The following is a 144,179-nucleotide window of genomic DNA, read 5'->3' as shown; positions in this document are numbered from 1 at the left end:
ATATGTAAATCATGTTCCATTGGTACCCCTTAGAAAGTAATTGTTATTTTTTTAAATTTTCATGGAAAAGCAGGTGAAAAGCGTTTTGTTAATGATCGGTCACAACAGTGTCCGGTGAGATAATGTATTATCAGGGTTTTCCATGGGCAACTGACACATTTCTCTGTGTAGTCCTCAGTATTTTAACATATTTCAGCCAGAGATGTTTTGAACAGTTTGTCCTTGATCAGTTCTACATATTTACTTCAACATATTAAACATACACCCCCCCCAACTGGGTGGACCGAATATATTAGAACTGTACTATGACAGTATGTTTGGACCACTGGGGTGGGGTGAGTACAATGGAGTGGTGAATGGTGGATGAGGTGTGTGTGGGGAGTGCGTGTAATATATATATATACATAAGATGACGTTTTACAGCCAAACCAAATAGCCAACCGTGGTAGACACCTTCTAACCAATCAGAGGGGAAAAGGGCGGAACCTTCCCGTCATCCTACGTTACGCAAATTCGCCCATCGGTAACCACTGTGCAGTGTTGCCAGATGTACGATAATTATCGTATTTGTACGAAAGCTTTGCCCTCTGTACGATGTATGATCAATAATGGGAAAAAAATCCAAAATGTACGATAATTTCAGTTGGTTGCCCAAACACGCATCTCTCTCTGACACCCAAGAATCATATCGCAGGCATTGCACTCAGGCGGCATCAAAGACACACCACACACAGGGCTGCTGCTAGCTTTGGCCGGCCCGGCCGGGGCGGGACAAAGTCATTTGAAAGCCCACCCCCTCTCCATACAAAGTAATGAGTTCCCAATTCTCGGCCCTGCCCCTCCCTCCCTGGGCCCGAGACAACTGACCTGTAACGTAGACTGTTCTGGCTGCACATGCGCACATACAAAGCTTAGCCCACGCCCACCCCCGTCACCATCACTACATACATACACACAACTTTTTCAGTTAAGCGAGAAGAGAGAAACTGTCAACACGACGTAAAAAGAAAAGTTCAGTGGAGGAGAGAAAAGAAAGGCAGAATCTGAAGTGCAACGTAAAAGTAAGCATAGGACACAGACATATCGGACAGACTGGGAGAAAGATCCCAAATTTTCCGGATGGCTGAAACCTGTCCCAGGAAATGATGCTAAGGCATATTGCCGTTGTTGCAACCTTCAAATAGTAGCAGAGAGCACAGTTTTGAAAAACCACAAAAAGTCGAAGAAGCATTAAAAAAAAAGAAACATCTTGCACCGTCTCAGAAGTCGATAGCATACTGCATACAAAAACCACCCGCAAAACCAAAATTAGATGAGGCTGTGAAGAGTGCCGAGATCAAACTTGCAGGCTTCAAGGCAGAGCACAATGTGGCAATGAGAAATTCCGACCATTTGGTCTTAGTCTTGAAGGACATTTTCAAAGACTCACAAATTGCCCAAAACATGACCCTGGATGCATGAAAGCGACTGCCATAACAAACCATGTGATTGGCAATTGTTATGCCGAGAGCCTTGCTGAAACTCTGAAAACGAAGAAATTTAGCATTTTGATTGATGAGTCAACTGACATTGGCAATGTGAAAACACTGTGTGTCATGGTGCGTTTTTCTGATGAGGGACCACAGAGAATTCAGACAAGGTTTTGGAAACTGGTACAGCTCTTCTCCAACACAGAAGACTCGGAAGCGAGGGAACCACTGCGAAACAACTATACACAGAGATGATCAAGTCATTCACGGATGCAGGTGTACCACTCGAAAACATTGTGGGCTTCGGGTCGGATGGCTGCAACACAATGATGGGGAAACATAACTCTGTCTCTAACCGCCTCAGGAGTGATTTTCGAGGCATCACAGTGCAGCGTTGTGTGTGCCATTCGCTGTACCTTTGCGCAAGTGAGGCATGCAAACAGCTCCCTCGCAGGTGTGAGGATTTAGCTAGAGACATTTATGGGTACTTCAGAAACAGCGCAAAACGCATCACACAGCTACGAGAGTTTCAAGACTTCTGCCAAGTTCAGCCCCACAAAATGCTCAAGCCCGCACAGACTCGATGGCTGTCACTGAATGACGTAGTGAAAAGTGTGTCTTCACAATGGGATGCTCTCCGCCTGTTCACAGATCAGTGGCTTGAGGCCAGACTTACCTCTGCAGAGGCAATCTTCAATTCCCTAAATGACCCGTCTCTGCGCCTTTTCTATTATTTCCTCGAGTGGGTGCTACCAAAATTCACAGACCTCAATCAGCACTTTCAGAGTGAAAAAGTGGTAATCACTTCGTTGATGAGCAAAGTCTACGAGACTTACAAAGATCTGTTGCTGACTTTCATGGACAGGGACTACGTGATGCGCACTCCACTGAAAGACATCAATATCAAAAATGGCCCAAAGGTCACACTCAGCTCAATGTACCTGGGCATTAAAGTGATGTAGCATATGCAGCAGGGAAACATTTCCCCAGCCAACCTGACAGACTTCTTTGTGTGCTGCCAGAATTTCCTTCAGATTGCCTGCGCCTGCAGGGAAATCAAGAAAAGATTTGATTTTGATGATGCCCTCTTAACCCACCTTACATGCCTGTCTCCTGCCACTGCAAATAATGCAAACTCAGCATCCGTCTCTGCTCCCCCTCATGCAGCAGGTGCCACGCTTTATTGACACTTCAGATACCGATCGTTTTCAAGCCATTGATGACCAATGGAGAAGATTGCCCCTCGTGGGTTTGAGTGAAGATACGAAAGCAATGGATGTGGATGAATTTTGGAATCACGTCTCTAAGGTGGAGGATTTACAGGGGGCTGCCATATTCAGTGAACTGGGAAAGTTTGCCCTGGATGTGCTTGTCTTTCCCCACTCCAATGCATCATTCGAGCAAGTTTTTTCCAAAGTGAATCTAAACAAAACAAAACCTCGAAATCGGCTCATTACAGACACTCTCAACGGACTTGTGCACAGTTCAGAGTGTGTGAGGAATGCTGGTGGATGTCACGCCTTTCAACCTACGAACACTATGCTGCGGTCCATGACTGCATCCAATCTCTACCGTAACAGGAAGATTCCCCAACCAACAACATCTGCACAAGTGGCCATGGCATCGGATGACGACAGCGACCTCAAGGTTGAATTCGACTCTTTCTAGTCTGGTAATTGACACGATTGTGTCCCTTCACAGAAAAAAAAAAATCTTTCTAGTCTGGTAGTGCATTTGCGTTCTTTTTGTGCCATAGTTTCCCCATTACTATAGGGATATTGTGAATTACTGTTTAAAAATGTGACATAAAATTCTTTGGAAATTTAAAAAAACGCTAAAATAGCTACGTTGTATGCGGTTTTTTGTGTACGATAATATCTCCCAAAATACGATAATTTTGAGGTTTTGGTACGATAGTTGCATATTTCCTATCTGGCAACACTGCCACTGTGTCAAAAGGCCGGAAGCGTTTCGGGGGACACAGTTCTTGAAGTGTGCACACTATGAATTAGGGAGCAGTCGTTAACGCCGTGATCACAGCTGTTACTTGTGAGTTTGGTAACAAAAAAATAAACGCCGACAGCAAGCGTAATGCTCGTCCGTCCAGTTCGTATTGTCTAAATTTATAACAGACAGTGTCACGTACGTGCACAACGGATCAAGAAAAAACAAACACAAACCTGTCAAATCCTGCAGATATAAACCAACAAAACAAATAAACTAATGTATACCGTAGAAAATACCCTTAACATATCGAGAACTGATCAAAGTACAAGGTATTTAGGAAATATAGATTTCTGCCTTGTTTAAACAGCATTTGGATGCCGACTTTACGGCCACATAGGCACTGCAGTGACTACAATATTAGTAACAGTTAAATATTACAGTAACATTTACAAAACTTAAATATGTTAGGTTTCATTTGCTTAGCTGGTATGCTAACAACTAGCCCAGTTGCTAACGTCCTGCTAATTAGACGTAAGGATCCATTTGTCTTTTCGCTAATACACAAATATACTCTGTTACCTGCTAATATGTATGGACTCGGACAAATGAGAATAAAACATTAAATTCCAGCTATTTGACAAAAACAGCGAATGCCGTAGAGCAGACGGTCACCTCCGTCCAAACAGCAAAGTGATTGGTTCAGACGCATCAGCCAATCAAAGCGCTTCTCCTTAGATGAGGACGCCCATAGACAAGAGCCTCTGATTTCTGTTTATTACATATTCTAATATTACACATGATTATTATATATTATATCATATTATATTAATATTACATGTTATATTATTATTATTAATATTATAAAATAATATTACATATTATATACAACCCCTGCAATAATTATGGAATCACCAGCCTCGGAAGATGATCATTCAGTTGTTTAATTTTGTAGAAAAACAGCAGATCACAGACATGACACAAAACTAAAGTCATTTCAAATGGCAACTTTCTGGCTTTAAGAAACACTATAAGAAATCAGGAAAAATAATTGTGGCAGTCAGTAACGGTTACCTTTTTAGACCAAGCAGAGGAGAGCTGTTGCACCAAGTGGACTGACATGAATCATGGCTCCAACATGAGAGATGTCAATTGAAACAAAGGAGAGGATTATCAAACTCTTAAAAGAGGGTAAATCATCACGTAATGTTGAAAAAGATGTTGGTTGTTCACAGTCAGCTGTGTCTAAACTCTGGACCAAATACAAACAACATGAGAAGGTTGTTAAAGGCAAACATACTGGTAGACCAAGGAAGACATCAAAGCATCAAGACAGAAAACTTAAAGCAATATGTCTCAAAAATCAAAAATGCACAACAAAACAAATGAGGAATGAATGGGAGGAAACTGGAGTCAATGTCTGTGACTGAACTGTAAGAAACCACCTAAAGGCAATGGGATTTACATACAGAAAAGCTAAACCAAAGCCATCATTAACACCTAAACAGAAAAAAACAAGGTTACAAAGGGCTAAGGAAAAGCAATCATGGACTGTGGATGACTGGATGAAAGTCATATTCAGTGATGAATCTCGAATCTGCATTGGGCAAGGTGATGATGCTGGAACTTTTGTTTGGTGCCGTTCCAATGAGATTTATAAAGATGACTGCCTGAAGAGAACATGTAAATTTCCACAGTCATTGATGATATGGGGCTGCATGTCAGGTAAAGGCACTGGGGAGATGGCTGTCATTACATCATCAATAAATGCAGAAGTTTACGTTGATATTTTGGACACTTTTCTTATCTCATCAGTTGAAAGGATGTTTGGGGATGATGAAATCATTTTTCAAGATGATAATGCATCTTGCCATAGAGCAAAAACTGTGAAAACATTCCTTGCTAAAAGACACGTAGGGTCAATGTCATGGCCTGCAAATAGTCCAGATCTTAATCCAATTGAAAATCTTTGGTGGAAGTTGAAGAAAATGGTCCATGACAAGACTCCAATGTTGTGAAAGTGTAGTGACACGGACCCACAACAGGGGGCGCAAATGAACGGTCAATAGATGAGCCAAAAAAGTAACAATTTAATGTTGTGAAGGTGCACAACGAATATACAGACAATCTCAGAATCTGATAACAGTCAATCCACAAAGGTGACGTGTGGGCAGGCTCGAGGATAGAAGACATCTGTCCTGAGAAGAGCCGGAACCACACGATTTCCGCCGCCACCGAACCTGGTGAATACTGGAGCCGCCAAGTCCCGAATTCCCAGGTGATCACCGTCCCTGACTGAAGGATCTGGTACTGCTGGCGAAGAGCAAAGACAGTCAAGTGTGGGTGTGTGTACACCCCGTAACAACAACGGTGGGAATGCCACCTCCACCTCTAATACACACTCGTGCAGCGTCTGTGTAACCACTTATCTGACGGGAAGTAGGACGAAACAGTCGCGACCCACGCCGGTCCTCTGGTTAGACAGCTGCAACACAATAGCTCTTGGAATCAATCAATACAGGCAGAGAAAGTTACCTCCATAGATGTACGATATCTCGGCGATGAGGTGGAGATGACGTCTGGGTTTTATGGAGTGAGATGATGAAGAATGAGTGACAGCTGTCAGGAAATAATGAGTGACAGCTGTCACTCCCGGCTGTGTCCGTGGCGGCAGCGCCCTCTCGTGCCTGAAGCCGCACTTCAGGCAGGGCGCCCTCTGGTGGTGGGCCAGCAGTACCTCCTCTTCTGGCGGCCCACACAACATCCAACCTGCAAAGCTGATCTGGCAACAGCAATCAGATAACGTTGGAGCCAGATTGATGAAGAGTACTGTTTGTCACTCATTAAGTTCATGCCTCAGAGACTGCAAGCTGTTATAAAAGCCAGAGGTGGTGCAACAAAATACTAGCATTCTGTTTTTCATGATTCCATAATTTTTTCCTCAGAATTGAGTGATTCCATATTTTTTTTCCCTCTGCTTGGTCTAAAAAAGTAACCGTTACTGACTGCCACAAATTTTTTTCCTGATTTCTTATAGTGTTTCTTAAAGCCAGAAAGTTTCCATTTGAAATTACTTTAGTTTTGTGTCATGTCTGTGATCTGCTTTTTTTCTACAAAATTAAACAACTTAATGAACATCCTCCGAGGCTGGTGATTCCATAATTTTTTGCCAGGAGTTGTATTATATTATCTCTATATAGAGATCAGTGACTAGAGCACAGACATCATAAAGAGTAGACACAGCATCAACAAGTTTACAAGGTGAGTTGAGTTGTAAAGTGGAGTTCAACATCCAAAACTTGTAAGAGCTCTTTATGTTAAAAAGAGGTAGCAAGTGGACATGCTGCAGTGTTTTAGAGTGTAAATGCTTGCTAAGTGAAAATCTTGAAAACGGATTGCCATCCATCTGAATGTGATGTGTTTTTTATGCACGCGCTGATCTGTCAGCGTGTGATGGATCATCGCGCTTTGAATGGTGACATCTTCAAATATTCAAGTAGCTGCTATGTTATGGGGAGAGCTACTTTTGATTCTTTGATATGGTTGTGACCGCTGGGGGGCATCGGTAAGAATGCACCCGATGTTTCAAACTTTTTTATTGAACAAATAAACTGGTTAAATGGTTACAGGGTGGTGTGGATAATTATGTGTGGTTATATTTCTCATGCACACGGGCAAAAAACCACCCCAACCACGAGGCTCCACACGACTCTAACAACCACAGGCAAGCGCATGCACACGTAATACCCTCAACCTAACTTAAACAAGGGGGTGCCCAATTGGTCACTGACATTGTCAATCAAACAAGTGAAACATACAAACTTGATTGTTAAAGGGGCGGGTCCTTCATCACAGCTGCCCCCAAATTTGTCCAACAAATTTGACAGCTAAGAAGGACCAGCTGTGTCAGAGTTCAGAGTCAAGGTCAGGGATGGCGGGCAGGGCCATGAGTCGTGCGACAGGCCGTGTAGATCTTGTCCTTAACCTGAACCTCTGCAGCTCGCACACGTCCATCCTGGCCAGGGAGAACCTTGGTGACCAGACCAACTGGCCACAGGGATCTCGGCAGCTGAGGGTCCATAACCATGACAGCAGTCCCAAGATGCAGCTGTGCGTGGTCTTTGTGCCATTTATAGCGGGTCTGCAATGTTGGAAGGTAATACTGGATGAAGTGAGCCCAAAACTGGTCTGCCAGCACCTGACTGTGCCTCCAGCGGTGGCAACTTAAGGGCTCTGCATCCTCATAAACAGCTTGTGGCAGTGAGGGGTCAAGCTGCCCCATGAGGAGAAGACTGGGGGTTACTGGGTCAAGGTCAGCCACATCCGTAAAAACATAACCCAGTGGCTTTGAGTTTAAAATTCCTTCCACCTCTATTAGGACAGTCCTCAGGACTTCTTCTGGCACAGAGTGAGGTTGAATAGTGGCATAAAGTGCAGCTTTGACGGCTCTCACCTCTCTTTCCCATAACCACCAAAATGTGGTGCATTTGGCGGGTTGAATTTGAACTGGATCTGGTGTTTAACTAAATGATCCCGAAGTGCAGGTTGGAGGGCTTCAAAGGCCTCTCTCAGCTCCCTCTCTCCTCCTTTGAAGTTTGTTCCCTGATCAGAGAGGAGCTCAGCTGGCTTGCCTCTTCTGGCAATAAACCTCCGAAGTGCCATGAGGAATGAGTCATGGTCTAAGCTGGAGAGAACATCTAAGTGCACAGATTTTGTCGTTAGGCACTTGAAAATAATGCCCCATCTTTTCTCCCACGACGGCCCATTTTAATTGTAAAGGGCCCGAAACAGTCCATGCCAGTGGAGAAGAATGGTGGCTTTAATAGTCTCAATCTGGCGTCTGGCAGATCAGACATCTTGGGTACAGATGGCATGGCTCTCCATCTCTGACAGTCTGGGCATAAATGCTGATGTTTCTTCACTGCCTCTCGACCTCGCAGTATCCAATACTTGCGCCTAAGTTCCACAAACAAGTGCTCTGAGCCTGGGTGACCCAGTGCCCTGTCTGTGTCCTGAATAATAAGCTGTGTAACTTTATGATGGGGGTCTAAAACTGCAGGGTGAATGGCGTCAGGCTCTAGTTGACTGCTGCGTCTCAGCCTCCCACCAACTCTAATAAGGTCTGCACTGTGGTCAAACTCTGGGGCCAGGGTCAGCAGCCAACTGGTGGAGGAAACTGGCTTGTTAGAGCTCAGCAGGCCATACTCCTCTGGGAAGCTCTCCTGCTGGGCCAGTTGTAGGATCTCTCTCTCTGCCTTTTGATGATCTGCAGCAGAGAGTGTGACTTGGCCAGCTGTCGCCCTGTGATGGGAGAGTGCAACTGTCTCTATGAGGTCAGTGAAGGAGGAGCACTGGTCAGCCTGAGCCTACAGAGTGGTCTTGGCCGGTGTGGTGGTGAGGCAGGAGATAGCTGGCTTTCGGAGTTCAGACTCATCTTCTGGCTGTTCTTTCACAGGCTGACTGGGCCAGAATTCTGGGGACAGCTGGAGGAAGGCTGGCCCATGTCTCCACTTGCTATTACTGGACAGTTCAAGCAGGGTCTTGCCCTGAGTGACATCATCAGCTGGGTTTTGAGCTGAATCGACATGTCTCCAGCTCCGAGGATCAGTCAGTTCTTGGATCTCTGCCACTCAGGTTCCCACAAACACCTTGAACCTGCATGAGTCTGACTGTAACCAGGTGAGGACAGTGGTGGAATCTGTCCAGAGGAAAACATTGTCAATAGGTGCTGTGAGCTCACGTTGAAGGAGTGCAGCCAGCTGGGCAGCCATCAGCGCTGCACAGAGCTCCAGCCTGGGCATAGACTGCTGCTTTTGGGGGGAAACTCTGGATCGAGCGGTGAGGAAGGACACCTCCACCTGGCCTTTATAGTCCTCAATGCGCAGATAGGCTACTGAGCCATACGCTCTCTCTCATGCATCTGAAAATACATGAATGTCCCTATGACAGTCTGTGGAGTCTATGGCTGGGCTGGCATAACAGCGGGGCAGTGTGATCTGGGAGAAGTGCTGTAACTCCACTTTCCATTCCAACCAAGGTTGTAGTACATCCTCGGGAGGGACGGGTCGTCCCACTCTCGCTGCTTCTCCCAAACCGCTGCACCAGTATCTTGGCCCGTGTAGTGTAAGGAACAATGAACCCCAGGGGATCATAAAGGCACGCCAGGACTTTGTAGATGTTTCGCATAGTGGGTGTGGGGGGATCCAACAGGTTGTACTTGTACCTCAGGGTGTCAGAGTTACAAAGCCAGAGCAGACCAAGTGCAAGCTCGTGTGGGTCAGTGCTGGACTCCTGCAGCCACAGCTCGCTGCTCTCAGATGTGGCCTCTTTGGGCAGGTGTTTGATTGTTTCTGGTATATTACTGGTCCATGTCTTAATTCAAATCCACCTGTAGCCAACAGCGCCTTCAGCTTGTCCACAAAATGTCTGGCTCCTTCTACTGTGGGAAGGCTTTGCAGACAGTTGTCCACGTAGAAGGATTTTTCAATTGCCACCCTCACATCCTCGCACTCCTGGCTGTGGTCAAACACATGCTTCTGCAGCGCGAATGTGGCACAACATGGGCTACATGTGGTGCCAAAGGGAAGGACTTGCCACACAGACATTGGGGGGGGGGGTCTGTCTGTCTGCATGTCACACCACAGGAAGCATAGCAGAGTCTTATCTTCAGGGAGCAGCCTAACTTGATGGAACATCCCTTTTATATCGCTGCTCACAGCAACAGCATGTTCTCTGAAGCGCAACAGCACCCCCATGAGGCTTGATGTGAGAGTAGGGCCTGGCAGCAGCAGCTCATTGAGATTGTCCCCTTTGTAACAGAAACAGTTAAAAACAATCCTGTTCTTATCGTTGTGGCTCACCATGTGGTGTGGGATGAACCATGTCTCTTTTGCAGTGTACAGCTCCTCTTCAGGGACCTTTACCACATAACCAGCAGTCTCTAGTTTATTAATTTCTGTGCAATAGGCAGCAGCTTTCTCTGGGTCCCGCTGTAATATCTTTTCTGTACTGCGGAGATTAGATGGCACTGCCTCTTTGGGTGCATGAAGCTGTGGCATGTTCTTCACCCTGAGGAGTGGAGTGGCATATCTCTGGACGCCCTGTATGTTCAATCGTGTGGTTTTAGCCTCCAGCAGCTGTATTGCTTCTTGATCTTGCCTGGAGCGCACCACCAGCTTCTCGCTGCAATATGGGAGCACATCTAATTGCCACAATTTGTCCACATTCTGGAGAATTTCAGCAGCGGGTGACAAGGTGGAGATATGGAAACAGTGCTTCATGTTGGGCTGTTGTTTACCAGTCTTAGTGGGCCCTTGGAGTGTCCAGCCTAATCTGGTTCTCACTGCTGCAGGTCCCCCCGGACGTCCAAGGTGCACAGGAGCCAATGGAGTGATAAGATGAGGGTAGTCTGAGCCTATCAACAGCAGGGGGCGCACTTTGTTTATACATGGGAGGGGGAGACCTCTGAGATGCCTGTACTTTCTTTGTAGTGCCTCCACTGAGTAGGTGTGCTCTGCTAAAATCAGAGGCTCTGCAGTGAATGCACCTTTTATCTTGAAGGTCTTCTGAGGCTGATCTACAGGGGAAATGGTGAAGGAAACTGCTGCACCATGCATGACGCTGACATCCTGTCTCACAGTCCTGAGGGCAAGGTCTTCTGGCTCACCAGTGAGTTTGAGTGTCTTGGCTGCAGCAGGGAGGAGAATAGTACGCTCTGACCCATCATCAAGTACTGCGTATGTCTCTAATGAGTTTTCACCATTACGCAGTAGCACCCTGCTGACCTTTAATAGCACGTGGTTGAAGCCAGAACGTCTGTCCATGTACAGCACTTCAGTGGTGGAGCTTACGGGGTGAACTTGGGTCTCAGGTGGCTTAGCATTAACCTCATGTAGGGCCTGCAGGTGTTTACCTTTACACTTTGGACATGTGACCTTCAAACAACGTTGCGCAGCCTGATGTGAGCGTGCACAGCGCCAGCACCTTCTGTTAGATTTGATCCATGCCCCTTTCTGTTCCACTGTAAGCTGGCCAAAGTTACCACACTGGTCAAGGTAGTGCAGTATATTAACGCAGTAGGGGCAAAATGCAGTCTTCTCAGTCTTCTTGGGTGTGGCCGGCTGCTGCTGCTCAACTGGAGGGACATCACTGGGCTTGTCTTGTGTATACTAGTGTTTCTGTTGGCCTTGCTGTCTTGACGCCTTGCTGGTTTGGATTCACTACTGCCCTTCACTTCACTGTGTAATGACTCATACACTGTTTCCTGTATTTTCAGCTCATAATTCATCCAATCAGAAAAGTGTAGAAGACTGGGGATGAGCACACGCATTGGGTACAGGAACCTCTTAAATTCTGCTCTCATGTCTTGCGGCAGCTTGGATAGTAACCGTGTCACATGTGATCCACAGCAGAGCGCTGTCTTTCCACTCTCACCCAGCTATAGTAGAGAAGCTTGAATCTTCGACTGGACTGGGTTGCTTGACGCAAGGATGTTTCGCTTCAAATCGCAGAAGCTTCCTCAGCTAAAATTCTTGCTCTGGTGGTCTGACTTCTGTCTTGACTCTTGTAGAGAAGAATAATCAAGAAGTCACAAAAGCTGGAGTTTTTTAAACCTAACCAGACCCCTCCTACAGAGAGGCAGACTGCTATAGGCTAATGACTAAACAATAGCTCTAATTAGCACCTATTGTGCTCTAGTTAGCACCCTCCTAATGACAGGGCAGCTGTCCCTCTCCTGATGGCTCCCTTGACGACTCTGCTGAGGATGTGAATGACTCATTACCATGAACAAAAGACTGAAACTGCTTTGATCTGAGTACCCCATTGTAAACAGGGGATAAAGCGTGTCTCAGACCCCCTCCCCGGTTAAGGCTGGGTTTCAAACGTTTCACAAAGAATGCCTCCTTGACCCCTCTCTCAAACCATTTCTTCTCTCTGGCTAATATTTTAACTTCCTTGTCCTCAAACGTGTGGTTAGTGTCTTTAAGGTGGAGATGAACTACAGACTGAGGTCCACTGGTGTCCTCTCTGCGGTGCTGGTATAGCCTTTTGTGTAAAGGTTGCTTAGTCTCACCTATGTAGTGTTCGTTACAGTTTTCCTGACATCTGATAGAATACACTACATTGCTCTGTTTGTAACTAGGGATCCTGTCCTTAGGGTGAACTAATTTCTGTCTCAAGGTGTTAACCGGTTTAAAGTAAACTGGGATTTTGTGCTGTCTGAAGATCCTCTGTAGTTTTTCCCCTACTCCTGCTAAATAAGGGAGAGACACTCCTCTTCTTGTCTCCGTCTCCTGTCTATCTGGTCTGTTTGTTCTCTGGGACTTCTGCACTTTGTCCAGTGACCATCGTCAGTACCCACATACTGTGAGGGCTTTCCGGACAAGTTGTTGTTCTTTAGCCCTTCCCTCTGCAGTTGTGGGCACCTGTAGGGCTCTGTGTTGAAGCGTCCTGATCACCCCGAGCTTGTGTTCAAGGGGGTGGTTTGAGCCAAAGAGCAGATATTGGTCAGTGTGAGTGGGTTTTCTGTAAACCCCTGTCTGGAGCTGCCTGTTCTCTCCAATCGTAACATCACAGTCCAAGAAGGCTAAATGGTTGTTTCTGGCATCCTCACGTGTGAACTTGATATTGGCGTCCACCAAGTTGATGTGTTCTGTAAAGTCCTCAACTTCCTGTTGCTTGATTTTGACCCATGTGTCATCAACATATCTGAGCCAGTGACTGGGAGAGATGCCTGTGAAATGTCAAGGCTGTCTTCTCCACTCGCTCCATGTACAGATTGGCCACAATGGGGGATACCGGAGACCCCATCGCACAACCATGAATCTGCCTGTAGTAATTCCCCTAAACAGGAAATACATGGTGTTAAGACAGATCTCCAAGAGTTGGCAGATGTGGTCTGGTGTGAGTTTGGTCCTTTCAAGTAGAGACACATCCTCCAGCAGTCTCTGCCTCACAGCTGAGACGGCCTCAGTGGTGGGGATGCAGGTGAACAACGAAAGTCACATCAAATGACACGATTGTTTCATCTGCCTCCAGCTGCAGGTCCTTGATCTTGTTCACAAAATCTTGTGTGTTCTCCACATGGTGTTCTGAGTTACCCACTAGAGGAGCCAAAATCCACTTGAGGTGCTTGGCCAAATTGTATGTGATGGAATCTGTGCTACATACAATAGGCCTGAGTGGCACGTCCTGTTTGTGGATTTTGGGCAGTCCATAGATGCATGGAGTGGCGTCCCCAGGGTACAATCTGTAGTATGTCTGCCTGTCGATGAGTCCCTCTTTCTCCAGGTTTTGGAGGTAGCTAATGATTTTCTTCTTATAGCCGCTTGTGGTGTCTCTCTTCAGACGCTCGTATGTATTGGACTCACTGAGCAAGTTGTTGATCTTGGCCTCGTAGTCCGATGTGTTCAGGACCACCGTGCATCTGCCTTTATCTGCTGGCAGGATAAGGATGCTTTGGTCCTTTTTCAGTGCTGACAAAGCTTTCCGTTCTTCTCCTGTGATGTTGGACAGAGGAGGCTTAGCACTGTTCAGCACTGCTGTGACTCTTAGTCGGAGGTCCCCAGCTTCTGACTCTGACAAACTGTTATGTTTAATGGCTGACTCTACTGCAGTGTTGTAATCTACTGTCGGTATATGTTTAGGGGTCACTGAGAAATTTAGTCCTTTAGCGAGCACATCCTTTTCTGTCTGTGTAAGAACCCTGTTGGAGAGATTCTTTACCCAATTTTCCCTGTTGTCACTAATTTGTCTGGGTGTATCTTTAAAAATACTCCCACTGAAAGTACGCCTTTTCTGCACTAAAAGGTTGTGAAACTTCCTGATTTGCCGCTTCTTACTTTTTAAATGCTCAGCCATTTGAATTTTAACTATAAACTTTGTGATCTTTGTGAACTTTGTGATCTTATTATGGACCTCTTCCTCCACTAAAGTTTCTAACATTTTGTGCAGACTATCAAGATTATTTTGGAGGTCTAATATTTTAAAATGAAGCCTTCTAATTCTAAGACCCAAAATCCTCCTAAGGTAACTGTGCTGGATCTTTTCTGCTGTGTGACCTGCTTCTAGTGCCTTTTGCTTCATGCATTTGGGAATAACATTGTTTTGTTTGCATCTCAGGTTAAATTTTAAGTGGTTTCTAAAGTTAGCTATCTAGCACCCAGTTAGCACCCAGCTGCTCCAATAGACCCACCAGTGCTCTCACTCTCAATGCAAACCGCTTGAAGCCGCTAGTGTCACCACGAGGGTTTGTTTGGGGACTCCATTAGGTCAGCTATCTTCCTGAGCGCTAACTCGTGGGGCTGACCGTACCTCTCAGATAAGCTGGACATTGTTTCAGTATATGGCTGCTGTGAGTTGATGTAGGAATCACCAATAAGCAAGGCATCTTCATGTTTTAGGTGGTCTAACAGAATCTGGTATTTAAAGCGCTCTGTGGCGTTTTCAGGCAGCAGGTTGTCTAGTGCGACATTGAGTCCGGCAAACTGTCTCGTATCACCTTTAGTGAATGTTGGGATAGTGGGCTTTGGGCCACGATACACCACCTCTTGCTGGAGGGGAGGTGGAGGTGGAGTGGGTGATGATTCACATCTGGGTGGAGTATAGGGGCTGCAGTACTCTGGGGTTGGAGCATAAGGCAAGAGCTGGTGGGGCTCTGCTTGATAACCTAACTGCTCTCTCTTTATTCTCAGCTCCCGCAGCAGCTCAGTGAGTTCTGACACCAGGGTCTGTGGTAGCGGTGGCCTACTTGTGAACTCATCTGTTACAGGGGGAGGAGGAGGTGGCCAGTACTCATCGGGCTCTATAGGTGGCATAACAGCAACAGGTGCAGGTGGAGGAGGGAGCACCGACTGACTGTGGGCCTGATTCATGAGTGCACTGAAGGCTGGTGGAGGAACAGGTGTAGGCATGGGTATGGATAATGGGGGTTGGGGCGTGACTTTGGAATCAAGGTATCTCTGCATCTCCATCATCTGTCTTTGCATCCTCTGATTATCCTCCAGCACTCTCTGTAGCAGCATAAACGTGTCGGATGTGTCTGCAGCTGGTATCTGTCTGAGGTGGACTGGTGTGCTTGTGGACAATGGCCGTGAATGCTCATCATATGGGCCTATTGCTCCTGCTCCTTGCTGTATGCTCCAGTCCTCAGCTGGTGGTGGATGTGTGAGAGTGGTCATCCTGGCACTGCTCTCCATTCTGGGATACAGCTGCTGCGGCTCATGGACAGACTGATGTTGGGCAGGGGACGTGACGTAGTCCTGCATCCAAGCTGGTGGCCTTCTCTCTCTACGTGGCCGGGCACACGTGTCGTGTGGAGACTTGTCTGAATACATCTTTATAATCCCACAGTAGTCACACTTGTTTCGGTTTCGGCACCTTTTGTTGTTATGGGAGAGCTACTTTTGATTCTTTGATATGGTTGTGACCGCTGGGGGGCATCGGTAAGAATGCACCCGATGTTTCAAACTTTTTTATTGAACAAATAAACTGGTTAAATGGTTACAGGGTGGTGTAGATAATTATGTGTGGTTATATTTCTCACGCACACGGGCAAAAAACCACCCCAACCACGAGGCTCCACACGACTCTAACAAATACAGGCAAGCGCATGCACACGTAACACCCTCAACGTAACTTAAACAAGGGGATGCTCCAATTGGTCACTGACATTTTCCATCAAACAAGTGAAACACAAACATGATTGTTAAAGGGGCGGGTCCTTCATCACATGCTGGGTGATTCTTAGACTACGGGCACTTATTATGTCCTTTGATCATATTGTATGAAAAACAGAAAAAAGGGGAAATTTCACACGTTTATAGTTATCTTTACAATGAAAGTGTGTTGAGAAATTTGTTCTAGTAGTCTATGATGACTTTTTCACCTTTTTCAGCATCATTATATGCAAATATTGCCATTTTGTGCTTGTCCCACACCCAGACTTTTGATCTTCAATGATAAAAATGAATGGTAAAGAAACGTTTTTTTCTAATGTTTTAAAATATCTCTGAATAAATATCAGTAAAATAATCAAAACATAATTGGGGTATTCAATGTTATACAACTGTTGTGATTTTTTTTTTAAACAAAATGTAGTTGTCCCACACTATTGCCGTAATTTCCACCACAACACTGTAATGTCCCTAAACAGTTTGTATGAAAGATTGTTTGGGTAGTTTCTATGGAGATAAACAGTGACATCAGAGCACATGTATATAGCGCCAATCACAACAAACAGTTGCCCCAAGGCGCTTTATACTGTAAGGCAATGGTGTGGTGGAAATTACATTTCCAAGGCCAATAGTGCCCATAGTTAAAGAATCACCCTGCTACGTCAGTAGCTGCATAAGAGTTTTCTGCCTACCAGTGTGGCCCCCACCTGACACGTGACATCATCGCGATTCCTTCTATTCTCAGTATGTATAAAGATCCACCAGGACTCTTCCTAGAGCTGGCCACCTGTCTAAATTGAGCCATCGGGGGAAAAGGGCCTTAGTCAGGGAGGTGACCAAGAACCCGATGGTCACTCTGTCAGAGCTCCAGCATTCATCTGTGGAGAGAGGAGAACCTTCCAGAAGGACAACCATCTCTGCAGCAATCCACCATTTGGGCCTGTATGGCAGAGTGGCCAAACAGAAGCCACTCCTTAGTAAAAGGCACATGACAGCCTGCCTGGAGTTTGCCAAAAGGCACCTGAAAGACTCTCAGAGCAAGCATGAGAAACAAAAGTCTTTGGTTTTGTCATGGTTTTGGCCTGATCAGGGCGTTGAGCCCATTTTCCCCCCTTTCTGTTCTCCTTCTGCGCCAGTTTTGTGTTGTTAGTGGTTTGTTTTCATCCTGGTTTATTCTCTGTTCTAGTTTTGCTGTTCTCATTTCGGTTGGTTTCTGTTGAACTTTTATATCGGGTTTTGATTTCTGTCTGTTCCTGTTTAGTTTTGCTTTAGTACTGATTTCCTGATCAGTTCTCATGTAGTTTCTTTTGTTTTGGTAGTTTTACATTCTGTGTTAGCTCTGTTCTTTGTCTGATCTCATGCCCAGTTATTTATGTTCTCACTCCACAGCCCTGCACCTGCTATTGTCTTTGTCTCTGTTCATTATTCCGTTTTTCCTCACACCCAGCTTATTATGTTCACATCACTGCACCTGCCCCATGTCTTTGTCTCCCACCTTGTTTATGTCTGCTTTGGGTTTTCGTTCACTCCCACTCTTGCACCAGCTCACGTGTCTTTGTGTATTACATCAATCAATCAATCAATCAATTTTATTTATATAGCGCCAAATCACAGCATCACTTCAGTTTGTGCACTCCCCTACTCACAATCTTGACTGTGCGTTATCTTTGTTCACTAGCCACGCCCTCTTCTAGATTGTTCCTCACGTGCACCTCGTTGACACCACCTGTCCCTCGTTTCACACTAATTAGTCCATATGTATTTAAACATCACAGTCCTTCACTTCCCTGCTAGATTGTCTTCGTACACTCTCTCCAGTGCCATTCATAGTACTGATTTCTGTCTTACTGTTTTCTGAACCTTGCTCTGTATTCTTCAACCACGCCTCTTGCTTCATCCCAGATGTGTTTGCTTGTGCCTCTGAACCCTGCTCGTTTATGACTGCGTCTCAGCCTGACCCTGTTTGTACCTCTGCTGCGCTGACTGATTACACTATGTAACAAATTTTTATTTTTGTTTTGTTCCTGTGTTTTCCTAACCTGTTATGCCTTAAATAAATAGAAAATAGCTGTTATTCCACAGAAACTTTGCTTCTGTGATCAGGACAATGATATTTTGAAATTTGTTTTCAAGAATATTCTCGATTCGCCTTCACTACTACTGAGTAGTCTTCTAGAATATTCTTTAACTGCTAGAACTATCCAGAATTTTCTAGAAGTTTCCAGAATTATCTAGAAATTTCAAGAAACTTTTAGAACTTTCTAGAACGTAAAAAATAAAATAAAATCAAAGTTTGTGCTGAATGTAGTCATTTTTCCATAGACTTTAGACATAAGCAGTTGAAATGTAACACTTAGAAGCCAGGAACAAAAATTGTGTTACATAGTGTTACTTGTGTACCAAACCCACGCCTGGATTAAAGACTATGATTTCCTCCTCACCTAAGCCTAGTCCGGGAGTCTGTGCCGGTCCAGCCGCCTTGGTAGCCAGGTAGCCGTCCGCCCTGACAGGTTTGATGAGACAAAAATTGAGCTCTTTGACGGAAATGCCAGACGTCATGTTTGGTGGAAACCAGGCACCATCCCTACAGTGAAGCATGGTGGTGGCAGCATCGTGCTGTGGGGATGTTTTTCACCTGCAGGAACTGGGAGACTAGTCAGGATGGAGGGAAAGATCCTGGATGAAAACCTGCTCCAGAGCGCTCTTGACCTTAGACTGGAGCAACAGTTCATCTTTCAGCAGGACAATGACCCTAAGCACACAGCCAAGATATCCAAGGAATGACGTCAGGACAACTCTGTGAATGTCCTTGAGTAACACACAACTACAAATGAGTAATTGGGAGGTGATGTTCTAGTAGTTAAGTGTTGGGCTTGAGACCAGAGGATCCATGGTTCAAATCCCAGCCTGGCTGGAAAATCACTAAGGGCCCTTGGGTAAGGTCCTTAATCCCTGAGTTACTCCCGGTGTGTAGTGAGCGCCTTGTATGGCAGCACTCTGACATCAGGATGAATGTGACGCATTATTGTAAAGCACTTTGAGTGTCTGATGCAGATGGAAAAGCGCTATATAAATGCAGTTCATTTACTGTACATTGTGTTAAACTTTTCAGTTTGTTTATTTGGATTAAGTAGATCTATATTAGTAACAACTCTAGAAATGAAGATTGTTTTATGCCTAATTTTTGAGAACATTTCCTCCAACCAGTCCTTGAAGGCTTCAAACTCCGGGGCTCACAATGACTCACAATTAGATTTTTATGATTTTCTCTGCTAATTTTAGCTGTTATGCACTCAAGTATACTGTCAATACTGTTGTCATTCTTTCTAACAGTGAATTTCAAGGCCCAATCCACATAAATGGCCACTCCCCCTGCATCTTTATGTCTGTTATATAACTGAATTCAGAACCTTCTAGCTCAAAGTCCATGCCTTTAATGTTTTGGATATTGCGATAATGAGGTGGGATGAAGTCACTCTTAAGTCATGAATCAGCAAGTCTCAAGTCATAATGACCACCAATTGTTTGCAAGCAGACTTGAGACTTGACTTGGGACTTGCAGATTCATGACTTGAGAATGACTTGATGGTGACTTCGTCCCACTTCTGGATAATGCTGACTGGATGTGACAGTTGATGCAGATATTCCTTAATGAGAATAAAATTGGTATATACACTGAAAAAAATTGGAGTGATATTTACTTGAAAAAAACCTAGGAAAATTTTTTTCACTCAGAAATTCCAAGTAAATTCTACAAGGAGAATTCTTAAGTAAATTTTACTTGCATATATTAGTTTTTCTAAAAGAATAACTCAAGTAACATTTACTATCAATTATCAACTGAATATTTTCATTGAATTTTACTCTGTCTTTATTCATAAAATGTAAACTTTTCAGCTGTTCCCCTTATTTTCACCTAAGGTTGCCACAGCAGATCCAGTTTGGATTTCCATGTTCCATGATTTGGCACAATTTCTACACTGGATGCCTTTCCTGATGGACCTCCACAATATTACATGGAGAAATGCGGCAGGGGTGGGGTTTGAACTAGGAACCTTTTGCACTGAAACCAAGTGCACTAACCACTTGGCCACACCTCTGCCTACTATGGATTATTAAAAATACTTAAATTTGTCAGACAGTGAGACAAAAGAAATTCTGTTTAGAAAAAAAGATGCATCAGTGGTTGTTTTATAATGAACACATTCATGAACTAATGATCCAGGATCTGCTGTGGTGACCAAGTGAAAACAAGGGCAGCCAAAGGGACTGAAAACTCAGTGCAGAGGTGGTGGACAAGTGGTTAGTTCACTTGGTTTCAGTGCAGATGGTTCCCGGTTCAAGCCACTCCTTAGTAAAAGGCACATGGCAGCCCACCTGTAATTTGCCAAAAGGCACCTGAAAGACACTCATACCTTGAGAAAATTCTCTGGAATCCAAGCACCGCTCATTACCTAGCCAATACCATCCCTAAAGTGAAGCATGGTGGTGGCAGGAAGCACCAAATATTAGTGAAGCGAGATTCACAAAGATTTTTTTGATTATGTAGCACAAAAGGTTTTTGCCTTCAGACTTGAGAGTGTTGAGAAAATTATGTCAACAGACAGCGATACCGTATTTGTTTTAATCATAAATCACTCAAAGGAGTCAACTGCTGCATGGACAGCAGTTATTATACAACATGCTGAAAATAGTTGAAAGACTGTGTAAAGTTTTAGATATTAAACTAAACATTACGTTGTGCAGAATCAATCATTATTGATCTGTGGTTGTGACAACAAAGTTCACATGGTGACACAGACAGCTTCTGTACACAGATGGACATTAAATTCTGAATGTATACATTTTCTTTGCTCACTTAACTTGTTTTGTTACATGTTTACCTTTACCCGCCTCATTCTAAACAATAAACACCTGCAGTGCGGCAAAATATATTAACCTGTACTTGAAGAAGAAAAAAAAAAAAAATTCCCCGGTGTGGTCACGTTTTAAAGTGCCCTTAAGACATCATCACTTCTCCGAATATTGATCGCATTTCTTGTGACAACTTCCAAAATGTGAAGTTGTCCCAACTCAAGTAATGTGAAGATCAGGCATGACCATTTTACGTCATGTTTCCTGAAAATCTCCAGTAATTTAATTTTGATTGATTTATTTAGCATTTAAAACATAAAACTGGACAATATCATGCACACACATATATCTATATACATATATCTATATATATCTCGCACACACAATGAACACAACACTTTTGTGTGGGGGGAAGACTATTGTTCCAATCATCTTCGCCAACATGTCTTGGTCAACCAAGGAAAAGACATTTTGCCTGGAGACCCATTTCGCCAACAAAACATACCATTTGGAGCATGATCGGCCTCATCCCTATTTTTAGACTGTTTTGAGCAAGCTGTCCACTATTTTTTCAGCTTTTTCAAAAATTGACCGTCCAAATGACGGCTGGACAGCTCGCTGCCTCAAACGGTAGAGAGGATGTCATATCTTTAAGATATCTCTAAAAGGGCAGAGGTGCATTTGTCGGCCTTAGAGCCAAATTATTTTGTTTGTATGAATTCCCATGTTCAGACAGCTTGGTGACGAAGTGGTTAATGCCCTTACACTCAAAAAAGAAGGTTCCTGGTTCCACGGATTCCCAGTCTCGATATTATGTGGAATAGTGTTAGGAAGTGCATCTGGCATAAAAGACCATTTAAATTCCCCTCCAAATCTCTACCAGCACTAAGAACATCCAAATTTTTCTTTCTTTCTCGTGGATTTCTTTTTTTAATAGAATGTAATGGTCTATAGTTGCACACTAAACATTGCTGGTATTGTATCCAAGGGCCCCCTCAAGATGGTGAGCAATCTCTTAATTGCTGGTAATTGCACCTCATGGGCACTTGGATGACCAGGGATTGCTTCAAAATATTTCTTCAGGTTCTTCTTCATAAGCCCTGTTGCCCCCACAAGTGGTACTAAATTGTATTTCTTTCAATAACCATATTGTTCGTAGGTCATTTTTAAGGTCTTAGTATTTCATGATTTTTCCACTTTCAGCCCTATTGAGGCCATAGTCACTGGGAACTGTTACATCGATAATTTTGGCTGTTTTCTCTTGTTTGTTCCAGATGATAAAGTCCCTCTGGCTGCTCCCTTCTCTGATCTGCATGTTAAATTGGCACAGGCTTTACGCCGGATGCCATTCCTGACACAACTCCACATTACATGGAGACAGTGGCAGTTCTACACTGAAATACTCCCCGGGCGACACTCCATCCGCCCCCCAACCTAAAAAAAAGGACAAAATTTTGCACAAATGGCCATTTTTTATTATTTTATTAATAATATTTTATAAGTGCCCCTGAAATTCCAATTGAAATTGACATCAAAAGCCTTCAGGCTACAATATTACTCCAAAACAAAACATCCATAATTGCAAGTTTGAATAAACATGCCCTACATTAGATTATTAATGTCTTTCAGGGAGGAACAATTAGCTCTTTTATTAAGGTGCATATTTGTCTCAACATTTAGCTAAATATTTAGTTTGATGTTTGTACATATTAGGCTAAATGTGTAAATACTTAACTAATCTGCAAAAGTTTTAGGTTTGACAGAAATTTGATCATGTAGTGTCTGCCTTTTTTCTCCCAATTTTTGATGTTCATCTGTGGAACAAACAAAAATCCACACTGAGATGTTTCTAATGTTCCCGTGCCAGTGAAATCAAATGTGATTACTTTTCTCCATTAAATAAACCAGTTAATTATGATGATAAGCCTAATTTTAAATTTCATTATTATTATTATTTAGTCAGTGTACATGACAGAGTTGCCAGCTGCTGGAAAATTATTGTAAAAACACACTCTTGCAGGCACAGAAAAAAGGGTCAGATTCAGTCACTTCAGCTTGTAATGTGAATGCATCATCAGTTCTAAGCCATCTTTACAAATTGGCAGGCTCTCCTTTATGCAAACTTTTTTCCACAAGTGGGCAGATTCCAACCCGTTTTTACAGCCTGTCTGCTTTCAAATACCTTTTATTTCATAAACTGGCTGCCTGCCTCGTTTGCTGCGTGATCTGCAAAGAAATGTGGCACAGAGTTCTGGTTCTGTGCTGCGTCCTAAGTGGACGGAGTCGAAGCAGAGTAGACAGGAGGAGAGCACCTGTCCTCGGTTTCCTGCCGCACACGGAGAGAATTCGGCTGTGCCCAGCTGGGGATAAAGCTGTGTGTAACTGACTTTAGCACGCACAAACCCCCCCCCCCTTCCCCCCCACTTGTCCCTCCTATTAGAGAAACCCAGAGGTGAACTGTCCTCCGTGCACTCTAACCCCCTTCTTTCACCCCTGCTTCAGCAACCAGGAGTGCCTGCAGCTGCCTACAGGGGGCGCCACTTTGCCAATTCTACACACAGTGACAAGAAAACCATTTTGCAGTGGACATGTTTTTTGAAGTGCTTGTCCCCACGGTGCCAGCACTCCATAAATGCCACCCAGGGCAACAGCCCGCATCGCCCATATCAAAAACTGCCACTGCACGGAGAAATGCAGCAGGGGTGTGATTTGAACCAGTAACCTCCTGCACTGAAACCTAGTGCACTTGTTTCAAATGGCTATATCAGGTTTTATTGCACCTCCCTTGATAAGACTTCCTGCTGGTATCTCCTTGTCTTACAACATGGTTACATTTCCACTGAACAAGACTGGTGTTGGCTCATGCTCCCAGATGCTTTCCTTTACTTCCACCTCCAGTTCCTTGCATACTTTCCAGTGTAGAAATTGACAGATCTTATTGTGTCGGGATGTATGATGTCTGTCTGCCATGAGGGTCTGGCATGCTGATATTAGAGGATTTACAGTCTCAACAGCTGTATGACAGAATTGCCGTTGATCATTTTCTGAGATTCCTGCCCTTTTTTAAACCATTTGTTAGAATTCCCTGATCTTGTGCTCCAACTGTAATTCTTTCTCCGTCAAAACCAAGTTCTCTATTTTTAAGCCACTGTATTGATCCTTCTTGATCTATATATTCCTTTTCCGAGTTCTTCTTGGAATCGTCCAACCCTTCTGTGCCATTTCCATCTTTCCGCTCTAAAGCCCCTTTCACACCGGCACAAATGTAGAGTTGCATATTGTGGTATACCTACTACGCTGAGTTATGCAGCTCTACACTGAGTTTAAGCAGCTCTATGCAGCTCAGTGTTGAGTTTTCACTCCCCAACGCGGCAGTATGCTGAGGGGTACGAGAGGCAGACGCAAGAAAATAAACGTTTAATTTTTTTCTGCATAGAACAGTGGATGCAGAAAGCACGCTGTTTTTAAGCAAGTCTACACTTCTACATGTAAGTCTGCGCTACACTGAGCTACTGTATGCAAATCTACACAACATGCGCAACTGTACACTGTAGAAACTGAATCGGTGGCTCCAAACATTGCATGGAAACACAAGCCGGTTTGTGAGCGCTACTGTGGAGGGAGAGATGCAGCTGCTTCCTTCGGGGCAGTGCTGGTGTGTGGTGTGGGGCTTCCGTCGCTGTGTGTGATGGCGCGAGTGTGACTGCCGTCATGCCGTGGTGCTGGCCGGCCAGGAAGAATTTGTTGACCTCCTCCACCAGTGACGGCCATCCATGATTGTGGTGTTTGCCAGCACTGCGCGAACCTGAGGAGGGAGTTGGTTCACAAAAAGTCCAGCTGTCCATGAGCTCTGAGGGCTTGCTGTCCTCCAGCCCATGCAGAGATAAGAGCCTGCTGGCCCTTTCAGCGTCTGACAGTGCAAAAGTTTTGAGGTGATCCTTGATGGCTGTGTATTTCTTCACAGCTGGGGAGCTTTGCAGGAGTGCAATCAGCCTCATTGCCGTGGAGCTGCTGAGGGCCAAAACGACGTAATAATATTTCTTGTCATCTGCGGTGATCTCTCAGAGTGAACTGCGCCTCGGTTTGTGCAAACCAGGCGGCAGTTTACAGGAGCGTGACTTTGAGCATCAAGTGTGAAAAGGTTTCAGCAGCAGTGGACATTTGCATGTGAACAGCTTTGAGCCACAAGGTGTGACATATGTCTCTGAGACAAGCAGAAAACCCAGTGTGATCGCAAATGGCTGCATTCTTTTCTGAATAACGTTTGAGTCACTGAATTATGTGCGAGACTGTCCTTTAGTGCGCGCGCACGCTACAGCACATCCAAAAACTGAGTACATTCATCCACAGTGAATCAGCTGGAGAGCAGGTGAAGCGCGTCTGGCTGATCCACGCAGTGCCTATGCGTGCGTGATCAAACTGGACGTGTGCCTGATCAGAACAGGTAATCGAACCCGCACGCGTGCATGTGACTGCATGATCCATGCAGCCACAGCGCCTGGTGATTGAAGTGGCTGGTTGCGTGTGAACAGAAACAGAAGGGTGTTGAAGAAAAAAAAAGGGCAGAGAGACAGCACTATCTCTCTCTTTCTCTGTGTCGCTCTCAATGCTGAAACAAGAAATAGGATGCTTGTGAGTTTTAATGGCAATATTTTCTACTTTTTTTTTGGGGGGGGGGGGGGGGGGGGGGCACACAAGGACTCTGAACTTTCTGATCTGATGTTCCCAGCCCATCTGGAAACAAAAATACGAGTACGTTTGCTTTTTACCATTCACAGAACAGAGCGCATTTCTACAATGCAAAATAAAAAAAGGAGGCAGGAGTGGACTGAAAGGCAAAAAAATAGCGAGGGCTTCATATGTGGTAGTAAAAGCATACAGAAAGTAAACATATGCAACTGTAAGCAAGATTAGGAACGCAACCATACGCCATCACACATCAGCCTACACAGGGACTATGCCAAGTCTGCACAGTTTTACAGCGTACTTCACATGCGTCACAACGCAACTTTATGCAAGCTCGGTGTGAAACGGGCTTACATTTCTGTTCCGTTTTGCTGCATTTTCCCCTGCCCTGTATTGCTAGCTTTGTTGCAGGTGTCAGATCGTTTGGTCAGATTTTTAACAGCTTTAGGCACACTCAAAACAGACAAATGGTTTCTTGTGTGAATTCTCAGATGTTTTATCAGATCATTTTTTTGCCTAAACATTTTACTACACCCAGAACAGCCAAATAATTTCTTTCCTGTATGAATTCCCATGTGTCTGTTCAAATTGTTTTTTTCTCTAAACCTTTTACCACACTCAGAACAGACAAATGCTTTCCCATCTGTATGTCTTCTGATGTGCGAGTTTAGATGGTTTTTGCCTCGAAATTTTTTATCACACACAGGACAGTCAAATGGTTTCTCACCTGTATGACCTCTCATGTGTGTGCTAAGGCTACCTTTTCGTACAAATCTTTCACCACACTTAGAACAGCCAAATGGCTTGTCTCCTGTGTGAATTATCATGTGTGTTTTCAGATTGCATTTTTGTCTAAATGTTTTACCACACTCAACACAGCCAAATGGTTTCTCCCCTGTGTGAATTCTCAGATGTTTTATCAGATCACATTTTTGTCTAAACATTTTACTACACCCAGAACAGCCAAATAATTTCTTTCCTGTGTGAATTCCCATATGTCTATTCAAAGTGTGTTTTTCTCTAAATCTTTTACCGCACTCAGAACATTTAAATGCTTTCTCACCTGTATGAATTGTCATGTGAGTGTTCAGATAGCTTTTGTCTAGAAATTTTTTACCACACTCAGAACAGCCAAATGGATTCTCACCTGTATGACTTCTCATGTGTCTGCTCAGACTCCTTTTTTGTACAAATCTTTCACCACACTCAGAACAGCCAAATGGTTTCTCACCTGTATGAATTCTCATGTGTATGTCCAAGCTCCTTTTTTGTACAAATTTTTTACCACATTCACAGCAGCCAAATATTTTCTTTCCTGTGTGACTTCTCGTATGTGTGTTCAGAATGCCTGTTTGTCTCACCTTTTCATCACACTGAGGACAGATTAAATGTTTCTTACTTCCTAAAATCTCCTTGCATTGCTTTGAATAGTTCACCTGTCCAAATGTTTTTCCACATACAGAGCATTTCAATTGTTTCTTTGCAATATCACATCTGTTACTGTTGACAAAGGTGTCACTGTTCTTTGGGCAGGTAGAATCCAAACTTTGCTGACCGTGTGATGTCAGTGGATTTTTTTCATTTTCTGTTTTCACAGGGACAACACTAAAAGGTAACTTGGTGATATCAGCGTCCTCCAGCTGGTGAAGCTGCTCTCCCTCCTGACTTGTCCAGAGTTTGTCTTGTTCATCTTTAATCTCCTGCTGGTCAACATTCAGATTCAAATCCTGCTGTCCAGGAAGCATTTCTTCTTCCTTCATCAAAAGGAAGAAAAGAAATAATTAAATTAATAAGATTAAGCAGAGTGGTGTAACTTGACAGTAGAGATTGCACTGATGCTGTGGAATAGTACATGAGCTTTCACACATCCTACTGGACCCACACTCTACAATTTAACAACTCTATTGCTTAGAGCAAGAGAATCAAACTGAGGCATTGTTACAGCTTGATAGTATAAAAATGGAAAGAAGTAACGAGTGATCACAGCTGAATGCAGAATGACTTAACATTAAATATTATGGCAGCTCAGAAGTTACAGGCCTTGTGTTATTTATGGTACTTTATGGTATTTATGGCTATTATATTTCAAATAATTTTAATGGTGTTTGGGTTTTTGATGATAATAAGGCTATAATGTCTTGTACCTACATTACTTCCAGCTTAGGGTTCAGAATACAAACTTTCACATGGCTCGAGCTATGTTTTTCGTCAATGGCATGATTACTCACCAATTCCTTTAAAACTTGAATTATGTAATTTTTGTCATTGGCTGCAAGCATCAGATGGTCCCAGATGTGTGTGATAACTTTCACGTAGCAAACTCATTTTTTTTTTTTTATGTGAGGCACACAAAATAGAAAATTATCTGCAGAAAGTCATTTTGACATCACGCCAACAACAGAGACAGAGACTATGAGGTTTTCCCACTGAAGACTGGTGTTTGTCTGGAATGTGTTTTGATCCCTACACTTCAATGCTTGCATGGACTTCGTGTGGGGTCGGGTTGTGGAAACCAGTGATTTATGTGCTTTTGCTGACAAGGAAAGGTTTATTGTCCTTTAATTTATGGACCAAGCTGTGATCTTTGTGAAATCAATGAATATTCTGATTACAGCACTTGAGAAGCTGAGTGAGGAATCAGAGTGTCTCAGTTTGCTATTGTCCTGGATCAAGATGAAGCTCCAGGCTTTCGACAACTTCCTGGACACAGCCACCAGAAGTATGTCTGTGTGTGGTAAAGATATTGAACTTGTATATTATCTCAGCAGTAACATTCATGTCTCTGTGTCTATGGACACACCTATGGAAGCACCTATGTGGACACCACTGGACAGAGGTGTCTGGCAATGCTCAAAATCTGTGTGGGCAAACAAAGGTCCAAGTATAGGGTAATGGTACTACCTGTGTTACTGTATGGTTGTGATACTTGGATGCTAAGGTGACGACTAGATGTCTCTGATAGTAGGTCTGTTTGCATGATCATTGAGTTCTGCTGGCAAGATTTTGTGTCAAACAACCGGTGTCTTTGGAAGAAAAAGATGAGCAGTATCACTTGCATACTGAGGGAGCATCAGCATCAACATTTTGGCCATGTGGCGCATTTCTTTGTGCATGATCAAGTGTGCAAATGCCTGAGTGTTGAGGACCCCAATAGGTGTTGAAGGCCAAGGTGATGCCCATGTATCACCTGGCTACAGTAGATGGTCATTTTCGAGATGTGGGGATCTCCGATTACAAACCCTGTAGCGGGTCTGTAATCAACCGTTTCTGCAGCGCGACTCCACTTTGAAGCTTGAACCAATGAAGCAATGCTTCGATCTACTGGCTCTTTTCTTTGATTCGCTGCTCTTCAGAAGCGGAAAGTCCGCTTCTTGAGCCCTCTCAAAGCCATTAAAATATGTTAATCGTGAGTCACTTTTGTGTGGATTAAAGTCACTAACTGGGATTCTTGTCTTGTTACAGTCAAGAAACGAGAATAGTCCTCCATTCTGTTGGCACAGCTCCAAACGCTATGCCGCTCTCTGCCAAGACAGTCCAGCTGGAATTAATAACTTCAAAGCGAATCGCCGCTTTAAATAAAATTACACCTCTTTCCAAACGGTGTAATATAAACAAACTACAACCGACTAAAATATTTTTTTCCTCCCAAAATGAGACGTCCTGCATTCTTTATGAATTACATCCTGACGTGCAGCACAGCCAGCTGTGAGAGCTCAGCTCAGATGTATGGAAAGACATTCATGACAATGTCCGAAAGGAAATGCTTTTGACAAAAACTACAGATTTTGTTTATTTCTATTTATGTCCAGAGATTAAGGATCCACCATGTAGAGTTTATTATGCCCAGAGTTTAAGGATCCAGTGAACAATTTCACATTTATTTACTTTAAGACTCAATAAAATGTTGTTGACATAGAAACCCTGTAAAGCCGACTTTTAGTACATAGACAATTCACGAGAGGTATCGATAAAAGTTCAGATCGATAAGCGGAATCAATAATGGTATCAAGAGCAATAAAATCTTATCAATACCCATCCCTAGACATTAGTCTTTAGAGAAAAAAAAAAAAAAAAACTGATTGGCAGCCAGGATGGGCTCAATTGAACAATTACACAGGGGTCAAAATTAAAAGATGCTTCTGTCATATTGAAAACTATACTACATTATTTGTCTGATCACAAAGATTCCAAAAAGGTACAGTTTGGACAGTCTATGACTGAATGTTATGGAGTTATGGGGTAAAAACAGCAAGAATGGCGACAAAGGTCAGTTTCAGTTTGTACAGGGGAAAACATTGGCCGAGGCGCTTATCATACATTTCGGGATGCTTTCTCAGCCACTCTGAAAAACAATTAAATGAACTAATAATAAATATGTAAAAATACAAAAGGTGAAATACAAATGTAAATGTATTAATTTTAATCTGTGTGAACTGAACTTTGAGCTAGTTCTTGCAAAGCACTGGTTGCTGTTATTTTTTTTTGGTGGTGGTGGGGGGGGGGGGGGGGGAGTATGTGACCTAAAATGTTTGAGACATCAAAGCACTACTGTCAGTCTATAAAGTACCAAACTAAACAGCAGACAACTCAAACATCAAATCACATGTTGTACTCAAGCAGTAAACCTCGATCCCGTATTCTGACCCCAACCTGGAAGTGCAGTTCCTTGACTGGCTGCTTGAGGCTGGCTCCAAAACAGAGCACATTCCCATATGATTCAGTGTTAAAATGTCCATATTTAGAGCACAAATAAACATGTTTACAGCCTGATACAGAAAATAGTTTTGGTCTCTACAGATCGTTTCCTCCTCCATGACAACTGTATGGGGGTGATTTTTTTTTTTCTAACTTCTTAATTTAAGATGTTTTAAGCCATAAAGTTATGTATAATTGTGGGTGTGGTTGCTTTAAGTGACAGCAGCTGAGCCCAGCCAGGACTCCTCTCATAGCCTCTGAATGCAGTGTCCGCTGGCAGCATCTGCTAGCTGTTGTGTTGTTATCTTTTTGTTTGGAGTATAGTATTAGAAACACCTGGAATAATGTGGGTTGTGTGGTAACGTCATAAGAGATCTTCTAAGTCATCTCCATTGCGATGTTCACACTGAATGAAACTCTTGTCTTATTTAATGTTGTATGATAACGGTGTTAGCACTTTTAGCAGCTGTCAGTAACCTCATCTTTTAGGTTTACTTAAAGCAAGTTAACTGAGAAAATAAGTGGCTCATAACTTTTACTGTCCACAACAAAGTAAACTGTAAGGAAAACCACCACACAGTCCCCAAAAATATGATTTAATAAACACCCGAACCGATGCTAGCCTCTTAGCTGGTGGTTCTGACTTTAAGAAGGGGGCTTTTTTGGTCACACACTGAGCCACCCATGCTCTGCTCCTTTATGCATTAATGAGTTCATTGTCAGTCAGTGCAGGTGGGGCTCTCAACATGGCGATGCCCAGACACAGGTGTCATTTTGGCTGTTCTAGGTCTCTATAGAAAACCAGTGGGTGATGTCACGCAGGCTTTGTCCAGTATGTATATACAGTCCATGGTTGTACTTTTGACAAGGACATGGTCCGAATGACATTGCACACCAGCCTGTATTTCAATATCATGCACATGTAGTTGCTGCACAGTGTGTGGTTCATACTGAGAGGGCATAATGTTCCGGAGGAAACTCACCGTGGTGTTGAAGATGACTTTCAAAATCTGATCTGAGTGAGAAGGGGAGGTTGTTCTCTCCAGACAAAAATTCAAAAGCAGCTTGAGACTCCGGGAAATCTTAAAAATAAGAAAAAAAAAAGTCACACGAAAGAGATCCATCAAGTGAAATTACAAAGAAAACAATAATCAAAGCTTGAGTTAGAATATTCCAATGTAGTATTAAATCAGTAAAATGATCTTACCTTACTTATTATTAAGTTTATCTTGAACAGAAACACAGTTGATAGTTTCAATTCTATACTGAACAAATCATTTAATGCAACAGTTAAAAAAAAAATTACACCATTATAGTGTACAACACAGGCAAGGGTGGTGGCCAAGTGTGCTTTGTTTTCAGAGCAGAAGGTTCCCGTTTCAAGACCACCTTTGTCCGTTCTCTCTGTAATGTGGAATTGTGTCAGTCAGGGCATCTGGCATTAAATTTATACAGCGCACAAATACCTCAAACTCTGTTTCATAAAAGCTGATTTTTTTTTTTCGCTCTTTTAGGTATTTTTCTGGCAAGAAACACGAACAATAAAGAGATGTTTTGTCACCATATATACCATATATAAATTGTGCAAACTGTTATATTAAGTAGAAGTGTCGGTTTATCCACTCTTGCAAATTTTGTTAAAAAAGGCTGATGCCACAGGCCACCAGTTGGTGCTAAACTTCCTCAAAATTAGCCAAGTCAAATACTCTGGCGCCCCCTGGTGGCCAGCACCATCAAGACCCCAATTTTCAGTTGCATTTGATATAGTAGGGCCTATATTTGTTGATAACATTGAAATCTGGTTGGGGACTTGATGGCGCAGAGGGTTATGGGCCTTTAAATACAGCCAATTTGGCAAAATGACCAGACTTTGAGCGCCCCCTATATTCAGCGCCATTGATCCCCCAACCTAATATGTATGTAAGATGAAAGAGTTTGCCTTCATAAGTCATTTGACAGTTAAACCAGCTTGGGGACTTGATGGCACTGAATGTTACACCACTTGAAAGATGGGAATTTAATGAAATATCAGTTTTTGTGTATTTTTGCCTTGAACTTTGATGACCCCTGGCAAGGTCACCGTTTTGTTTTCGGTCGAAAAATTTTGGTAAAGTTCATTTCTTGGTAGGTTCCATCTCTGAGCCATGTTACGTTGAAATCCTAGTCGGCGTGAATCACAGCCTGCCTGATCCTTAAAAAAATTGTCTCTTAATTGCACCTGTTTGAACTCGTTACTTGTATAAAAGACACCTGTCCAAACAATCAGTCACACTCCTATCCACCATAGCCATGACCAAAGAATTGTCTAAGGACACCAGGGACAAAATTGTAGACCTGCACAAGGCTGGGATGGGCTACAGGACAATATGAACGTAGCTTGGTGAGAAGCAATAGGGCTGCAGCTATAGATTATTTTAGTAATTGAGTATTTATCGATTCTTCTGGTGATTAATCAAGTAACTGGATAAAACGTACTTTTGCATTTTTAAACATCAATAGTCCAGGGCTCTCCCTAATCAATGGCACAATGTCACTGCACCAGTGTTGACATTTTGCTGAAATGGTGAGGGGATGTGGTTTCTGTTTTGTTTTTTCCCCCAACTTGTAAAATTTAACCATTTTGAGTTTGTTTTTTTTTTTTTTTTTTTTTTTAAAGGTTGGTTGACTGGGTCCCTGTGTTAATTTTTTTTAATCCCTTGCAATTCAGCAGAGGCATTTCAGCTGGAGGTTGAACATGCAACCCGCGCAATCAGTTTTATTTTATTATTATTATTTTATTTAAGTTACAGTGTTTATGAAGTGTTGTGTGTTACCCAAAAAAGCGAAAATTAAAGAAGCGAAACACTCAATGCGAGTCTGAGCAAGACACAGAAGAAAGAGTAGACTTTTGCTGAGAGGATCTTTCAGAAACTGTTTGTCAGTGTGGCCAGGGACAGAGCTGTGACCCGCCCGGTGTGAGCATAGTGCTGAGAGCTCCCCCACCGGGTAGACATGTATCGCAAGATTTTGGCAAACAACCTCCTTCCCTCAGTAACAGCATTGAAGATGGGTCGTGGCTGGGTCTTCCAGCATGACAATGACCCCAAACACACAGGCAAGGCAACTAAGAGGTGGCTCCTTAAGAAGCATTTCAAGTTCCTGGAGTGGCCTAGGCAGTCTCCAGACCTGACCTCAAGAGAAAATCTTTGGTGGGAGCTGAAACTTGAAACCTGAAAGATCTGGAGAAGATCTGTATGGAGGAGTGGACCAAAATCCCTGCTGCAGTGTGCAAACTTGGTCAAGAACTACAGGAAACATCTGACCTCTGTAATTGCAAACTAAGGGTTCTGTACCAAATATTAAGGTCTATTTTCTATTGTATCAAATACTTATTTCATGCAATAAAATGCAAATTAATTATTTAAAAATCAATGTGATTTCTGATTTTTTTTCCCGTAGATTCTGTCTCTCACAGTTGAAGTGTATCTATGATAAAAAAATTTCAGGCCTTTCCATTCTTTGTAGGTGAGAAACTTGTAAAATCGACAGCAGCTCAAATACCTATTTGCCTCACTGTAAAAAAAAAAAAAAAAAAAAAAAAAAAATATATATATATATATATATATATATATAAAACATCAGTTAAAGCTGCATCCCCAGATTCTAGGTAATAACTTGGACCATTCGCATGAACCAAACTGTTGCTGTACCACCTTCAGGACTAACACAAGGACTCTCATCACTTGTAGTTGGCTGTAGTCTTTTTTCTTTTTTAAAATAAGGATTACTACTGAGAAGTTATCAAAACCAGCACTGCTAATGCTATCAAGCAAGACTATAGCTATGCAACAAGTGAAAAGCTGATGGAAGTTCCTTCCATAGATCAACTGATTAGAGGTTTGAAATTCACATATGAGAAAAAAATGGTGAAAAATATGGTCTCACTGCTGCATTGCTTAAGCATGGCCCTGCTAAACACAAGGTCAGTGGCTATTAAAACTTTCCTTTTAAATGACTTCTTCACCTCCTGCAAACTGGATATTATGTGTGTGAGACAGAAATGTGGATTCATGCTGGTGACTATACCACATTTTCTGAAGTCCTTCCTTTAGATTGTTCGTTCTTTAGCTCGCCACATACCAAGGACAGTGGAAGCAGCATAGCCTGTTTAAATCTGAACTTCAGTGCTGTTTGTCCCAGCCTATGACAAGCTATTGCAGCTTTGAGCTACAGATTTTTGAACTAAACCTGTCATTTCCTGTCCTTTGCGCCATTGTATATTGTCCACCAAAATACCAGGGTTGATTCTGATGGAATGATTTTGCAGACTTTCCGTCTGGGATCGTGTGAAATATGATCATATTTTAATTTCCGGTGATTTTAATATACACGTTTGTTATGAATCCCAACCTCTGGTCAAGGACTTTTTAAACTTGATTGATTCCATTGATTTTACCCAGTGTGTATCTGGCCCAACACATGAAAAGGGGCATATTTTAGATCTTCTGTTGTCTTATGGTTTGTCTGTCTCTACTAATGAAATCTGTACAACTACATGTATATCTGATCATCTACCTGTGTTGTTCACTTTGACGCTTCTGTGTTTGGTGGATAAACCACCTGACTCCAAGTGCCTCCGGCGCACTATTAACCCTTCGACTGCCACACAGTTTTCCGCTATTTTTAATGATTCTTTATGTGCACTTGATTACAGATTGATTACTGTTACAAATAATAACCACAAGCCTCAGGTTTTGTTCAATGTTTTAAACTCTCTTATTAATCCTAGTGATATCTCCCCTCATGCCAACAACTACTCTTTGTAATAACTTTTAACAATATTTTCTATCAAAAAAGTGTCTGCCCTTAGACCAGCTCACTCAGGTGTTAGGCCTATCATGGACCCTGATCTTTCTCTATGCACTGCTGCCCTTGACCAGTTCAAGCCTTTGTCTTTCTCCCAACTGTCTGATCTAGTTAACCATATGTGTCCTACAAACTGTCCCTTATCATTCCTCCTTGCCTCATGTTTTTGAATCAGTGGGAGCTAGTATTCTGTCGCTGATCAACACCAGTCGTAGGTCAGGCTGTGTCCATTTAGCCTTTAAACGTGCTGTGATGAAGCCTTTAATTAAAAAGAAAAATCTTGATCTTTATTTTATTAAAAAGAAAAATCTTGATCCCTCCATCTTTTTAAATTTTAGGCCCACATCTCAGCTTCCCTTTTCATCCAAGGTTTTTGATAGAGCAGTCTACATCCAGCTGCAGTCATTTTTAGCTCAGCACATCTGCTGAACAGTGAATGTTGCACACTGATGCACTATTATGTACATAGGCCATTACACAAGTATATTTTATATTTCACCTCTTATGTATATTTCCATTGTAGTACATTGCTCTATTATATTCTATTGTTCTTACCATCATGCTTATTTTATGTTTTGTTTTTTTCTTCCACTTATATTTAGATATTTATACTTAGAGTAATTTATATATATATTTGGGCATCCAGTGTGGGCAGCAAAGTAAGAATTTCATTGTACAGGGAAACGTGTTTATTTACTGTGCATATGACAATTAAAGCTTTGAATCTTGAATCTATGAAAAGTTTCAGTTTGGCTTCAAATCCAGACATAGCACTGAAACTGCCCTGCTGAGAGTTTTTAATGATTTGATTTTAGCTGCTGACTCAGGTAGTCTTGCTATCCTGATGCTTTGTGCAGTGTGTGGGCATTGCAGGCTCTACTCTCAGCTTGCTCACTTCCTACCATACAGAGCGGAGCTTTTCTGTGCAGTTGGGTTACTTTTCTTCAGGTGTGGCCCTACTGACCTGAAGAGTCCTCAAAGCTCCATTCCAGGTGCTATTCTTTTTGTTTTGTATAATGTTGCCCCTCTCTGGTGTTTTTCAAAAATACCAAATTTCTTTCCATTGCTTTGCCAACGATGTCCAGTTTTACTTGCCACTAAGGTTGTTAGGCAATGACCCGGGCACCCTGAGTTCCAACATTCAGTCATGTGTAAGGAACCTTATGGTGATTTTTGACAACCATTTTACATATTTTACATTTGATAAGCAGATCAGTGGTGCTGTTAAAGCAAGTTTTTTCCAACTCCATTTCTTACCCAAGCCCAAGTTGACCTCAAGAAGGTCATCGTGGTCACCTGTATGTCAGCGTGGATCAGACCGCTCTCAACCACCTTAAGCTAATTCAGAACGCTGCTGCTCGTCTTCTCTCAGGCAAGAAAAAGCATGACCATATTACACCAGTTTTGGCCTCTCTCCATTGGCTTCCGGTCCTATATCGTGTTGATTCTAAACTTCTTTTAATTGTTTTTAAAGCCCTCAATGGCCTGGCCCCATGTACCTTTCCGAGCTTCTGCTTCGTTACACCTCAACCAGAGCCTTAAGGTCTTTTTAACAACTGTGGTTGGGGCTGCCTAAAACTAGATTAAAGACAAGAGGTGACAGGGCCTTTGCAGCGGCTGCCCCCAGGCTTTTGAAGAGTCTACCCTTCCACATTAGACTGTCCCTGACCCTAGAGACTTTTAAATCTTCTTTAAAACCCTCTTCTTTTCTCTGGCGTTTCTGAGATAAGCAAATTCATCTCTATTTTCTGTTCTATTTTTTATTGTTTTTATTGCCTGCTGCAATTTTATTGTTATTTTTAATTTATTTACTTATTATTGGGTGTAAGATGGTGCCCATTTTGTTTTTGTACAGCGCTTTGGTTGGCCACTGTCATTTAAATTGAATTGTAATAATTCCTTGGGAGGAATAAATAATCCCCAGAGAACATGATATATGCATAAACATTTTGATCATGTTCAGGGTTTTGTAGTAAGCAAGATAAAGGCCATACCTCCTCTCATCACACAGGAATCATTGTTTGTGTGTGGTGCCTGTTCAAGATTTGTACATTGCAATGTATAATAAATATATTACTTCTACATACTATATATTAGAGTAATATTCTTTTCTAATGTTGGTATTGTGCCATTATTATCGCGCTTGTTTCTTTGAAACATTAACTATTCATAATTAATTCTTTGGAAATCATGTATATTCATATATTTCTGCTTTGTTTAAACATAATTTGGTTGCCTACTTTACGGCCATGAGCCACTGCAGTGAATATGTGATTCACAGTTAATACATTTACAAAACATAAATAAAAGCTAGCTTTCATCAGCTAGTCCCGCCGCTAACGTCCTACTATTGTAGCCTGCCAATAAGTCGTAAACGTACATTACTGCCTTTTCGCAAATATACACTTACAGTCTGTTACCTGCTAAAACGTTCCATTCCATGGACTCTGACAAATGACGTGAATTAAAACGCTAATTTTCAGATGTTTGAGAAAAACAGCTGACGTCACAGAGCAGACTTACACCTCCGTCCAAGCAAAAAAGTGATTGGCTCAGACAGATCAGCCAATCAAAACACTTCTACTTGGACGAACGAGATTTGTCTTTTTATTGATTAAATGTTTAAATAGACTTATTTATTGAATATTTATTAGTATTAAATATTTTTTATTAAATAGACTTATTGATTAAATGTTAAAATAGATTAAGTAGACCATTTTTAAAGCGTAAATTTATTTTCAGAACCATTGTTGAAGTTGCTCTCTTGCAAACAGGCCATCACCCCCCCAAAAAATCTTATATTGTATACTGGCGAAAAGATGGTAGTTTGCTTTGTAGTATCTTTTAGTGTGCGGAAAGGACTGAGATCTGTGGCCCGTTGCACAAAAATAGTTTAAGGGATAAAGCCGGCATATGTGTTCCGGTTGCACAGAGGCAGGATAGTTTAAGATACGATAAGATAAAACTTTATTGATCTCACAGAGGAGAAATTCACGTTAAGTCAGCTCTTAAGAAAACACACAGGGTGGGTGCAAGTAGAGGAAAATGTTCATCAGCTGTGCAAGATAAGCAATAATAATAATAATACTTGTAACAGTACAAGACATAAGAAATGAGGTACAAATAGAATATATATATATATATATATATATATATATATATATATATATATATATATATATATATATATATATATATTATACAAATAATGGATGGTAAGGAGTCCAACATAGAAAAATATTGGATGAAGAAAAGTTATATTGGACGAGGCGTAGCCGAGTCCAATATAACTTTTGGTGAGCATGTCACAACATGTCTTGTGAGGCTTCAACACGGTGGCGCGTTTTCTCCGCCATCAGCTTCGTGCCCAAGCCATTGGCACGAATTTCACCGCCACTCTTTTCATGGCAAAATCTTCTGTCACAGTGGAATGTGCCGAAAAAGTGCTGATGTCCACCTCTTCCACAATTTCTCGGATAGTCACACGACGGTCCCGCATCACCACAGCGTTCACTTTGGAAATGATCTGGTCATTTCAGCATGTTGATGGCCGACTGGAGCGTGGCTCGCTCTCCACCGTTGTGCGGACGTCTTTAAACCGGTTGTACTGCTCCTTAATCTGTGTGATGCCCATAGTATCGTCACAAAAAGCCGTCTGAATAATCCAAATGGTTTCCACCTGGCTGTCGCCCAGTTTCTGGCAAAATTTGATGCAGTCGCGCTGCTCCAGTCGTTCCGCCATTTTCCTTGCAAAGAAAATCTGACGAGAGACAACACCCATCCTCACACAAAGGCTGCTTACCAGCAAACGACACAATCAACAGGCGTGAAAAAATTCACGCATGCGCACGAAGGTTCAAGGTTGGCTCATGCAAGCACACGTGATTCAAATCCATCAGGTTTTTGAAAAAAATAAAAAGGTCGGATACTTTTCTAACAGCCCTCGTATAAACATGATTGGGATTGAAAAGGAGATAGGAGATAGGAGCATCGTCTTTCCAATATGTGAAAGGAGTTTAGATGTGATAAGGTGACATTAGTGCTGGGATTTGTAAACGAGTTGTTATTGCACATGATATGTGGACATATTAATATTGATATTGCACGTGATTTATGGACATATTATTGCATGTGGTTATTTCACAGTGTTATTGTACAGTCTGACAGCAGCAGGGATGAACGCCCTGCGGTATCGTTCCTTCTTGCATTGAGGGTGCCTCAGTCTGTCACTGAACGAGCTGGTCAGCTCTACTACAGTCTGGTGCAGAGGGTGAGAGGAGTTGTTCATGATGGATTTGAGCTTGGTTAACACCCTCCTCTCAGCCACCTCCTCCAGACAGTCCAGAGGACAGCCCAGGACAGAGATGGACTTCCTGACCAGCTTGTTCTGTCTCTTTCTCTCCCGCTCTGTGCTGCCCGGGGCCCAACAGACGACAGCATAGAGGAGAGCAGGTCTTAAGCAGATGCCTGCTCACTCCAAAGGATCTCAGTCTCATCAGGAGGTGGAGGCGACGCTGACCTTTTTTGTACAGGGCGTCGGTGTTGTGAGCCCAGTCCAGTTTGCTGTTGAGGTGAACACCCAGGTATTTGAGACTGTCCACAGTCTTTATGTCCTCCCCCTGGATGTTCACCGGTGGGTGAGGTGGTGGTTTCCTCCTGAAGTTGATCACCATCTCCTTCGTCTTACTGGTGCTGAGACACAAGTGGTTGCGCTCACACCAGTCCACGAAGTCTGTGATGACCGACCGGTACTCCAGCTCGTTCCCCTCAGACACACGACCCACAATGATGGAGTCATCCTAGAACTTCTGGAGATGGCAGCTGTCTGTGTTGTAGGTGAAGTCCGAGGTGTAGAGGGTGAAGAGGAAAGGTGAGAGGACAGTGCCCTGGGGGGCCCCAGTGCTGCACCTTACCACCTCAGACTGACAGCCGCACAGCCGCACGTACTGTGGGCAGTCAGTGAGGGAGTCGATGGTCCAGGCAGCAAGATGTCCATCCACACCTGCGTCCTCCAGTTTCCCCCGCAGCAGTGCCGGTCTGATAGTGTTGAAAGCGCTGGAGAAATCAAAGAACATGACTCTCACAGCGCTCCCGCCGGTCTCCAGGTGGGTGAGCACTCGTTGCAGTAGGTAGATGACAGCGTCTGGGGTGCAGTGGAGGTGACCAGGTGGTAGAAGGTGGTGGGTCAGAGAGACTGGAGGGCTGGCTGCTGGAGATGTGTGGAGAGCCGGGAGCAGGTGGGGAGCAGGCGGGGAGCAGGCGGGGGGCAGGCGTGGAGGAGCCAAAACGGGTAAAGTAACTGTTTAGCATCTCTGCAAACTGAGAATCCCCATCTGCAGTCCTGCTGGCACCCTGCCCAAATTCGGAGGCGGTCTTGAGGCATCTCCACACGTCTCTGACGTTGTTCCGGGCCAGCTGCTCCTCCATTTTCCCTCCATACACCTTCTTGGCTGCATGGATCTTCCACTGGAGCTCCTGTTCGACTCTACGCTGCTCCTCTCTGTCTCCCGAGTTGAAAGCCCTCTTCTTCTGGTTCATCAGGGCCTTCAGCTCGGGGGTCACCCAGGGGTGGTTATTGGTGAAGTACCGTACCCTCCAGGTGGGCACAGTGCTGTCCACATAGAAGTTCCTTTAGTCAGTGACACACTAGGTCAGGCCATTGATGTCTTCACCATAAGAGTTTTGAAACATGCTCCAGTCTGTGGTTCTGAAACAGTCCCTCAGCCTCTCAGTGGCCTCTTCAGTCCAGAGTTTCACTGACCTTTTGTGTATTCGTTCTCTTCTCACCCTGGGTGTGTATTGGGGGAGCAGATAAACGAGGTTGTGATCAGAGCATCCCAGCTCTTCAATTTTTCTCAACAGGCTCTCAAGAAAAACCACAACCTGAGGGAACTTTAGTGAAGAAAATGAAGTCCTGCTCGGTCGCTTTTGTCGTTACGTTGTACGGGAGGTGAAAGGAGAAGGTGTTTTTGGAAAAGTGGCCAAAACCTCACACAAAGACTTTTTTCACCACTGACTCACAGCCTGGGCTGTGCACAGTCCACTCAGTGGTAGCTCCAAAGATGTTTTTTTACAAGCGCTATGGGGGAGCTTGGCATTTTTATGAGAGTGCTATGAAATAAAGGCTCGTGTGTCAAGACAGCTCTCTGCTAAACCTCTACCATTTTTACGGGCATGCACACACACACACACACACACACACACACACACACACACACACACACACACACACCACACACACACACACACCACACACACACACACACACACACACACACACACACACACACACACACACAAACATAGCTACGTTCTCATCTGCAACAGTCACTGGCAACACAAAAAATAGCAGATTGTTCAATACAAATATTCACAGACCTGCACAAAAAATGCCAACAGCAGGCAGAGGAGAAAATCTTTCACCACTGATGTCTTCAAAACAGCACAGTGCTCTTGTTGTTGTGGTTGAGAGCAAAAGCATCAATGATTTGGTTGGTGCCCAGGGCCCGTGTTCTCTGAGGGTTAACTATCAGGCGTGACACCTGATCACTGGTTTGTCCATCCCCACTACTGTTCCTCAGGTAGTTCTTTAGGTGACGCAGACTTGACTTCTTTCCAATTCCACTCATGGATATTTGGACAGCAAAAACCGAACCTTTTCAGCAACGTGAAACCGACTACACTCACTACAGTACAACGACATCATTACATCATTGAATGTGATGTCCTTGAATCTCACATTCACATGTGTGAAAAATTAGGTAAAATGTCAAATATGATTACACTCATTTGGTGTAAAACAATCAGTCCTGTTTATGAATGCTTATTTTCTTTTATGAGTTAAATATTTATCTAATCACATACGTAAATCCAAAACCACCAAATGTGCATCTTCCTAGGGAGAACTATTGTGAAAGGATGTAAATAACTGATGTAAATAAAGTCCAAGACTTAGTCAGTAATGTGGAAATGTTCATGCATCCATCCCCTGACTTGTCTGAAGAAAAGTGGTAATAAAACTGATTATTTACAGGTATTATATCAAAGCGTTCCGTAACTTATGCAACCCATCATCTTGGTTTTTATATTTTTAATTAATTTATATAAAGTTGTAGAGATTTACTTTCAGATTTACTTTAATGAAGATAACTGTAAAAATGTTTATATTTTGTATTTAAATGGCATAGACACATAAAAATGAGTGAAATACCAAGAGTTCCAATACTTTTGGAAGGTACTGTAGCTCTGAATCTGTACCCTCAGCGGCTTCTAATGAATGACATCATGTTGTTGCTCTTAACAGTGTAATTTAACAGTGTAATTTAAGATAAGTTATTTTTTCTTCTTGTTGTTGGTGGGACAAAGCACTGGCGTCCTCCAGCTCAGGCTGAGAAACACCCAGAGCAGACTAACACTGAGGACTTATTTAAAAACCTTGACTTTATTCACAAGTAATTTCCATAATAGGGAATTAACATATTTCCAGACATCATCTTCCAAAACAAGGGTGGAGAACAGTTTTCAGCTGTGATGATGAAGCTGCACAACATGTCAGATTAAAAGACTTTATTTACTCTGTGTAGCGCTTTGTAAAGTTCTAGCTTCATTTGCTACATTGAGTAGCTCCACATCTTCTCCGGTTTTTGTGGATGCTTTACAGAGCCACATACAGACCTGACATATGTACTACAGCATTGTCAAGTGGTTTCACTGGATCTGTCAAACACTGAATGGAACACTTTTTGGAAATGACAAAGATAAAGATAGTAAAGTCAAAGTTCAGTTTCAGTGTGGACAAGTCCTTAAAAATATGAGATGAAATGAAATGAAAATAATAAATGAGCCATTAATTTCTTGGAGGTGCTATGCCTTATCCGAGAGCTATAGCGCCAACAAATGCCCCCCTGGCGCCGCCCCTGAGTCCACCATGGATAAAGTCTTGTTCATCTGACCCAATAAAAATGAAAGCTCCAATGTCTAAGATCTGTACTTAATACACCACACTGGATGCACATAAAATAAAATGCCAAAGACTCACTGTCAGTAGAGATAATGGAGACAAAGGTTTAATTGAAGTACTGTAGAGCAATGTCTTTTTTTTTTTTTTTTTGGTTGAAAGTGTATTAAGGTGACAACCAATCAGAACCACGGAAATGACTGCAATTGATCTGTTAGTTGGGAGAAAAAAAATTGCAGCCTTGCACATCCATCCCACCCACTAGCATCAGGCCTATTTAATTTATATTTTGGGCCAAATCCCTTTTGGACTCCAGATCTCAAACTCATGAGATCCTACATATGTTGAGCCTGTACAAAATAATGCAACACAAATAAACTTGTTCCCTTTCTTTCTCTGCAGATGCTGCAAGCTCTGGATGCCCTGAAGAGCACTGGTGTGATCCACACAGACATCAAAATGGACAACATCATGTTCGTGGATCATGTGGAAAAGCCATACCAAGTCAAATTAATTGACTTTGGTTTGGCGATTCCACCTGACCATGTCAGTTTGAACATGACATCTCAGCCTGTGAGTTACAGGTGGGTTCATCCTGGACAGTTTGTGTTTTAACTGTATAATTCTAATCCAATTACATTTGTTCCGCAAATCTGCTTGATTAATCGTGTGAGATTTCAGACCATAAAATATCGCGTTGTCGGTGGCAAAATATTTAATCGTTTCACATTTGATGTATTACTCTGCATCCTGATCACGCGCATTGCTACACAGATGTCAATAATGGCACTGTTAGCTGAGAGCAAGCAAAACTGGCAGAGCGATGATGATGCCGAAATGGGTGAATTTAAGCTACCATACGAAAGTATTGATGTGGATTCTGATACAGACTCAATGCAGTTGAAGAGATGGAGAAATCTGTGGGTCTGCTGAGACGCTGTTGCTACAGTAAGCTTCGCCGCGGTCTTGAAAGCTGAAAACACGGATCCAGGTCGAATTACTTACAGAAAAATAAACCGTGCAAACAATGGAATTGGATTAGAATGGGAATAGCCCCCTTGTGTCTGATGATTTGCGGACGTTAATGCTGGATTTTAAGGTTGCAAAAGGAGGAGGTAAAATGGATATTTGCAAGTGTAAAATCCAGCATTAACATCCGCAAATGATCAGACACAACAGGGTTATTCCCTAAATGACAGCTGAGGTTATCATTAATTTAACATAGAAATTCACAGTTCTCAGTGGTTATTAGTCATATCTTGTGGTTTCATATCATCAGATGTTTTATCCTTTACACATTGTAATTTCTGTCTTATCTTCCATCGTCAGGGCTCCAAAGGTTGTACTCGACCTCCCCATCACTGAGGCCATTGACATATGGAGCCTCAAATGTGTCATTGCCTCCTTGTATCTGGGCAGGAACCTCTTTCGCACAAACTGGTGAGTAATGTGATGGAGCTCGGTTTAATTTCACAATGTCTCACAGACAAATATCAAAACCCAGAGAAAACAAAGTAGAATGTCAGCTGATTTAATTGGATATATTCTCTCTCCAGCTCAGCAAAATCATCCAGGTCCTGGATCAGCCAAGAGATGAGCTGCTCAATCTGGGCCTGTTCACCGATTTATATTTTAACCAAAATGGGGACTTCAGGGGACCAGCTTGGACACTTATGGTATTGCAGTGCTGCTCTGCTTCATTTTTGGCTATTGCTTAAGTTATATTTCAATATTTACAATATTCTTTGTTTTTAGACAACAGAGGACGCCGTAACAACGCTGACTGTGTGGTCAAGGATTGAAGAAGTGTTTGGCAAAGAAGCAAAGACAGTTCAGTCAAATGTACAGGAGTGACAGAGCAGCCCCCAGTCAAGTACACCTAAAGCCACTGAAGAACAAGGTGATAGTGTTTGGGATAAGGTTTCATCAAAGGATGGACCTGAAACCAATGCTGAGTCAATGACTTTATAAAAACTGATTTCACCACGTTAAAGGTGCCACATACTGCCAGATACATTTTAATCAAACTTATTGTTTGGGTTTCATGTCAAATATTTTTACAGTCCCGCATTTTATTTATTATGTACAAGTATGTAAAAATTCCTAGTCTTCCATGTCCTAGCAAACTTTCCGTTTTCGCAGTGTTCATCCTTGACCCAAATACATAATCATACCAAACAACAAATGTCAGCTCTCCCCAGTTTTTAAGTGATCGAAGCGTTACACATGCATGCACGCATACACTCACACAGAGGCCACCTGGCTATTATATACATCGCCTGGCAAAAATTATGGAATCACTGGCCTCGGAGGATGTTCATTCAGTTGTTTAATTTTATAGAAAAAAAGCAGATCACAGACATGACACAAAACTAAAGTCATTTCAAATGGCAACTTTCTGGCTTTAAGAAACACTATAAGAAATCAGTCAGTCCACTTGGTGCAACAGCTCTCCAAGGTGTGATCACTCGTTTTTAGATGCAGACTAACGAGCAGATCTGATATGATGCAGGTGTTAGTTTTGGGGATGAAAATTTACAAGGTGATTCCATAATGTATTCCTCAGAATTGAGTGATTCCATATTTTTTCCCTCTGCTTGGTCTAAAAAAGTAACCGTTACTGACTGCCACAATTTTTTTCCTGATTTCTTATAGTGTTTCTTAAAACCAGAAAGTTGCCATTTGAAATGACTTTAGTTTTATGTCATGTCTGTGATCTGCTTTTTTTCTACAAAATTAAACAACTGAATGAACATCCTCCGAGGCCGGTGATTCCATAATTTTTGCCAGGGGTTGTAGATTCTTCTTCAAGTCATCTGGCTTTGGCAGGTCTAAAATTCATCATTATCAGACTTCTCTATTGACTTCCTTTGCTTTGAAATAAGAGTACAGTCCCTGTTCTCCTGCCTGAAGAAGCAATGGACACTAACCTCCTCTTGGTCTTGATCGATTCTGCCCACAGCAGTAGTAGTTGAGGAGGCTGTCATGTCCAAATATGTGTGCAAGCCATGTTTACTTCCTGTTATTACCTGAATTAAACCTTTCTGTTCCCCCTATTCTCCTTAAACCTCTTCATTACATACTCTTTCAAATTTATCTTTCTCAATCATCTCCAACGCCACATTTCAAATGCTTCTAATCTCTTACAATCATCCTTTTGACAGAGTCCATGTCTCTGCTCCATATAGGAGTACACTCCACATGAGAGTCTTCATCGTTTTTACATTTATGCTGAGACCTTGTGTAAGATCTTTCCTTTTGTTGAATGCAGCTTTGGCCAATGCAGTTCTTGTACAAACTTTAACAGAGCATCTATCATCCTCAACCAGTGTGCTTCCAAAATATTTGAAGGTTTTCACTTGTTCTTGAGATTCCCCATCAACTGTAATATTAATCCTAGATGTTTTTCTTGCTAATTTCATCACCTTTGTCTTTTTGGGATTTAACTTCATCCCATATCTTCACACCACTTCAGTTACTTTGTCCATCATATGTTGTAGCCCTTCTTCTGTGTTGGTAGTCACTGCGTGGTCATCTGTAAATCTCATGTTTGTGTTGGGTATCCCCCAAACTTTACACAGTCAGTTACCGACTCTGTCTACTTTACCATTGCTTCTGTATATATGCTGAACAGCAAAGGGGTTAAGAGGGGACAGTACGATACACTGCTACAAACATGACATGAAAACACTAGCTTTTGTTTCGTTCAACATTTGTGACTGGGATTGCTTCTAATTTTTTTAACAATATGATCCCTTTAATAATCCAGAAGATGGCAGTGTGAATACCAATTTTCCACACATTTACTATATGTGCTGCTGAATCACTTAAACAGAATTTTCAGTTTTTAAATTGCTTTTTTTTCACAAATGAAAACATGACATATTTACAAATACAGATTTATTTGTGAAAACCAACACACACATTACAGTAACTTGTGTGTTGGTTTTTATAAACTGACCAACCACTGATGACAGGAAGCTCCATTTTCCCATAATGCCTTTTGGCATGTGTCTGTAAATGCCAAAACCTTCAAATGCATGCATTACTTTAAAGCTAAAACATAGCTGATATTCCCACTTTGCAAAAATGACTGAGGTGATGTTAATTTCAAAACCTGTCTGGAATTAGTTTAAAATGTTAACAATAAGACAAAACTGCGTTGCTGTTCATGACTCCTCCGGCACATCTGCACGTTATGGCTGTGAAAATAAATTAACTTTTCTCTCTCTCCTTCCTTCTTTGTCATCAGGTCTCTTTCGCTGAGAGAAGGCTGATCTTAGAAGTGCTGGCTCGTTGTTGTTTTTGACTGCTTTTGAATTTCCTCAGAACTATCAGTAGCTGCCAGTGTACTGGAGTCAATACTAAAAGTTTAGCTTTTAGCTGTAACTTTTGCTAAATTTTTTAGGGGTTTATCAGTTTAGCTTTATAAAAGTTAACTTCTCAGTTAGTGGATTAACAGTTATCGAGCTAACGTTTTGGTTAGCTGTGCCCACCACTGCTGTAATATCACACAAATTATTCATGTTTAAATGATCAAAACCAGGTGACTTAAATAATCTCTTCCTGTCTTTCCTCCTCATTAAAGATAAAGCACCTGGTTTGTTCTTGTTGCTGCAGAAAGTACCATAGGGCGGGGTGGTCATGCACAAGCAGGCAGGCACACATGCAGACACACGAAAGTTCAAATTAACCTCTATAATCACTTCCGAAAAGAATGCTCAGCTACATGCCTCACACACGTATAAGTCTCAGATATTGGTGGATTTGTGCAGTACAATTTTAATTGCTGCTCAGTCTGTCCACATTATTTTGTCTTTATTCCAAATACACGTGTGATGTCACCTCCCACTCAAATTGCGTGTTGGGCTGTCACCTGACAAAACTCCTTGTGTCATTTTAAACGTAAGTTCTTACAACTTCTCTCCTTCACTTGGCATCACCACAGCAGATCAGATATGGATCTGTATGTTGATATGACACAAGTCTGCATGCTGATATAGCACAAGTCCATATCCTGTGTCATAGCTTTGTAGTTGCAATATTAGGACACTGGACAGAAGTCTTGTAACTATTTGTGCGTGACTTTCATTACAATAGCAATCAATGTGGACTACACAGCAGATGAGGACCGCAATGCGGACATAGAAATTGGACCTGCCACACATAATGTAGACAGTTAACCTGTGAGATCAGCTTTGAATCAGATATGCAATAAATCCAATTTGAACTGGCAGCGTGAATAAAGCCTGAGAGCCAGGTTTCTCTCTTGGATGCATTCTCATGTGCTTGGTCAGATGGCCTTTTTGTACAAATCTTTTACCGCACTCAGAACACGCAAATGGTTTCTCTCCAGTATGACTTTTCATGTGCGAGATCAGGTTGCCATTACGTCTAAATCTTTTACTACAGTGAGAACAGGCAAGCGGCTTCTCTTCTCTATGTATTCTCATGTGTGCAGTCAGACTTCTCTTATGTCCAAATCTGGTACCACACTCAGAACATGCAAATGTTTTCTCTCCTGCATGAATTCTTGTGTGTCTGACCAGGTGGTCCTTTTGTCCAAATTTTTTCCCACACTCTGAACATACAAATGGTTTCTCTTCCGTATGAATCTTCATGTGTGCAAACAGATTGCTGTTTCGTCCAAATCTTTTACCACACTGAGAACACGCAAATGGTTTCTCTCCTCGATGAATCCTCATGTGTGTGATCAGACTGCTCTTATGTCCAAATCTTGTACCACACTCAGAACACACAAATATTTTCTCTCCTGTATGAACTCTCATGTGTGCAATCAGATTGCTCTTATGTCCAAATCGTGTACCACACTCAGAACATGCAAATGGTTTCTCTCCTGTATGAATTCTCATGTGTGACATCAGACTGCCCTTCAGTCCAAATCTTTTGCCACACTCAGAACAGCCAAATATTTTCTCTCCTGTATGAATTTTCATGTGCGTGATCAGAGTGCCCTTCTGTCCAAATCTTGTACCACACTCAGAACACGCGAATGGTTTCTCTCCTGAATGTATTCTCATGTGTCTGATCAGAGTGCAGTTGTTTCTAAATTTTGTACCACACTCAGAACAGGCAAATGTTTTCTCTCCTGTATGAATTTTCATGTGAGTGATCAGATTACCCTTTCGTCCAAACCTTTTACCACACACAGAACATGCAAATGGTTTCTCTCCTGTATGAATTCTCATATGTGCAATCAGATTGCACTTCTGTCCAAATCTTTTACCACACCCAGAACAGCTAAATTGTTTTTCACTTTCTTGGCTTCCCTTTTGTTGCTTTAAATAGTTCATGTGACTACATGCTTTACCACACTGAGAAGAATGAAACCATTTCTTAGTCATAATACACCTGTGAGGACGAACAGAGACATTGTTATTTGTCTGACAGTTTAAACCTGAACAAAGGTCTCTGGTCTGTTTCCAAGCATGTCTGTTGTTGCGCTCTGTTTCAGAACTACCGTTGGTATTTAGTTGTAATAGACTATCTTGCCCCAAATTCCTGGCTGAATGTGGCCCTCCAGAGTCCTCTCCATCACTTTGGTGCTGTTAGTGTTCTGGTACAGTTGAGCTGCTGGCTATAGGTCCAGCCCCTGCACTCTGTCTTCACTCTGGCTTTGATACATCTGTGATCGTGGTTTTTCATCATTTTCACTCTTCACATGGATAGCAGCGAGAGGGAACTTAGTGGTATCATGCTCCTCCAGCTGGTGAAGCTGCTGTCCCTGCTGACTGATCCAGAGTTTCTCTTGTTCCTCTTTAATGTCCTCCTGGTCAACACTTAAAATTCCACTCCTGTTTGTTTTAGGACAAATTTCTTCTTTAATCAGCAACAACCTGCTCATGTCTGTAGAACCAATGAACTGGTAACATTTAGAAAAACATTCACAAAAAGTAACGCTACAGAGTGGTGAGTGTGACCTGACTGCAGTAAATTGTTACCCTGATGGAATGGTTAGTATGGAAAATACACATCAGGGAGAATTTATTTCACATGTGATGATTAGTGCAAATTAATCAAACCAATTTTTACCTTGATAGGATACAACTGGACAGAATTTACATCATCAATAACAGCTGAGTGCAGTGCAAGTTCCTGTTAAATAATCTGGCTATTATTTTTTTTTTAAAACACACTAAATTGTGTTGTACCAGGAACAGGCCCACCGGCAGTATGACGAATGCTGGATGACCCCTGCCTGTGGTGCAAACTCCTGTGTGGACTTATCAAATTCATCATCTTTTCTTTTGAATAGAATAGAATGCCTTTTATTGTCATTATACGATATACAACAAGATTAAGAGCCAACTCCAAATCAGTGCAGGCAAGTAAGAAAGAAAAGCAGCAATATCAAATAATGAGTATCAAAAAATATATATACGATGTAAACAGACTGTAAAGTGCACGGTCCAAGATAGTATGTACATTGCAGAATAAGTATGTTATTATATACATTGTTAAAAATTATAAATATTGCACATTATGGGATGGAATGTTGCACATTTTGCTATGTTGCTTGATTACCTGTTTTCTGTTTCTTCAGCTTTGTAAAACTTTGTATAATCCTTGTAACTGTTAGAATGGCCTCAGCAGTGCCTCACCCCTTTGAGTCTGGTCTGCTTGAGGTTTCTTCCTAATAAGCGAAGTGTGCATCTCAGGCCGCGTGGTGCATTATGGGTAGGCTAAACTGTTCGACTACCAACCCACAAGCTATGGCGGCGGAAAGCAGTGAGGAGTGCTGTGTTTTGGATCATTTCAACCTCTGGAAAGTTGACGATTTAAAGTGTTTTTGTAAGCTCCGCGGATTGCCTGTTACAACCAGGACTACGTACGGCAGTGGACAGAAGCGTAAAGAAGAGCTGGCTGTGCTTGCATGTGCTGCATTGTTACAGAAACTACCGTTAGTGTCGAAGAGAGAGCCGCTGTCGAAAACTGATTAGTTGGAGACAAACAATTTCGACCCCTTGAAGTCTAACCATCCGTCAGTTAGTTGCCTTCAAGACTGAAACTGTGGATACTGCAGAATATTTGGTAAGCAGGGATGAGAAATCGCTACGCTGCCGGCTTCATAATGACGACAATGAAGGTGAATCTCACATAACTTCTTTGGTGTCACATTGTTTTGATAAGTTGACAGACATACAATGATATGTGCATGCATGCAGTTTGTTTATACAACCCCTGGCAAAAATTATGGAATCCCCGGCCTCGGAGGATGTTCATTCAGTTGTTTAATATTGTAGAAAAAAAGCAGATCACAGACATGACACAAAACTAAAGTCATTTCAAATGGCAACTTTCTGGCTTTAAGAAACACTATAAGAAATCAGGAAAAAAAATTGTGGCAGTCAGTAACGGTTACTTTTTTAGACCATACAGAGGGAAAAAAAAATATGGAATCACTCAATTCTGAGGAAAAAATTATGGAATCATGAAAAACAAAAGCACGCTCCAACACATCACTAGTATTTTGTTGCACCACCTCTGGCTTTTATAACAGCTTGCAGTCTCTGAGGCATGGACTTAATGAGTGACAAACAGTACTTCTTCATCAATCTGGCTCCAACTTTCTCTGATTGCTGTTGCCAGATCAGCTTTGCAGGTTGGAGCCTTGTCATGGACCATCTTCTTCAACTTCCACCAAAGATTTTCAATTGGATTAAGATCCAGACTATTTGCAGGCCATGACATTGACCCTATGTGTCTTTTTGCAAGGAATGTTTTCACAGTTTTTGCTCTATGGCAAGATGCATTATCATCTTAAAAAATGATTTCATCATCCCCAAACATCCTTTCAATTGATGGGATAAGAAAAGTGTCCAAAATATCAACGTAAACTTGTGCATTTATTGATGATGTAATGACAGCCATCTCCCCAGTGCCTTTACCTGACATGCAGCCCCATATCATCAATGACTGTGGAAATTTACATGTTCTCTTCAGGCAGTCATCTTTATAAATCTCATTGGAACGGCACCAAACAAAAGTTCCAGCATCATCACCTGGCCCAATGCAGATTCGAGATTCATCACTGAATATGACTTTCATCCAGTCATCCACAGTCCACAATTGCTTTTCCTTAGCCCGTTGTAACCTTGTTTTTTTCTGTTTAGGTGTTAATGATGGCTTTCGTTTAGCTTTTCTGTATGTAAATCCCATTTCCTTTAGGCGGTTTCTTATAGTTCGGTCACAGACGTTGACTCCAGTTTCCTCCCATTCGTTCCTCATTTGTTTTGTTGTGCATTTTCGATTTTTGAGACATATTGCTTTAAGTTTTCTCTCTTGACGCTTTGATGTCTTCCTTGGTCTACCAGTATGTTTGCCTTTAACAACCTTCCCATGTTGTTTGTATTTGGTCCAGAGTTTAGACACAGCTGACTGTGAACAACCAACATCTTTTGCAACATTGCATGATGATTTACCCTCTTAAGAGTTTGATAATCCTCTCCTTTGTTTCAATTGACATCTCTCATGTTTGAGCCATGATTCATGTCAGTCCACTTGGTGCAACAGCTCTCCAAGGTGTGATCACTCCTTTTTAGATGCAGACTAATGAGCAGATCTGATTTGATGCAGGTGTTAGTTTTGAGGATGAAAATTTACAGGGTGATTCCATAATTTATTCCTCAGAATTGAGTGAGTCCATATTTTTTTCCCCTCTGCCTGGTCTAAAATGTAACCATTACTGACTGCCACAATTATTTTTCCTGATTTCTTAGAGTGTTTCTTAAAGCCAGAAAGTTACCATTTGAAATGACTTTAGTGTTGTGTCATGTCTGTGATCTGCTTTTTTCTACAAAATTAAACAACAATGAACATCCTCCCAGGCCGGTGATTCCATAATTATTGCCAGGGGTTGTAGAACATGTCAATTTTACAATATTACGCGCCACGTCATTCATGGCGCGACATTACAGTCATAAACCGATGCACGAAAACGGCGGCACAGTTTCAGGATATTGACAAAATAAATGTGTGCAAGAATCTCACAATTTTAGTTCATCTTTTACGTCCGTCTGGATCTTTCTTTTCTGTGGTGACATTGTGTAGAATGAACGGAGGTTTATGACCACATTTCTTCTTCTTTCTGTCTTTGTGTGGACTCGGCAGAGCTTTGCAATTGTGTGTTTTCAGCCAACTTTCAAGCCTATAAATTCCGTTCGAGCATTTGAAAACAGCACAATGCGCCCCTGTCATTATTGTATGCGTCGCTTAAGGCTTAAAGCCTTTGAAACAATCCCTGTAAGCCTTAACTTTTACAGTCCGCTAATGCTACTGTATATGAAATTCAATGGGAGCAGTGTGAGTGTGGTAGCTGGGATTTTTACCCACATTTGACCCACGCATGCGCAGATGCGTTGCGCACTTCGCTTATTACAGAGCTCTCAAGCCTCACTAATTTGGAGTGAGACTTAGGCTTTAAAGTCTCACGCATTTGCCGTGAGACTCAACATGTCACCCTCTCTCGCTAATGCATGACATTCTCCAACATTTCACCGCTATGACCTGCAAGACAAAATTCTATGGAAAATAACTCCTTGAGCGTATCTCAACTTGAGAGCTCTATTATTATCAGAGGAAGTTTTCCTTATCGCTGTCGCCTGTGTGCGTGCTCTTGGGATTGGTAAGGTTAGACCTTACTTGTGTGAAGCGCCTTGAAGCAGCTTTGTTGTGATTTGGCACTACATAAACAAAATAAACTGAACTAAACTGAATTGATCCAGCGCACAGGTGCTTGAGTGTTCAGCAGCTGGAGAAGGCCAAGCAATGCCAATGCAAATCAAGACATTTGATCAAAAAAGTTCAGCCATGACTAACTTTGAAATTTTCATACTCTGTTGCATTTGGTTGAATTTCAAAAACGGGAAAAAGCTTGATGACTCAGCAATGCAATCTAATCACCAATGAAGTCTTACAACAGGGCTCGACATTGCCATTTGCCCGCTAGCCCGGCGGCAATTTGGCCCACTGTCGGGCCAGTACAATTTATAAAACGATGGTCCACTCGGGCCATTACAAATATTCAGAAAAATTTACTTATTTTACCATTTTTTTCCGATGGCAAAGTCAAATCTCCGTGTCATCAAACGTCAGTGAGTCCTCGACGTTTTTGTCTCACACCATGTTCCCACAGAGTCTCATGCACGCTCCACTGAGGAAATGGGATTTCAGGTCAAAGAAATGTATTAAACGGATTTTTCAAAAGAATATAGTTCAATGTAATTTCCTGCAGTTTTTTTTCTCCCCTCCCTCATTCTCCACAATTACTTATTAATATTGCATATATCAGAATCCATTAATCCCACGACCCAGTCATGGATAAGCGGATGAAGATGAGTGAGTGAGAGATAATCTATTAATGCTCCACACCCAACAGCTGGTGGCGGTAATGCACCAAGTTGGTTTGCAAACTGCTAATAAACTCAAAAGAAGAAGTTCTGTTACCAATCTTCGGCAATCTTCGTGAGCACCTTTAAATTCTCGGCGTGGGAGGCAAACGAAGAAGAGGCAAATAGAACAGAATGCTTTGAATGAATGAAATTTGAATCTGTTTAAATTACAACCAACCAAACCTGGACAACAGCCAGAAAAAACATGCTAAAGGAATTGGTCATAAGAGGGAACTAGATGAGAAAGAATTAAGGGTGAGAGATAGGTTCTATGAGAAAAATAAAAGGAAGAGATGCTTTGTTCCCACATAGCCACAGACACAAGGTCAGTTCCAACTTTTAAAAAAAAATCATGAAAATTGAAACAAAAACACGTTAAACAGTAACAATTTAACACTTTTAATGTTATTCTGCACAAGTGTTACTGACATGCTCAACAATGAATAACGTAAATAAGTAACACAAAAAGTTATGTAAAAAGTAAGTTCAACATAAACGTTCAAACAAAAACTGAAATGCAAAAAAGTTTAAACTAATGGCAATTTTGTAAAGTCTTAGTGTTCATTAATTTCAGCCTTAAAATGCATGAACTCACATCAAAATTTAAAAGTTTCTGCGACTGTAGTTTTCAACAACATCCAGAAACGCCGCCGCCTTCTCTGGGCACAAGATCATTTGAAATGGAGAGACGCAAAGTGGAAAAGTGTGCTGTGGTCTGATGGGTCCACAATTCAAATTGTTTTTAGAAATCAAGGATGTCTTGTCCTCCGGAAAAAAAAAAAAAAAAAAAGAGGAAAAAGACCATCCAGATTGTTACCAGCACAAAGTTCAATAGACAGCATCTGTGATGGTTTGAGGGTGTGCTAGAGCCCATGGCATGGGCAACGTACACATCTGTGATGGCACCATCAATGCTGAAAGGTACATCCAGGTTTTGGAGTAACACATCCCACCATCCATGCAACGTCTTTTTCAGGGACGTCTCTGCTAATTTCAGCAAGACAATGCCAAGCCACATTCTGCACGTTACAACAGCGTGGCTTCATAGTAAAAGAGTATGGGTACTAGACTGGCCTGCCTGCAGTCCAGACCTGTCGCCAATTGAAAATGTGTGGCGCATTATGAAGCGCAAAATACAACAATTTAGACCCCGAACTGTTGAACAACTGAAGTCGTACATCAAACAAGAATGGAAAAGAATTCCACCTACAAACCTTCAACAATTATTGTCCTCAGTTCCCAAATGCTTGAGTGTTGTTAGAAGGAAAGGTGATGTAACAGTGGTAAACATGCCACTGTCCCAGCTTTTTTGAAACATGCTGCAGGCATCCATTTCAAAATGAGCAAATATTTGCACAAAAACAATAAAGTTTATCAGTTTGACCATCAGTTTGAACAGTGGGGAAAATAAGTATTTGACCCCGTCAGTTTTGCAGGTTTTCCCACCTACAAAGAATGGAGAGGTCTGTAATTTTTATCGTAGGTACAATTCAACTGTGAGAGACAGAATCTTAAAAAAAAAAAATAAATAAATAAATCCAGTAAATCACACTGTATGATTTTTAAATAATTAATTTGCATTTTATTGCATAAAATAAGTATTTGACCCCCTAGAAAAACAGAGCTTAACAATTGGTACAGAAACATGTCTGCCATTAGAGAGGTCAGACGTTTCCTGTAGTTCTTGACCACGTTTTCACACACTGCAGCAGGGATTTTGGTCCACTCATCCATACAGATCTTCTCCAAATCTTTCAGGTTTGGAGTTTCAGCTCCCTCCAAAGATTTTCTATTATGTTCAGGTCTGGAGACTGGCCAGGCCACTCCAGGACCTTGAAATGCTTCTTACGGAGCCCCTCCTTATTTGCCCTGGCTGTGTGTTTGCGGTCATTGTCATGCTGGAAGACCCAGCCATGACCCATCTTCAGTGCTCTTACTGAGGGAAGGAGGTTGTTTGCCAAAATCTCACAATACATGACCCCATCCATCCTCCCTTCAATACGGTGCAGTCGGCGTGTCACCTTTGCAGAAGAGCACCCCCAGAGTATGACGTTTCCACCCCCATGCTTCACGGTTGGGATGGTTTTCTTGGGGTTGTTCTCATCCTCTAAACATGGTAAGTGGAGTTGATTCCGAAAAGCTCTATTCTGGTCTCATCTGACCACATGGCCTTCTCCTATGCCTCCTCTGGATCATCCAGATGGTCAGTGGTGAACTTCAAACGGGCCTGGACATGTGCTGGCTTGAGCAGGGGGACCTTGCTGCCCTGCAGGATTTTAAACCATGACAGCATCATGTGTTACTAATGTAATCTTTGTGACTGTGGTCGCAGCTCTCTTCAGGTCATTGACCAGGTCTTCCTGTGTAGTTCTGAGCTTTCTCAGAATCATCCTTACCCCACAAAGTGAGATCTTGCATGGAATCCCAGACCGAGGGAGATTGACAGTCATCTTGTGTTTCTTCCATTTTCTAATAAATAATCATAACAGTTGTTGTCTTCTACCAAGCTGCTTGCCTGTTGTCCATCCCAGCTTTGTGCAAGTCTACAGTTTTGTCCCTGGTGTCCTTAGACAGCTCTTTGGTCTTGGTTATGGTGGACAGTGTGATTGATTGAGTGTGTGAACAGGTGTCTTTTATACAGGTAACAAGTTCAAACAGGTGCCATTAATACAGGTAAAGAGTGCAGAATAAGAGGGCTTCTTAAAGAAAAATTAACAGGTCTGTGAGAGCCAGAATTCTTGCTGGTTGGTAGGGGACCAAATACTTATTTTATGCAATAAAATGCAAATTAATTATTTAAAAATCATACAATGTGATTTTCTGGATTTTTTTTTTAGATTCTGTCTCTCACAGTTGAAGTGTACCTATGATAAAAATTGTAGACCTCTCCATTCTTTGTAGGTGGGAAAACCTGCAAAAGTGACAGGGGGTCAAATACTTATTTTACCCACTGTATATCACTACGGCGATGCATCAACTCCTCAACTAAGACTGAATTCGAAGCTAGACTGCCTGATGTATTAGCTTCACATTTGGCAAATACCCAATCAGTAGACAGTCTTGTGGATAGTTTAGTTCTCAAAACTACACTCACCACCTGTGTTAAAACCGGGCTCCCCCAAAACACAGTCACCTTGGTTCAATGTTTACCTGCGTGACCTCAAGCATAAGGCTAGAGGTCTAGAACGGAAACGGCGTAGTTCAAAATTAGAAGTATTCCACCTTGCATGGCATGATGCTATCTTAGACTATAAGCATGCATTACTGGCTACAAAGCAGACTTATTACTCTGATTTGATCAACAAAAACAAGCATAACTCACACTTCTTGTTTGACAAGGTGGCAACACTTATTCATGGACGACTACCTGTCATTCGCTCTCCTTTTACAGCAGAAGATTTCCTGGATTACTTTGAGAAGAAAATAGAAGACATCAGGTTAAACATATTCCAGCATGCCTTAACCCAGCTAATACACCCTGCTATTGAGGTGGGCGCCATTACTGAGGTATTACTTAGATTTACAAAATTTGAGAGTATCTCTCTAGGCATGCTGACGAAACTCGTAACGTCAACAAAAAGCACAACTTGTATATTTGATCCTATACCAACAAAACTGTTTAAGGACCTGTGGCCCACTCTTAGGCCGACTGTGCTGGAAATCATTAATCATTAACTTCTGGATCTGTTCCTAAATGTTTCAAATCTGCAGTGATTAAACCATTACTTAGAAACCTGATCTTGACCCTAGCGTATTGAAAAACTATCAGCCGATATCAAATCTATCACTTTGCTCTAAAATTCTGGAAAAAGTGTTGTCACGGCAGCTCGTGGACTATCTTACTGAGCATAATCTCTCTGAGCCACTTCAGTCTGCTTTTAGAAAATATCATTCCACAGAGATGACTCTCACTAAAGTGGTGAATGATCTTCTGCTTGCAATGGATTCGGACATCACTATGGCTCTGGTGCTATTATTATTATTATTATTATTATTATTATCATCATCTGCTGCATTTGATACCGTGGATCATCATATTGTACTTGATAGGCTGGAAAATCATGGGAGTGCCCTTGCATGGTTGAAGCCATACTTGACCAGTCATTCTCACTGTGTTTTGTACAGTAACACTACCTCTAACCTTAGTGACATGAAATTTGGTGTTCCGCAGGGGTCCGTCTTAGGCCCCCTGCTTTTCTCCCTTCATATAGCACCCCTTGGGCGCATATTACAGCATTTTGTGATTACCTTTAACTGCCATGTTGATGATACTCAGTTATACACGCCGATAACTGCTGGTAATCTCATTCACATAAAATCCTTAGATGATTGCCTTGCATCAGTGAGAAGTTGGATGTCTAGAAACTTCCTACTTTTAAATTCTGATAAGACTGAAATGATGATTCTTGGTCCAGGGAGACATCAGCATCAATTTGACCAGTTAGCACTTAGCCTAGGCTCATGTATCATACATCACATTGACAAACTGAGGAACCTTGGGGTAATTTTTGATCCTACATTGTCCTTTAACCTCCACATTAGAAACATTACGAGGACTGCTTTCTTCCACCTGCAAAATATAGCGAAGATTCATTCCATTCTGTCTATGGCTGATACCGAGACCCTGATCCATGCCTTCATCTCTTCAAGACTGGACTACTGCAATGTTCTATTTTCTGGTTTACCACAGTCTAGCATTAGGACTCTCCAATTTGTTCAAAATGCTGCAGCCAGACTTTTGACACGAAGCAGAAAGTTTGACCACATTAGTGAGATTAGATTTTAAGATTCTGTTACTGGCCTATAAAATTGCTCACTGACTGGCATCTCCCGACTTAGCTGACCTAATTAAACCTTACGTACCGGCCTGGGCTTTGCGGTCTCAGGGTGCAGGACTACTCTGTGTCCCTAGGGTAAATAAGAAGAATGCAGGTCATAGAGCTTTCTCTTATCGTGCCCCTGTTCTGTGGAATGATCTCCCTGCGTCAGTGAAACAGTCAGATTCTGTGGAGACTTTCAGGTCCAGACTTAAGACGCACTTATTTTCTCTTTCATATGACTAGCATTCTGGCATAGTATAGTTCTACGTTTTTTGCTCTTTTAATTAATTTTATTAGGAAATGGAGCATGCCGCGGCCTCAACTTTACCTAAATTCTGGGTCTTTTAGTGAAGCTTAGGGCTAGTGGCTGGCGATCACCTTCATATTTCCTGTTTTTCTTGTTGTGTAATGCTGGCAAATTATACTGTATTTGTCTTTCTGATGCCTGATTCTGTTTTTTCTCTCTGTTTAAGGTGCAGCTCCATCCAGAGATGGGTGTGGTATTTGTGCTGGAGACCCTCCTGTCCTGTGCACCAACAGCATTTCCCGTATATTCATTTTGTGAATTGATCTGTAATTTATGTATGTAGCATGGCCCAAGCAGAGGGTCACCGCTTTGAGTCTGGTCTGCTTGAGGATTCTTCTTCAGAGGGAGTTTTTCCTTACCACTGCTGCTCTGGGGGTTAGTACGGTTATACCTTACTTGTGTGAAGTGCCTTGAGGCAACTCTGTTGTGATTTGGCGCTACACAAATGAAAATAAATTGAAATTAAATTGAAAAATGATTCTTTAGAAATCTTTGATGTTCATCTGTAAATTAAAACTGTAGTGGCACTCTGTGTCTTCAAAGTTCGTTATACCACCTTTGCAGCTTGTCTAACAACCAGTATTTGAATCACTCGACTGAACCCAAGTATTTTTATAATGTTTACTTAGAGAACTCAAATAATACATTTACAGAAGAAATTAAAAGGCTCGGTACAGATCGGTCAAAAACTGTTGCTTCCATCGTATCTAGCTGCAATCTGACCTTAACGTGCGTACATGCAATATTAAAATGACGCATTACGTAGTGGAAGCCAAATTTACCTTTCACAGTAAAAGTTCTACATTACTAAGTTATGCATTCTAGAAAATATACTCATTATGAATTTCGTAAAATAAAATTAAGCACATTTAAACATTTTTAAACTAAATTATTATTGTATATGAATTCCCCATTAACTGGCTCTTACATTATCCAGCCCCTAATTGGTTAGGCTGGGAAACTAAGCAATTATAAACTTAAAACATTAAGAGCCAAACTACTTAAACTAAAGAATGTCCACAAATATCAACTTGTCCTTCTTCGTTAGTCTTCTGGCGTAGCTTCTTGAAGCAGGCATAGCTTGTTCACAGGTCATTCCAGCGTGCTGGTGTTGGTCTTCAATTTCACTCTTCTCACTGCTCCACTTGAGTCTGGCAGTGTTTCAACTATCTTCCCCATGACCCAGGAGTTGTGAGGGGAGGAACTGTCCACCAAAAGCACTACGTCACCTGTCATGAAATTTTTGCTTCCATCTTCTTCTTGTGTAGGTGTCATCTTTGCTGAAGATGCCTGGACGCAGGGTTGGCTGAGCCTTCAGAAGCAGTAAATGATTCGGCTCAATGTCATTGGCATCATCTGAAATGCTTGTGAGCGGCCTGCCATTGATTATACTTTCAACTTCACACATTACTGTATGGAGACAGTCGTCGTTTACTGATTGTTCTTTCAGTAGGGAATTGAGGATTCTTCGCACAGTGCAAATTTGCCTTTCCCAAACCCCACCCCGATGGGAGGCAGCTGGGCTGTTGAATATCCACCTTATTCCCTTTGGTTGCAGGGTTCTCTCAATTCTGTCATGATCCAACTATTGGATGGCTTCCCTTAGCTCTCGTTCAGCCGCCACAAAATTTGTGCCATTGTCTGACCTCATGGTGGTAACTTGACCTCTCCTACATATAAAACGACGAATGGCATTTATGCAGGAGTCCGTGTCAAGGCTGTCAGCAACTTCGATGTGCATGGCTTGGACAGTGAGGCAAGTGAACATTACCCCGTATCTCTTGACAGTACCCTGGCCCAGTTTTACCTCAAACGGGCCGAAGTAATCGACGCCGGTGATCGTGAAAGGAGGCTGGTCTGGAAGGAGGCGATCTTCAGGTAAGCTTGCCATCTTTTGCTCACCAACATTACCAGTCATCCTTCGGCACACCGTGCATTGACCGATGATCTTCCTGATTGCAGAATTGGCTTGTGGAAGCCTGTCTCATTTTTGCCAACACATAATTGCGTCCACATTGGCCTGTTCTTTGATGCATGTCCCTCAAGATCAAGGTGGCAACTTTGCTATGTTTAGAAAGAATCACTGGATGTTTGGCACTTTCCAGCATAGCAGACTTGTTAAGTCTTCCACCTACTCTCAAGTGTCATCTTGAAGAATCGGATCCAGTTTATACAGCAAACTGTTGCGACTGAGTTGACTTCCTTTCCGCAGGACCTTGATTTCCTCCTCAAAGTGCTGTCTTTGACTGAACTATATTATTTCTGTTTCGGCAGCGTCCAGATCATCCAAGGTAAGTGATGTCTTTTCGGTTTGAAATTTCTTCATATGTTGTTCTAACATTTTTCTTTGTTTTTCAAGGTCAATTTCAGTTTGGCTGATTGTTCTTAACGCCTCTTTGCGTTCTTTGCGTTTCCTCAGAGCATCCTTTACCTTTACAATCCTAGCCATTGATCGTTTCAATGTATTCCAGTCCAAGTGATAGGTAAGTAGCTGGTTCATTGGTGCCATACTTTCTTCAACTTTGACTGTGTGGACAGCGACCGTGTTCTTGACCTCCGGGTCATCTTTTAGGCTTTCCTTCTTTCGCACAGACTGTTCCGGCCAATCCTTTTCATTTGGTAGAAAATCTGGCCCACTTATCCACGTTCCTCCTTCAACCAAACTCTTCGCCTTCAGGCCTCTGCTGGCTTGATCTGCAGGATTTTCATTTGTTCTGACATACATCCATTGTGAGGACTTGGTTGCTTCTCGGATCAAAGAAACTCTGTTAGTAACAAACGTTTTGAAACGTGCCATTTCACTGTCGATGTATCTGAGCACTGCAGTGCTGTCTGTCCAGAAGACAGATTGTTGCAGTGGAATTTGCAGTTCTTGGTGCAACATCTTGTCGACATTCACAGCGACTACCGCCGCGGTCAACTCAAGCCTAGGGATTGTGACTCTCTTCAGTGGGGACACTCTTGATTTTCTCATAAGGAAAGCACAGTGTTTCTCGCCATGCTCATTCTCCAGCAGTAGGTAAGACACAGTGCCGTAGGCGTACTCTGAGGCATCCAAAAAATTATGTAACTGCGTTGCAGTAGTGCATCCAAAGTTGGTGGGTTTCAAACATCTACTCACATGAAAGTTGGAAAGGTAAGTAACATCTTTGAGCCATCTGCTCCAATCTTCAGCATGCTTTCCATCAATGTTTTCATCCCAGCCAAGATGTTCTTTAAAGAAATCTTTCAACAAAAGCTTAGCAGGCAAGATAACCGGAGCCAGAAAGCCAAGAGGGTCGTAGATGGAGTTGATGATTCACAAGATTCCTCTTCTGGTCACTGGCTTGTCTTGCAGCTTTATTTTGTACGTGAAAGTATCCGATTCTGTGTCCCACTGCACACCGAGTGTCCTTTCCACTGGTAGAGTGTCATGTCGTAAATCCAGGTCTCTGACTTCAGTGGCTCTGTGCTCTGCAGGGATTGACAATAACACCTTTCTGCTGTTACTCATCCACTTTGTTAAGGTGAACCCTCCACTGCTGCACAAAACTTGAAGATCCTTGACCAGTCTCACTGCATCTTCATCTGTGGCTACACTTTTCAGGCAGTCATCTACGTAGAAATGGTGCAGGACTGTCTGAACCACGTCTGGTGATGCAGTGTTTCTGCGATCCTCCGCAGTTCTTCTCAGTGCGTACGAGGCCACACTTGGAGAAGAAGTGGCTCCAAAAAGGTGCACTGCCATCCGGAATTCCTCCATGGGCTCATCCAATCTGCCGTTGGGCCACCAAAGAAAGCAGAGTAAGTCTGCATCACGTTCTGGCACATTAACGTGATAGAACATTGACTTAATGTCTGCCATTACTGCTACAGGCTCCTCTCGGAATCTGAGAAGGACACCAACCAACATGTTGGTCAAGTCGGGCCCTTGGAGCAACTCACTATTCAGACACCGATCTTGGTAGGAGGACGTGCAGTCAAATACCACCCGAAGCTTCTTTTTCTTTGGGTGGTAGACTCCATTGTGCGGTATATAGAACACCCTGTTGTCCTCTCGGGTCAGTTGGTGTGTTGGAACCCGGACCGCGTAGCCCTTGCTAATGATTGCTTCCATGAAGTCCTTGTAATCTTCTAAGAACTCAGGACTCTTCTTGAATTTCCTGAGCAATGACGCTATGCGTTGCTCTGCCACACAATGATTGTTAGGCATCTGAAGCTTCTCATTTCTGAGTGGCAATCCAACACAGTAATGCCCATTCTCAAAAACTGTTGTCTTTTCTACAGACCCCAAAAAATGTTTGTCTTCCTGAGACAGCTCTTCCTTGTCATCATAATTGCGTTCCGGGAAGTCAGTGTTGTACTGTTGGATCAACAGGTTCTCTATTTCCACCAATGAGATTCTGTTCACAGACGCATGAGGTGATTCGTTCTCGGTTTCATTTTTTCTTATAGGTCCATTCACGACCCAGCCAATAGCCGTCTTGACAGCGTAATGATGCGCCAAGGCTCCACTGCTCTTGAACAGTTAGCTCCAATAAGTAGGCCTACATCAGCTTCTATCTCTGGCAAGCTCACTTCACAGAGGTAAGGCCACTGTTGGATATCTGACTGCTTGGGTATGTTACCAGCATGAACAGGTATGCTGCTGTGAGTAAACACCTTGGGCAACTCAACGTACATGCTGTCCTCCAACCCACACACTTCCAGTTCAGATCAAAACTGTTCATGAGCTTTTGTTTTTCTGGTGCATCTTGGCCCATGGTGCTGAGAAGTATCCTTGTTGGTTTCCCTTTCACATTCAATTTCTTTTTAGGTCTTCCGTGCAGAATGTTGCCGTGCTTCCCAGGTCTAGAAAGGTGTACGTTTCCACATGCCGGTCACTATTGTTCGACTTGACTTTCACCGGTACTATCGACAGCACACATTCAGCTTCTCCGGCCCCTGTGAGTCCGCAAGACTCTTGTGTGACGGGAGCCTCGACGGCGGAGCTATCATCCTTCTCTTTGTGCAGAATGTCAGGGTGCTTAAATCCACATTCTTTGCACTCTGTTTTTCGTTTACAGGATTTGCTGAGATGGCCAGGAATCAAGCATCCAAAACATAGACCCTTTGATTTCAGGAATTCCACTCGTTCTTGATGGGGCTGACCTTTGATCTTATTGCATGAGGCGAGAGAGTGAGACTGCTGACAGTACAAACATGGTTTCTCAAAGGCATTCACCGCTTTACCACTGCTAGCAGGCCTATCTTGAGGCTCTTTGGCTTCAGAAACAACATTGAACTGCTTCCACGAACTTCCTTTTTTGCAGACTGCCTTCCTTTTTGGTTCGTCTTGACAGCTGTGGTCGAGCGGCCATCTGATATATCACCAAAGAGCGGATCTATTGCGATCTTAGCTTGGCGGTCTATGAAGTTCACCAAATCAGTAAATCTGGCCATGTGACCACGTCGTTCTTTGAGGTCGAAAGCTTCTGTTCGCCAACGTTCTTTCATTTTGTAGGGCAGTTTAGATATCAATGTGCGTAGATTGGTAGGGTTATCCATCTCTTCTAAAAATTCAATGTCCTCCATAGAGTTACGACATCCTATCAGGAACATTGCATAAGCGTTTAACGCTTTCCCATTATCTGCCTTCACTTGTGGCCATTTGAGTGCTTTCTCCACGTAGGCACTGGCAATCCGAAGCTCATCTCCATAATGCTTATGCAGAAGTTGCTTTGCTTCTTTATAGCTCTTGCTTGGTGCCTTGTGAGTGCAACTACAAATGAGTTCTTGGGGCTCACCATCTGTAAACTGCTCCAAGAAGTATAGTTTATCTTGGTCGTTGTCTGTTTTCTGCTCTATGGCACGTTCAAATGCCCTCATGAAGGACTTGAACTGGAGCACATCACCTTTGAACACAGAGATGTCCTTTGTCGGTAGCTGCGAAAGCTGCTGTTGTTTTACAAGCAATTCAGTAATTGCGTTCTGCCTTTGCATGACTGACACAGTCATTCCCTGTTTGTGTTCTAGGACTTTGGTTCGAGACTGGCTGTGGCAGTTGTGGTATTCGTGAGCGCTGCACTTGTCTTGGTGCTTGAACATTCATTGTAGCAGGTTGCGGTAGCGATATGCTAACTCTTTCTTTCTTTATGTTCCCACTGATTGATTTTTGCACTGACACGTGACTACTTCTGCCATCTTCCAATGTTTCATACTCTTTAAGCACTTGTATTTTTGCTTGACTTTCAGCTAATGCTCTTTTCGGCTTTAATTCTAATTTCTTGGAATTCAAGCTGTTGTTATTTCTTCAGTGCTGCTGCGCGTTTCAGTAGAGCAGCATGTTCTGCTTCCTGACGAGCACGTGTGGACAATACACATGAAGTGTTGGAGGTGTTACTTACATGAGTGTGCTTTTGCAACATTACTGGCCCCTATCTGTGAAACACTCACTGGGCAAAATAGTATCTTGTTCATTTATCACTTCCAGATGAACCACTTCCGGTGGTTCATCTAACTGCAAGTTTTCCTCCTCTGTGGAATCATGCACTTCTGCCAGCCATGTTTTAGTTGTTTTCATGAAGTCTGTTATCTGATCCATTTTAGGTTCATACCAATTATTTTGGTTGAGAATTTTTTGATCTTCAGACAGCAGACTGCAAACTTCACTACTGAGCCTATTAAACTTGTTTAGAGACTGTGCAAAATCACTCTCCATCTTAAGATTAACATTTTCCACATACTGAGTGTCACACTTCAATGCCTCTATCTCTTTAATTTGGATGGTTAGAGTTGCTAATGCTCGTTTCCTCAATGCTATGAACCATTGTAATCTTTCCTCCACGCCCTTCTCGGTTAGCTTGCGTGCTCTCGCCTGTTCCAATTTATCCTCGCCACACGTCATCTCCATCAGCCATCTTACAAATCGCGGAGTTAATGTGCAGTATGCAGGCACAAAGTTTAAAGCACTTACTTCAAAGTTGCCTTTCTTCTCTAACTGAGTGCAAACAAACTGTCCAAAACCACAAAAAGCTCCACATTGACCGAATCCAATAATGATATGCACACGTGTTGTTACAGGCAATTATCGTCTGAACTCCTTCATTCATCTGTATGACGTCTTTTCTTCACAATATTCAAAGATAAAGAAGCCTTTTCATTACCTTTTCCAGGAGAATCATTCAAAGGGTTACCTGTTTCAGTCTTAATTTCTCTCGGCGAGGCGCGAGCTTCTTTTCCCCTCAGCCACGTTATCCAGGTAATCCAGGCAGCGAGGCTCCATTAGCTAGTTTTTTGACTTATGCAGTGGCACTCTGTGTCTTCAAAGTTCGTTATACCACCTTTGCAGCTTGTCTAACAACCAGTATTTGACTCACTTGACTGAACCCAAGTCTTCTTTTATAATGTTTACTTAGAGAACTCAAATAATACATTTACAGAAGAAATTACAAGGCTCGGTACAGATCGGTCAAAAAACTGTGTTGCTTCCATCGTCTCTATCTGTAATCTGACCTTAACGTGCGTACATGCAATGTTAAAATGACGCATTACATAGTGGAAGCCAAATTTACCTTTCACAGTAAAAGTTCTACATTACTAGGTTATGCATTCCAGAAAATATACTCATTATGAATTTCTTAAAATAAAATTAAGCATATTTAAACATTTTTAAACTACAACCCCTGGCAATAATTATGGAATCACTGGCCTCGGAGGATGTTCATTCAGTTGTTTAATTTTGTAGAAAAAAAATCAGATCACAGACATGACACAAAACTAAAGTCATTTCAAATGGCAACTTTCTGGCTTTAAGAAACACTATAAGAAATCAGGAAAATTAATTGTGGCAGTCAGTAACGGTTACTTTTTTAGACTAAGCAGAGGGAAAAAATATGGACTCACTCAATTCTGAGGAATAAATTATGGAATCACCCTGTAAATTTTCATCCCCAAAACTAACACCTGCATCAAATCAGATCTGCTCATTAGTCTGAATCTAAAAAGCAGTGATCACACCTTGGAGAGCTGTTGCACCAAGTGGACTGACATGAATCATGGCTCCAACACGAGAGATGTCAATTGAAACAACGGAGAGGATTAACAAACTCTTAAAAGAGGGTAAATCATCACGCAATGTTGCAAAAGATGTTGGTTGTTCACAGTCAGCTGTGTCTAAACTCTGGACCAAATACAAACAACATGGGAAGGTTGTTAAAGGAAAACATACTGGTAGACCAAGGAAGACATCAAAGCGTCAAGACAGAAAACTTAAAGCAATATGTCTCAAAAATCGAAAATGCACAACAAAACAAATGAGGAACGAATGGGAGGAAACTGGAGTCAACGTCTGTGACCAAACTGTAAGAAACCGCCTAAAGGAAATGGGATTTACATACAGAAAAGCTAAACGAAAGCCATCATTAACACCTAAACAGAAAAAAACAAGGTTACAATGGGCTAAGGAAAAGCAATCGCGGACTGTGGATGACTGGATGAAAGTCATATTCAGTGATGAATCTCGAATCTGCATTGGGCAAGGTGATGATGCTGGAACTTTTGTTAGGTGCTGTTCCAATAAGATTTATAAAGATGACTGCCTGAAGAGAACATGTACATTTCCACAGTCATTGATGATATGGGGCTGCATGTCAGGTAAAGGCACTGGGGAGATGGCTGTCATTACATCATCAATAAATGCACAAGTTTACGTTGATATTTTGGACACTTTTCTTATCCCATCAATTGAAAGGATGTTTGGGGATGATGAAATCATTTTTCAAGATGATGCATAGAGCAAAAACTGTGAAAACATTCAATGCAAAAAGACACATAGGGTCAATGTCATGGCCTGCAAATAGTCCGGATCTTAATCCAATTGAAAATCTTTGGTGGAAGTTGAAGAAAATGGTCCATGACAAGGCTCCAACCTGCAAAGCTGATCTGGCAACAGCAATCAGAGAAAGTTGGAGCCAGATTGATGAAGAGTACTGTTTGTCACTCATTAAGTCCATGCCTCAGAGACTGCAAGCTGTTATAAAAGCCACAGGTGGTGCAACAAATACTAGTGATGTGCTGGAGCGTTCTTTTGTTTTTCATGATTCCATAATTTTTTTCCTCAGAATTGAGTGATTCCATATTTTTTTCCCTCTGCTTGGTCTAAAAAAGTAACCGTTACTGACTGCCACAATTTTTTTTCCTGATTTCTTATAGTGTTTCTTAAAGCCAGAAAGTTGCCATTTGAAATGACTTTAGTTTTGTGTCATGTCTGTGATCTGCTTTTTTTCTACAAAATTAAACAACTGAATGAACATCCTCCAAGGCCAGTGATTCCATAATTTTTGCCAGGGGTTGTAAATTATTATTCTATGAATTCCCCATTAACTGCCTCTTACAAAAACCAAAACTTATCTGTTGTTGAGATAATTTCTTGGTCATTTATTTTTAGACAAATAAAATAGCATGAAAAGTCATATGTACATTAAATAAAAAGGAATATGAAACAGCGCAGTGCTATTTTCTTTGATTACTTGATAGATAGTAGAGAAGCTTGAATCTTCGACTGGACTGGGTTGCTTGACGCGAGGACGTTTCGCTTCAAATCACAGAAGCTTCCTCAGCTAAAATTCTTGCTCTGGTGGTCTGACTTCTGTCTTGACTCTTGTAGAGAAGAATAATCAAGAAGTCACAAAAGCTGGAGTTTTAAACCTAACCAGACCCCTCCTACCTTCTTGATTATTCTTCTCTACAAGAGTCAAGACAGAAGTCAAACCACCAGAGCAAGAATTTTAGCTGAGGAAGCTTCTGCAATTTGAAGCGAAACGTCCTCGCGTCAAGCAACCCAGTCCAGTTGAAGATTCAAGCTTCTCTACTATGGAAACCACCTGGACAACTGAGAGCCTACACAGAAACATTACTTGATAGTTATAAAACTAAAATAAGTTATTTAAAATTGAGACTTTCTTTTAGTTATGGCAGTAAGAATTAAAAAAACTGTGTAGCTTTGGTAAAAATGAAAATAGGTTGAACAATTTACAAATATAAAACCTTCACTCAGCTTGACAGTGACTGATGCAACATTCTGCAGCTAAACACTAAATTTAGCTGATAAACTTCAGCAGACCACTAACGTCATGTATAATTTTCAATTACTCACTCACCTCAGACAAATCTTTGTCCATTGCTCAAACTCATTAATCTTGTGGTTATGACTAATAGAGTTAAACTCTCATCTGTATGCTAATGACATTAGCATTGTTAGCAGCTTCGGCAGCTTCACCTGTTAGCTCCACTTAATGTATGGATTAGTGGAAGAAAAAACACAGCTCATAACTTTTAATGTCCACAACAAACTAAACTGTTAGGAGAACCACTGTGCAACCCACAAAAATATGACTTAATAAACTCACAAACCGTAAAACAAAAATAACCCAGACTTCTTTGGAGATTATTGGCTCCTTGCAAACCAACACATCGCATTACCGCCACCAACTGTTTGGGCGTGGAACTGAATAAATGGATTCTGATGTATATTATCAAAATAACCCGGAAATGTTTGCCACATGAGTAAAAACCCTGATTTCTGGTAATTTCTGGAAAACATTCATCACAGGTCTTTGGAAGAGGGAGGAAGCTGGTGCACCTGGAGGAAAACCAATGCAAACACAGGGAGAACATGCAAACTCCACACAGAAAGGATCAGGTGGGAAGCAAGCTCAAAAATTTCTTGCTGTGAGGCAACAGTGCTAACTACTATGCGACCATGGTGCCCTTTCTTATTGATTTTACTCAATATTTATTATTGTAGAGGATGTGTCTTAAAATTGTAGCACTACAAATTTTGTTGTATGGAGATTTTTAAACAATCAAGTGACAGTAAAGGCATTCTAATTCTTCCAAACATTTTGGCTCCACCATTCTAAACATTTAAAGTGTTTTTAAATTAACTCCATATACCATCAGTCTCAGTTTGAGAAAATAAGATCTCTTACCATCAGTATATTGTTGTAAATCTGAGTCACCAGCAGGCTGTGATCCTACACAGTCTTCTCCTTTAGCTTCTGTTTTCAGTATTTTATGTTCAGCCAAGCTGCTGGAAAGAAGCTCCACTTCTGTGAGTTCATATCTTGGGCTTTGAAGCTGTGATGACTGTGGTTTTTCTTCATCTTCACTCTTCAGAGACAGCAGTGAAAGGGAACTTAGTGATATCTGCCTCCCTCAGCCCATGAAGCTGCTTTTCCTTATTGACTTACCCAGAGTTCCTCCTGCTCCTCTTTCATGTTAGGAGGCTCTGAGTCCTTTTGGTCCAGACACTGATTCCCTTCCTGCTGGTCAGAAAGAATGTTTTCTTTACTCACTAACAGCCGCTGCATGTCTGCAAGAAACAATTTAAATGGATAAGATTATGAACAACTTAAGATAAATCAGTGTAGTGGTGTGTGTGTGTGTATGAAAACTGTCTACGGCATGTTATTGTACTGAGGAACTCAACTCATGTCTGGGATCACATGCTGGTGTTGTATGCTTCAGCATCCACCACACTACAGAACTGCACTGGGTCCTGGCTGCAACCCTTGGCTGAGCTGTCTGGTGTTGAATCTCTGGCGTTTGTATCGAGTACTGACTGCAGTTTTCACTGAAGCAGCTTCATACTGTTCTCCCAAATATCAGGTGACCAATACATGTCATGTCTTGGTTGAAGATTAGGTGTCATCACTGTAGATAAGGAAGTGAATCCCTGCAACACTTGGCATGTCTGTGCTGCAGACAGGAGAGTCATAGAAGATTTACAACCCTTATTTTTTTAACTGCATAAAGAGCACATTTGATTGTCAAAAACAGGAAAACCTCTCCTGTGTGGAAACATTTTGATCTTAGTATTGTAGTGAAACTGACTTCAGAATTAATCACAAATAATGTTTTTCTCTTCCCAAAGAGTCCTTTCCCAAATATTCCAAACACCAGCTGAATCAACACCTGCAATCACCGGGGAAAACTAGCGGTTCAACCCCTGACACAGGCAGACAACACAGGTAACCCAAATTGTTCCCACACATTTGTCTGATTATATGTTTTTGTGGTTGCAGTTTTCTTGTAACTTTTCAAGTTCCCCCCCCCCCCCCCCCCTCCAAGTCTGGACAATTGATTTAATTTAAAAGTGATGTCCTAGTGCTGCTTTAAAAAACACAATAAATGCACTTCATGACCCACACCTCAATCCAGGGTTTGCATTAGAGATTTTGGCCACCGAGTCCTGGGACACACTAGGTACTGAAAATGTTAGTCCCAAAGCCCAGCACTGAGTCCCACCAGGTCAACGCAGCAAAGCTGCTTTGAATGAGCACTGAATTCAATCCATAGAGTTGCAAATTTCAGAAGCTACTCAAGTGTGCTGCACTGTGCAAAGAAAGGTGACAAATGATGCCATGAAAGCAATGTGTGCCTAATATTATGTCTGCAACTAGTGCTGGGTTGAAAAGAGATATATATATACACGAGGTCTGTTAGAAAAGTATCCGACCTTTTTTGTTTTTTTCAAAAACCATATGGATTTGAATCATGTGTGATTGCATCAGCCAAGCTTGAACCTTCGTGCGCATGCGTGAGTTTTTTCACGCCTGTAGGTTGCGTCATTCGCCTGTGAGCAGGCTTTGTGTGAGCAGTGGTCCACCCCTCCCGTCGGATTTTTATTGAGAATAAATGTCTGAACGATTTGGAGCTTTGCTGCATCAATTTTTTCCAGAAACTGTGAGAGACCTCCAGGTGGTAACCATTCGGAAAATTCAGATGGCTTTCAGGGACGATTTTATGGGGATTACACAGATTAAGGAGTGCTCCAGCCAGTTTAAAGACCGCCCACAGCTGCTGAGAGCGCGCCGCGCTCCGAGCGCCGATCGACAGGCTGAATCAACCAGATCATTTCCAACGTGAAGGCTTTGTTGATCCGGGACGTCGTCTGACTTACACAAAAATGGCAGGAGACGTAGACATCAGTACTTTTTCGGCACATTCCACTGTTACAGGAGTTTTTTTTCATGGAAAGAGAAGCGGAGGGATGCGCCACGGAGCCGTTCATGGCGTGGCACAAAACCACCTCCATGTTGGTCTCACAGGACGGCTTTGAGATGGCTTTCGGTGGTTTTTCAGTCGTGTGACTATCTGAGAAATTGTGGATGAGCCTGGACACGCCAGAACATGTCCTGTGAGGCTTCATCACGGCGTTGCTTTGCGCCATGCGGCACCGCCGCGACGCGCAGAATTCCTCCGCTCCTCTTTCCATGACAAAAACTCCTGTAACAGTGGAATGTGCCGTTCATTTCCACACTGGACGCTGTGTTTTATCCGGGACGTCGTCTGACTAGCACAGGAATTGCGGAAGACGTGGACATCAGCACTTTTTCGGCACATTGAGACAGACGTGTGGAGGAATTCCGCGCGTCGCGGCGGTGCCGCATGGAGCAAAGCAATACCGTGATGAAGCCTCACACGACATGTTCTGGCATGTCCAGGCTCATCCACAATTTCTCGGATAGTCACACGACTGAAAAACCACTGAAAGCCTGCTCACACAAAGCCTGCTCACAGGCGAATGACGCAACCGACAGACGTGAAAAAACTCATGCATGCGCACGAAGGTTCAAGCTTGGCTGATGCAATCACACATGACTCAAATCCAGATGGTTTTTGAAAAAAATAAAAAGGTCGGATACTTTTCTAACAGACCTCGTGTATGTATATATATATATATATATATATATATATATATACACACATTAGGGGTGGGCAAACATAAAAAAATCTTAATCGCATTAACTCAATGACTTTCTGTGATTAATCATGATTAATCGCATGGTATATGTGAAACCCAAAAATGAACTCAAAAGCCGCTTAAAAGCAGTTTTATTTGAAAATGTAAATGAACATTGCATAAATTTGAAAATGTAAATTTCAACTGAAACACACTAATGAAATCAAATATAAAATCACTGGCAGGTCATTTGTTATCCTGTTTCATATCAAAATAACAATATTCATGTCCATGACTAAATGTACTAAAACAAATACGTCACAATTGTACACATACCACAATTTGATATGTATACAATTGTGATGTATTTGTTTTAGTATATTTAGATTTTGTTGTGATTTGGCACTTTATAAGCTGATTAAATTGAAATTGAACATTTTATTGTCTTAAAGTAAATAAATATGAATTTGGTCACTGGATCCTTAAACTTTGTATATAATGAACTCTATATGGTGAACCCTTGATCTCTGTACATAAATAAGAATAAACAAAATCTGTAGTTTTTGTCAAAAGCATTTCCTTTCAGACATTGGCATGAATGTGTTTCCATATATCTGAGCTGAGCTTACAGCTGCTGTGCTTCACTTCAGGATGTAATTTGAAAAGAAAATACAGCACGTTTCATTTTGGGAGGAAAAAAACGTTTTAGTCGATTGTAGTTTCTTATCTGTATTACATTTGGAAAGAGGTGTCATTTTATTTAAAGCGGCGATTCATTTTGAAGTTATTAATTCCGACCGGACTCTGGCTCAGCCGCGCAGCGTTTCGAGCTGTGTGAACGGAACGGAGGACGATTCTCGTTTCTTGACAGCAACAAGACAAGAGTCCCAGTTAGTGACTTTAATCCACGCAAAAGTGACTGACGATATTTTAATGGCTTTGCGAGGGGTTAAGAAGCGGCTTGCCGTTTCTGAAGAGCAGTGAATCAAAGAACCAACGAGCTACTGGATCGAAGCATTGCTTCAATGGTTCATGGTTTCAAAGTGGAGCCGCGCTGCAGAAATAGTTTATTACAGTCCAAACCCTGAATATCCGACTTTATTTGTACGTCCGTATGACTCTGAAACTCGGAAAAATCCGTATAATTTACGGACTATAGGTTGACATGAAAACCACCCAAAAGCTGTGTTCACCGCGGGGACACGTTCGGCTATTCGAGATTATTCAAGATTTTTTTTTTTTTTTTACCGATGACGAACGATGCGTAAAAAAATCCAAACCGGTCTGGATCCGGGCCTGATCCTGTAGAACTTTGTACCGAAAATGTCCATTCAAAAGTTCGGCGTATTTCTGCATTTTGTTTTGTTGTGCATTGCATAGCCTGTACTTTTCTCGATCCTCGTGTCATTTTCTGTGTGAACTCAGCTATCAGCAGGAAGCAGCAGCATAAACTCGCCCCCGACCGACGCTTTCAAAATAAAAGGCAACGAGCAACAGTCATAAAAGGCTAAAAAACAAAAAAAAACAAAAAAAACAAAAAACAAAAAACGCAGCGTTAAGGGGAGGAACACAATTGTCGGCGATAATGACCTCAATTAGCGCGTTGACGTTGCCCAGCCCCAATATACATACATACATACATACATACATACACTTCTCGCTAGCGTTATAACAGCGTGCCTGAAAAGTTATGATGCATTTGGGTCGTAATGCTGTTTCCGAGGGTGTGTAGCGGAAAATGATCATTTCTCTACATTGATTGTGGACAGACTGGTTCTGATTTAGAAGCAACGTGTCTACAATTTAATCATCAATCTCTGTCAAAGCCATTTAAAGATGACAATCATGACTACCGGTGTCGCCAACCGAATGGTCCACCCTAAAAATTAGTCTGTTCTCCTGTTGTAGGTAACAAGTTCTCCTGCTGCAGGAAAATTTCCCACCACAGCAGAACTTTTCCCATAGCCGCGTTCTCCTGCTGCAGGAGAACTTTCCCCCAGCACTCGCTGCGCAGCTATGAGACAAGTTCTTGGGGGGAATAGTTGAACCAAATAGTTGAAGTAACTAAATGCAGTCCATTTAGTTCTCCTGCAGCTTGCCACTGCAGGCAAGAGTGTTGTAGGGGAGACCGGGGCCATTCTCCCATGGAAACTTTTTTAATTTATAACTCTCTGAAACATTACTGCCTGCATTTTGAGGGCCAAATTTTGTGAAGTTGTATTAATATTTTGCATAACTAGACCATGAAGTAAAATGGTTTTAATAACACTAACCCAGATATGATCAAATTGAAATAATCGATTCTGAATCTTAAGAATCAGAAGCGAATCGATTCTTGACATTTGAATCGATACCGAGCCCTATCTGCAACATAAACAAAAATTAATCTATGACACTGCAAGTCTTTTAAAATGAAAGAGCCGTTGGATCTAGTTATTCTTTTTGCACATTCAGAATTGGCTGGGAATTTATTAAAGTGAAGCAGAATAAAATAAAAAATTCAAGATTTGTAATGTTTTTTAATCTACTGTAAGAGCCGCAACTTCAGCCAATTTAACTGAAATATGATGAACACTACATATTTCATTATTTTGTCATTTTTCATGTCATTTGTTGTTATACATTAGTCATAAATAATATTTAAAATGTTAAAAACACCGATATTGGATGATGCCGCCAAGTGCTTCTATGTTCCAAAATTTACACACAGTAGCTTTAATCTGAGCAGCAGAGAGCAATGTCTTATTGTAGTGCTGTGACACAGAGTGTAACTGTAAACTCTCTTTATTTATGTCAAATTGGATTACAGCCTTTGTCATTCCCATTGGATTAATTTACTCTACAGCATGTTTATTACTTTTTTTTTTTTTGACTAGTCACATGACGTATAGTGTAATAAGTGCCGCTGCCTTTTTAAATGCGCAGTGATTAAAATAAGAAAATCTATTTTAACCAATTCCATTTATTCTTCCAAGCTTTCTAGATAGAGGGGTGCAGGCCGGTGTCCACTCTAGTGCCTTTACAGATCTATGCTCAAACACACAGCATGCTGACCCTCCTCCTGTAGAAAGGAGAGAGAGGAGCTGACACCAGCGTGTCCCAGGAGTGACACGGATTCTCGAATGTGTATCCTGCAGACATGCTACATTTATTGTCTTGCGTCCAGCCTGGATGATTTTGCATCAAGATAGTATCACCACATTCCTGTCAATCCACGTGTTTCACATTAATTTCCAACTGATTCCTAGACACATGAGTACCATCAGCAACAGTGCAGTGAGCTTGTCCGTGCAGTAGTACCACTCCTGTCTCACAACAAGAAGGACTGAGGTTCAATGCCCACCTATCCACAGTATCCCAACTTATGACTGAAAGAGCAACTTGTGTTACACTGAATTTAGTTTTATATACAGGGTGGGCCAATAAAATGTTACCACTTTTGTAATCCAAAGAAGAGGAGCATGGATTGAACATGTCAATTATTGAACTGTGCAGAAAACAAGAGACAAAGTGGGAAACCTTTGGCATTGAATGTTAATTTGATGCTTCTGTTACAGGTCTGTAAATAAAATTTTGAATAAGTTCTCATTTCAAAAACTTGTGTACGATCAAAAAGTGGCAACATTTTATTGGCCCACCCTGTGTTTATGACAGCATGGTGAATTAGTGGTTAGCACTGTTGCTTCACAGCAAGAAGGTCAAGGGTTCAATTCCCACCTGTGGCCTTTTTGTGTGGAGTTTGGATGTTCTCCCCGTGTTTGTGTGGGTTTCCTCTGGGTGCACTGGTTTCCTCCCACATTTAAAGACATGCACTTTATAATTGTCCAGGTCTCCCTTGCAAAGGAGGTCTCGATTTCAATAGGACTAACCTGGTTAAATAAAAGTTAAATAAAACAAAACAACAAATACACATAAAAAAAAACATAACTTTCTAACCTTTACTCAGCAATTTTAGTCATTTCCCCACAAGTATACTCAACAAAAATATAAACGCAACACTTTTGGTTTTGCTCCCATTTTGTATGAGATGAACTCAAAGATATAAAACTTCTTCCACATACACAATATCACCATTTCCCTCAAATATTGTTCACAAACCAGTCTAAATCTGTGATAGTGAGCACTTCTCCTTAGCTGAGATAATCCATCCCACCTCACAGGTGTGCCATACCAAGATGCTGATTAGACACCATGATTAGTGCACAGGTGAGCCTTAGACTGCCCACAATAAAAGGCCACTCTGAAAGGTGCAGTTTTATCACACAGCACAATGCCACAGATGTCGCAAGATTTGAGGGAGCGTGCAATTGGCATGCTGACAGCAGGAATGTCAACCAGAGCTGTTGCTCGTGTATTGAATGTTCATGTCTCTACCATAAGCCGTCTCCAAAGGCGTTTCAGAGAATTTGGCAGTACATCCAACCAGCCTCACAACCGCAGACCACGTGTAACCACACCAGCCCAGGACCTCCACATCCAGCATGTTCACCTCCAAGATCGTCTGAGACCAGCCACTCGGACAGCTGCTGGAACAATCGGTTTGCATAACCAAAGAATTTCTGCACAAACTGTCAGAAACCGTCTCAGGGAAGCTCATCTGCATGCTCGTCGTCCTCATCGGGGTCTCGACCTGACTCCAGTTCATCGTCGTAACCGACTTGAGTGGGTAAATGCTCACATTCGCTGGCGTTTGGCATGTTGGAGAGGTGTTCTCTTCACGGATGATGCGAAGGAGATGTGTTGCACTGCATGAGGCAAATGGTGGTCACACCAGATACTGACTGGTATCCCCCCCCCAATAAAACAAAACTGCACCTTTCAGAGTGGCCTTTTATTGTGGACAGTCTAAGGCACACCTGTGCACTAATCATGGTGTCTAATCAGCATCTTGATATGGCACACCTGTGAGGTGGGATGGATTATCTCAGCAAAGGAGAAGTGCTCACTATCACAGATTTAGACTGGTTTGTGAACAATATTTGAGGGAAATGGTGATATTGTGTATGTGGAAAAAGTTTTAGATCTTTGAGTTCATCTCATACAAAATGGGAGCAAAACCAAAAGTGTTGCGTTTATATACACTTATGAAGCTCACTCCACAATTTATTATTATTTATTTTTTATTTATTTAACCTTTATTTGACAATCCTTTGTCAGCTTGTCGCTGTACCCGAATGCTGCACAAAACAGCATTTTCAGATCACTTTGACACAAGTTTAAGTCAGCAAATCATAGTTTTCTTTTGAATTTAACGCCTGATGATGCGTAATAAGTCTAAGCAAGATAGCAGCTGCTAGCAACAGCTCACAGGCTGCATCCGCCATCTACTTGATTAAAAAGAAATTGATGGTTGTGACGCAACGGAGCTGAGCCAAAAAGCAAAGCTCTTGACCTACTGATCAATCTTCACTCCTACTCTCACCTATGGTCATGAGGGTTGCGTCATTACCGAAAGAATGAGATCGCAGGTACAACAAGCGGCCTAAATGTGTTTCCTCATGAGGGTGGCCAGTGTCTCTCTTAGAGACAGAGTGAAAACCTCGGTCATCCGTAAGGAGCTCAGAGTAGAGCCGCAGCTCCTTCGCATTGAAAGGAGTCAGCTGAGTTGGTTCGGGCATCTGGCAAGGATGCCCCCTGGGTGCCTCCCTAGGGAGGCGTTCCAGGCACGTGCAGCTAGGAGGAGACCCCGGCCCAGACCCAGGACTAGGTGGAGAGGTTATACCTCCACACACCTGAGTATCCGACAGTCAGAGGTGGTTAATGTGGCCCAGGAAAGGGAGGTTTTGGGTCCCCTGCTGGAGCTGTTGGAGGACAGGTGCAATGTTATTTGTTTATTTTTTAGTACAATGTACATTCACATAGATTCTGATGTTGTTATAAGGTGTTTGTTTTTATATTTATATATAGCTTTATGACTGACAAGGCAAGGTTCACAGAGGTGGACTCTTGTTGATTTTGTGTCTTGATGTTTTAAGTGCAACTATGCTGCAATACAAATTGCTGCTACTGACACGGGTTCAAATCTCCCTCGTGCTACCCATCTATGTCCCTAAAGACACTGAAGGCCCGATTTACTAAAATCCCAGATAGTGAGTGCTAAATTGTGTTGGCAATCTAAAGTTTTGCGCATTGGGGTGGAGACAGTTTTATGCATGATTGACTAGCAGGGGTGGTGGCCAAGTGGTTAATGTGCTTCGTTTGGCAGAAGGTTACGGGTTCAAATCCCACCCCTGCCACATTTCTCCATGTAATGTGGAGTTGCGTCAGGAAGGGCATCCGGCGTAAAACCTCTACCAATTCAACATGCAGATCCACCTTGGATTTGCTGTGGCGACCCCGACTGCAAACAAGGGAGCAGCCGAAGGGACTTACCTACTGACTAGGAGTAAGTGTGCAGCTGACAGCGAGCGATAATAGACCTCATCGGAGTTCCGCGCGCGCAGGGGTTGATGGGACGCCATTGTTACAATCCCCCGTGCTTCGCTCGCTTCGGCAAAACAGTTCAATATCGCACATGAGCGCACGCTCTTCAAGGACGTTTTCCATCTAAATCACACCAATTTTACAACAAAACGATATTCAGAAGCTTTTCTGGTAGGAAATGAAAAAGTGTGCACGTGAAAAACTTCTTCAGGTAAGTAAACTGGTCACCAGCCTGCACGAAAACAGGCGCATGAAAAAGCTTAATGTCACTGTAGTGGAGGAGGGATCAACAAGCACTAAAACAGGTAGAAAAATCATTAAGAAATACGCTTTATCATCACACACCTGCTTTAGCTTATAGCCAAGTTGAAGGTTTGGGTGCAGTTCTGTGGGCTTCCCATCAGTAAAGTGCACACTGCAGACACGAGAATTCTTGTTGGGTGTCCAGTTCTTTACATAGCCAGAGCCCAGCTGCTTTCTGTTCACTAACTTTGTCCATTCTGCTCTCCTGGCTGGCTCAGTTGGGAATGAGAATTCTGAAATGGCCTTGGGCAATCACAATCCCCAAATGCAAACCTGCAGTCGTGTAGTCCACACAGTTTCTGCTTCCATCTCTCAATAGATTATGTGCTATTCCCACAGTCTTTCACTGCACATATCCTGCCCATCTTGCCTCTACTACCAGATGAACATCTGCTGCTGGTCTGGGAGCTGTGTATCACTGAAGTCCAAGTGTTGAGAGAGAAATAAACATGAATCGCTGATGTAAACAAAGCCTGATGCAACAGAAAGCAGTGCCCGACGTGCGCGTACGTGGGTTTGTTTGTAACGATAGCGGCGAGCGGAAGTGGATTCCTGACATGCGCACTCGGAACTTCGATATGGTCTATGTGACACACCGCAGTATCCTGTGTCCAGGCGCGCAGGGGATGATGGACCCTGAAAGACCGTGACGTGGTGTGTTCCTCTAAAATAAAAGTTGCGTGAACCAACCTGCTCCGTATCAGCAAACTTCAGGCTTGAGAACAGCATCCAGCACTTTGACTGGTTTCTTCTCTTCTTGGTACTATGTGATTTTTTTTTCCCCGAACTGAAGTCTGTCTTCATTTAAACAACCTTCTCAGCTGTTGTACTTTTTGACGCTGACTCTGTCATTTCTTCTTCTTTCAGTTTACTGTGAGTTTTTTGGCTCTGGAGCACTTCAAGAAACATATTATAGACTTACAGAATGAAGTTTGTTCCAAGGAGCGTTTCAGAGTAGCTAGCTGCAGCTGCGGAAGTGAACCCACTTAGAACCATATGTTTGTTTTTGAAGGCGTAGGTAGTTTACTGCCACCTCCTGATTGGAGTTGGGATCGCAGATTAAAATTTAAATTTAAATTGATTTAATTTTCACCCTTCATTGTTATATTTGACATTTCAGAATGACATATTTAACTGTGTTGTTGTTCTGACAGCAATCCCACATTGTGTTTTCTGATCAAATGAAATATCACTTCCTGAATCCATTCACCTGAATCTCCTCTTTGTCCACACACTCTCTTCTCTATCATATTATACTGTGAAAAAAAACTACACATACAACCCCTGGCAAAAATTATGGAATCACCGGCCTCGGAGGATTTTCATACTGTTGTTTAATTTTGTAGAAAAAAAAGCAGATCACAGACATGACAAAAAACTAAAGTCATTTCAAATGGCAACTTTCTGGCTTTAAGAAACACTATAAGAAATCAAGAAAAAAAGATTGTGGCAGTCAGTAACGTTACTTTTTTAGACCAAGCAGAGGAAAAAATATGGACTCACTCAATTCTGAGGAATAAATTATGGAATCACCCTGTAAATTTCCATCCCCAAAACTAACACCTGCATCAAATCACATCTGCTCGTTGACATTAACCCTATGTCATGAAATTGACCCTATATGTCTTTTTGCAAGGAATGTTTTCACAGTTTTTGCTCTATGGCAAGATGCATTATCTTCTTGAAAAATGATTTCATCATCCTCAAACATCAGAAAAGTGTCCAAAATATCAACGTAAACTTGTGCATTTATTGATGATGTAATGACAGCCATCTCCCCAGTGCCTTTACCTGACATGCAGCCCCATATCATCAATGACTGTGGAAATTTACATGTTCTGTTCAGGCAGTCATCTTTATAAATCTCATTGGAACGGCACCAAACAAAAGTTCCAGCATCATCACCTTGCCCAATGCAGATTCGAGATTCATCACTGAATATGACTTTCATCCAGTCATCCACAGTCCACAATTGCTTTTCTTTAGCCCATTGTAACCTTGTTTTTTTCTGTTTAGGTGTTAATGATGGCTTTCGTTTAGCTTTTCTGTATGTAAATCCCATTTCCTTTAGGCATTTTCTTACAGTTCGGTCACAGACGTTGACTCCATCCACATCCCTGATTATGTGAATTTCCCAGAAGTTCCAGCAATAAAACTGAAACTAATTACTAGCACTGTTTTGTAGGGGATCCATTTAGGTGTCAAATCTAATAAATAGGAATTATGAAATCAAAGGATTTATGTTTAGAACATAGTGTTTTCTCAAATGAATTGACAAATTTGGATTCTGGTTACAAACCTATTATTTTACTCAAATGACTGCTGCTTGGCTCCAAGTGAAGATATTTTGATTCCGTAACTTGTGTCATGACCAGAGAAATACTGGGAATGTCACTGATTGGTGTAGTTCTTTGAAAGGTTCGAGAGGATAAATATCAGCGTTATTATATAATGAGCAAATTTCACATGAAACGAGGTAACATGCAAAAAATTGCATTTTTTTTCACCATATATTCACCATTTTTTAGGTTTTTTATGCATTTCCAAACTGTAAAAAGCAGGGCACAGATAAAGGTATGCCCAAGGGTCCTTAGCAATAGCTTCTAATGTCCCTAATGGCATTATTTTTATGAGATATAGGTTGGTAACATTGCATTATTAAAATGGTAACACCTGATTGTGCACTTACCGTAAATGGACTGTATTTATATAGCGCTTTTCCATCTACATCAGACGCTCAAAGTGCTTTAAAATTATGCCTCACATTCACCCCGATGTCAGGGTGCTGCCATGCAGGTTGCTCACTACACACCGGGAGCAATAGGGGATTAAAGGCCTTGCCCAAGGGCCCTTAGTGATTTTTCAGTCAGGCAGGGATTTCAACCCATGATCTTCTGGACTCAAGCCCAACACCTTAGCCACTAGACCATCACCTCCAGTGAAAATGGTGGGACTGTGTATTGGCATAGCTGTAATTTCCACATGGTTGAAGTGTTATTTGGGCAGCATGGTGGCTTAATGGTTAGCACTGCTGCCTCACAGGAAGAAGGTCATGGGATCGATTCCCACCTGTAGCCTTTTTGTGTGGAGTTTGCATGTTCTCCCCATGTTTGCATAGGTTCCCTCTGGGTGCGCCAGCCTTCTCCCCGACCTTGTGCCCTATGACCACTAGGATAGGCTCCAGCCCCCGTGATCCTTTTTTCTAAACCGGTTTAGAAAATGGATAGATTACTAGCAGTAGCAATAATAATGTAAGTTAGAAAAAAAATAATCACTGTTTCCTGTTGTGGGCAGCATGGTGGATTAGCGGTTAGCACTGTTGCCTCACAGCGAGAAGGTCATGGGTTCAATTCCCCCTGTGGCCTTTCTGTGTGAAGTTTGCATGTTCTCCCCGTGTTTGCATAGGTTCTCTCCGGGTGCTCCGGTTTCTTCCCACATCTAAAGACATGCAGGTTAGGTGGATTGGAAGCTTTAAATTGTCCTTAGGTGTGCGAGTGGGTGTCAGTGTGTTTGTTTGTGGCCTTGTGACAGACTGGCGTCCTGTCCTGGGTGTACCTCGCCTCGCGCTCTATGAATGCTGGGATTGCCTCCAGCCTCCCGCAACCCTTAATTGGATTAAGCAGTTTAAGATGAATGTGTGTGTGTGTTTCCCATCGTATGGTATAATGTCCACTTGAGGGCAGTGAATATTAGTATTAAATAAATTTATATAAACATAAAGATCAACTTTATTTATCTCAAAGAAAATTATGTTGCCAGAGTACAGAAACCGTAAACAGTAAACAATGGTTAATTAAATACACAATTACAGAAAATGTTAGTATTAAATAGAAATCAATCCTTTTTCTTTTTTTTTTACAATAAGTACAACAAATTTTATTCAGTGATTGTTAACAAATCAGCATATATTCAATATTCCCACTCATACATATTTATAATGTTGAAGATGATGAAAATGTATTATTCACACTGAAATAGTTGTTGTTATACTTGATTATGACCACTTGAGGGCAGTGAACACTTTTTTTTATGTTGCTGCAGTTTGTTTTAGCGCAGTCGAGCTACCTTTGTTGCTTTAATGTAAATTAAGAGGAATTATGCTGGTTAAAAAAAAAAAAAAAAAATATATATATATATATATATATATATATATATATATATATATGTGTGTGTGTTTTTAGTTCAAGTTTCATTTTATATAGGCTTTGAAGGATTATATCAAAACTACTTCACGGATTCTCACCAAATTTGCGCCACAGATACATATTAAGCCATGGAAGACTCTGTTAAGTTTTGGAGGTGATCTGGATCTGGATCCAGATTCTGGATCAAGTTTCACTTTATATAGGCTTTGAATGATTACGTCAAAACTACTTCATGGATTCTCACCGAATTTTCACCACAGATAGATATTAGGCCATGGAGGACTCCACTGAACTTTGGAGGTGATCTGGAGCCGGATTGGCGGACATCAGAAATCTCAGATTGCTCTTGTTTCATTTGTAACCATGACTGGGTCATGCTTACATTAATTGCTTTAATCTCTCCATCCTGGTAGGAGATTCCACTATTCCCTGTTCAGGCTCTTCTTCCAGGCTGAGTGGCTGATGACAATCATTCAGCACTACCATCCCTGGGCTCTTCCACTTGCTGTGATTCAGCTATCATGGGAACTGGATCAGTAACCTACCAAAAGAAAGCAAAGGAAACAGTAGTTTGGTATAGGTGGTACTGGAAATAATGGTACTTCAGTGTCAGAGAACAATGTAAACAAAGTCTGAACTCAAGTCCCTTTAACCCTTCATTTTGGTATGAACCTGGGGTCCAGTTGGATGATTTGAGCAAAAATTTATTTTAATGGTTTCCCCACAAAAATTTACACCAAAAAAATGTTTAAAATTATTTATTAATTTTATCCTTCGCTGGCTGAAAGCCAAAGAGAGATTAAGTCATGGCGCAGGCCGTCCATCTGTCCCTCCCGGAAACTTCTGAAATCAACTCCTCCTACATTTCTTGGATGATTTTCATGAAACTTGTCATATGCTTTTGGTATAAACTGATGATGCGCATACCTAGTGTCTCATCTCCACTGGTGATTTTTGTTTTAAAGGGTTGAAATTGAAATGTTGTCATGTTGAAATTTGTCATACTGCTGTATGTCTGTAGTGTATCGTACCATAGAGATTTGAAATGAATGAATGAATTTGAAATGTTGTCATGTTGAAATTTGTCATACTGCTGTATGTCTGTAGTGTATCGTACCATAGAGATTTGTTACAAACAAATTTTTCAACACATCCCACACTATTATACCAGGAATTCAGTTATTTTTTCAGCCTCTGCATGTGATTACTGATATCTTTGAGAGTCACTCTTTTTCCAGTAGCCTTGCAAATGTGGTCTTTTTATTTGGACGGTGTGAGGAGTAGCTTGTCCACTTCAGTGCATTCATCTCTATTCAGTCTTTCTTACTTAGGAAGAAACTGAAAGGCTTCCTAAAAAAGAAAAAAAAAAAGCACAGTGAGTTAGTCTAACTCACTGTCCTTTTTTTTTTTTTAAATCAAACAATCATATGTCATAGATACTAAAACCATACCAGTACATTTATTTCTGTTAACTGGGTGAAGAACCTAGCAAACAACATAAAACACAAATTTACAAGCAGTAACAACGTTTGACCTCATAACCAAGACACAATGTCAAAATGCAATGGTGGTGACCATGGTTTTTTTTGTTTGTTTGTTTGTTTGTTTTGTTTTGTTTTTTCCATTTCTGAAATATTCTTGTAAGGCCAAACTCATAATGATGTGTTTCTGCTAACCCTAGACCCTCAGCCAACACATCCCTACAATATTCTGAGATCATTTTCAGTGATGAATTACTACTGGCATTGTGAGGGACAAATTCATGAGGGATTGACAGCTGAAAGGATTTACATCATGCTTGTCCACATACAATAATATTTCCTTAGATGAAGAATATTTAGAGGCCCTGAAGTTTCATAACATTTATTCATAATTTTTCTGCATCCTTTTCTTGTTGGGATTTGCCCGTTAGTGCCCTTTGAATAATTATTTACAATGGATTTTGTGTGCTGTTCTCATGTCCTGTTTTAGTTTTCTGTTACACTCCCTCACTGGGTTGAGTCCCCCTCTAGTTTTGGTTATGTACTTCATTCTGGTTGTCATTTAGTTTTCAGTGTGATTTCTGTTAATTGTTTTTTTATTTTTTTCACACTGTTTCTGTAGTTACCTTATGTGCGCCTTTGCTCCCGGCTTTGCTTTTCTGTATTATGTTCTACTCACCTGCAGATTCTGTTTAATTCTAATCACCTTTTATTAGTTGTCACATGACCTTTGACCCCACCACTCACCATCCTCCATTTTGTTCAATCATTTCCACCTGTGCACTTGCTCCTCCTTCTTGCCCTGATTCAACACACCTGTTCCTTCATCAGTTTGGCTATTTAAGCACTTCCTTGTTTGTCAGTCGTTGCCAGTCCATTGTGTAGGTCTCCAGTGTAAACTCCTTGTCCAGGTTCTTATATAATCTTGTGTGCAAGTACTGTTTCTTGTGATTTCCTCAGTTTTTGACATTTTGCAATTCTGGCCCTGCTTTTTGAGCTTTCACTAGTGATGGGCAAATGAAGCCCCATTCAAGACTCTCATCAAACGTTTCGATACATGTCTCGAGGCCTCACGCAGCGCTTGGTTTGCTGTACTGCCATCAAGTGGAGAAAGAAATGCACAGGATGAATTTACTCTGACGACCCCCTGGATTTGATGTTTGACCTTAAATTGTGCAAATAAATACTTGAAACAATAAATTAATAAGCCAACAATAATATTGTTCATTAACTTAGTGAATTAAACAAATAAGGCCCTAGACATATTAGTTTTGAGACATATATTAATGTCATTTTTTTAAATGGGTGGTTTCAAATAATTTATAACAATGAAAGACTATTTTGGGGAGAGAGGGGCTGCTAAGTCCATAATCCACAATTTAAAACAATCCATAAAATTGCATCCCAGCTACAGGCATTGAACCTGTCAATCACTCTCCTCCACGAGCTGGACCCGGCAAGCACCAAACGTTTCCTGCATTTTTCGAGCGCTTTTCAGCAAATCGATTCGCTCAACGAAGCAGTCACGTGGTTTCAGGAAACGAGGCTTCGTTTAGCTGTAGTCACGTGGTTTGATACAGGCCTCGAAGCGGGGCTTCATTTCACACGCCCCCTTTTGCTCGATACAGCCTTCGGAGCCTAGCTTCATTTCGCCCACCACTAGCTTTCACCTTGCAGCCTCCGTTGTGTTTTTGCTGCACTGTATGTATGGGATATTTTGGGACTGTTACCTTTGGCACCTTTTTTGGAACTATGTCACAATAAATCACCTTGGTTGATTTAATCCTTTGTGTCCACACTGCCTGCGTTTTGGGTTGCAGTTGAACTCTGCAATCAAACCATAACATCTCTGCTGAGTGTTTATTTCTGTGACAACAAACTTATCTCCACCACTTGGGACCACATGTGGATCTCAGTCTTCTCTGTATGTGCTAAAAAGAAACTAAAACACAATCTGCAGTTGATCTGACTTGGCGTTCAGCACACCAAAGTTCTATCAGGGATGCTGCAATGACGTCATCATATAGGATTTTCCCTAACACACATGACATACGGTACAACACAGTGCATGCATACCGTATTGTGCAAAAACAGTGTTAACTGGGCACTCGTGAATATTCTGTTTTAAGATGTATGCTATTAATAGTATACACACCTGATTTGAATATGAACATTGAATAATTTCCTTTGGGGTAATAAAGTTTCTTACCCCAGGTTTAATGAACGCTGTGTCACCACTGGTCACACACGTGGTAATGTTTGTAAACAGCTACTATTAGCCAATCACAAGCCTGAGAAATGTCACACTGGAAATCCAAGTTACTCTAGTGCACAAGTTAGTTTTCATGGTTCAAATTCCCGCTCCAAGGATCTGTCAATGATTACAGATTACTAGTAGTCTGCGATACTGCAAGTGTGACAAGCCAGCAGGAGCTGCTGTGCATTTGATAGTCAATAGGCCTCACTCCCCCGATAGCCAAAGGATACGCAAGCCAGGGCTCGGGTTTTGAGCAACTGAACAGAGCGCCCCCTCCCACTCTGGAGATTAATCGTGAGTTTGTATCCAGAGGGGAGCGAATGGTAGGAGTCAAATATACAGCACCGTGTAAACCACTACACAAGATTTGGTATCAATCCAATATCAAGTAAACACGGGGCCAGTATCACCAATACTGAAACTTTTTAATAATTAAGGTGGATGCATCATCAAATTGCTAAATCTGAATGAATTTTCAGAACCTTGAAGTGTTTTGTGAGCTTTCCTTTGGATTATTAATTAGGTAAAACCCAGAAAGTAAAGTTATCAGTAAATAGAAAATACTTTATCATAATAAAAGGTTGTTTTTTTTAAATTATTAAACAAAGTGCACAAAATTATCACTCCAACAAATTAAAACTAATTTTTCTTTTTCAGGTAGAGTGTTCAGAAACTATAATACAAAAATAAAATTTCTCCATTCATTGCACTTCTTTCCTAGATTTTTTTTTTTCTTAAAGTGTACCAAATTATCACTCCACAACAAATAATATACAACAAGTAGAATTTCAAGTGGAATGTGCACTTCTTTTCTGAATGCAGCAGTGCATGCAGGAGAGAAACTGAAACTAAAGTGTCAGTCTTATTACACTGGTATCAATCAATATCGATACCAACAATGGTATCGATATTTGGATCAATCTGCCTACCACTATAGATTACTACTCACCTATGATTTGGCTGCTGATCAGTTCCTTTGGAAGCCTATTTTCAGCCCCCTTTCACACAGCAAAACCTAGCTTTTTGTACAGCAATTTTTCAGCCACTCTGTCATTCAATGCATAGTGCTGACACATCTTTCTGAAAGTTGCAACAGTCCTTGTGTCCCTATTCCAAAACAAAATGCACATCGCCTCAAAGGCTAACGTGGCTTCAACTGCTGCCTCAAATGAGTCAAAGTTATCAGCAGTGGAAATATTACAAGTAGTATCAGCCATCAAGCATGCTGTTCGAAATTTAAACTGCGCATGCTTGCCGGAAGCAAAGGAAGAATAGAAGAATAAGTCGTGACCGCTGAACAGCAATATAGACTCTCCAGCATCATCTTCTACGTGGTGGTGTGCTGGGGCAGCATGGTGTGCTGGCGCAGGAGGCTGAAGACAGCTGACACACACAGACTCAAGCTTATCAGGAGAGCTGGCTCTCTCCTGGGGATTGAGCGAGAATCTGTGGTGGAGGTCTCAGAGAGGAGGATGTTGAGGAAACTGCTCAGCATCCGGACAAGACCTCTCGACACCCGGCATGCCACACTGACGTCCTATCAGAGTACCTTCAGTCACAGACTGAGACCACTGGGGTGCACCCCAGAACACCACAGGGTCTTTCCTAGCTGTGTCAATCAGACTGTATAATTCCTCCCCTTCTGCAGGATAAATACATAATGAACAGAGTTATTCAGTTACTCAGAGTTATGCGCAATATTGCTGAGCATCTTGTGCAAATGTCTTAAGGAAAAACCACTGTTCACTGTTTACTGTCACTGTTTTGGTACTCCGGCAAAAAAAAATTCCTTTGGGATAAATAAAGTTGATCTTATTCTCATTCTTAGACACTTTGTATCTGATTAGAAGCAGTTATGGATGGATACATGTAAAATACAGTACAATACGAGGGCTGTCAATAAAGTAAGGTCCTTTTATTTTTTTCAAAAACTATATGGATTTCATTCATATGTTTTTACGTCAGACATGCTTGAACCCTCGTGCGCATGCGTGTGTTTTTCCACGCCTGTCGGTGACGTCATTCGCCTGTGAGCACTCCTTGTGGGAGGAGTCATCCAGCCCCTCGTCGGAATTCCTTTGTCTGAGAAGTTGCTGAGAGACTGGCGCTTTGTTTGATCAAAATTTTTTCTAAACCTGTGAGACACATCGAAGTGGACACGGTTCGAAAAATTAAGCAGGTTTTCAGTGAAAATTTTAACGGCTGATGAGAGATTTTGAGGTGATTCTGTCGCTTTAAGGACTTCCCACGGTGCGAGACGTCGCTCAGCGCTCTCAGCCGCCGTCGTCAGCCTGTTTCAAGCTGAAAACCTTCACATTTCAAGCTCTGTTGATCCAGGACGTCGTGAGAGAACAGAGAAGTTTCAGAAGAAGTCGGTTTCAGCATTTTATCCGGATATTCCACTGTTAAAGGAGATTTTTTTAATGAAAGACGTGCGGACGGATCCGCGCGTCGGGACGCAGCCGACGTGGTGCGGCGGCACAGGAAAAACACCTCCGTGTTGATAACCATTTGTAAAATCCAGGCGGCTTTTGATGGCTTTCAGTGGAGTGAGTATATGAGAAATTGTTTAACAGGCAGGACATGTTCCAACTTGTCCTTAAGGCTTTCAACAGAGGTGTTTTTCCTGTGGCGGAGCGTCGCGGCGGCTGCGTCGCGGCGGCTGCGTCCCGACGCGCGGACCCGTCCGCACGTCTTTCATTAAAAAAATCTCCTTTAACAGTGGAATATCCGGATAAAATGCTGAAACCAACTTCTTCTGAAACTTCTCTGTTCTCTCACGACGTCCTGGATCAATAGAGCCTGAAATGTGCAGGTTTTCAGCTTGAACAGGCTGACGACGGCGGCTGAGAGCGCTGAGCGACGTCTCGCACCGTGGGAAGTCCTTAAAGTGACAGAATCACCTCAAAATCTCTCATCAGCCGTTAAAATTTTCACTGAAAACCAGCTTAATTTTTCGAACCGTGTCCACTTCGATGTGTCTCACAGGTTTAGAAAAAAGTTTGATCAAACAACGTGCCAGTCTCTCAGCAACTTCTCAGACAAAGGAATTCCGACGAGGGGCTGGACGACTCCTCCCACAAGGAGTGCTCACAGGCGAATGACGTCACCGACAGGCGTGGAAAAACTCACGCATGCACACGAGGGTTCAAGCATGTCTGTTCAAGCATGTCTATGTGTGCAAACTCACACTCATCAGGACTGTCTCTCTTTTCTGCCAGCAGTACCGGGTCTGACTGCTGAAGACAGCGGCCACCTGGGGCGCAGGGCTTGGCGGCTCCGGTGTTCTTCAGCTCCGTTGGTGGTGGAAGCTGTGTGGGGATCCAGCTCTTCTCTCGCCAGGCGTCTTCTATCGTCGAGCCTGCCCACACGTCACCTGGTGTATGATTGACAGTCCACCATATTGTTATTGTCTGTACATTGTTGTGCAATTCACAACATTAAATTGTTACTTTTGGCTTATCCATTGTCCGTTCATTACCGCCCCCTGTTGTGGGTCCGTGTACGTCACTTTCACAACAGGATTTCTCGGCCAGCGTCATGGATCCCGAGGGGCGTCAACCATCGCATGAACAGCCAATGGAAGAGCGAGGTGCACAGGCGCCAGCAGGAGGCGTGTTGGGTGAGCTGCAGCACATCTTAACCGCCTTTACTGCTCGGTTGGACTTAGTTACCGAGCAGAGCAGTGTTCTCAATCGTAGGATAGAGGCTCTCACCGCCCAGGTGGACGCGCGTGCTCAGGGCGCTGCTGCAGCACCTCCTCCTGCTGACCGTGTGCCAGAAACAGACATTCCGCTGGTCGTTCAACGAACCCCCCCACCTTCCCCTGAAGCATACATAAGCCCTCCGGAGCCGTACGGAGGCTGTGTGGAGACGTGCGCGGACTTCTTGATGCAGTGCTCGCTCGTCTTTTCACAGCGTCCCGTCATGTATGCGTCAGACGCTAGCCAGGTGGCTTACGTTATAAATTTGCTTCGAGGAGAGGCACGCGCCTGGGCTACGGCACTTTGGGAGCAGAATTCACGGCTCCTAACGGTTTATACTGAGTTTGTGAGGGAGTTCCGACAGGTGTTCGACCACCCTCATAGAGGCGAGACCGCTTCAAGTGTGCTGCTGTCGATACGGCAGGGGCGTCGGAGCGCAGCGAAGTATGCAGTCGACTTCCGCATCGCGGCAGCGCGAGCCGGGTGGAATGCTGTTGCGCTCCGCGCCGCCTTTGTAAACGGACTGTCTCTGGTCCTTAAGGAGCACCTGGTGGCGAAGGATGAGCCGCGGGATTTAGATGGGCTTATCGACCTGGTTATACGGTTAGACAACCGATTAACGGAACACCGACGGCAGCGAGACGAGAGGCGTGGTCAGGTACACGCCGTCCCTGTTCCTCCCGGGTCTGAAAGGGAGCCGACTTCCCCACGCTCCACTGCCAGGGCTCTCCACGTGACAACAGCTCCCCCTGCTGACGTTGCTATGGAAACGAGCAGGGCCAAAAAACGATCAGATCAGAGACAAAGGAGGCTGATCCGTGGAGAGTGTTTTCTCTGCAGCTCTACTGAGCACACACAGAAAGAATGCCCCAAACGGTCAAAACAGCAGCACTCGTCCTTAGAGACTGGGCTAAGGGTGGGTCACAACACCCACGTGGGGAAACCCCGACGATCTGCATGAATCCCAGTCACGATCCTGAGTGGGGATCTAACCCTTCACGCCCCAGCACTGGTGGACACGGGGTCGGAGGGGAATCTGCTGGATAGCAGATGGGCAAAGGAGGTTGGGCTCCCTCTAGTGGCCTTACCGTCACCATTGTCGGTGCGGGCACTAGATGGCACCCTTCTTCCACTAATCACACACCAGACTCAGCCAGTGACATTGGTGGTGTCTGGGAATCACAGGGAGGAGATTGTGTTTTATGTAACACCTACCTCCCGAGTGATTTTGGGTTTTCCATGGGTGTTAAAACACAATCCCTGGATTGATTGGCCGTCTGGGGTTGTGGTTCAGTGGAGCGAAACCTGCCACCGGGAGTGTTTAGGATCCTCGGTTCCACCCGGTGTGACAGCTAAGGAGGAGGTTTTAGTCCCCCCCAATCTGGCGGCGGTGCCGGCTGAGTACCACGACCTTGCTGACGTCTTCAGCAAGGATCTGGCACTCACGCTGCCCCCGCACCGTCCGTACGATTGTGCCATTGATTTGATACCGAGCGCTGAGTACCCGTCCAGCAGGCTGTACAACCTCTCACGTCCGGAACGCGAATCAATGGAGACCTACATCCGGGACTCGTTAGCTGCCGGGTTGATCCGGAACTCCACCTCCCCGATGGGTGCTGGTTTCTTTTTTGTGGGCAAGAAGGTCGGCGGACTCCGTCCATGCATTGATTACAGAGGGCTGAACGAGATCACGGTTCGCAACCGATACCCGTTACCTCTGTTGGATTCAGTGTTCACGCCCCTGCATGGAGCCCAAATTTTCACGAAATTGGATCTTAGGAATGCTTATCACCTGGTTCGGATCCGGGAGGGAGACGAGTGCAAGACGGCATTTAACACCCCGTTAGGTCACTTTGAGTACCTGGTCATGCCATTCGGCCTCACCAATGCGCCCGCGACGTTCCAAGCATTGGTTAATGACGTCTTGCGGGACTTCCTGCATCGGTTTGTCTTCGTATATCTAGACGATATACTCATCTTTTCTCCGGATCCTGAGACCCATGTCAAGCATGTACGTCAGGTCCTACAGCGGTTGTTGGAGAACCGGCTGTTTGTGAAGGGCGAGAAGTGTGAGTTCCACCACACTTCTTTGTCCTTCTTGGGGTTCATCATCTCCTCCAACTCCGTCGCCCCTGATCTGGCTAAGGTTGCGGCGGTGAGAGATTGGCCCCAACCAATGAACCGTAGGAAACTACAACAGTTCCTCGGTTTTGCAAATTTCTACCGGAGGTTCATCAAGGGCTACAGTCAGGTAGTTAGCCCCCTGACAGCCCTGACCTCCACAAAAGTCCCCTTCACCTGGTCGGATCGGTGCGAAGCCGTGTTTAGGGAGTTGAAATGCCGGTTCTCGACTGCACCGGTTCTGGTGCAGCCCGATCCCAAGCGCCAGTTTATTGTTGAAGTGGATGCCTCTGACTCAGGGATAGGAGCCGTGCTATCCCAGAGCGGGGAGTCCGACAAGGTTCTCCATCCATGTGCCTACTTTTCCCGCAGGTTGACCCCAGCTGAACGGAACTATGACGTCGGCAATCGGGAACTTCTTGCGGTGAAGGAGGCTCTTGAGGAGTGGAGACACCTGTTGGAGGGAGCATCGGTACCATTTACGGTTTTCACGGACCATCGGAACCTGGAGTACATCCGGACCGCGAAGCGTCTGAACCGCAGGCAAGCCCGCTGGTCGCTGTTCTTTGGGCGTTTCGACTTCCGGATCACCTACCGCCCCGGGACAAAGAACCAACGATCTGACACCCTGTCCCGGGTGCACGAAGAGGAGGTCAAGACCGAGCTGTCAGACCCCCCTGAAACCATCATCCCCGAGTCCACTGTCGTGGCCGCCCTGACACGGAGCCCGGACCCGGGGACCGGTCCGAAGAACAAACTGTACGTCCCACCAGAGGCCAGGGCTGTGGTCCTTGACTTCTGTCACGGTTCCAAGCTCTCCTGTCACCCAGGGGTGCGAAGGACCGTGGCAGTGGTCCGGCAGCGCTTCTGGTGGGCGTCTATGGAAGCCGACGTCCGGGAGTATGTCCAGGCCTGCACCACCTGTGCCAGGGGCAAAGCCGACCACCACAAGGCCCAAGGCCTCCTCCAGTCTCTGCCTGTGCCTCGTCGCCCCTGGTCTCATATCGGCCTGGACTTTGTCACGGGCCTCCCGCCATCCCAGGGAAACACCACCATCTTAACGATAGTGGACCAGTTCTCCAAGGCAGCCCACTTCGTGGCCCTCCCGAAGCTCCCGACGGCCCAGGAGACTGCAGACCTCCTGGTCCACCACGTCGTGCGTCTGCATGGGATTCCATCAGACATTGTCTCGGATCGTGGTCCTCAGTTCTCCACCCAGGTCTGGCGGAGTTTCTGTAGGGAACTGGGGGCCACCGTCAGTTTCTCGTCTGGGTACCACCCCCAGACGAACGGGCAGGCAGAGCGGACTAACCAGGAACTGGAGCAGGCCCTCCGTTGCGTGACCTCCGCGCACCTGACGGCCTGGAGTGACCATCTGGCCTGGATCGAGTACACTCATAACAGCCAAGTCTCGTCTGCCACCGGCCTCTCCCCATTTGAAGTGTGTTTGGGGTACCAGCCCCCATTGTTCCCGCTAGTGGAGGGAGAGGTCGGGGTGCCCTCGGTCCAGGCCCATCTGAGAAGGTGCTGTCGGGTGTGGTGTACCGCCCGCTCTGCCCTGCTCAAAGCCCGGACAAGGGCCAAGAACCATGCAGACCGCCGGCGTGCCCTGGCCCCTGCGTATCAGCCTGGGCAGGAGGTTTGGCTTTCCACAAAGGACATTCCCCTGCAAGTGGAATCCCAAAAGTTGAAGGACAGATACATTGGACCTTTCCCCATCCTCAAAGTCCTCAGTCCAGCCGCAGTGAAGCTGAAGCTGCCAGCTTCACTGCGGATCCACCCGGTTTTCCATGTGTCACACATCAAACCTCACCACGTTTCACCCCTCTGTACCCCCGGACCGGCGCCGCCTCCTGCCCGGATCATCGACGGGGAGCAGGCTTGGACCGTGCGCCGGCTCCTGGATGTCCGTCGGAAGGGCCGGGGGTTCCAGTATTTGGTGGACTGGGAGGGGTATGGACCCAAAGAACGCTCCTGGGTGAAGAGGAGCTTCATCCTGGACCCGGCCCTCCTGGCCGACTTCTACCGGCAGCACCCGGACAAGCCAGGGGTCCTGTTGTGTGGGCCGCTGAAGAGGAGGTACTGCTGGCCCACCACCACAAGATGGCGCCCTGCTTGAAGTGCGGGCTTCAAGCACGAGAGGGCGTCGGAGCAACCAGGAGTGACAGCTGTCACTCATCATCCATACCAGCTGTCACTCATCCACTACTCATCACCACCACCATAAAGGCCGGACTGCAACTCCACCTCCCCGCCGAGAAATCAGCTACCATTCAGGTAACTTTCTCTGCTGACTCAAATCATTGAGTGATAACCTGAACTTCTTTTGCAGCCGTTATCCTGTGGTGTTCTGCCTTATCTGTGGGATTGGCATTTGGTGTGATCAGCGACGGCTTCGCCTCACACCCCAAACCAAGATAAGTGGTTAAACAGGAGCTGCACGAGTGTGTGATTGGAGGTGGAGGTTCTCCCTCCTTTACTAAACACTGACTGTGGGAGTACTGAGTGTGCAAACTCACACTCATCAGGACTGTCTCTGTTTTCTGCCAGCAGTACCGGGTCTGACTGCTGAAGACAGCGGCCACCTGGGGCGCAGGGCTTGGCGGCTCCGGTGTTCTTCAGCTCCGTTGGTGGTGGAAGCTGTGTGGGGATCCAGCTCTTCTCTCGCCAGGCGTCTTCTATCGTCGAGCCTGCCCACACGTCACCTGGTGTATGATTGACAGTCCACCATATTGTTATTGTCTGTACATTGTTGTGCAATTCACAACATTAAATTGTTACTTTTGGCTTATCCATTGTCCGTTCATTACCACCCCCTGTTGTAGGTCCGTGTACGTCACTTTCACAACACAGCCGACACTATAGACCTTTTTTGCACTAACATAGTCTTTTCTTCTTCTTGTTTAATGGCGGTTTTTTGTGAGTCTGGAGCTCTTTAACATCATATATAATGTTAATAGAGTGAAATTTAATCTTTTTTTAAGAATAGTATGTATGTATGTATGTATGCATGTACATTCTTTATTCACAACATGTTGTACAATAAAAATAAAACATATTTAAAACAAAATAAAAAAAACAATCATAAAACAGCACAGGCTGTCACCCTGTACATAAAAAAGTAATAATCAAGTGACATACATGTTCATTCAGAAAGCCAACTTCACAACTGTCTCTCATTTCACGAAGTTCCTTAATTTGCAGTGCAAGTCTAAATAAGTGATGATCAAAATTAAGCTGCCAAAAGTTATACACATTATTTGTCACAATTAAATTTGTACATGAGATATCTCTTATTAGCACCTATAACAGAATGGGAACCTAACAGTCCCATATTGGTAATGGTACTGACAACATTGTTATCACTATTACACAACTTATCAATAAATTAATACATCGCTTTGCAAGCAAGAGATCAATGCTCATAGTATTTGCAAGATAAGGTAAAATGTTACAATGAGTAATATATGGCACACGCCAGACCTTCCGAATAGCTTTCCTCCATGCACAATAAATTATTTCTAATTCATTTGAGTACAAAGGGAGAATTTGGCTACCATAAAATGAAGTACAGTACTTGAGAAATAATTAATTTCTAATGAAAGAATTAGCATTTTTAAAATCAGCAAAAAACATGTTACACTGACGATTGAAATCTGCAACACATTTCTCAGTAGGTAATTTAAAGAAATCCTCGAACAAATCATGGCCCAGATAAGTAACTTTATCCTTTCTAGGTACTCTGACATTATTCACAAAAATAACAGGATCTGAAGGTCTAGCCTTTGTAAAAGTAAGTCCCTTCGGCTGCTCCCTTGTTTTCACTCCAGCCTTTGTACATTTGTAAATAATGAGCTCACTCTTTTTTCCATTAAACATAATGTCAAATTCTCTGGCATAGTTTTCACATGCAGTAATCATGTCCTGCAAGGCACTTACACTTGGTGCCAATAATTTTGGCACCAACATCATCTGCATAACTAAAAGCACCAGCATAAACACTTCCCATGTGACAATCAACTAATAAATTTTTCAATTTGTTCAGCAAACCATCAACATAAATACAAAATAATACTGGGGACATAATCCCACCTTGTTTGACACCATTTGAGATGGGAAAATAGGGAGAGTGTGTATTCTCCCATCTTACTCTCAATTTTTGACTAAGGTACATATTTAACAGAAATCTGCAATATATTGGACACAGTCCTTTATCTATTAACTTCCTAAAAAAGATGACAGTAGTTGATTCGTTCAAACTCCTTGCTTGCGTCCTCCGTAAACATGTGAACCACCATTAACATAATATGACACTGTTTCTACAACCATTGCTGTACACATACTAGTTGACAGACCATCTTTATACCCAAATTGTAAGTTACTGGTACATACGAGGTGCCTTCAATAAGTTTTGAGACTTTTTTCGTAGGAGCAGTTATAATCATCCCACACTCTTGTAATTTTGATATGTCACTATCATATGTCTAAGAAGATAATCTACCAATATTTGTTATTCCAGGTTGAAAGAGATGGCTGTATGTGGACGTTAAGCGGACCCCACTAAATCACGCTCGTTGTAGCTGACTTTTGCAAAATGCAGTCGGGACGGGAGGACACTTTGGAAGAGCGATACGCTATAAAATTTTGTGTTAAGCTCGGAAAGAACGCTACGCAGACTTATGAACTGCTTCAGACTGCTTATGGATTAAACTACATGGGCAGAACATCGGTGTTTCGTTGGCACAAAAAGTTTAAGGGTGGCAGAGAGTCTCTGAGAGACGATGAGAGGTGTGGAAAGTCAGAACACCAGAGCTGGTGGGGAAAATTCGTACTTTATGGATGAGGACTGTCGAGTGTCAATAGAGACAATAAGTGTAGTGTTTGAAGTCCAGTGTGGGAATTGTGCACACGATTATTCATGATGAACTGAACTTGCGGAAGATTTGTGCGAAGTTCATCCCAAGGGTGCTCAGTGACGAACAGAAGGAAAGACATGTTAGCGTCAGCAGGGAAATAGTCGAGCTTATCAATTCAGATCCAAGGGTACTCATGGCTCTGGTGACCTGTGATGAAATCTGAATCTACTGCTATGACCCAGAAACCAAGAGACAGAGTTTCCAGTGAAAGCATCCGGGCTCCCCCAGACCCAAGAAGGCCAGACAGAGCAAGTCCACCCTGAAACTCATGATGATCCCTTTTTTTGACAGCAAGGGCATGATCTACATCCACTGGGTTCCCTCTGGACAGACAGTCAACAAAGAGTACTATGTGGAGGTCTTGAGGGAGTTCTGAAAGAGATTTTGTCACAGAGGGCCAGAGCGCTTCAAATTGGGTCAGTGGCATTTCCACCAGGAACTATAGGGGGAACCACTATAGGGGGAATTACTACAGGCAGATTCATGGTTGTGCGATGGAGTCTCCGGTATCCCCCATTGTGGCCAATCTGTACATGGAGCGAGTGGAGAAGACAGCCTTGACGTCTTTCACGGGCATCTCTCCCAGTCACTGGTTCAGATATGTTTATGGCACATGGGTTAAAATCAAGCAACGGGAAGTTGAGGACTTTACAGAACACATCAACTCGGTGGACGCCAATATCAAGTTCACACGTGAGGATGCCAGAAACAACCATTTAGCCTTCTTCGACTGTGATGTTACGATTGGAGAGAACAGGCAGCTCCAGACAGGGGTTTACAGAAAACCCACTCACACTGACCAATATCTGCTCTTTGGCTCAAACCACCCCCCTGAACACAAACTCGGGGTGATCAGGACTCTTCAACACAGAGCCCTACAGGTGCCCACAACTGCAGAGGGAAGGGCTAAAGAACAACAACTTGTCCGGAAAGCCCTCACAGTATGTGGGTACCCACGATGGTCCCTGGACAAAGTGCAGAAGTCCCAGAGAACAAAGAGACCAGATAGACATGAGACGGAGACAAGAAGAAGAGGAGTGTCTCTCCCTTATTTAGCAGGAGTAGGGGAAAAACTACAGAGGATCTTCAGACAGCACAAAATCCCAGTTTACTTTAAACCGGTTAACACCTTGAGACAGAAACTAGTTCACCCTAAGGACAGGATCCCTAGTTACAAACAGAGCAATGTAGTGTATTCTATCAGATGTCAGAATGTCTATCAGACCTTGGCTCCCTGGTCTTCCCCCCTCCCCTCAGCTTCTCCAGCTCTGACGTTGACTGTGCTCAGGACTGCTCAGGGCTGCCCCTCCCCCTCCAGGATTGTCAGACAAGGCCGTTGACGGCGCCAAACAGGCTGCCTCTGGAGTGTTCTGATAAACTGGACCTTTTCAGATCTCGGTTGTCGTCCTGTGTCCTTGTTTTTGTCTGTGTGATTATTGTTTTTCTGTGCTGATGGGGATTTTTTCCTCATTGCTGCTGTGTAATGCAGCGGCTATGGGGTTTTTTATTCTCCTTTTACCTGGTTTTGCTTTTCATATATATGTTTATGTACCGGGCCGGCCTATGTGTTGTGTGTTGTGTGTCTTTTGTTTGTTATGGGTCGGTGTTGGTTTGCTCAGCCCTGCTGTTGACCAAGGCAGGGATGTACATCTGGAGCTGGTCCCCGGGCGCCTAATGGCGACTTCTGCTCCTACTGGCAATTAGGATGGGTTAAATGCAGTAGACACATTTCATTGTGCAGGGAACATGTTCTTCTGTGCATATGACAATAAAATTCCTTTGAATCCTTTGAATCCTTGAAGATGTCAGGAAAACTGTAACGGACACTACATACACAACAAAAATATAAACGCAACACTTTTGGTTTTGCTCCCATTTTGTATGAGATGAACTCAAAGATCTAAAACTTTTTCCACATACACAATATCATCATTTCCCTCAAATATTGTTCACAAACCAGTCTAAATCTGTGATAGTAAGCACTTCTCCTTTGCTGAGATAATCCATCCCACCTCACAGGTGTGCCATATCAAGATGCTGATTAGACACCATGATTAGTGCACAGGTGTGCCTTAGAGTGCCCACAATAAAAGGCCACTCTGAAAGGTGCAGTTTTATCACATAGCACAATGCCACAGATGTCGCAAGATTGAGGGAGCGTGCAATTGGCATGCTGACAGCAGGAATGTCAACCAGAGCTGTTGCTCGTGTATTGAATGTTCATTTCTCTACCATAAGCCGTCTCCAAAGGCGTTTCAGAGAATTTGGCAGTACATCCAACCAGCCTCACAACCACAGACCACGTGTAACCACACCAGCCCAGGACCTCCACATCCAGCATGTTCACCTCCAAGATCATCTGAGACCAGCCACTCGGACAGCTGCTGAAACAATTGGTTTGCATAACCAAAGAATTTCTGCACAAACTGTCAGAAACCGTCTCAGGGAAGCTCATCTGCATGCTCGTCATCCTCATTGGGGTCTCGACCTGACTCCAGTTTGTCGTCGTAACCGACTTGAGTGGGCAAATGCTCACATTTGCTGGCCTTTGGCACGTTGGAGAGGTGTTCTCTTCACGGATGAATCCCGGTTCACACTGTCCAGGGCAGATGGCAGACAGCGTGTGTGGCATTGTGTGGGTGAGCGGTTTTCTGATGTCAATGTTGTGGATCGAGTGGCCCATGGTGGCGGTGGGGTTATGGTATGGGCAGGCATCTGTTATGGATGAAGAACACAGGTGCATTTTATTGATGGCATTTTGAATGCACAGAGATACCGTGACGAGATCCTGAGGCCCATTGTTATGCCATACATCCAAGAACATCACCTCATGTTGCAGCAGGATAATGCACAGCCCCATGTTGCAAGGATCTGTACACAATTCTTGGAAGCTGAAAATGTCCCAGTTCTTGCATGGCCGGCATACTCACCGGACATGTCACCCATTGAGCATGTTTGGGATGCTCTGGACTGGCATATACGACAGCGTGTACCAGTTCCTGCCAATATCCAGCAATTTCGCACAGCCATTGAAGAGGAGTGGACCAACATTCCACAGGCCACAACTTCCAACCTGATCAACTCTATGCGAAGGAGATGTGTTGCACTGCATGAGGCAAATGGTGGTCACACCAGATACTGACTGGTATCCCCCCAAATGAAACAAAACTGCACCTTTCAGAGTGGCCTTTTATTGTGGACAGTCTAAGGCACACCTGTGCACTAATCATGGTGTCTAATCAGCATCTTGGTATGGCACACCTGTGAGGTGGGATGGATTATCTCAGCAAAGGAGAAGTGCTCACTATCACAGATTTAGACTGGTTTGTGAACAATATTGAGGGAAATGGTGATATTGTGTATGTGGAAAAGATTTAGATCTTTGAGTTCATCTCATACAAAATGGGAGCAAAACCAAAAGTGTTGCATTTATATTTTTGTTGAGTGTAGGTGAGACTAAGCAACCTTTACACAAAAGGCTATACCAGCACCGCAGATAGGGTGCCAGTGGACCTCAGTCTGCAGTTCATCTCCACCTTAAAGACACCTAACCACACATTTGAGGACAAGGAAGTTAAAATATTAGCTAGAGAGAAGAAATGGTTTGAGAGAGGGTCAAGGAGGCATTCTTTGTGAAACGTTTGAAACCCAGCCTTAACCGGGGAGGGGGTCTGAGACACGCTTTATCCCCTGTTTACAATGGGGTACTCAGGTCAAAGCAGTTTCAGTCTTTTGTTCATGGTAATGAGTCATTCACGTCATCAGCAGAGTCGTCAAGGGAGCCTTCAGGAGAGGGACAGCTGCCCTGTCATTAGGAGGGTGCTAACTAGAGCACAATAGGTGCTAATTAGAGCTATTGTTTAGTCACTAGCCTATAGCAGTCTGCCTCTCGGTAGGAGAGGTCTGGTTAGGTTTAAAACTCCAGCTTTTGTGACTTCTTGATTATTCTTCTCTACAAGAGTCAAGACAGAAGTCAGACCACCAGAGCAAGAATTTTAGCTGAGGAAGCTTCTGCGATTTGAAGCGAAACGTCCTCGCGTCAAGCAACCCAGTCCAGTCGAAGATTCAAGCTTCTCTACTTCCACCAGGACAATGCACCAGTCCACAACTCCATCCGTGTTTGCAACTATTTGACTGAGATGGGCATCAAGACAGTTCCGCACCCTCCCTACAGTCCAGACCTGGCTCCCTGTGAATTTTGATTGTTCCCCAAAGTCAAGGAAAACCTTAAAGGCAGTCGTTTTGAAACCATTGAAGAGATGAAAGAGGCTGTGACAAGGGTCGTGGACACGTTCACACCAGAGGACTTTCAGGGGGCCTTCCAGAAGTTGTTGGAACGATACAACAAGTGCATTGCATCTGGAGGGGAGTACTTTGAAGGGGACTAGAGTTTCATGCTTGTCCAAGGAAAAAAAGTGTCCCTACGAAAAAAGTCTCAAAACTTATTGAAGGCACCTCTTTGACTAAAATGATAACATAATTTGCAAACAATATTACCTAAGGTAATGGCACAAAAATTATCTGACACAATTAAGTTACACCACTTGCCCTTAGGGATAGGAACCATAGTGCCATCTGACATACCATCAGGTGTGAAACCATGCTTAATCATAGCAGTATACAAGACAGACAAAACAACAATTTGTGACTGCCATAGATAATATGGTCAGTATCAAGATCAGAAGTACCATCCTTCTTATTACACTTAAGCCTGTTGATGCCATCAGCAATATCGGACACTGCTATTAAATTAACACCATGAACACAAGCACTGTCTGTACTACTCTCAACCCTTGTCAAATCATCAATCTCAGACTTAAGCTTGCACACCTCATCCTCATCATAAGGAACACTGTTATAGAGTGTATTAAATTTGCTGGCAAAAAGATCTGCAATATTATCCTCACCAACTGCACCCGCCATCGACCTTGCTAGGATATGTACACATTCTTTTCCTGAAAGACCTGGCATGTTTGTACAGATTTGAGCCAGACTTGTTGGCATCATCCATCTTATCACACCTGATCTCAGCCTCCTTCTGACAACCATCTCATAAGCCCTGTGATGTGCTCTGGTCTTTCTCCTGAGATCAGCAATAATTTATAATAGTTTTCAGTGTTCCGCTAGCTAGGTGTAACTACGGAAGTTGACAGAAACCACTCGTCTGTTTTTATTTTTTCGGAAGAAGGTGAGTTACTGCCACCTGCTAGCTGGAGTGAAGATAACAGAAATGGCATATTTCACACATATTTTTTGGGAGACTAAGTTTACTTAATTTTCCAATACAGTAGGTGGCGGTATTACGCATATGCACTTGTTTCCACCCGCCATAATCAGCAAAGAAGAAGTGGTGTAGTTTTCTGTGTGATCTGTTCATCATGTTGAGCAACGGAAGAGACTGTCTACGATACTGTGCAGAGAGAATAAGAATATGTCCCTTGGAAATCTGCTGCAAAACCCATCAAACATCGTGCAAAAAGGATAATTTAAACATCTAAAGGACAAATGACTATGGCTGCCAGGAGTTAAAATTTTGTAAAACCTCAGCGGTCACTCACCAGCCCGGTAGATGGCGGTAAATGCACCTAAGATGGTGCCGTCCGCCATCGAATATTAAAGAATTAGAAGAAGAAGAAGTAGTAGTTTCCTGTTAGCTTCCAAACCTACAGCTAGCTAGCTGGAAAAACTAGAAGGTCTCCTTGAAACAGATTAAACTTCAAGCTGTAAACCTCTAATATGTTTCTTAAAAAGCTACAGAGCCACAAAAACAATAATAAACTGGAAGAAGAAGAAAAGAAGAAGTCAGCGCAAATGACGTTTAAACATCGGCTAACTACTGCAAATAAATAGATATTTGAGTTATTGGGGAAAAACATAACATCGGAGAGTACAAAAGAAGAAAAGAAACGAGTCAAACTGCTGGCTGCTGTTTTGAAGGCTGAAGTTCGCTGATAAAGAGCAGGTTAGACCAACGCTGTAAAAACTTAAGCTGTTCCGACCCAAGATGTTCCCAGCAAACAAGATTAACAAGATTTTCCAAATGTATTTTTCTAAAAACAAGCAATTATATATCATTGACATTTGTCTTGAGAAAGGATTTTTGCCTTATATTAATTGTAATTTGATATTTTGACCTTAAATGTTGGCAATATGTTAATATAAATATACTTTGTAAGATTTAGCTTCTTTTTTGCAGTGAGCGCCACCACATCACATTTATACCTGTTAGTTTATGTTAGCATTGTTATAGACTCAACATCATATATCGGCACAAAAACATCAGTCAAAGTGTGTTTTATTATGATCTTTGGAGGCTCAATGGGCACCACTGGTTGACTCTGTCAAATGAGTGATTACTTTGGGACGTTTAGATGAGTGTGTTGCTGTGTGAGGTAACATCAAATACAATGCTACAGCTTTGTGGATCACTTCCCTGAGCATGATCTAGAGCAGAGGTCTCAAACGCATTCCAGAAAGGGCCAAGAGGGTGCAGGCTTTCTTTGCAACCACCCACTCCACCAAGTGATTTCACTGATTAACATCACTTTGAGCAGGTGGAATCAGTTAATCAGTGAATTCATCTGGTGGAGTGGGTGGTTGCAACAAAAGCCTGCATCATCTCGGCCCTTTCTGGAAGTTTGAGACCTGTGATGTAGAGCCATTGTTCCCAAACTGGGGTCCAACCCCCTCTTAGGGCAGTGTTAAAGATCACAGGGGTGCCCGAGGTTTTGTCTGCTCTGAGGATATCAAAATTAAAAGTTCACATATAACACACTTATTTGACAATCAAAAGTAATTAAAAAGATAGTGTTCTTCAAATGAACTAATTTTAAAACGGGAAAACTTGTTCTGTCAATTAGAAAAATGGAATGAATCAATTTGGTGGGGGGTATCGAGTTTACTCACATATTTGAGTGGGGGGGGGTCGGCTTTTCTTAGATACAAGTGGGGGGGGGGGGTGTCTGAAGAAAAAGGGTAGGAACTACAGATCTAGAGTGAGCGTGCCTGTGTTGAGGACAGCAGCAACTGGAAATGACCAAGGACACGGCCACTTATCACAGAGATGGCTTCTGTTTAGAGGTGATTATTGAGTGGCAGTTTGCCCGGTTGGTTGCAGTTCCATAGTGTGATGGATGCAGCAACCATAGAGTTGGATACAGTGAAGCTAGAGGGCGGAGTCATGCCTGGCCATGTCCTGGCAAGGAGCATGCACTGCCATTAACAAAGAGGGCAAAAAGCAATGTTTGAATGGTACAAATGACATGGTGTGATTGTGCTGTCGTATTTTCCAGATGGAAAATATCACCCAAAATGCTGTATTCATGTGCTTGCATTGGCTGTTGCAACTGCCGAAAATCAGGGATTTACATTTCTTTTCACAAGTGAGTAGTTTTGAAGAATTTTACAATAAAAAAATAACTTTACTTGCATAATCTTCGCAGCAGCTAGGCATGGTAGGCCCGATTACAATATCATTATGTTCATGACTGTTGAGTCTCAATCGGCTTATGTAAAGTCTTAAACATAGGTGTCAAAGTGTCATGATTCCATAGATTTGATTGTAGGCCAAGCAATTTTTGGGGGGTTAATGCTAATAATGAGTCTGGCTAGGCTGTAGCTGGTTCTGTGTGCCTAAAAATGTGCATGTATAAAAAGTAAAATAAAATAAGACACGATGGGTCAAACCATGCATGGTAGGTTACGAAATGTATTTATTCTTAAAACATATTCACTGTAAAAACATCTAGGCCTAATCTCTGACATGACATTGCGTTATCGTACATTATTGCCAGTAAATGTGTAATCATGTCATGATAATAGCATAACTTTCTTTCATAAACCAGGCATGACATGCATGCATTTTATTTTTAGCATGATATTTTAGCTTTCATGTTCATGATTATGAAAAGGCTATTTCAGTCGTACCGCTGCTCTGACATATCCTTGACTCTGAGTCTCATTCTCTGAGACTAGATCAAACAGCATAGATGGACTTCATAGCCTAGGCATAGGCCTAAAATACAAGCAAGGCATAGCTAAAGACTCATAACACTGGAGAGAATATATTCAGATAAACCTTGGAGCTATTGCCTCGGCCTAAGCATTCAGGATTCATAATTGCAGTCATTATTGCTTTAATACTGTCATTGTGAAAGTCCAGAGTTTTTAGTTTATTATAATGAGTTGGTCTAATGGCCTTCACTCAACAATTAATTAGCTCAATCCAGACCATAAGTGATAAAGGTGTTATTGTTAGGCCTTACCATACCCTGGGCTAGACCTATTATCAGTTATGGGCCTATCTCAGAGCTCCAAAGTTTTTCAGATAGTACTAGGTCTATATGTAATAGCAGGGGTGGTGGCCAAGTGGTTAATGCCCTTGGTTTCAGTTCAGAAGGCTCCGGGTTCAAATCCCACCCCTGCCACATTTCTCCCTGTAATGTGGAGTTGCATCAGGAAGGACTTAAAGCCTGTGCCAATTCAGCATGCAGATCCACCTTGGATTTGCTGTGGCAACCCCGAGTGCAAACAAGGGAGCAGCCGAAAGGACTTACTTTACTAGGTCTATATGTAATACTACCCTGACTATCATGACATAGTGTTAGGGTTATTACGACTTGTGAGGCAATATGCCTAGAATAGACCATCATGACCGAATTGTGAGATTTAGCAATTGCAAACCAGACCAGTCGTTATTGTATGCTACTCAATGCTACTTTTACCAATTAGGTCCAGCCCCATTTAATAGGAATAGGCAAACTGACCCTTGTAAAAACAAGCAACTAAATTGTTAACATAATAGGCCCTAATCAGAATTCAGTTGCCAAGACATGTGGCCCAAAAGTCAAAGAAAATTAAAAAAAACATGCCTTTAATAGAATTTTCTTTATTTTTTTTATTAATCACATTAAAACAAATTGTCAATAAAATGTTCTAAAAGTAGTAGCAAAATTACCATAATTTTTGTGGTTATTTTATATCTTTTCAGATTTCCACTTGATGATTCTGCCCTGTTGGGAAAGTGGCTTGCCAACATTAGCTGCGAGAACTTTAATCCCACGGTTAACTCCAGAGTGTGTAGTGAGCATTTTGTGAAGGAAGACTACGTATGAGGCAGGGATACCTTGATTCTATCTGACTGTTTGTCAGTGTGGGAACTTTTGAGAAGGAGAGAGAGGGGAGGGAGAGAAACAAAAAACTCACTACCACCACCACACCAGCAAAATATTCACCACAACTTCAACAACACCCCACCACCAACAACAACAAAATAAACAAAAAAGGGAAAGGGTAAACACTGAGACGGAAATGGAAAATGTTGAAAGGAAAGAACAGGGATTCTTAATGGAAAGATGACAAATAGGGAAAATTGAGGAACGTAAGAATAAGAAGTGATGTTGAAACCTAACATCGCAAAATTGTAGGTAGACTATACAACACCCTTAAAATTAGTAGGCTTGTTAGTTATCAATATGTTAATATTTTTCATATTCATTTTCATCCAGGTATTCATCCCAGAGATGACTCCGTCGTCATCAAACTTTCTCTCTACCCAAGGGCAGTACCAACCATATTCCCAACTCACCTGCCTCACAAACAAAAGAATACATCGCAGAAGTGTCCACCTCTGAAAAAGAGGTCTCTTCCTCCATCTCATGACCAGCAAGCTCAACAGCCAAAAGTCAGCAATAGCTCTCTACCTGATCATGACTACTTCACATCACCTGATACTGTGGCTGAAAAGTTAAAGGAAACAAACAGAAAACTCACCGAAGCTCAAAAGGCGCTCAATGGTCACAAACAAAAGATTAAGAGAAGAGATGGCACTATCTCCAAGTTAGTGGAAACTGTAACGGATTGTTAAATCAGAGGCAGTTGGATCTTCTTAAACTGAACTTCAGTGAGAAGTCTTTCCTACTCATTGACAACGAGTTGAAGGCATGGGATGTGGACAAACATGGCCACAGATACTCTGACAAATTCAAGTGGTTTGCAGTGATGCTACATTTTTTATAGTGCTTAAGTATATGAGTTTATCAGGGATTATTTGCATTTGCCCCACCCTGCTACTATAAATAAAGCCATTGCCATCAACAAAGTTACTGCTGTCTAATAAATCCATAACAAGTGTGATGTTATTCTGCATAACTCTTCTTTTTTATAAAGCCCGACTATGTTTCACCAATTATGTCTGCTATCCCTTTTTTGAGTCTAGTTGGAACTGATCCCCAAATGTTTTGATAATCTGTGTTTAATGATGTAATAGGCCTTAAATTTTCTAATTCTTGCATGTCTTTCCCCAGGTTTGGAATCAAAGTAATGACACCATGTTTCATGCTAGTCATCAAGAATTCTTTTCTGATTGTACATTGTTTTCAGGTTTCAAATAATGAAATCCTCCCAAACATGTTTGTAAAAATTAACAGTGAAACCATCTGATCACAGGGATTCATTAGAAGCTATTTTCTTAAGAACTGCATCTAGTTCAAGTATCGAGTCACAGGCCTCTTTATAAAATAAATCAGTCTGTGGCATTAAATAACAAATATTATGAAAAAGATTACTACTATCCTCTTTCCAATACTGAGAAGAATATAATTTGGATTCACTCAACATACACGCTGTATTGCACATCGTGTCCTTTTTGCCCTCTTTGGTAAAGGCAGCCACGCCCCCATGTAGGCACGACAGCGTTACATTAGTGGTATAGGAAGTGCGCACTCCAGCTTCACTATATCCAACTCCATGGCAGCGACATAGTATAACAGCAGCGCATACTCCCAGACCTGATCTGAATGAGTCAGGATATACATACACACACCACTATATTGTAAGTCCCTTCGGCTGCTCCCTTGTTTTGTACTCGGGGTCGCCACAGCAAATCCAAGGTGGATCTGCATGTTGAATTGGCTAATTGGTTGAATTACGCCGGATGCCCTTCCTGGTGCAACTCCACATTACACACACACACACACCACTATATTGCTTTACCTTTATTATAATGAATAGTGTTCATAATTTTATCCCTTTAAATCCTTTCTTGCAGACATGCAAAGGCTGTTAGTGAGTAAAGAAGGTGTTCTACCTGAGCAGCAGGAAGGGAATCAGAGTCTTGACAAAAAGGACTTAGAGCCTCCAAACATTAAAGAAGAGCAGGATGAATTCTGGGTAAGTCAGGAGGGAAAGCAGCTTCATGGGCTGTGGGAGGCTGATATCACTAAGTTCCCTTTCACTGTTGTCTTTGTGAAGAGTGAAGGTGAAGAAAAAACACAGTCATCACAGCTTTATGGAAGCCAAAGAGATGAGAGCACAGAAGTGGAGCTTCTTTCCACCAACTCAGCAGAGCACAGAACACTGAAAACAGAAGTTAATGAAGACGATTGGGGAGAATCACAATCAGATACTGATGGTAAGTGTTCTCACTGTTGTTGCTGAAACTGATGATACATGCTAGTAATGCTGAAATTGTAGTTTTAAAAGGTGGAAACACAATTTAACAAAACTTGAAAAAATTGTGAATATTTTCAAAGACTTGTATGATATTTTGACAGCCTGAAAAAAAAATCAGATCTCTGCAAATATTTTGTATTTGAGTTGTTTGTGCTGCTCCATTGTCTTCACAATGTTTCACCAACACATTTTCAGTTTCAACTTTGTCATTCTTGTCGTGGTATTTTGTTTTCCACATTTGAAACCTTCTAAATGAAGACTTGAAAAAATTCTGAATCATTAAAATGTACAGTTTGAAAGTTTGAATCTTTATTTTTAAAGCTCAGGCTATGTACAATACCATTCATGTTACAGCACCCACTTTTCTGAGATTTGCTGACATAGTTGGCAGCTTTCCAATAGTGTAACTTGTGGTAGTGTTCTGTCCCATCTCAGGTTTGTAACTGAAAACTGCAGCTTGAACCTTGAGTGGGAAGCTGATGGCAGGGACACTGGCACATAACCTATTGGCTGCTCTGCTGACATTCTGTCCTATCATGTATTTACAGAGTGTGCCAGAGCACTGGAGGGAACCCACACAAATACAGGGAGAGCATAGAAGCTCCACAGAAAAAGGACCAGGTCAGAAGCAAACTTGGGACCTTCTCAGTGCTCTTACAAGGTTTAAAACCTGGAAAACTAAATAATACAGCAGGAGAAGAGTGACAAATTTGAAATTCTGAAAATATGTTTGTGAAACACTGTAAAAAGATTGCTGCAGATGCAAAGAATAAAACTCAAATACATACATGTACTTTTGCATATACTTTTATGGCTGCTGCCCCAAAATTGTGGAATACTTGACCCACACACCTCAGATTTATTGATACGGTTGACTGTTTTAAAACGCAACTGAAGACCCAGTTGTTTAAAGTAGAAGGTTAACTTTCTTGTTTTTATTTTGTCTTATTTTAATTGAATTTAAGTTCTTACTTTGTTTTATTTCTATGGTGCACCTGAAAAGTATTCACAGTGCTTTATTTTATTTTATTTGTCATTTTGTTATATTACAGCCTTATTCCAAAATGGATGGAATATATTTATTTTCCACAAAATTCTACTCATAATACCCCATAATGACAACATGAAAAAAATCACATGTACAGTACATAAGTATTCGCAGTCTTTGCCATGAAGCTCAAAACTGAGCTCAGGTGCATCTGGTTTCCACTGATCACCCTTGAGATGTTTCTACAGCTTAATTGTAGTCCACCTGAGGTAATTCAGTTGATTGGACATGATTTGTGAAGGTATGCACCTTTGTGGAGGTAGATTGGGCTGTTTGTTGTCATGAGGTCGGGGTGTTTATGGGAATAGGTCTGTGTTTGAGTCTGTGTGTCCATAGGTGTTTGCAGTACGTATGGCCCAGGAGAAGAAGCTGTTTGTCCTTTTTGACCTGTAGCATCTCCCAGAGGGCAATAGGTTAAAAAGGGGGCCGGGAGGGTGTGAGGGGTCTCCTGTGATGGCCTTGGCTCTCCTAAGGCAGCAGGATGTGGCGATGTTTTCCAATCTGGACAGAGGGCAGCCAGTGATCTTTTGGGCAGTGTTTATGACCCTCTGCACCGCATTTTTGTCCTTGGTTGTGGAGCCTGTGTATCACACACCCAGTATATCAGTACACTCTCCACTGAGGAGTGAGAGAAGGCCAGCAGCAGTTTTGTGTCCTGGTTGTTCTTCCTGAGGAGACGCGGGAAGTGTAGCTACTGCTGAGCCTTCTTAATGGTCTAGGTGTGGTCTGTGGAGATGTGGGTGCCCAGAAACCTGAAGGTGGTGACAGTTTCCACCTGCTTTCCATTCATGAGTGGGGAGGGGGGGGTCCTGTCTGTTTTTCTTGAAGTCCATAATGAGTTCTTTTGTCTTATGAATGTTCAGGGTCAGGTTGTTCTTTGAACACCAGAGCGAAAGTTCCTCGACTTCTGACTTGTACGCTGTCTTGTTTCCATTGTAGATGAGTCAAACTACTGTGGTCTCTGCTGTATATTTTAGAATGCGGTTGGTTGGATGGGTTGGAGAGCAGTGCTAGGTGTACAGGGCATACAGCAGAGGGCACAGAACACAGCCTTGAGGGGAGCCAGTGCTGAGTGTGAGTATGGAGGAGTGGTAGGGGCCGAGTCTCAGACTAAGGGCCCTTGGGCAAGGTCTTAATCTCCGAGTTGCTCCCGGTGTGTAGTGAGCTCCTTGCATGGCAGCACCCTAACATCAGTGTGTCTGTGTGAATGGGTGAATGTGAAGCATAATTGTAAAGCGCTTTGAGCATCTGATGCAGATGGAAAAGGGCTATATAAATGCAGTCCATTTACTGTGGGTGGCTCATCAGAAAGTTTTTAAATCAGTTACAGGTGGGGAGGGGCATCTGTAAGTTCAGCAGTTTGGTGATGTCTGGTATGATGGTGTTAAACACTGAGTCCACTAAGAGAATCCTCACATAGCTGCTCTTGTTCTCCAGGTGGCTTAGTGCTGTGTGGAGTAGGGTTGCCACAAACGACTATTTTGATAGTCTACTAGTCAACGATTATTTTTGCAAGTAGTTGACAAGTTGGGTCATACGTAATTTCCTAAATTTAAGGCCTGCAGAATTTTTCGAGAAATGTCGGGATGAAAACATGAACATTTCCAAATCAGTGACTATTTCTTAGACTTCATTTACATCAGTCATTCAGAAATACAGTGTCGTACTTTATAGTAAATCTGTGTCAGGTAGGCAGTTCTCAAAAACTAAATGTCCATGCTGGAACGAGACAAGTGAGGGAAGCCACCAAGACACAACTCTAGAAGAACGTTTGGCTTCTGTGAGTGGAGAAACTGTGAATTGTACAACATTTTTATTTTTATCTTCATTTTACATATAGTCCCAACTTTTTCTGATGTGTCATTGTTTCTGTTGCATTTCTGAAATTACAGAACTGTTATAAAGAAAAGTGTGAACATTTTATTGTGTTTTAAAACTTTGTGGAGCAAATGCAAACAAGAAACACTTATAAAGAAGGAAAAAACATACTTGGACATGTGCAGGAAAACTTTGATATAAACTGAACAGAGCAGTGCAGGCTGATTTGACTCCCCATATTTTTTTTGTATAAATAAATCAGAATAAAATAAGAGATAACTCACTTTGAAATGAATAAAACATATAGCTGCAGCTTATAATAACTTTGAAAAATAACAAAAATCAGCAGCTTGTATTTTTATTCTGACTCCAGTTCATTTTAGTGTGATGAAGTCTTTTTTTTTTTCCTCATCAGTCACTTTTTTGTGCTTGAACTCTACATTAAGCTCAAGATTGAACAAATAAATACCTTTGGAAAATAACAGCTGTTTTGATCTGTGCCTGTGAACATCATTGCACAGCTTCTCCACAGCAGGGTTTTTTAACCCGTGTATGAGTAATTTTTGCTCAGTTCATTTATATACTCATTTTTAAGGATATTTGACCGTTTATTTCATCTCATGATCTCATAAATTCAGTATACGACGTGCCCATGATGTGAACAGGTCGGTGCCATCAGTAAAACACCAGTAGAGAAAGTGGAGAGAGAAGTAAAGGCAGCTCCATGGTTTGGTTTTGTTCATTTGTTTTTTAACATGTTCACTCGGGTTAAAATCCTCTCTCTCTGCCCCGTGCTCACTGCACTGATGGTTCTTAGCAGAATGTAACGTCTCGTGCTTCCGTTCAGGAATCTCCCTCCCTTGCAGTCTGCAGCAAGTTGACTCCGCGCGCACGCTCACACACATACATACACACAAACAGCTCCTGCGGTAAACTGCACATTTTAGACAGCTTTGAACAAGACGGCCACTGTTTTAATAGACTGTCTTATCCAAGTTTGAACGTTCAAATGATGGCAGGACGGCTCGCTGCCTAAAACTATGAATTGAGAGAAAAACAAAGATTTAAATAAAATAAACGACTTGTCGACTACTAAATTAGTTGTTACGTGCTAGAACAAATCCAGGGTATTTCCACTAATGTGCGTCAAGTCCCGAATGCATTGCCAAAATCCTAATGCATCCACAATTTTAAAATCACCAATGATCAAAATGTTATCTGCACTAGTTGACAAGTTAGAAATGAATGCACCAAATTCATCTAAGACTTCAGAATATGGGCCGGGAGGCCTATATACAGTGACAAAGTAATACAGCTGATTTTTATTCTTCTGACCATGGCAATGCGTACCCAGCTAACAATGGAACGTTGCCTGAACGTTACATCAAAGTGGCAGGAACGTTTGTAGACTCTCCAGAACATTCCTGGGATGTTGCCAAGAACGTTGCCAACCAACCAACCTAGAACGTTCTCGGGAGGTTGTGACACAACATTGCTGCAACGTTGTTGCAATGTCCCCCAACACGAAGAAACATTGTGAACACTGCATGAGTCTGTAAATTGCAAGTTTATTACTTTAGAAGTATTATTACAATAGCAATGCATTAAGCCATGGACAAGTTCTCAGTAAATGGATTAGTTCTCATCTACGCTCCAGTATTATTACAATTACAATAGCATTAAGCCAGGGATAAGTTCTCAGTATAAAATGGATCAGTTCTCGTCCGCGCTGTGTGACCCATGACTAAGGTTCAAGGTTCAAAGATTTTATTGTCATTTTCACTGTGCAGTTGTATACACAAGAGAACGAAATTTCATTTCTCAATCAGTGACTTCAGTGCAATAAAAATTCAATAGAATAATTTACCTTACATAAATAAACACATCATAATAAAAACAGTCATAGAAACAGATAAAATACACTTCAATCTCTCAGGTACTAAGTCAGGTGACAGCTAGTCACCTGGCTTAGTAATGGGGTCATCATCCAGTATTATTACAATAGCATTAAGCCATGGAAAGTTCTCAGTATAAAATGAACTAGAAGGGTCAACGTTAAACAAAAACTGAAGATGTCTCCACCCCCCACCCTTTAAAGTAGCAACATCAGGCCCGGATCCAGACCGGTTTGGATTTTTTTTTACGCATTGTTCGTCATCGGTTAAAAAAAAATCTCGAATAATCCCGAATAGTGCTGAATGTGTCCCTATGGTGAACACAGCTTTTGATTTGATCCCACAATGCACCGCGCAGGTGGATCAAAACAAACATAGCGTCAGTCCAGTCAAGTCAATGATCATGGCATCCAGGAAAAAAGTTGTTGTGCAAGGAAAATTGGGCGCTTATCTCAGCAAGAAACGGTGAGTGGTTTATAGTTTTCAGACAATAGTGTGGTTTGAAAGGCATTCTATGATGACTGAAATTACATTTTCTGTGGTTTTCCGACTAAAATAGTTGGTCGATCGATGGCCAAAACTTGGAAAAAAAAAACTCAGTCGCTGTCGATTGTTGATGCCGACGACATCGGACATGCCACATGCATTGATTGTAAAAGTATTTAATTTATCCATAAATCATCATGGAAGTATGCCTGGTTTAAGTGTATTTATGCCACACACAAACTTTCAGATCGGAAATTATTTTATTTATTTACTAAATACATACATGTATCCGAACGAAGGCACCCATTCGGTCACGTGGCATAGGACACTTTCTGATAATCAAAGAAATTAAATCATTGTTGACACACAGTACTTTCTTCATGTTTTAAATACACTGTAAATTGGTAGTTATATTTTTCTTCTGGAGCGAATAAATATTAAAAATAAATTCTATAAAATTCTAAAAACTACACTGTAAATTTGCAGAAAAACTTGATTATTTTTAAATTATAGGGAAGTTCCACAGCCACGTGATACACAAATAAAATACAAATAAAAGAATGAAGATTATTGAATAACGACGCGTACGATTTTTATTTTATCATTGGGCAAAAATGCATCTATCAGATTTTCACTCTGGATCCAGCCCTGAACATGTCAACTCGTGTACACTCCTTTGGTCATAACTTCAGTACTATCCAAAGGGTACAAGAGTTATATGATAAATGTATTGTGCACGCCGACAGATGCGAAACCAACATGTCTGAGACATAAGTTCTTAGTATAAAATGGATCACTTCTCATCTGACCCATGACTAATTGTGGCATCATCACTCATGGCACCGCCGTCCATGGCGTCATCATTCACCACACCGTGGTCCATGGCATTGGCATCCACATTGTCGGCATCCACATCGTCGCCCATGCCTTCATCCACCCCACCATCTGAGTCAGTATTAACAGCAGTACCAATTCTTTCATCCTCCTTCTTTGTCTAAAAAAACAAAGAAAATCGTTCATAAAAATACAATACAATAACTTCTATAGTGCCAGTCCCCTCAGCACAGTGAAGTTCAAGGGCACTCAACCAGTCCATGTATTAATATGCAAAATCCTTAATTCAGTATTTCAGTTTTTACAATTCATATTTTAATTTTTCTTAGGATACTACAACCCCTAGCAAAAATTATGGAATCACCGGCCTCAGAGGATGTTCATTCAATTGTTTAATTTTGTAGAAAAAAAGCAGATCACAGACATGACACAAAACTAAAGTCATTTCAAATGGCAACTTTCTGGCTTTAAGAAACACTATAAGAAATCAGGAAAAAAAATTGTGGCAGTCAGTAACTGTTACTTTTTTAGACCAAGCAGAGGGAAAAAAATATGGAATCACTCAATTCTGAGGAAAAAATTATGGAATCATGAAAAACAAAAGAACGCTCCAACACATCACTAGTATTTTGTTGCACCACCTCTGGCTTTTATAACAGCTTGCAGTCTCTGAGGCATGGACTTAATGAGTGACAAACAGTACTCTTCATCAATCTGGCTCCAACTTTCTCTGATTGCTGTTGCCAGATCAGCTTTGCAGGTTGGAGCCTTGTCATGGACCATTTTCTTCAACTTCCACCAAAGATTTTCAATTGGATTAAAATCTGGACTATTTGCAGGCCATGACATTGACCCTATGTGTCTTTCTGCAAGGAATGTTTTCACAGTTTTTGCTCTATGGCAAGATGCATTATCATCTTGAAAAATGATTTCATCATCCCCAAACATCCTTTCAATTGATGGGATAAGAAAAGTGTCCAAAATATCAACGTAAACTTGTGCATTTATTGATGATGTAATGACAGCCATCTCCCCAGTGCCTTTACCTGACATGCAGCCCCATATCATCAATGACTGTGGAAATTTACATGTTCTTTTCAGGCAGTCATCTTTATAAATCTCATTGGAACGGCACCAAACAAAGTTCCAGCATCATCACCTTGCCCAATGCAGATTTGAGATTCATCACTGAATATGACTTTCATCCAGTCATCCACAGTCCACGATTGCTTTTCCTTAGCCCATTGTAACCTTGTTTTTTTCTGTTTAGGTGTTAATGATGGCTTTCGTTTAGCTTTTCTGTATGTAAATCCCATTTCCTTTAGGCGGTTTCGTACAGTTCGGTCACAGACGTTGACTCCAGTTTCCTCCCATTCGTTCCTCATTTGTTTTGTTGTGCATTTTCGATTTTTGAGACATATTGCTTTAAGTTTTCTGTCTTGACGCTTTGATGTCTTCCTTGGTCTATGAGTATGTTTGCCTTTAACAACCTTCCCATGTTGTTTGTATTTGGTCCAGAGTTTAGACACAGCTGACTGAACAACCAACATCTTTTGCAACATTGCGTGATGATTTACCCTCTTTTAAGAGTTTGATAATCCTCTCCTTTGTTTCAATTGACATCTCTCGTGTTGGAGCCATGATTCATGTCAGTCCACTTGGTGCAAGAGCTCTCCAAGGTGTGATCACTCCTTTTTAGATGCAGACTAACGAGCAGATCTGATTTGATGCAGGTGTTAGTTTTGGGGATGAAAATTTACAGGGTGATTCCATATTTTTTTCCTCAGAATTGAGTGAGCCCATATTTTTTTTCCCTCTGCTTGGTCTAAAAAAGTAACCGTTACTGACTGCCACAGTTTTTTTCCTGATTTCTTATAGTGTTTCTTAAAGCCAGAAAGTTGCCATTTGAAATGACTTTAGTTTTGTGTCATGTCTGTGGTCTGTGAGGCCAGTGATTCCATAATTTTTGCCAGGGGTTGTATTCAATGGTTTTAATCCTATCTTTCAAACAGAAAGCAGTGTGTTGTTGTGGATGGTGCCACGTCCTCTTATCTCCCTAGTTATGTTGGTCTTCCACAAGGGTCAATATTAGCTCCTCTATTATTCTCTCTGTGTATAAATGATCTCCCCGATGTGTGCTCTGAACTAAATATGCAGATGTATGCAGATGACACAGTAGTCTTTACCCAGGGAAAGAGTGACAAAATATCTGTAGACCTCACAAATGCACTATGTAAAATACACAAATGACTACATAAAATTTGTCTTCTGCTGAACACCAAAAAACTGTATGTATGATATTTACCAAAAGACCAATTGAGCCAGCCAGATCCCATGTTTTCTTGGAAGGGGAAGAACTGGTGCTTGTGAACCAATTCAAATATCTCTGAGTGATATTAGACCCAAATCTTACATTTAAAAAACATATCAAAAAGGTAAATAACACTGTAAAGCTCAATCTATCTAATTGTAAACAGATAAGACCGTTTATTAAAATAGATGCGGCCAAATCTTACTTACACTGCATGATCTTGTCACATATAGAGTATTGCATTACAACATGGTCCTTTGCAGGAACAACTATACTGAAACCAGTTGAACAATTGTACAAAAAAGCCATAAAATATTGGACAAAAAAACAGATTTCTTATCACTGTCCAATCTTAGAAAAATATAAACTTTTAAGTTTTGAGAATTTTATGCTATTTAAAATGTGTTGTGCTGTGTACAGGTCCCTACACAATTTGGCCCCACCCCCTCTGAGGAACTATATTAACAGGAAAAGTAACAATGAAATTAACATCAGATCCTCGGCTAGGGGTAATTGCGAGATCAAATTTAGAAAAACTGCCTTTGCTGAAAATGTACTCTCTATTAGGGGCAGTAGCACATGGAATACTCTGCCAACAATAATCATGTTCAGCCCCACATTTGCTTTATTCAAGACACAGCTTAAAACAGCTGAAAGATAACCAAACCTGTAATCATTACTAGTTAAAGACATGCGAAAGCAATATACTTTCATATACACGCACACAACAACACATAGGTAAGCTTATGCACACCAGCACTTTAAAGAGATACTGCAGCTGTATCTAGCACTTTACTATCGTGACAAAGCACTTTAATTCAGCATCTTATAATAAAACTGACTGTACCTGTACACACCTGCAACTGAATTCTACCTCAGTACTTTCCTGCACATAGGCCTGCACTTTATATTGAAACAACAGCATTTTAACCTCCATCTTGACCGGAACGGACAACTCCTCCTTTATATGGCTCTGGGTTATATTAAAATATGACAGTGTATTATACTGTAAATTATCAGTGTTTTTATGCTTGTTAAATGCCCTGTGTTTTATATTATATGTCTGGAGACTACAGATGAAAATTAGCATTATGCTAAATCTGGCATATTTACGTTAAATTGTGCGCCATATATATATATATATATATATATATATATACATATATATATATATATACACACACACACTGTCTATAAACAATTGTACGTTCATTAATATGTACTGTCCCTGTCAAATAAACCAATAATGAATGAATGAATTCCAACTGTCAACACACAGCCGAGTGACGGTTACACTATGGAGGGAAGGTGAGCCCAAACAGATAGGTTTTAAGATGTTTGTGGAAAGAGAATACAGAATGTAAGGAATGGATTGAGAGAGGGATATTGCTCCAAAGAGCTGGAGTGCATGTGAGCCGGTCACGGTCTTCACTCTTGAAACAGTCAACACTGGACCGGGATTTGATTGAAGGGAATGACTAGGTGTGGCCACGGTGCTAGTACAAGTCACCTGCGAGTTGTTGATGCCATAAAAGTTTAACTACTTACCCTCTTTGCTGCATGTCACAGTGTTTCAGTTAACGCATCATCGATAGTGTTTGGTAAAATTTCCATCTTGTTGCTGAAGGCTTCTGTCACAAAAACAAAATTAAAAACGGTCTTATATTTTCCTCTTTTTTAACTGGAGAAACGATAAAATTCTTTTTAATTGCTAACTAAAATTAAATGAAGTGAGACACCTTGATACCTTACTCTTCAAACTCTGTAGAGTGTGAGAGGCTGCAGGGCTTTCCATCCTTTGAGGCTGATGCCAGCCCACAACCGCCACATCCCAATTTCGCCTAGCATCGTCCTGCCAAAGGAGTTTGGCGTTGATCCAGATAGCTGTTTCAGCAGATTGACCTATGACAGAGTAAAAAGAAGTATGTGTGCAATGGCAATATGCAACTTTTATGAAAATAACCACTTTTGAAAAAGTGTTAGGAACAATAACTTACCACTGTCCTCCTAAACTCCTGGTTCTCCAGCCTTTTGCGGAATTGGTCCAGCTCCTCTGTCGTTTTAAGTCTGGCTGGCATTATCTCAGCTTCTTCAGCAGCCTGATTCCTCACCAGTAGTTGTTGTATGCGGTCCACCTTTGACTCCAGTCTGTCGAGTCTTTCCTGCGTACCATCTGTTACAAAGTTCCTTCAAGTTTAGTATACATGAAACAGCTTCAATGCAATGCTGCTGAAAGCAGGAACACGTATGTAAACACAACAGAACTACTGTATCAGTCAGTAGGCTTTTCATGCAATGAAATTTGATGACATGGTTGTATAAGTACATTATGAAGATAGCATCGAGCTGGCAGCTCGGTTATAGAAACGAGTTTGTAGAGGTGCAGCTGGCTCTTATGAACAAATTCCATAAAAACCTGAAAAATATCTGTGCCTCTCGTGTGTCCCTTCAAAGGCAAAATGGTCAGCAGTTCTTTTACATTCATGTTGTCAAAAAACATTCTAATAAAAACACATAGCTGAGCCACGTCCACAGTATCAGTGGATTCATCGAATTGCAGAGAAAAACACTCACATGCCTCAATATCATTCCTCAGTTACCGTTCAATATCCTCTGCCATTAACTTGCATCGTCGTGTAACGGACTTTCTTGAGAGCTGCACATCCTGCAGACACGATCTTCTTCTGATTTTTAAAATCGGCAAATAGCACATCTGCAGCTTCCATGAAAGCTTCTTTCACAATTTCACCATCCTTGAAAGATTATCTTTCATGGCTGACACGATAAGAAGCTGTGGTTGCAGCCTTACTGGTGGTATTTGTCCGGGTGAAAACGGCCTGTTGTGCAGCAACCCGGCTTTTAGCCGGGAAGCTAGCATCGTAGCTCTTGTGGATTGTCTTAAAATGCCGCTCCAAATTCCCTTTCTTCGGTAATGCCACGTTTGCATTGCAGATAAGGCAGATGGATTTGCCATTTGAATAAACAAAAAAATAATCTTCTTCCCACTCTGGATGAAAATGATAAGTTTGGGATCTTTTTGCCACCGCCATTGTACACTCGCGTCGCTCTCCACTGTAGCTCCTCACGACCTCTTGACCCTGCACGTGCGCAGATAGAATGAACTGTGGGAGTTTGTTTTTTTCCCCCCACCCTCATGCGATCGACTGGAAACCAGCCCGCGATCGACAGGTCCGGTCAATCCAGACTAGACTATCATCGGGACAGTGTGTATACAGTAGGCCTACTAAAGTATAGATCCCTGAGAATGAAAACTTTCGGAAAATTAAGTAAATTATAAAATATAAGTGTTAAGGAGAATACAGGAATCACTTTATTTAAATTTACAACAATACCAATTCACCAGCCTTATCAATCAATATATTGATTGATAAGGCTGGTGAATTATATATAGTAGTAGTAGTACACGCAACAAAAATATAAACGCAACACTTTTGGTTTTGCTCCCATTTTGTATGAGATGAACTCAAAGATCTAAAACTTTTTCCACATACACAATATCACCATTTCCCTCAAATATTGTTCACACACCAGTCTAAATCTGTGATAGTGAGCACTTCTCCTTTGCTGAGATAATCCATCCCACCTCACAGGTGTGCCATATCAAGATGCTGATTAGACACCATGATTAGTGCACAGGTGTGCCTTAGACTGTCCACAATAAAAGGCCACTCTGAAAGGTGCAGTTTTATCACACAGCACAATGCCACAGATGTCGCAAGATTTGAGGGAGCGTGCAATTGGCATGCTGACAGCAGGAATGTCAACCAGAGCTGTTGCTCGTGTATTGAATGTTCATTTCTCTACCATAAGCCGTCTCCAAAGGCATTACAGAGAATTTGGCAGTACATCCAACCAGCCTCACAACCGCAGACCACGTGTAACCACACCAGCCCAGGACCTCCACATCCAGCATGTTCACCTCCAAGATCGTCTGAGACCAGCCACTCGGACAGCTGCTGAAACAATCGGTTTGCATAACCAAAGAATTTCTGCACAAACTGTCAGAAACCGTCTCAGGGAAGCTCATCTGCATGCTCGTCGTCCTCATCGGGGTCTCGACCTGACTCCAGTTCGTCGTCGTAACCGACTTGAGTGGGCAAATGCTCACATTCGCTGGCGTTTGGCACGTTGGAGAGGTGTTCTCTTCACGGATGAATCCCGGTTCACACTGTCCAGGGCAGATGGCAGACAGCGTGTGTGGCGTCGTGTGGGTGAGCGGTTTTCTGTCATTTTTGTGGATCGAGTGGCCCATGGTGGTGGTGGGGTTATGGTATGGGCAGGCATCTGTTATGGACGAAGAACACAGGTGCATTTTATTGATGGCATTTTGAATGCACAGAGATACCGTGACGAGATCCTGAGGCCCATTGTTGTGCCATACATCCAAGAACATCACCTCATGTTGCAGCAGGATAATGCATGGCCCCATGTTGCAAGGATCTGTACACAATTCTTGGAAGCTGAAAATGTCCCAGTTCTTGCATGGCCGGCATACTCACCGGACATGTCACCCATTGAGCATGTTTGGGATGCTCTGGACCGGCGTATACGACAGCGTGTACCAGTTCCTGCCAATATCCAGCAACTTCGCACAGCCATTGAAGAGGAGTGGACCAACATTCCACATGCCACAATTGACAACCTGATCAACTCTATGCGAAGGAGATGTGTTGCACTGCATGAGGCAAATGGTGGTCACACCAGATACTGACTGGTATCCCCCCAATAAAACAAAACTGCACCTTTCAGAGTGGCCTTTTATTGTGGACAGTCTAAGGCACACCTGTGCACTAATCATGGTGTCTAATCAGCATCTTGGTATGGCACACCTGTGAGGTGGGATGGATTATCTCAGCAAAGGAGAAGTGCTCACTATCACAGATTTAGACTGGTTTGTGAACAATATTTGAGGGAAATGGTGATATTGTGTATGTGGAAAAAGTTTTAGATCTTTGAGTTCATCTCATACAAAATGGGAGCAAAACCAAAAGTGTTGCGTTTATATTTTTGTTGAGTGTAGTTAATAGAACGTCCCCTCAATGTGTACACAATGGTCCAAAAACTGTAACAAGTAAACGTTCCTGATGGAAGTTGCCAGGAGGTGGACAGAACGTTCCTAATTGTGCAACGAAAATGTAACCTCCCAGCAACGTTGCAAGTACATTTCGTGTTAGCTGGGTAATATCCTGAGCTGAGCGGAGAATCAGATGCTCAAACGAGTTATATTTGCGACCCCCAACAGCTAATAAGCTAAACCTAGATTTATAAATAAGAGCAACACCCCCGCCTTGCTTTGCATCATGAGGGATGTGACTAAATGTATAAGCTGGTGGGCAGGCCTTATTTAAGGGGAGGACAGCTGTAGGTTTAAGCCAGGTTTCATATAACCCAATCATATCTAAGTGATCAACATTGATTTTGAGGATAGTGATCTTATGTTAATGAGACCCAGACTAAGGACTTCAGTGGGGTTGACAGTTGAACTGTTTGGGTTTAGGGGTGGTTGTTGTGTGTTGGGGGGTGTGGCTGGATATTTTGGTGTTCTTTTCTTTTCTTTGCTCTCCAGGTGGCATGAGAGCTGATTTGTCTCTGGAGAAGGTGCTGGCTGAAGAATCCTTCACCCTCATCAACATCATGTGCAGCACCTGTGAATGGTGCTCACATGCAACCTTAAAGACTTTCAGCTGAAGCAGATAATTGGATGGCGTTCTGCATTTAAGTCATGTGTGATTCAAGCAGAACTGCCGGGAACTCGACCTTGTGATGTTCGTTTGTGAGACGCTGAGGACCGCGCCTGGGTTTGACACATCGAGCCCGTGAAGCGAGGAAGGGTGAGGACACATGCTGTCAGCACACATCAAAGGGGATTAAGTGTTTGACTAAATGTTGATAGTAACTTGGTGTTTTGTTACACAGTGTACTTGAATTGTGATGAGAATTGTGCAGCTTGCTTCTCACTGCTGTGGCGTGCGGATAAGTGATCCTCCACCTGTTGTGAGAAGCTGCTCATTTGCATAAAGTTAAAAAAGATACAGACCTGAATGTGTTGCTGATAGCGTGTGTCTTTTGAAAGATATTGTTGTAACTGCTGACTTACCTCACCTCTTCTTTGCTTCACAGAGAGTCAGTTTGTCGTGTCCACCTGGGGGGTGTTTGGCGGTGGTAGTGGGTCCAGGAGCGCCGGGCTTTGATCCTTACGGGCGCTGGAGAGCGTGCCAACCTTCACTCCACCAGAAAGATGCTATTTTTGTTTTTACACTTTTTATGCACAGCGGGTGAAATAAATATATTGTTTTTGGAACCGCTTCTCTGGTTATTTGTAGTGCTGGGTTCCGTCTGACGCAGGTCCGCTCCTCAACCCGCGTCGACACATAACAGTGGTTCCAGAGTAGCATATATAAGATGCCTAGAAGTAGGTTTAGGTTTGAGACATTCCACGCGCGTTGTACGTAACAGACACAAAATCTTTGATGCTGCTGGAATAACCATTGGGCCATCCTCAATTTCAACATCATCCATTGTAGTAATGGGTATTAAATTTGCAAAGCATATTCCTCTATGATTTTTATGGACACATCTACGGAAGCAGGCCACAGTCTCAACTTGTTGAATTTCCCTCCCTGGCAGATAAACTGCACTATCACCATAGTGGATTTTCTGCACTAATTTCCCCACTAAGCCAATGGATTCCACACCCACATTTGTCATAAGCCTTGTAGGGTCTCTAATCACCTGCTCCATGGCCTGCTGTAAATTCCTAATGTTACCCTCCCTGTAGAGCTCTATCTATGTTCACAGACAAGATGGCAGCGCCTTCCCCAGTAGGGTGGAGGCCGTCTGGCATCAGAAAGCCATGGCGGGCCCAGAACAAAGGCCAGTTATCAATAAAGCTAAAGCCTTGCTGTCTACAAAATTGCACCATCCACCTATTTAATGATGTCAGCCTGCTAAATGCCTCATCAGTACCCCGGGAAGGGAGGGGACCAGATACTATTAATCAATGCCCACATATCTTTCTGTCAAGGTCACAAGTTCTCTCTGTGTCCATTTTTGTGACCTCTGAGTGCTTCATCCTGACATCATTGGTGCCGACGTGAATAACTATGTGACTGTATTTCATGTCATGTTCCTTAGTCTGTCTTCCCTTCTGCAGCGTCAGCACCCTAAGATGGGATGCAATGTCGGCATCTCTGGCCCCAGGAATACAGTTACGTCAGCCGGCATCTCTAACCTGTCTTTGCGGTTGATAGAATCCCCTATCACTAAAGTCCAGCGTTTTGGCCTGGAGATAGGAGTGGAAGTCACTCGTGGGCTCTGAGAATTTACATCAGGCAAATCCAAGGGGGAGAACCGATTCACAGTTCACAGTGGCGAGTGTGATCGGGGTACCACAACCGAGCACCAAGCCCTATGGGGCTTCCTCCATTTAGCCACAGTCCGAAAGCCATCCTCCACAGCCAGCGTTTCTAGGATGTTAATGGGCACGTGAGCCGGCCCAACCTCACTTGGAGTGCCCATAGCATCTAACTCCACTGAGCTAAGAAGCTGTTCTGACTTACGGACACAGCTCTTTAAGAGAGTCACCCTATCTTCTAACATCACGCAGGATTTACGGAGGGTATAAAGTAGTAAATTCAAGTAAAGTAAATTCAAGAGTATAGCCAAGCAAGCACGAGCTAACCAATAAGGAATAAGCTAACCACTCCTAAGGCTCACACAGGATTCACACAGATGCAAATAAATGAATTAAAATTAACAGCAGTTACACTGAAAAAGTAGCGGAAGTATTAGACTTGTAGGAACAGTAAGAAAAAAAACCCTCCCATGAGTAAACCACTCCTAAGATTAACACAAGAGTAAAGTACTAAGCTAAAATTCACAACAGTTACACTACAAAAACTAACAGAAGTATTAAAGAAAGGGGGGGAGGGTTGAACTAGCTAACGCAAGCTAACCGCTAAGGAAAATGCTAGCCACTCCTTAGATTTACACAGGAGTAAAATAATGACCTAAATTTCACACCAGTTACACTGAAAAACTAACAGAAGTATTAAATAGGTAAAAAAAGAAACGGCTATAAAAGTAACGGCGGGGGGTAGGGGGAGTCGACCTAGCTAGCGAAAGCTAATCGCTAGCTAATGCTAATCGCTAGCTAATACTAACCGCTAGCGATTCACAACAGGATTGTAGTTGAATAAGACTCAGTAGTTACACTTAACAACCAGAAGAATGCTAAACATATTCACCTTATTCAGCAATAAGCATTCAGGGTAATTTTTGATCCTACGTTGTCCTTTGACCTCCACATTAGAAATATTACGAGAACTGCTTTCTTCCACTTGCAAATTTTAGCGAAGATTCGTCCCATCCTGTCAATGACTGATGTTGAGACCCTGATCCATACATTTGTTTCTTCTAGATTGGACTACTGCAATGTTCTATTTTCTGGTTTACCGCAGTCCCACATTAGGGGTCTCCAGTTAGTTCTAAATGCTGCTGCCAGACTTTTGACAAGAAGCAGAACGTTTGACCACATTACACCCATTTTGGCATCTCTTTGCTGGCTCCCTGTCCCTGTGAGATCAGATTTTAAGGTTCTGCTACTAACCTATAAAATTGTTCACAGATTAGCATCTCCCTACTTAGATGACCTACTTAATCTCTACGTACCAAGCCCAGGTTTTGTGTTCTCAGGGTGCAGGACTTCTTTGTTGTCCCTAGGGTGAATAAAAAGTCTGCGGGTCACAGAGCTTTTCTCTTATTGTGCTCGTGCTTGGTGGAATGATCTCCCTGCATCATGGAGCAGCATCTTGCTCCATGATGCAGTCCATTTTACCATTTGCATCAATTAAACAGTCAGATTCTGTCGAGACTTTCAAGTCCAAACTTAAGACGCACTTATTTTCCCTTTCGTATGGCTAGCATACTGGGATAGTATATTACTATGCTTTTAACCCTTTTAAATTCATTTATTAGTGAAGAGAGCAGGCCGCGGCCTCAACATTATCTAAAGTCTGGGTCTTTTAGTGAAGCTTAGGGCTAGTGGCCAGCGATCACGCTAATATTTCTTTTTTCTTGTTGCTTAATGATGACAAATTATGCTGTATTTGTTGTGTTTCTGATGCCTGATTTTGTTTTTTCTCTCTGTTTGAGGTGTGGCTCCATCCAGAGATGGGAGTGGTGTCTTCTTCTGCAAGCCTCCCATCCTGTGTACTGGCATGGACTCCCAAAATTTCCTGTGTATTCGTTTTGTTAATTGTCAGTAGTATGGCAGAGGGTCGCCCCTTTGAGTTTGGTCTGCTTGAGGTTTCTTCCTCAAATCATCACAGGGAGTTTTTCCTTACCAATGTTGCCTTTGTGCTTGGTCTTGGGGTTGGTAAGGTTAGACCTTACTTGTGTAGGGCGCAGAAATTTTTAGGGGGAACAGTTTGGTCACCAACACCAGCACTCGCCATGTTGTTTACACGCTGCTAGGATGTGAAAGCTTAGCAGTGATTGGTTCAGACGGATCGTGTGGGGTTCTGCTTCTCAGTGAAAATGTATTTTTTCTCGCATTTATGATTCACTGTTGTGCAGACATTTTAAGTTGAACTCTGTGATGTGCTTTTGTATATTTGTAACAAAAATGTTGCGTAAAGATCATTTAAACTGATTTTACTGGGACGGAATGTAAAGAAGGATTTGTCATCTGATAGCCAAGGTGGACTCCATTATTTGTAGTAGATGCCACCTAAAAGAAATTAGAGACTGTCAGGTGGTGGCAGAAGCATGGTGGTTTGTAGGATGACTTTAGAGGTGAAGAAGAAGAACAGAGTGAGGGCTCAACAAAGCATCGGATGGTGGAAGCTGAAGGAGGAAGACTGTTGTGTGAAATTCAGTGAGCACGTGAGAGGCACTGGATGGATGGGAAGCAATTTTGGAGAACTGGAAAAGTACTACAGATGTGGTGAGGGAGACAGCTATGAAGGTACTGGGTGTAACATCTGGACAGTGGAAGGAAGAAGGAGATTTGTTGGTGGAACGAAGATATCCAGGAAAGCATAAGGATAAAGAGGTTGATGAAAAACAAATGGAAGATGGAGAGTTGAAAAAGTAGACAGGAGTTCAAGGAGATGCAGCGTAAGGCAAAAAGAGAACTGGCACAAGCTAAGGAAAAGGCATATTGCGAGCTGTACAAGATGTTGAAGGTAAGGAAGGAGAAAAGGACTTGTGACGATTGGCTAGACGAAGAGACAGAGCTGGAAAGGATGTGCAGCAGGTTAGAGTGGTAAAAGATGCACATGGTAATGTGCTGAGAAGTGAGGAGAGTGTGTTGAGAAGGTGGAGGAAATATTTTGAGGAGCTGATGAATGAAGAAAATGAGAGAGTAAAGGTTGGATGATGTGGTGAGAGTAAATCAGGAAGTACAAGAGACTAGTAAGGATGAAGAGTGGAAAGGCAGTTGGTCCAGAAGACTTTCCAGTGGAGGCATGGAAATGTCGAGGAGAGATGGCAGTGGAGTTTCTAACCAGATTATTTAATAAAATCTTGGAAAGTGAGAGGATGCCTGAGGATTGGAGATGAAGTGTGCTGGTTCCTATTTTTTCAGAATAAGGGTGATGTGCAGAGCTGCAGTGACTACTGAGGCATAAAGTTGAGCAGCCACAGCATGAATTTATGGGAAAGAGTTGTAGAAGCTAGGCTTAGAAAACAGGTGAAGATGTGTGAGCAGCAATATGGTTTCATGTCAAGAAAGAGCACTACAGATGCAATGTCTGCTCTGAGAATACTGATGGAGAAGGGCAGAAGGGGTTACATTGTGTATTTGTGGATTAAGAGAAAGCTTATGACAGTGTGCCAAGAGTTGTGGTATTGTATGAGGAAGTCTGGAGTGGCAGAGAAGTATGTGGGGTCCATCCGGGTGGGGGGGACCCCACATACTTCTCTCTTAGCAATTGCCTATACTGCCTGTAAGCAAGACCAGGCCTGCCCCCTGCCAGGACATAACACAGCAATACATCTAATTTATTTCGTACATTAACTTAACTTATTTTTTTATTTAAATTTGTAGTGGTTTTGAACATCAAGCTTTGATTTAGAAATAAATTTTGAGTTGAGTTGTGTTACATTTGCACAGTGATTACAGTAATGACATTTGTAAGACCCTCTAGACCTGGAGCCCAGCCATGTTTGTTGGCCAGAGAGAGTAGAGCCACTTAGGTGCCTGGTCTTGAGAACCAGGGATGGTAGGTTGAAAAGCTTTTTTTTATCCCATGGGAACTCTCCCTACCCACCTAAGCGGCTCAAGAATATGGACAGCATGTATATGAGTGACATTTACATGCCAATTTATATTACAATATTGAAATATGATAATTTGGCCATATTGTACAGCCCTACTGTCAAATAGCTGAAAACTTTGAATATTAATTTATATCTACATAAAAAAATGCTTAAAGTGGCAGGGGGCCAAGAGGGCTGTAATTGGGGGGGTCAGCTGAAAAGCAAAAAAGAAAAATACTTAAAAAGGTGGGGAGTATGGGGGGCAGAGCCCCTCCAGAAGCTGAAAGGCAAAATAAGGAAAATGCTTAAAAAGGCGGGGGGTCTGGGGGGCTCCACCTCCCCAGAAGCTGAAAGGTTTTAGTCATGCTCATGTTCCCAAGAACCATTCTACTGAAAAAAGTCTGAAGGGCCTAAAGGACATGGTTAGATGGCATGGAGCTTTTCCAGGCATGTGAGAGGCAAATAAAGAGAAATGCTTAAAAAGGCGGGGGGGGGCTCCCCAGAAGCTGAAAGGTTTTTGCTGTGCTGATGCTCTGCTGAAGCCTTTACTCAAAATAAAGTCTGAAGGACCTAAATGACATGGTGAGATGCGGACGAGCTTTGCTCATTCATGTCCGCGACATATGCATATTATAGATATAATAGCATTATATAGAATGATGCTATTATTTCACATATTTTGGTAGAGCCAAAGTGGGGTTGATAAGTGTTATGGCGGGCCTGAGGGCCGGCGTTGGTGGTTACTTCTTGATGAGTCACCAGTTACATTCACAGGTTACTTCCCAGTGTTTGATACGAACTTACTTTGTACTCCTGATAAAATCAACGGGTGATTCAAAAATAAAAAACATAAAACTCTGATTGTTAAGGTGGTCTGAACGATAGTTTGTGGGATAGCAAGTCTGCTGTTCTGCAGCGCATGAATGAGGGTTACTAACTGCTGCCCAGTGGGCAACGTAAGCCCCAGTCTCTTTGTGTGCACCGTGTACACACATGCACCATGAGATCTCTCAGTGATGACTTAATAATAATAGTAATAATAATAAAACTAGCATGTTGCCCCTGGGGTTCCACAGGCTCTAGATTGGTTAAAGTTTATAAAATAAGTAGCTGACATTTTTCAGTGGTGGTAATAAATTAGGCAATGTTTCTATGAGTTGGAATGGTGTGTGAATCCAGAATGTTTTAGAACCTTAGACCTCAACAATTTTTAGTCAAACTCAACCCGTTTATTTCCTGTTAGTTGCGTAATTTTTTAATGTTAATTTGCTGTTAATATATTTATAAATTGTTTAGGTTTTTGTTATCATGTACACATTATTTTATCATTAATTCTATTTTGTCATTTAATTTTTAAATGGACCACAATGGAAATACGTGTCGTGTCATTCATTTATTTTTAATGTATTTGCAATTACAGTATGTACTTACATTGAATTTACTAAATAAAATCATGCATGCACACTTATGATATGAAGATGATTTACTGCTCCCTGCTGGAAATGGCATGTGAGTTCAGAATGTAATTATCATTGTTCAGTGTTGTCAGCTCTCCCTAGTTTGTCCATGATCAAAGTTATATTCACACACACAGAGCTTTTTTCCTTTTTTTACATTCTTCTGCAAGCAGGGGCTTTTATTTTTACAAACCTACAGAGACTAGCAGAAACAGTAGTTTTCACCCATGGTAATGGCAACATGACACTTAACTAAACTGACTAAAGTAACTGAACTACAAAAACAATAAATCAATAACATTAACCACATTGTTAAAGTAACATGAGCGTTTAAAAACCCAAAACCTGGAACTACCATGGTGCATTGCAGTACAATGTCCATTGTTCACTGCTGTTAGCCAATATCACAAATTTCTCCAAATATATTAGTCCTATCAACTTTACGTTTTCGCAGCATTCATCCTTGACCCAAAATACATAAGCATAATGAATGGCAAATGTCTCCTCTTCCCAATTTCTTTGTGATCACAGCCATACACACGCGTGGGTACACGCACACAGAGGTCACTTGGCTGTTATAATTTAGAAAATAACAAATAATGAGTGCATCCCTTTAGTATTTGTATTTCTGAGCATGGCACATTTTTCTGCACAGCACAGCTTGCGATTTTGGGATGGTGGGGGTGGTTGGTGACAACCACCGGGCTTGAAAATAATTCTAGGGGAAACACTGTTTGCTGTGCCTTTGTTTCAATGAATGTTGTTCACAACTTTTATCATTTTAATTGGTTATTTGCAGATGTGCAGCAGGTGTTGGTGATGAAAGAAGAAATTTTCCCTGAACAACAGGAGCAGAATCTGGGTGTTGACCAGGAGGACATTAAAGTGGAAAAAGAGAAACTCTGGATAGGTCAGCAGGAGCAGCAACTGGAGGAGACTGATAATGGCAAGTTCTGTTTCACTGCTGTCCCTGTGAAGACTGAAAATGATGATGAAAACCTGCAGTCATCACAGGTTCATCAAAGGCAAAGTGACGAGAGTATAGAGGCTGAGCCTGTAGCCAGCAGCTCAAATGCACACAGAACACTGCCAGTACAAGCTGATGAAGAAGACTATGGCGGACCACAACCAGCCAGCAACTTAGGTCCATTTAGTTATTTACAACTAAATACCAATGGTAGGAATTCTGACAGTTCTGAAACTGAGACTGATGACAGTTGTGAATGGAAGCACAGTAAAGAGCTTCACTCAAGTTTTACCTGTCAAAAAAGTACAAATGTCTCTGCTCGAAATAGCAGCTGCAATGTTACTAAGAAACAGTTAAATTTCTCTCAGTATGATAACGCATATGGTCAAATGAACTACTCAGTGCGACATGCAGAAATGCAAAAAAGTGGAAAACCATTTGGCTGTTTTGAGTGTGGTAAAAGATTTGGACAGAAGAGTTATCTAAACACACACATGAGAATTCATACGGGACAGAAACCATTTGGCTGTGCTGACTGTGGTAAAAAATTTGGACAGAAAAGCAGTCTGAACACACACATGAAAACTCATACAGGTGAGAAACCATTTGCTTGTTTCTGAGTGTGGAAAACGATTTGGACGAAAGAGCAGCTTAAACACCCACATGAGAATTCACACAGGGAAGAAACCATTTTGCTGTTCTGAGTGTGGTAAAAGATTTGGACAAAAGAGTTATCTGAACACACACATGAGAACTCATATGGGAATGAAGCCATTTAACTGTTGTGAGTGTGGCAAAAGATTTAGACAGAAGAGCAGTCTGAATACACACTTAAGAATCCACACAGGACAGAAACCATTTGGCTGTTCTGAATGTGGTAAAAGATTTGGTCTAAAGTGCAATCTGACTGCACACATGAGAATTCATACAGGTGAGAAACCATTTGCATGTTCTGAGTGCGATAAAGGATTTGGACGAAAGGGGGAGCTGATTAGTCACATGAAAAATCATACAGGGGAGAGAGGAGAGAATCATACAGAGGAGAACCTGTTTTGCTCTTAGACCTGAATGTCACCTCACCCAACACTATAGTATGTCTGTATTTAGTGTGTTTATTGTTAGTATTCCATGTTAGACAATAATTTATATAGGATTCATAATACTGTCTAATTCTAAATGTCTTGAAGAATTTTTTTTTGTTCGTTTGTTTTTTTCAGGTTGTGAATATATCTAATAGTTACATTTATTTTGTTTGTGTGTCATTGGTTTGGCTGCTTCCATTTTTTGCTCCGATTCCCACAGTGATCCTGTGTTGATCCACATGTTGATTTGGCAAACCTTTTATGCTGTGTCCCATCCTGATGCAACTGTAAGGGTTTATTTTTTAACCAAGGTCTAAGAGGAAGTTGAAAAGGAAAAATAAGGTGAGGCATACAAAAAAACATTGGGGCACTAAAACATTTTCCATTTTTTTACTTTGCCATTCTTAGTCACAACACTTAAAAGATGTTTTGACATTGAGCAGACCAAGCGAAGAATTTCAGGTATTACTTTGTCTCATTGTTTCTGCAAACACACCTAAAGTGTGCAGCACTGTGGTGTTGTTCCTTGCATTTTTCATTTAAATATTCTCCACATTCTCTGTTTGGGACATGTAACGACTGTAGGCAGGCCAAAACAAGTGTGTGTAAAAATTGATGGATTCATGACACGTGTGTACCAGCTACGGCCATCATGGAGAGGCTGCAGAGGCTGGTCCCTGTGTGTGTTGTGATGAATAAAGACATATTTCACTGACTCCGGATGTGAAGAAGTATAGGAGTGCTGTGAAGTAGGCACAGACGCAAAAAGCCTAACCTTGTCCCGAAGCACAATCCATTGGTGGAGCAGCCAACTAGGGTGTGGTGGTGTCAATAGCTGGCCATACACCAACTCCGTCAGCGAGGACTGGAGGTCCTTCCTAGGGGCAGTTCGTAGGCCCAGCATGACCTTTGAGAGTCTGTCCACCCAGCCGCTGTACTTTTAGGCTGGCCCCCAAAGAGGCCTTTATAGACCTCGAAAGACCTCTTGTGCTTTTTTTACTCTTTTTTTCTGTGTGCTGTTTTTTGTGCTTTATGTGGATGGAATGATGTTTCTTTTTTCGTGATTTGTTTGTTCACTCAATTTTTGTTGTATGTGTGCTGGAAATGAGATTGATATGGGCCTAGTTTGTGTTGTATTCCAAATAAAGTTCTTATTTAAAAAAAACAAACTGAGATGACCTCTATGGAGATGACCCCATTACCAGTGTAATGGCCTGGCTCGATGGCAAGTCACAACCCAAACAAAACTAACTGGCGGGGGGAATAACTCAAGAGGTTCAGGCCAATTAAAATGGTTTATTTAACAAACAATAATAATAATCAAATGCAACATAAATACAAGGCATGCAATGTAAGTAAGGATCAGTGGGTGTATGCAGTGCATGAATGCGAATTAATATGTGGATGCAAAATGTATTGGCGTGTGAAAACCAAAATTAACTGGAACAAAAGATGAACCGAAGACAAACCAAATGTGTTACCTGGTGGGGAGAGAGCAGAGTGAATGAGCACAGCACAACAATTTAACAGCACAGGTGCCACCACTCAGGCGGGCCCCACCCCTGCCTGCCGTGGGGGAGCCTCCCACAACAGGCAGGGGAGGGCTGTGACACCAGATTTGTACATTCGCTCTCTGTGCATGTGCAAAAAAAAACCCCAAAAAAACACAAGTTTGTTCTGTACTGAGTTTACCTTTTCTGTGTGTGAAAAGGACTGAAGCTGACAGGAAACTAGCAAACAGATTAAGAGGGGAGGGGCTATGGGTAGAACATACACTGAAAAATATGGTACAAAGTAGTCAAGGAGGTAAATTGGAAAATATGCTAAAATCTTCAGATGGTGTGCATATGACACTGATTGCAAACCTAACTTAAATGATGGACGATTCAATTATGGACAAAAAAACGGACTAACAACTTTTCATTCTTTACACACAAGGAAATACTCCACAGCTTTCAGTCACTACAAACAAACAATGGTTTGGGGGCAGAATGATTTCTTCAGATTCTTACGGATGCGAGACTATTTTAACAATCAGTGCAACATTGCAAAACTTAACACCAGAAGAATATGATTTCTACAAAATTATTAAAGCATCGTACGAGGGCTTCCTGAAAAAAGCTATCTCCAAGTTATATACTGCACTCCTAAATGCTAAAAATGACTACTCTTCACATTAAGAAAAAATGGAAAATGGAAGCGGGAGTGGCTATATCTAATGAGAACTGGGAGAAAATTTGTAGTTTCCAGTGGTACTCCTCTAGTTCACTATCCTGGAGAGAGCACTGCTGGGAAAAATATAATAAGATTTTTTTTAGAACACCCCTGTAGAGTAAAAATAAAAATTTAAATGTATGTAGTAAGTAAGTAAGTAAATGTATTTATATAGCGCCTTTCACAGACATAAGTCACAAAGCACTTCACAGGTTAAAATACAATAATAAATAATAAAAACATAGATAAAACAAAAGACAAGCCTTATTAAAGAGAAGAGTCTTCAAATGCTTTTTAAAAGTCTCAGCACATTCCAGGGAACGCAGAGAAATTGACAGTTCGTTCCAGAGACAAGGGGCTGTGGCTTTAAAGATCTGTCACCTCGGGTTTTAAAGCAGGTCCTTGGAACCATCAGCAGGTTCTGGCCTGAAGACCTGAGACTACGGGCAGAGGTATAAGGCTGAATCAGATCTTTAATATATCCGGGAGCCTGATCATGAAGGGCTCGGAACGTCAGGACCAAGACTTTGAAAATGAGTCTAGACTCAACTGGGAGCCAATGGAGAAACCTTAGTACAGGGGTAATATGAGCTCTCCTGTTTATACGAGTCAACAGCCTCGCAGCAGAGTTTTGGACGTACTGTAGCCAGTTAAGGTCTTTTCTATTAAGGCAGGTAAACAGGCTATTACAGTAGTCCAGTTGTGAGGAGATGAAGGCGTGGATGATTGTCTCCAGCTCATGACAAGATACCACCTGTCGCAGCTTAGCGATATTCCGCAAGTGAAAAAAACAATTTCTAATTAATTTATTACAATGCTCAGAAAGAGACATTACTTCATCAAAAATAACTCTGAGATTCCACAGACTTGTCTTAACTGATGAGCCCAAGTCACCCAGCTGCTGCTTGATGCCGGGAGTGGCATCATCAGAGGCAACAGTAAGTGTCTCAGTTTCTCTGAGTTCAATTGAAGGCTATTTCCATTCAGCCACTGCTTCACCTGTGACAGACAGTTCATTAAAAGTTCAGTTTCCCAAGTTCCGTAGTTTTAAAAGAGCAGTATAGTTGTATGTCATCAGCATACAGATGATAGGACACCATCACTGAAAACACTGAATTATCTGCCCAAGGGGACGAATATATAAAAGAAACAAGAGTGGCCCCAGCACCGAGCCTTGTGGTATGCCACACTGCAGGTGAGCTGACGCAGACCTAACATGGTTTACTGAAATGCTAAAACTCCTGTTTGTCAAATAGGAGGTAAACCATTTCAGCACAGAGCCCGACATTCCCACCAGATCTCGCAGCCTATTGACCATGATGGTGTGGTCGACCGTGTCAAAGGCAGAGGACAGGTCTAAGAGGACCATCACAGTACACCTCCCAGCGTCAGCAGACATCATGATGTCACTAGACACTCTTAACAGTGCAGTCTCAGTAGAGTGGTGTTTCCGAAAACCTTACTGGAATTTGTCATAGATGTTATGTGTCTCAAGAAGGATGTCAGGTTGTTTGGCTACCAGTTTTTCCAGTAATTTAGATAGAAGGTAAGCTTAGATATTGGGCCAATCGTTTTTATACTCTGCTTGGTCCATGTTAGGCTTTTGAGTCTTGGTTCAATCACCGCTTGTTTGAAGTAGGTGGGAAATACACCAGATAAAAGGGAAAAATTGAACAATTCAGTGACCCATTGGCCAATATAGTCAAGAATATTAAGGAAAAGTTTAGAGGGGATAATGTTGACCAAGCTAGAGGTCAGCCTCATTTTGGATGACAATGCCACAATGTCTTCCAAATTGCGCAGGGTCGAAGGTTGACCACATCTGTGCAGGTGGCTCACTCTGAATAGGGCCTGAATATGAAGGCCAGTTTATTTGGTCTTTTATTTCCTGCACTTTCACAATAAAGAAAGTTAAAAAGTCATTGCTGTCGGCTTCAAAGAGCACAGGAGTAGCAGGAGCAGTGTTAGACACTAAAAAATTTATAGTGTCAAATAACACTTTCGGGGTTCCCTTTTTTTGTTGTAATTAATTGTTGAGAGTGTTTAAATCTGGCCTCTTTTATAGAGTCATTTAAAGACAACATAAGGTCTTTAAGATGCAACCTATGGACCTGGAGCTGAGTGGATTTCCACAGCAGTTTTACGGCACGTCCTTCTTAAACTCTGGATGCTGTCATTTATCCAAGGGCAGGTGTGTTCATGGGTAGTACGAATTGTCTTGATAAGAGCAACTTTGTCCAAGATTGTAGCACAATGCCAATTAAAACAGTTCAAGAAGCTGTCCACATCTGTGCAGTGTTCAAAAACGTAAGAATCAAACAAGGCACAGAATCTGCCTGCTGTTGTCTCTGTGATGATCCTTCGTTTGGTCTGTTTACGGACAGGTCGAGGCTCAGAAGGAACAGAAAGATCAAAGAAAATGCCACTGTGATCACTCATGTGGACATCTTCAACACATACATTTGTGACGTGTAGGCCTAGTGAGTACACTAGGCCTACACGTGAGTGTATGTCCCTTTTTATATGGGTGGGGCCTAATACATGTCTAAAATCATGGATTTCCATAGTCTTTAAAAATTCCACTGCTGGGGAAGACGAAGTGTCTTCAAAGTGCAGATTGAAATCACCAACAACTAAAAGTCTCTCGAGTTTAATAAAAGATGATAAAAAGCTGTTAAACTCTGATAAAAGTGCCTGCAAAACCAGGGGGACGATAGATTAAAATTACATAAAAACTGCTTGAGGAACCGACCTTAATCATTTGTGATTCAAACGAGGGGAATTGTTCACAGTCAATCATTCTGCATGTGTATCTGTCCTGAAACACAGCAGCTAGACCTCCGCCTCTTCAACCGGGGCGGGGCCTTCCCAAGAGCACTGCAGCCCACAGGGCGCAGTTCATTCAGGTGAAAGACTTCTCCATCTTTCTGCCAAGTCTCTGTAAGGAACATTAAAATCCAGCCTTTCCCTGGTGAAGAGCTCATTAAGAGAGAAGGTTTTATTTGTGATTGAGCGTGCGTTTAGCAAACACATTCGACAAGATGTTTGGTGTCGGCTCCGGCTCGGTAGAGCGCAGTGGGATTGGTCGCAGCCAGTTCCCACGGTCACGTGACGCCCAGCTGTTACGCCAGGTCAGCTGTTGCTCTGTTGTTGGTGCTGGCATCGGAGACCTGGATGGAGCCTGTCGCCGAGTAGTAAGTCCACCCTGCCTCCAGCGCTGTTGCACGGCGGTGGAGTCGTGACATTATCCGCGCACCTCTGGAGAGGAACAATCCACAGCCACCTGTGGCCTCGATGAAAGTAAGAGAAGCCGGCCAAACTCCTGAGCTTAACCTGGACCCCAGCCCTGCAGCCTCGTCTCTTCACCCTCATCCCAGGACCACCTGGAGACCTCAACAGAAACAGGTATTCTGAGGAAGTAAGCCAGCACCCGAATGGAGGGGGGAAATTTGTTTGTAGCTTTCCCAGGTGTTGTATCGGCGCTCATTGACTCTCTGATGTTAAAAAGCGCATTTCGATCATAAGCCCGGATGGCATAGGCACAATCACGGGGAACGAGGGCGAGCAGAACGGCATACAGTGTCAAGATTAACACAAGAAATTGGCAAAAAAGCAGACGAGCAGCGGTGTGGCCGTACACAGGCGCCATCTTGCTTACACAAACAAAATACACTGGACCTGCAGAATGTTGGAGAAAATGTGGCTCTCTAGAGGCAGACCATTTCCATGTGTTTTGGTCTTGCCTGGTTTTAAATCAGTACTGGTCTGGAATCCATAATTCAAATTAATAATGATTTTATAAGCCTGTATCTTGGTTTGATTGCGTCTGTTGAAGGAGGAGGGGATGTGATTCTGCTCCATGCTCTTCTAGCAGCCAGTAAAAATCAATTACACGAAAATGGTTACATCCACCCCCACCCCCAACATTAGAAGACTGGTCTAACACTGTTTTAGAAATATTTACACTCAACAAAAATATAAATGCAACACTTTTGGTTTTGCTCCCATTTTGTATGAGATGAACTCAAAGATCTAAAACTTTTTCCACATACACAATATCACCATTTCCCTCAAATATTGTTCACAAACCAGTCTAAATCTGTGATTAGTGAGCACTTCTCCTTGCTGAGATAATCCATCCCACCTCACAGGTGTGCCATATCAAGATGCTGATTAGACACCATGATTAGTGCACAGGTGTGCCTTAGACTGCCCACAATAAAAGGCCACTCTGAAAGGTGCAGTTTTGTTTTATTGGGGGGGGGATACCAGTCAGTATCTGGTGTGACCACCATTAGCCTCATGCAGTGCAACACATCTCCTTCGCATAGAGTTGATCAGGTTGTCAATTGTGGCCTGTGGAATGTTGGTCCACTCCTCTTCAATGGCTGTGCGAAGTTGCTGGATATTGGCAGGAACTGGTACACGCTGTCGTATACGCCGGTCCAGAGCATCCCAAACATGCTCAATGGGTGACATGTCCGGTGAGTATGCCGGCCTTGCAAGAACTGGGACATTTTCAGCTTCCAAGAATTGTGTACAGATCCTTGCAACATGGGGCCGTGCATTATCCTGCTGCAACATGAGGTGATGTTCTTGGATGTATGGCACAAACAATGGGCCTCAGGATCTCGTCACGGTATCTCTGTGCATTCAAAAATGCCATCAATAAAATGCACCTGTGTTTCTTCGTCCATAACAGACGCCTGCCCATACCCATAACCCCACCGCCACCATGGGCCACTCGATCCACAACATTGACATCAGAAAAACCGCTCACCCACACGACGCCACACACGCTGTCTGCCATCTGCCCTGAACAGTGTGAACCAGGATTCATCCGTGAAGAGAACACCTCTCCAACGTGCCAAACGCCAGCGAATGTGAGCATTTGCCCACTCAAGTCGGTTACGAAGACGAACTGGAGTCAGGTCGAGACCCCGATGAGGACGACAAGCATGCTGATGAGCTTCCCTGAGACGGTTTCTGACAGTTTGTGCAGAAATTCTTTGGTTATGCAACCGATTGTTTCAGCAGCTGTCCGAGTGGCTGGTCTCAGATGATCTTGGAGGTGAACATGCTGGATGTGGAGGTCCTGGGCTGGTGTGGTTACATGTGGTCTGCGGTTGTGAGGATGGTTGGATGTACTGCCAAATTCTCTGAAACGCGTTTGGAGACGGCTTACAGTAGAGAAATGAACATTCAATACACGAGCAACAGCTCTGGTTGACATTCCTACTGTCAGCATGCCAATTGCACACTCCCTCAAATCTTGCGACATCTGTGGCATTGTGTTGTGTGATAAAACTACACCTTTCAGAGTGGCCTTTTATTGTGGGCAGTCTAAGGCACACCTGTGCACTAATCATGGTGTCTAATCAGCATCTTGGTATGGCACACCTGTGAGGTGGGATGGATTATCTCAGCAAAGGAGAAGTGCTCACTATCACAGATTTAGACTGGTTTGTGAACAATATTTAGGGGAAATGGTGATATTGTGTATGTGGAAAAAGTTTTAGATCTTTGAGTTCATCTCATACAAAATGGGAGCAAAACCAAAAGTGTTGCGTTTATATTTTTGTTGAGTGTAAATTGGAAAAATTGACATTTTCCTTAAGAACCCAGAAACAAAATTTTTATAATATTTGGAGGGGATGGATCAGGTTCATATCCCCGTATAGAAGTGACTTTATATAATGTTTGAATCCTGGTGGTATTGAAACTCTGTATCAATCTCCAGAAACTGTAATAAGATGACTGGATATAGTTCTTTCTGTATATGTAAAAAAAAAAAAAAAAAAAAAAAAAAGTACCTCAGTTAAAGCCACAATGTTGTTTTGTTCATTTATTCAAAAATGTAAAAGCAAAAAAAGGACTCATCTTGTATGTTTAAACAGATTGTAATGAATGCATCCTTTTCAATACCAGTGCCAAAACCTCAGGACTCCTCCAATGGAGTCAGACTCTTTGGTCTGCAGAGTCCAACAGACAGGCCACTGGCAAAAAAGACACGAAGAAAGAGAAAGAGGTTCAATTCACTCTCAGCCTCACTCCTGAAGCCATTTTTGTCATCCAGAAACAGTTTAGAAAAGCAGATGATGGCGAAACAACAAAAGTGCTTCATGCCGGCTGACTTTCGGCACTGGCGCGTCTTCCCTTGCAAAAAGGCGCACGGAGCCTGGGTTTCTCCAATGGAACGGACAAGGTAGGTGGATGGGGGGGGGGGGGGGGGGGGGTGGACTAAAAGTCAGTTACACCTCAACTTTCTTCCAAATAACACATATCTCATTCATAATAGTATAATTCCTGCACAGTTTTCAGAATTGTGTGCAATGGCTAATAAAAATAGGTAATACAAAATGATTATGTGGACCCCAGGATGAACTGGTTTAGTCTTGACCTCTGGTCTTAGGGGGAAATGGAAGATCTGTTGATTGTTGAATGCCAAATAAACTGATTGACAGAAAAAAGGTCAGGTTTTGAGTATATTTCTTATTGTTACATGAGAAACAAGGTACCAGTAGATTCTAACAAATCCAACAAGACCATGCATTCATGATATGCACACTCTGAAGGCTATGAAATTGGGCTATTAGTAAAAAAAAAAAAAAAGTAGAAAAGGGGGTGTTCACAATAATAGTAGTGTGGCATTCAGTCAGTGAGTTCATCAATTTTGTAGAACAAACAGGTGTGAATCAGGTGTCCCCTATGTAAGGATGAAGCCAGCACCTGTTGAACATGCTTTTCTCTTTGAAAGCCTGAGGAAAATGGGACGTTCAAGACATTGTTCAGAAGAACAGCGTAGTTTGATTAAAAAGTTGATTGGAGAGGGGAAAACTTATACGCAGGTGCAAAAAATTATAGGCTGTTCATCTACAATGATCTCCAATGCTTTAAAATGGACAAAAAAAAAAAAAAAAAACAGATGCGTGGAAGAAAACGGAAAACAACCATCAAAATGGATAGAAGAATAACCAGAATGGCAAAGGCTCACCCACTGATCAGCTCCGGGATGATCAAAGACAGTCTGGAGTTACCTGTAAGTGCTGTGACAATTAGAAGATGCCTGTGTGAAGCTAATTTATTTGCAAGAATCCCCCGCAAAGTCCCTCTGTTAAATAAAAGACGTGCAGAAGAGGTTACAATTTGCCAAAGAACACATCAACTGGCCTAAAGAGAAATGGAGGAATATTTTGTGGACTGATGAGATTAAAATTGTTCTTTTTGGGTCCAAGGGCCGCAGACAGTTTGTAAGATGACCCCCAAACTCTGAATTCAAGCCACAGTTCACAGTGAAGACAGTGAAGCATGGTGGTGCAAGCATCATGATATGGGCACGTTTCTTCTACTATGGTGTTGGGCCTATATATCGCATACCAGGTATCATGGATCAGTTTGGATATGTCAAAATACTTGAAGAGGTCATGTTGCCTTATGCTGAAGAAGACATGCCCTTGAAATGGGTGTTTCAACAAGACAATGACCCCAAGCACAGCTAGTAAATGAGCAAAATCTTGGTTCAAAACCAACAAAATTAATGCCTCGCAGATGTGAAGAAATCATGAAAAACTGTGGTTATACAACTAAACACTAGTTTAGTGATTCACAGGATTGCTAAAAAAGCAGTTTGAACATAATAGTTTTGAGTTTGTAGCGTCAACAGCAGATGCTACTATTACTGTGAACACCCCCTTTTCTACTTTTTTTTTTTTTTTTACTAATAGCCCAATTTCATAGCCTTAAGAGTGTGCATATCATGAATGCTTGGTCTTGTTGGATTTGTGAGTATCTACCGAATCTACTGGTACCTTGTTTCCCATGTAACAATAAGAAATATACTCAAAACCTGAATTAATCTTTTTAGTCACATAGCACTACTATTATTCTGAACACTACTGTATAGTCTGTGCTTTCTTACTTGAAATTCCTTTCCCAAACTCACCAACATCCTTCTTGTTTTATGTGACAGACAACTGGTTTTTTGATGTTCCATGTGTACCGCACTGTTAGGTGGATCAATATGGAGAAGGTGGACTGAGAAGCCGGAGCAGATGACCACGCTCAGGTGTGCAGGCTACCACAGGAGGTCTGTGCTATAGACCACTCACCATCTTATTAAAATAGACTGTTGTCATTTGAATTCCTCCACACTAAACCTAAGTTAATCAACATAATGAAAATTAAGCAGATCACAAATTAAAAATGCAAGAAGACGCTTAATAAGTGTTTTTTAATTGTTTATTTGAAGATGAAAACAAATGATCTACAACAGAGGTCTCAAACTCGTTCCAGAAATGGCCGAGAGAGCACAGGTTTTCTTTGCAACCACTCTACCAGGTGATTTCACTGATTAACATCACTTTGAGCAAGTGGAATCAGTTATTCAGTGAAATCACCTGGTGGAGGGAGTGGTTGCAAAGAAAACCTATACCCTCTCTGCCCTTTCTGGAATGACTTTCAGACCTCTGATCTAGAACCTTTTAATAATTGACTCCCTTATGCAAGCAGATTGTAACATTTTGAAGCCAGGATGGTCAAGCTGAGGAGGATGAGGAGGGCCAGTTTTTCCAGCAGCATCCAGTACCACATCTGACCCCACAGACCTGCAGGCAGGAG

General features: G+C 42.3%; 3 protein-coding genes across 7 annotated transcripts; 1 reads left to right on the top strand and 2 right to left on the bottom strand.

The window, feature by feature from the left end:
• Positions 1-25,644: 25,644 nt before the first annotated feature.
• Positions 25,645-81,064, bottom strand: LOC117522504 (gastrula zinc finger protein XlCGF57.1-like). 5 transcript variants are annotated; one of them, XM_034183935.1, is made up of 6 exons: positions 80,784-81,064; positions 70,873-70,994; positions 70,612-70,792; positions 49,870-49,991; positions 26,691-27,285; positions 25,647-26,522 (listed from the first exon to the last, which is right to left on the bottom strand). In XM_034183935.1, the coding sequence occupies exons 2-6, from the start codon at positions 70,990-70,992 to the stop codon at positions 25,978-25,980; spliced, it is 1,563 nt and encodes a 520-aa protein (XP_034039826.1). In that variant the 5' UTR covers positions 70,993-70,994; positions 80,784-81,064; the 3' UTR covers positions 25,647-25,977. The 5 variants fall into 5 exon arrangements, with proteins under 5 accessions (XP_034039828.1, XP_034039826.1, XP_034039827.1 ...); XM_034183936.1 differs by having other exon boundaries at positions 26,775-27,285; XM_034183933.1 differs by having other exon boundaries at positions 25,652-27,285.
• LOC117522519 (gastrula zinc finger protein XlCGF8.2DB-like) lies at positions 48,092-49,873 on the bottom strand. The gene has a single exon (XM_034183961.1). It carries the CDS (start codon positions 49,487-49,489, stop codon positions 48,317-48,319), a length of 1,173 nt encoding a protein of 390 aa, XP_034039852.1. The 5' UTR covers positions 49,490-49,873; the 3' UTR covers positions 48,092-48,316.
• An 18,680-nt stretch (positions 81,065-99,744) lies between the features above and the next one.
• Positions 99,745-132,982, top strand: LOC117522521 (zinc finger protein 26-like). Its single transcript, XM_034183964.1, has 7 exons — positions 99,745-99,756; positions 104,622-104,679; positions 107,707-107,824; positions 108,224-108,554; positions 109,765-109,886; positions 109,968-110,127; positions 132,100-132,982. The coding sequence occupies exons 4-7, from the start codon at positions 108,509-108,511 to the stop codon at positions 132,885-132,887; spliced, it is 1,116 nt and encodes a 371-aa protein (XP_034039855.1). The 5' UTR covers positions 99,745-99,756; positions 104,622-104,679; positions 107,707-107,824; positions 108,224-108,508; the 3' UTR covers positions 132,888-132,982.
• The last annotated feature ends 11,197 nt before the right edge of the window (positions 132,983-144,179 follow it).

The sequence above is a fragment of the Thalassophryne amazonica genome, chromosome 12, assembly GCF_902500255.1.
Source record: "Thalassophryne amazonica chromosome 12, fThaAma1.1, whole genome shotgun sequence".
Taxonomy (NCBI): Eukaryota; Metazoa; Chordata; class Actinopteri; order Batrachoidiformes; family Batrachoididae; genus Thalassophryne; species Thalassophryne amazonica.
Note: the sequence above shows the minus strand (reverse complement) of the source record. Positions and strands in the feature narration are given on the sequence as shown.

Coding starts and splice junctions, on each gene's coding strand:
- LOC117522519 (XM_034183961.1), bottom strand. CDS start 49,489: ATGACTAAGAAATGGTTTCATTCTTCTCAGTGTGGTAAAGCATGTAGT.
- LOC117522504 (XM_034183933.1), bottom strand. CDS start 70,992: ATGCAGCGGCTGTTAGTGAGTAAAGAAAACATTCTTTCTGACCAGCAG. Junction 70,793..70,872: donor AGGAGCAGGAGGAACTCTGG/GTAAGTCAATAA, acceptor CTGTCTCTGAAG/AGTGAAGATGAAGAAAAACC. Junction 49,992..70,611: donor TTTACAACAATATACTGATG/GTAAGAGATCTT, acceptor TTGGTTCTACAG/ACATGAGCAGGTTGTTGCTG.
- LOC117522521 (XM_034183964.1), top strand. CDS start 108,509: ATGGTCACAAACAAAAGATTAAGAGAAGAGATGGCACTATCTCCAA. Junction 108,555..109,764: donor AGAGATGGCACTATCTCCAA/GTTAGTGGAAAC, acceptor CCTTTCTTGCAG/ACATGCAAAGGCTGTTAGTG. Junction 109,887..109,967: donor AAGAGCAGGATGAATTCTGG/GTAAGTCAGGAG, acceptor GTCTTTGTGAAG/AGTGAAGGTGAAGAAAAAAC.